At 38.3% G+C, this 123,745-nt stretch overlaps 3 protein-coding genes and 3 long non-coding RNA genes across 14 annotated transcripts in view; 2 read left to right on the top strand and 4 right to left on the bottom strand.

Annotated features, from left to right (window-relative positions):
* Nucleotides 1–21,285: 21,285 nt before the first annotated feature.
* On the bottom strand, nt 21,286–24,476 carry LOC309474721. The gene is made up of 3 exons (XR_014197405.1): nt 24,140–24,476; nt 23,487–23,556; nt 21,286–21,787 (listed from the first exon to the last, which is right to left on the bottom strand). It is a non-coding gene; the product is annotated as an uncharacterized lncRNA (long non-coding RNA).
* Nucleotides 21,987–64,726, top strand: tp63 (tumor protein p63). 8 transcript variants are annotated; one of them, XM_082137309.1, is made up of 14 exons: nt 21,987–22,054; nt 28,848–28,985; nt 29,542–29,671; nt 45,162–45,410; nt 53,510–53,696; nt 53,795–53,910; nt 54,355–54,464; nt 54,571–54,695; nt 54,960–55,042; nt 55,921–56,045; nt 61,034–61,176; nt 62,826–62,976; nt 63,082–63,175; nt 63,341–64,726. In XM_082137309.1, the coding sequence occupies exons 1-14, from the start codon at nt 22,002–22,004 to the stop codon at nt 63,641–63,643; spliced, it is 2,007 nt and encodes a 668-aa protein (XP_081993435.1). In that variant the 5' UTR covers nt 21,987–22,001; the 3' UTR covers nt 63,644–64,726. The 8 variants fall into 8 exon arrangements, with proteins under 8 accessions (XP_081993435.1, XP_081993432.1, XP_081993434.1 ...); XM_082137306.1 differs by lacking the exons at nt 21,987–22,054; nt 28,848–28,985; nt 29,542–29,671 and adding an exon at nt 38,904–39,094 and having other exon boundaries at nt 54,571–54,707; nt 62,790–62,976; nt 63,352–63,588; XM_082137308.1 differs by lacking the exons at nt 21,987–22,054; nt 28,848–28,985; nt 29,542–29,671 and adding an exon at nt 38,904–39,094 and having other exon boundaries at nt 54,571–54,707; nt 62,790–62,995; nt 63,352–63,490.
* On the bottom strand, nt 64,042–87,055 carry tbc1d23 (TBC1 domain family, member 23). 2 transcript variants are annotated; one of them, XM_082137300.1, is made up of 19 exons: nt 86,929–87,055; nt 80,757–80,871; nt 79,624–79,729; nt 77,685–77,889; nt 77,131–77,254; nt 76,600–76,724; nt 76,004–76,050; nt 75,771–75,874; nt 75,251–75,373; nt 74,564–74,656; nt 74,169–74,339; nt 74,026–74,068; nt 72,816–72,922; nt 72,052–72,188; nt 71,718–71,762; nt 70,761–70,849; nt 69,865–70,000; nt 67,587–67,781; nt 64,042–66,193 (listed from the first exon to the last, which is right to left on the bottom strand). In XM_082137300.1, the coding sequence occupies exons 1-19, from the start codon at nt 86,964–86,966 to the stop codon at nt 66,109–66,111; spliced, it is 2,088 nt and encodes a 695-aa protein (XP_081993426.1). In that variant the 5' UTR covers nt 86,967–87,055; the 3' UTR covers nt 64,042–66,108. The 2 variants fall into 2 exon arrangements, with proteins under 2 accessions (XP_081993426.1, XP_081993427.1); XM_082137301.1 differs by lacking the exon at nt 71,718–71,762.
* On the top strand, nt 80,879–84,977 carry LOC309474723. The gene is made up of 2 exons (XR_014197407.1): nt 80,879–82,660; nt 82,896–84,977. It is a non-coding gene; the product is annotated as an uncharacterized lncRNA (long non-coding RNA).
* Nucleotides 87,056–89,955: 2,900 nt separating the features above from the next.
* On the bottom strand, nt 89,956–102,883 carry tomm70a (translocase of outer mitochondrial membrane 70 homolog A). Its single transcript, XM_082190248.1, has 12 exons — nt 102,606–102,883; nt 97,139–97,312; nt 96,926–97,052; nt 96,194–96,303; nt 95,928–96,076; nt 95,400–95,607; nt 92,078–92,212; nt 91,659–91,766; nt 91,323–91,439; nt 91,121–91,218; nt 90,908–91,030; nt 89,956–90,670 (listed from the first exon to the last, which is right to left on the bottom strand). The coding sequence occupies exons 1-12, from the start codon at nt 102,840–102,842 to the stop codon at nt 90,517–90,519; spliced, it is 1,740 nt and encodes a 579-aa protein (XP_082046374.1). The 5' UTR covers nt 102,843–102,883; the 3' UTR covers nt 89,956–90,516.
* Nucleotides 102,884–123,190: 20,307 nt separating this feature from the next.
* The window catches only part of LOC309474558, a 7,030-nt gene continuing 6,475 nt past the window's right edge, over nt 123,191–123,745 (bottom strand). Inside the window, exon 3 of the long non-coding RNA XR_014197376.1 lies at nt 123,191–123,638. This is a non-coding gene — a long non-coding RNA (uncharacterized lncRNA). The remainder of the gene's footprint in view (nt 123,639–123,745) is intronic.

Genomic DNA, 123,745 nt, shown 5'->3' with positions numbered 1-123,745 from the left:
TTTTATTTATCTCCCCCCCACCCCCCACCCCCTTTCTGTCTCAGCTGTCAGTGTTGTGTCTGGAGTGTGGTGTCAAACGTAGCGGGGAATGGGACCCTTGGAAAAGACTCAACTTTGCTAGCCCTCTCAGCTATGCAGAATGTAGAGGGGAGAGAGGAGCACGCCCTGGATTCAGATCCTGGAAAACAATAGCTATGGCAAAAATGTCAGGACACCATTGCTGAGTTGCTGGTTTGGCGTCATCACTGCAAAATAACAGGCCCTGTCATTTCGTTTACAACCATGAATTATTTTGATTAATCTCTAAATGCTAAAAGATGATTTAAGATTGCATACCAATTTTTTTAGTTTGGATTTTTCTGTTGGAGACTTATAAGCTCTTTACACGCAAAGATCGCCGACAGCCCTATGTTAGCTAACATTCTATTAATTGGAGCTTCAAGATCTACACATTTAAGGGGGGAAAATGCCCCAAATATATGGAAATGTATTATTAACCCATATAATTCTAAACCTGTATGACTTTCTTCTACTGTGGAACACAAAAGGTGATTTTTTTATAATAATATATTATTATTATTTTTCTTCAGTATTATGAAAGTGAACAAGAACTGGGGCCGTCAAGGTCCAAAATGCCATAAAAACACTTTTAAAACTATCTTTAAATTGGTCCACATTACCTATATTTGTATATAATATATTTCTATCATATTTCTAATCTAATATATCTAATATATTTCTATAGTGCTATATTTCTAACTCTATTTCAAGACTTCTGAAGTTTTATGTGAGAAACCAGAAAGTATCGATGTCTGAAAATTATTTTGAGCTAGATATTTTTTAATAAATCGGATGATCCATTTCACAAAACTACGGAATGATTTTTTTTTTTTTTCATGAATCATATTGATATGTTTCTCACTAGCTCACTGATTTGGTCACAGCAGTTATCAGTCCACTGAAGAGGGAGATTTTCAGTGAATAATGACTAAAATTTGGGTTTTCTCATCACACAAATCTATGACTTCAGCATGCTTGGAAAATAGCGCATGATTACGGCAGAGTACTTTATTATGCTTTTTGCATCATTTTTAAAGTTGAAATCTTTCGTTTTCTATTTATTTTAGTTGCATGAAAAAGAAGAAGAGTATTCAAAAATTCTCTTTTTGTGTTCAACAAAATAAAGAAAGTCATACTAGTTTGGAATGTCATGAAGATGAAGAAATTATGACAGAATTTTAGTTTTGGGGTGAACAAACCCTATTATATCCAAAATATATATGTATATTTTTTTTTTTTATTGATAATAAAAGCCTTTTTTTACTCATGAATAATGATTTGATCAATTACATAATTAAATATCAATTAAATGATAACTGTAACATACACATTATCAAATCCTACATACAAACTATATCACAAATCCTCCTGCCAACTAAGAAAAAAATATATACTGGAAGTTGTACATCAGTGTTAAAGTGTCCTATATTATAAAGTGGCTACACTTTTGTTGATTTGTTTTATATATTTATTCACTTTACCTTTTCAGGACATCATTTAAATTATAACTGCACTGGTGCAGGAAACCATTTTCACTCATTTTCACTGGCTAGTAATGTTGAAACAGCAAGTAACACATTGAGTTAAGCATGAGTTTTTAATTAAAAGTAGAACAACTGAAATACTATTTTCTCGTAAGTAATAATCTAATGTTTTATGTTTTTATTTAGGAATTCAAAATTGTACAGTGTGGGATTAAACTAGAGTCCCATGGGACTTCACAGAAATCATCTTGTAATCAATACCCATGGGGAGACAGCCCATCCTGTGAATAATGGCCACTTGCGCAACCTGTTCTCTTAGCAAGAAGAGGAAAAGAGGAAAGAAAAACAACACACCATGATACGATAAAGATCTTTGATCCAGAAAGACATTAGTCACTGCATTTACAAGAAGATGACAAACGAGGGTTTTCTTCTGTCATTTTTCTCATGAAAATACCCACATATTTATGTCCTAAGGATTCTCCCCTAAGGATTCTTGGGACAAGGAAAGCTTGTCGTTAATAGATGTGTTTCCTTTAGCTCTGTTAAAGCAAAAAGCAAAATCCCTATTTGCTTAAAACTTCTGAATGAATTAATCTTAGTTTTGGCATTTTTATGCAGATTATTGCACAAAAATTCGAAGTAACCTCCAAACAGTCATTTCGGCAGATTAATATAGTTTTATAGACCTTAGTGATATTTGCTCTGTATCAAAGCTGTTGCTATAGCTGACTGCAGGGGTCCGGAGTGAGGCCTGCTGACAGGCGCTTGAAGGGAGCATATCAATACGAGAAAGAGCAGACGCAGTTCTGGGGCCCGACCCTAAGCCCTGAAGGTGCGTTAGTGCACACTCCATCCCTCCTGTGACTCCAAGGAATCTCAATCTTTATGCCCCCCAGTGTAACCGAAGCCCCAAAAATGCACCCACAAAAAAAACCCCTACGTGCCTCGCTGGTTTGAGCGTTTAGGATACCACAGCTAGCGAGCAGGCTGAAATGCAAATGCATTCCACCACAATCTCTAACATTTTTGCTGAAGTTCTGTGTGGGTAAATATAGTGTAAGAATTGTAGAGTTGTACATATCAGATATTTAATTACCTCGTGTTCTGTCATGCAATGCACCTGCATGTTTGTTTGACATCCCTGCAGTTCATCATCTGTTTTTATCCCACTTGAAGTCAGCATGCCACATATTTAAATTTCATATACGTGATTGTTTGCCAACAGGGGGCAATGCATGCCTTTATCCAATGCAATGTAATGGGATCCAGTGCAATGCATTGTGGCAAGTTTGTAGTCACTGAAAACCAAACAAGCAGTTGGATCAATGATACTCACTCCATGACACCCCCAGAAATCAGGAACACTGTAGAAAGTGATCAGTTGTCTTAACTTAAAAAAGTGAGGTAACCCATTGCCTTAAAATTATAAAGTGGATAACCTCATGTGTAATTGAAAAAATTAAGTAATGTGAACTTGAAAATTCCACATAACTTATTTTCAATTACGCAGTTTATTTACTTAATAATTTTAAGGCAATGGGTTTCCTCACTTTTTTAAAGTAAAGTCAACTGATCACTTTTCACAGGATCCACGACTGTGTCTATTTGGAAAAATTTCATCTCATTTGACCTTTTTATGACAAAGCATGGATAGTTCATGTTGTAAAATGTGGTCACTGTGATTTTGCCAAGACACGTTCCTGGGTAAACCTATTTTGTTGATCCTGGAACAACATTTCTGTCCGAAAAAGTAGTCCCAACCTTATCCCTACCCCTAACCCAACCTATACTTATCCTTAAAATCAGAGTGAACTGATAGGTGAATAACACTGATAACCAGCTAACCCTGGTTGTAAGCCAACTTGACATAAACTGTAAACAAATCTGACTGGTTGATTGAAATGTTGTTCCAGGATCAACAAAGATGTTGATCCAGGAACACGTTGCATGTGGTGAAGTCACTTTCACCGTAAAGGGTCATGGGGTGTGACTCCCCCAAAACTTGAATGATATTTATGAATCAATCATTTATGATATTTGTAATGTACACATCATTGACCCAGTTAGTCTATTTAATTTGTGGTTCTTCAGGTTATTCCACCCTTATGCTGCCATACAACAACTGCTTCCACATTTCTATGCAGTCTTAAAAAGAAGCACATCATTCTGTCATGTTGTGTGTTTACTTTGCAATGATGCTTAGCACTTAGTTCAGTAAAAAACATTTTCCTCCACCAGTCTTACATGCCTCATGGTCTGAGTATGCTCAATTAAAAAAAAAGAAAGAAATACTCATAAACTCATAAAACCTGAGCCAGCTAAAGCTCAGGTATTTACATTCGGGCTACGTATTGGTGACCTGAACTAGAGCAATGGCCATCCTTTCACCCCTCCGCCCCTGTGGCCCTTAAGCCTCAAACCCCTCTTGACAAGTGGGAGAGTTTATGAGCCGGGTTAAGATGTCAGCGGGTGCACGAGTTGAAAGGAACGCTTACGCCCCAAAGTGCACGCCACCATATCCCACACACACCCCAGCTCTCCATCCCCCTGTGCCCTGGAGCTTTTCTCCTTTTGACCTCTTGAAGCAGAGCATTGTGATTGGGATCTCTGTAAATGAGAATCACAATACATTTCATTTTATCCCATTTATTCCTCATTTCTTTTGGCCTTGTTTTGTGTACTTGCTCACTCTCACTCTTGCTCTCTCTCTCTCTCTCTCTCTCTCTCTCTCTCTCTCTCTCTCTCGACTGCTACTGTTTCTCTACTGCTGTGTCCCCGACAACCCCTTGCAAATCATGCAAATATGTCCTCCTTGAAATGGCTGGCATGCCACTCGCAGATGTCCGTGCGGTGGAAGATAAATTCGAGTGAGTAGATGAGAGCGACAGCTGGGGGGTTACAGTTTCACCAGATGTCCACTGGGTGCTAACCCTCGGTCAGACATGAGCCACTCTGGACACTCCTCCCTCTTGCGCTCTGGATGCATTTGGGATACACGGTAAATATTTTTTTCTCTGCAGAATGAGGGGAGGAACGGATGGGAAGAGAAGTGAGCTGAATTCTCTCCGGCGAGACTTGCATGGTTTGACACATTGCAGATTGAAATGATGGACAGTAGTCTCATAATTTACATTAATAACCTGGGTGGTGCCAATAGACTGGGATGCCTTGTTTAAGTAGATTCACATCTGTAGTATTGATATGGGGCATCACTGTAAGTCTTATTATAGCAATAGAATTTAAAAATCTGACTTAATGACACGACAATGATGTATCAATAAAACAATTCCCTCAGATACTACAGCAGTGAATGATTTTCAAGAATTTGTAGGTGTTTTTATATACTTTTTTGTAATATTAAAAGTGCTGAGCAGTCTGGAAGTAAAAATAAAAATAAAATTGTGACTTTATATCACATCATTTAAAAAGTAATTGTGACTTTATATCACATAATTATACATTTATTTCTAATAATTGTGACTTTATCTCCCAACTGTTACTTTGTATTTGTGCCCGATCACCGATGGTGCAAGCACCATATTGGACTTTTGTTGGCTCCGTTTATGTTTCTTGTAATTGCAACATTTTAACTCACAATCTGACTTTATATTTATCAATCATGACTTTATCATAATTGGGATTTTATATCTCATAGTATGACATATCCCACTTAAACGTAGTTTCTCGCAATTGTGATTTTTATATCTCAAAATGTGGGGTTATTTGTTGTAATTGTGGCTTTCATTTAAAAGTATAACAACAACAATTGTCTTGAAATTTTATTTATTTAAAAAAATATATATTTTTCAGTTCCATACAACCCTTTATGCATTGCAAAGTCACTACAGTTGAGTTGTTGTTGTTTTTTACACATAACACCACTGTACAATATATTCCAAAAAATGTATGCTACCACCACTAAGATGAAACTGTCATGTGAAATTTTTTGATTAATTACTTGTTTTTAATCTATTGTAAAAGACACAATATGCTAACCGGATGCACTTCATGACTAAGAGGTGCTGGTAATGATGACACATCCTCTGACTCCTAGTTGACAGTTTTTAATGGAGAAACCGACATAGAAAGAATAAAACACATTGTTCATTACTCATGTTTTAATCACAGTTATATGTGACCCTGGACCACAAAACCAGTCACATGGGTAATTTTTTTTGCAATTGAGATCTATACATCACATGAAAGCTGAATAAATACACTCTCCATTGATGTATGTATGGACAATATATGACAATATTTGGCAGAGATACAACTATTTGAAAATCTAGAATCTGAGGGTGCAAAAAAATCGAAACATTGAGAAAATCGCCTTAAAAGTTGTCCATTTATGTTCACGATTGTGCTGCATTCACTCTCAAAAATAAATATTTGATATATTTATGGTAGGAAATTTACTAAATATCTTCATGGAACATGATCTTTACTTAATCTCCTAATGATTTTTGTCATAAAAGAAAAATGTATAATTTTGACCCACAATGTATTGTTGGCTATTGCCACAAATATACCCGTGCGACATGTGACGTGATCCAGGGTTAGGTTAGGTTAGGTAAGGTTAGGGTGTTTTAGTCCAATTAAAATTTTTGTTTCAGTTCCATTTAATGTTGACAAGATTTAAATTTTAAATTAACATAAGTTGTCTTATATCAACAATAAACTGATACTATAATATTTCAATGCAGCTTTACAACATTTTGTGATTAACAAACAATTTAATATCATATTTAATAATATGTATTTAATTATTTTTGTAAAGTTTTCCTTCACTAACAGCAAGTTTAGATGATGTAATGTCAAATTTGGCATGACAAAATGCATTTATTTGCTGTTTATAAATGTGATCATTGCACTTCGTTCCCATACAACATTTTTCCTGTAAAGGTCCTTGCTATGTCACTATATAGTGGAAACTAGTAGGAGTTCGAATAGAGAGATCGCATATGGGGATTTTCTGTCTTCTGTGGTAGGTTTGTCTCCAGTCAGCTGAATTTGCCCTGTGGGTGCACAGCCCTTAAAGAAGAACCAGGAAGAAGCCAGGCAAACCTGTTTTGCAGCTCATATGTTTTGAATGGACACATTAGTTGAGTTTACTTTTTTTTTAAATGAGGAAACCCACTGCTTTAAAAATTAATTAAATAAAGTTCACATCAAACTGAAATTTTTTATTAGGTTGACATTAATTTCTGAGTTACACTGACAAAATTAAAAGTTATTAAAACAAAAGAAAATGTGCTGTGGTCACTTTTGTTTTTATGTTGGACTAACTTAAGCTTATATACTATGCTGACTGAGTGCTTTGCTTTACACCATTAATAGTTTTATGTTTCACAATAGAATAAAGTTTGTAATACAGGATTTAGTAATACAATTTTAATAGATAATAACTGCCAAATGTGCATTAGTTTATGATCTAGCTTGAAATTAGACAAAAAAGAAACCTATACTATTCCTTTGAAAGCACAAATAATTATAATATTTTGTAACACCATTACACTGATAGGAAGAGAATTATATAAAAACAAAATACGTTTCAAGTGCCAACCCAAAGAGAACACTAACCACCATAATGGTGACTTCAAAAGAAAAGTGAATCAAATCTCTCAACATTTCCAGCTGTGTTGATAATTTAACAACATTCAAGATGACTTTGGAAAATGAGTAAATGCAAGAGAAGAGGGGAAAATAAGAGAAAATGCAATCCGCCTGACTTTGCAAGTTAAGAACTAGGACACTGAATGAATCAGCATCAACTTTCATGTCATATCCTGCTCTTTGATCTCCATTCTCCACCGTTTGTATTTCCAGTAGTGTAATGCTATTTCATTTGTGAATGCCATGTCCAGCAATGAGAAACCTAAAGTGATTAATAACATTTAACATTTTAACCAAAAACAGGTATATGTTAATCCAGATAATCTAATTAAATATTTTGTATGTGTGTTTGTGTCTAGTTAACATCTAAGTTCAAGGAATAAATAAATAAAAACGAATAAAAATAAATAATAATAATAATAAAATGAATAATTATAATAAATAAGTGTAGTTAGCATATTAGAGCAAGGCTAACCATAATACAGATACACTACATGGTGATCCAGACTGGTGTAAATACAGCTGCTGACGTGTTTATCGCTGAACTCTGAATCTATCATATCCCATTAAGGAGTACTTCTAAACTCCCAATATACCAAAAAAAAACAAAAAACATTTATTTGCACATGATAGTTTTTCATGAAGAAAAGGTAACTTAAAGGTGATAGTGATGTGAGTAGTTTCTTCATATAATTTATATCAGAAATCTGAGAAGAATGGATAGTCTTTACGACCCCTCAGTGTCCCTTGGAAACATCCGCATGCACACACACACACACACACACACACACACACACACACACACACACACACACACACACACACACACACACACACACACACACACACACACACACACACACACACACACACACACACACACACAGCTGGTTGTCCTGATTGGCAGGTGACGTTATCTCATAGGAACCTGGCCCACCTTACAGTGTGAGTGTTCATGTACATACACACTATTACCTCTCTCTCACCCAGATCGGCTTTCATTCTCTTCCACGGCAATGTAAATTCCTTGAGCCAATCCAATTAGAAAAACAGATTACATGGCCTTTGCATCTAACTGAGCCCATGACTCTCCATTGCATGTATGAAAAGATTGTTAATGTTGAGAGCCAATGAAAACACATAGTTATTGTTAAACATTATCACATCGACATGCTTTCTTAGAGATGACTCACAGTGGAAATTTCACAAAGTGAACTGAATGGTTTTAACTCTAAACTAGCCATTGTGCGTCAATCCATCTGCATAGGTGGATACAGGCTGAAACATCTGCTAAAAGCTGAGTTAGCTCTAGAGTTAATAAAGTCTGTTGCCATAACAACTCAAAAATACTGCCTTAATAGTCATGTAGAGTCAAAGACTTATAGGAATAACTTGCAATTTATAATCAAGTTGCCCTTGATAAATGACTTTTAGCCTTCAGCTAACTCTTGAGCTGAGTGAGATCTATTTGCTTGCATTAAAGTAGGCCTTTACATAATTTAACCCTGTTTTATTTTTAAAGCCTATCCTGTAACAAAAGACACCTTAGAGCCTCTCTCAAATTACGCATGGATATGTGGTAGCTCATGGACCATGGATAAGATATCATTGAGATGCCACAGTATGTACTACGCAAACATTCATTTTAATGGTTTGACGGGAGAACCAATCACGCTTGTCACTCAGTTGCCTGGATACCAATCTCCTGGTTGCTAAACACCAGGCCATAAGTTTTACATCATGAGCTATTTTTCTGAAAGTTAGAATATCAAAGATAGGGTTACCTCACAGAAGTGCTGAGCCGGAGACACCTGCTCAGATGTGTACAAGGGCTGTTAAAAGAGATCTCTTTTTACACGACCCCTTACTGCAACAACCCATAGGGTACACATAAACTGTCAGCAGTCCGAGGCAGGCAGCCGCTTATTTGATACTCTAAAGAAGAATAAAGAATTTGGCCAATGGAGATACAACACAACATTCGTAAATCAAAAATCTCAAACTTGACACATGGTGCTTCATGTTCAACAAGTTAAATTAAAGGGATCACGACATGAGAAATCTAATTCTGCTAGTGTCATAGTTTAAAACGTCCTCTTCAAAAAAAAGTATCATGAGGAATTAGCATAGTAACACAGATTGCAAAAGCAAATAGATCTTCAAAAGCAAATAGAACCCATTAAAATAACTGACGCTGTCTACACTTGATACAGCATTTGCCCGTTCGATTTCTGATGTACTCCACATGCATGAGCAATATTCCAGACAGCAGGAATATTGGATATGAACATCATATTAGCATCTGCATAGACTTCTGAAGGACCCCAACGTCAGGAAGAAGTGGATTATTTATTTTTATCCCAGATCGTATTGGAAGATTATATTGAGAATTTTCAAAGTGGTCAATTTCTGACCATTGCCGGCAAGATGTGTCTATATTAATCCACACAACAAAGTTAAGAAAATGCACACTAAAGATGCCTCTAGTGTGCATTTAAAGAGCAGGGGAGTGAGATTTACCTGCACAGCTCTTATTAATTGGCCTCCATTAAACTCATCCCCCTAAACCTCACCCCCATCCCGGTCACTGCACCAACATTACTAGGGCCTACTCGGACCATTACAAATGGGATTGAACCATTAATTGGCATGGGAGGCGGTTAGGCCTCAAGTTAGGCACACTAACTTGAGAGCAAGGGAGTGAGGTTTACATGCCTAGCTCATAGATTCTTGTCTCTGATATGATGCATTATGGACTGGTGCAAATTATTTACAATTTATTTTCCTCTAGAATGCTAATTTTCAGTGGTATAAAAACTGATTTGATGACATCTAAGCAGAGGTGATGATCAAAACCAGAAGTAATGCCTACTAACAACCAACAAGTGCACTGACTGCAATATTCAGCAATGCAGGCGGTGTGAACAAGGCTTGAGATGTGAGGCTTGAAATGACTGTTGTTGAGAACACATTGTGTCACGCTTACAGAGTATTTTTTTTCTCAGTAAATGAGAGGATTCTGTATTGCAGAGGTAAACAAAGTCCAGAAAAACCTGTTTAAACAAACGGTGGCTTACCCATGTGTCATAATGTGCTCAGATTTTTTATATTATAAGTTGGAAGGTGTTTTTGTTTGTTACCTTTTAAAAAAAATCAGTTCATAATTATAATCTTATGATGATTACTGCACTGTAATTAAATAAATGTTGCTTAGATAACCTGTGAATATTGTCTGTGATACATGCATGATCTTTAGTTCCTTACATACTTTTAACCTTTGCAGCATTGACTGAGTTTTTGCAATCAAACTGGAACATGCACAAGAACAAATAGAAAGGTGAAAAATGAAGGAGAAGTGTGTTGTGTAAAAACAACAGTATTATACAGTTCAGGAAGGGTTACATGTTTTGGAGCTGGTGCAACACAGCTGCAAGACAAAAAACAAAACAAATCAGTTGTTTTGTTGTAGACTAACAGCTTTTACTAGATGTGAATTATTCAGCTATAATCCCAAACCAGTTTGTCATTAATAATGCAACAGAGGATATAAAAAAAAAAGAAGAAGAAAAAAAAAAGAGAAAGAAAACAAATCTGGTTCCCACCAAAAAGCTGTCCTACAGGATGATTCAAAATTTGGCATTTCGCCTTTAACTCCTTGCCACCAGCAACTTGAATTTTCCCATGAATGGTGACACAACTGATTTTAGGTGGAGAAGTCACTGTGACAAAAGTGAGCTGAGGGTAGTAGGTATAGTGTGATTCACAACGTGGGAAAGTATTCGTCTTTGTCTACAGTTTTATACTTAGAACAATAACAAGGTGCACAAACTAGTATTATCTCTTTAATGACAGCATGTGAGAGGTGGAGTATTTTTTATAAGACGCTTTCAGTTATTGTTTCAAAAGTGTGAATCACTTGTTACTTGGTCATTTTTAATAGGATCTATTAATTTATTCAAAACCCCATTACAAATGCAATTTAAATATAATATAACCAGTACATCTTATTATGAGCATGTTTTTAAATTCGGAATTAAAATGAAATGTTTTATTTTTATTTTATGTATGAATTATTTTTTTTGGCAGGGGGCATAATACAAGTGTCCTGGTCATAATGAAGAAAAGATTAAAAAACCTTACTGACATGTTTATGACAAGGCAAGGTTAGTTCTGGTTTTATTTTTTAAATTATATATTTGAAAATAAAAATTAAGAAGTGCACACTCGTGTGTATTCAAGGGGTTATGAAAATGTTGTTTGTTTGTATTGCACCACATGACATTTTAGAGTAATTACATGTAAACCTTTCTTGAAACTGATATAAAGTTTTTTGTTTTTGTTTTAAACCATATGAAACCAACAAAAATACATTTCTAAGAACTTGGCATACATTTTTTTAAAGACTTTTCTATTTCTTTATCAGAAATCATATCGTTGTCACTATTCTAGTGATAATTTGCCATTCCCTCTATAGCAAGTGGATTATTTCGCCCTTTATTTTGTTCGTAAAAGGAATGATCCGGCTTCATGTTTAATGTGACAGGCTGATGTAAACACTAGTGAGTTGCCGGGCAGTTTTGGAGTTGTTCACAAGCCTCTGTACTCCATGAATTATCACCTCTCAAACACTGCACTGAACACCAGTCCCTCTGACTCATTTGGATACCCACACCATTAGTCACAGTGGGCAATACAGACACATACGCATACGCTTGAGCCCTACACAGTGCCTGAGAGTGGCTGGCGTATGTTCGTCCCACGCAGTGTACGCTTGACCTCATGCTGAAGACCGTCCTCACCAGCTGCCCCCCGACAACTGCTTAGCCGTATACAAGCACAGGACAGTAATAGGTGGTGTGAACTGCCGTACCATGGTGCGTAAAGGAAGATAAAGGGCATAAAGACGAATTAGGAGGGATGATGTACTTAAAGTTGCATGTGCTTCAGTCATTGCCTTATAAACAACTACTTTTAACCCATCTATGCAAGTACAGATTAACATGGGTTTAACCCTGCAGATCATGCAACAACACTCTGTGATCTTCACTGCAACAAGATAATCAGCACATTAGAGATGCCACAGCCCACAGTAGAAACTGACGTAATCAACAAGGTCCTAAATGAGAATGTGTATTTCATATGAAGTAATAGGGATGGAGTGACTATCATCCAATGACTGCATGTTAAGAGCAATTAACACTACAGTGATGTAAGGGTTTCATGTGTCATCTGCAATATCACTTGTACTCAACAAGAGATCATATTAGTAGTGTTATTTTGTCCTTGCTTGGAGAACAGGGGTGGTAACCACTACAGTGTGTGGTCCAAATTGGTGATTTGTCCAAATATAATTGTTTATGGTGAAAACGAAAAAAAACTATACTATGCTAATTCCTCATGATCTTTTCATATACAGTAGCCAAAAGAGTGCTTGTCAAATATTGGACACTTAAATCACAGAAATGTATTCATTTCATTGTATTTAATAAGGGAATAACAAACCAAATGGCATCTGTAAACATCTCTGCTCAGAATTAACTTGATTTTGTCCATCAGGAACTGATTGGATAATTGGATTGTTGTCATTGGCTATTGCTGTGATCTCATGTGAGTGACAGGTTGCACCGCCCTTGCACTAGTATACACATCATCAGAGAAAATAAGGCCCTGTCCCAAATGGCGCACTTCATGAGGACTTTCAGTCTCGTGGACTTAAATTGCGCGTGCTCGCTGAGTCTACGAGTCCGTAGGCCGTCCCATTCAGCATTTTAACGCTCTGAAGTGTGCTCAGCAGCGCCCCCTTTGTACCCTTGAAGCGGTCTTCCGCGAAGCCCGCATAGATGCAGGCTCCACACACTTTAACTACCCAGGAATCCTTGCGAAAGGCCAATCAGACAACGGATGGGAGGAGATTTCGCTCACGGACAATTGTTGACATGGCTGAGAAGAAAATATTACGTTTTTTATGACCTAGATGTACATTTTACCAGTTGTAACCTACAGTTTATACAAACCGAGCAGTGGTTGATGTCTCAAACATAATAATAGCGCACTGAATAATACTATCGCATTATGATTCATTAAATAAATAGAACCGAATGTCAGGGCTTTACTGAGTCATATATAAACATAGTATGAATATTGAAACCTGTAAATTCATCTGAAACTCATGCACATTTTCATTATGTGTTAAAATTGTAATCTTAGTTCAAATGGAACATTATGTATTATTATGTACAACTGTATAAATCATTTAAATAAGCATGATGTATCTATTGTCTAATGCCCAGGTGGCATGCATATCTAAATATAGAACTGTAAAATTAGGCTGTGTAGTTGACATGGAGATAAGACGTCGGAGTGCAAAAATGTGCTTTCTCCTGTCCAACAACAACCAGACCGTTATTTCTGGCGTGACGATCGAGTCTGTCCCAAAAATACCTCTCAATGCGCCCTCGTGGACTCGCGCCAAGGGCCCTATAGGTCTGCACTACATGACGTCACCAAAGTGTGGACTCTGAGGAAGTCCACAAGTCCTGAGTGTGCCATTTGGGACAGGGCCTTAGTCATTGCAAGTGGAAGGTACGGTGGCCAAGAGGGCTCAACACGCTGCAACTGAAAAAAACACATGCAAATAGAAAAAACACCAGCAAATTAGGAAAACTTCTTCATCTGCAAATACTCACAACGCAACCAAATACAGAAGCGCGCTGCAAACACTCACAATGCACATACCATTACGGTGTTAAAAGTTAAAGTTGTTAAGTTAAAATAAACATAAAAAAACTCACTTTATAGGTCATTGATGTCACAGTTATTTTCTGTTAGATTCGGTTTCATTGACTTTTAGTTTGTATTCATCCATTGCCAGTTTCCTGTGTTTCCTTTGTTCAAGTTTCCCACCACTCATCGGTTTCCATGGACACTCATTAATCATCACAGCTGTTTGTCACCCATGACACGGAGATGACGCCAGAGCCCACTGCAGACGAGGAGCTTCCGCCTGTCGTGATGGAGGAGCCGCCCTGGAGCCGAAGCACCACAGTGAGTCTGATCAGGTGTGCTGATCAGGGGGTGGTGGTAGCGCAATGGATAAGACACATGCCTTTGGTGTGAGAGACCCGGGTTCGAATCCACTGTGAGACACCAATGTGTCCCTGAGCAAGACACTTAACCCCTAGTTGCTCCAGAGGCGTGCGACCTCTGACATATATAGCAATTGTAAGTCGCTTTGTATAAAAGCGTCAGCTAAATGAATAAATGTAAATGTAAAATGTGTGCGAGCAGGCAACATCAGTGAAAAGGAGAGGGTTGGTGGAGTGGGACATGGAATGGCTGATCGATTGGGAATCTGAGGTTATGTTACCCACCCAGCCCTGCCCTGAGCCTTCTGTACCCTCATCATCGCTGGTTCTGCCCAGCCCTGAATCATTTATGCCCTCATCATCACTGGTCCGGTCCAGCACAAAGACTGTTTCATCGCATTGTATTGAAATTGTGTCATCACCACAATGCTCCTACCAAGCATAAGGACTGCTTCATCACCCTGTATTGACATTGTGTTATCATCACTGACCCCGCTCAGCCTACCACCTACCACTTCCCACCTCCACTGCAAAGTTCGGCCAGTCCTTCAGCCCCGCCTCGGCTGGTCAGGAACTCATTGTTTATTGGAACTATCTTCATCTTCCTTGGACTATAGGCTTACATTACAATTGACAACACCACTGACGAGTAGACACTGAACAATAAGCATGTCCCAGTTCGTCACTTGAAACATTTCCGTGCTATTTGCAGCGCGTTTCTGGATTTGGTTGCATTGTGATTATTTGCAGCACATGTGGTCTCAAACCGAAGAAGATGTTATCTTAATTTGTTGGTGTTTTTTCTATTTGCATGTGTTTTTCTTCAGTTGCAGGGCATTGAGCTTTGTGCTATTTGCAGCACATTTTTGAATTTGGTTGCATTGAGTATTTGCAGCACATGTGTTGTCACATGTTCTGCCTGGAAACTGACCTGTTACATGTCTATTAAATCTGAAGGAATAAATACTATAATAATAGTCTTCAGTCGTCAACCTTGATGCGGAATAATTTACCCTTTTCACATTTCTGGGTTTCACAGAAGCGAAAGTAGTCACAGAGGTGGGTCAACTTCTATCCGATTGTTAAGTCTGACGTCAAGCGTGACGTTTAGCCTTTTCCGGGTCCAAGCGCTCCTCTCGTCCAGAAATAACAATGGTGGAACCTGTAAATTTATTTACGATCACGTCCTTCTTAGTGAGGCACCCTTGGCGGTCAAAAAGGGTTTAAATTCCTTTAACACCAACAGAGTGGTTAGTGTAGCTCATCACTCAGGTGGCATAATTAAGGGTAGAGTCCAGGCATCAGTGAAAAAGAAGATTTACGAGGTTGAAGTGAGTTAGCTCGGGACACGGAACACAGCACTGCGGCATTCTAAAAACACTCAATAATAACCAAAACACTAGCGAAAGCGGTAGGTAGGTAGAGAGGACCTGGACTTTGGACCCGGAAAGAGTATTATCGGAGAGTGGTTACGTCACGACTTAACAACCGAATTGCATTGAATAAAATACTCCATTAAATATTTTGTTTCTTTTGTTTTGTTTTGTTTTGTTTTTTTATGGTCCAATTTGCTCAAATAACAAAAGAAAAATTCCACAATAGGGTTTTCCACAACTTTCAAAAAGGGGAATAAAATAGATTCAAAAATTGATAACTGCGTCATCACAGACTCTGTCACGTGACACTGTGCCTCCACGCAGGTGTCGCTAATTACTACATCAGTGTGTTTTGCAACCCTTCTCAGCGGCGCCGTTCCCACGCTCTCAGTTCTAACTACGCGGGTAAAATAAATCTTATTTTTGTCTGAGAAGTCACCTTGTCGTTACCGTAGCTTATACACTATAGCCTAATTAATTAAAATTGTACAGCCAGTCTAGCAAGCTTGCTTTGAATCTTCCCCACGGCTCCAAACAGGCGTGTGGTTTGACAGTGTAGTCCGATTCACGAGCATAACTCTTTCGAACGATTAATTGATCGAGCCGTAAAAGTCATCGGTTCAAATTAGTGCACTGAATCCTCACAGAACTGAATCTGAATACATCACATAGGCTATCATATTAACTTCTGAATCCCATACTGAATGGTAGGCTTCATTCTTAAGCAATACCATCAATTTGAAGTTTGCTTGTATCATTACTCATCTGTTGAGTTTTGCAATACATTTCATTCATACTGCTACACTAAAACCTTATTAGTCAACGAAACAAGTTTATTTTTACTCAAATATTTCTTGAATATGAAACTAAGGTAATATAACTTAATAACTGATTATATTTAGTTGAACTCAGTCTGGATAATCTAAATTACAGCAGATTTCTAGTTTCCATCATGCTTTTCTTCTGGCTGTTAAAGGAGTTAATGTTAAAATCAAGTGTTATTTGTGTTTTTGGTCAAGATTAGTATGGGGAGATCAGTCAGTGTTTAATGTTCTGTTATGTCTCTTTTTTTTGTGGGCTTACCGGTGAAGATAGTGCCTGCAGGTTAGTTTGAGGATTGGCCTAATCTCATCAAGACTATTTGTTGCTTTATATAAAAACTATGGCTGTGTATATTTCAGAACCGTGATGGTCTCTGTGCTAATCTGTCAGGACCGTGCAGGTGTGCCACATGTATTAACTACTAACAAACTAACAGATAACAGTAAGAGATAGGCTAGTTAATACTTTTTTTATTTGATCGTTATATGCTATTAAATTAAGTTTTTAGCTACATAAAATATTTAAGTGGATTTAATTTTAAGAAATATTATCTTTGTGTATATTAATTAAACATTATAAAACAGTTGTCAAATATTATTGTGGATTGTTGTTACTCTTTACAACATGATCAAATCCTTGTTTAATATTGGCCAAAAACATATTAAAATGCCCACTTCTTAATCTTTAATATTTGGCCACTTCTTTATGATAGAAATACTACAGTCATTGTAATTTCTTGAACAAGAACACATGGACATCAAAACATTCAAACTCAGATCGGAGGGTTTAAACTTTTATTTTGAAATCACGATGAACAACAATGTGCATACTTTGTGTTGGTATAGCTTTATAAAGGATCAACGTAACAGGCCTGGTGAAGTGCCGCACGTTGCATTTCCAGATGAATGTTATAAGCAACTCAAACAAAATAGGCAGAAATGGAGTCCCATGCATGTAAAGGATAATGGTGCTACACTGCGCTATCATGAAACGTCAGACTTTATATGCTGTCCCAAATGCATGTTATTGGAAACAAACAAACAGCACAAGCAGAGACTGAGTTTGTGATACTGTGAATTGAGTCGCTCTGAGATGCTGTAACCTGCATGCATGTAAATCAAGCATTGTGCTTTAATCTGAAACCTGCAGCGCATAGCCTATATTTATTTAATTGATTCACTACCTTTGTGATTGCACAATAGCACTGTGCTATATTACTTTTTTAAAATTGTTTTAATATAGGCCTACCGCTTAACCCTGCCATACCCAATTTGAGGCTAATAAATGGAATCTAAATCAGAGATGACAATGGACCTTTTTTCACAGACTGTGATGACGCGTTTTGACATCGTAAATCCTGCAAAGTTTATAGGCTATATATATATATATATATATATATATATATTTATTATTATTATTATTATTTTAATGCATGTACACGTATAACACTACTGTATGCTTTGTATTATATTACCTTTGCATCAAATTACACAAAACTAGTTAACGCTGCTGTGAGGGTGTTTTTAATACAGTGATGGTAAAGTTGACACATTTCTCTCTTCTGACTGCCGTTATCTCTCTCTCTTTTTTTCCTCTTTTTGAAAGTTGTGAAAACACTGTGGAGTTTTTATTTTGCTATTTGAGCAAATGGGAACACACAAAATATATTTAATGTATTCTCTCATTCACCGCTATGATTCTACTGACATTTGTTATGACATTCGCTTCGGAGAATGCTCATGATAACTTGCATCAGAGTTAATGATGTCATAACGGTCATCATTAACTCTACAATAAGTAAATCCACTGTACCTGCTAATTTCTCTACGACAGCAATGCCATAGAAATATACAGAGCTATCTGCTAAAACGGATGTTCGAACACGTCTATAGAGTGTTCTGTTTTGTGCTTCACAAACTTATAACAATAATTGTTGTGTTTTTTTAACTATGTGATTCTGCAACTCCCTTAAGAATGCACCTATAACCTGCTGACACAGGCAGAAAAAAATCAAAACAAAACTTTTGATCATTATCTTAAACTAATTTGTTTGTCATATGATTTTATCATCACGGTAAACACCTGCATATAACAATACCTCTCTTTGATCTATAAAGCTAGTCTTTCATGGGAGACGGGTAGGCTGTATTAGATATATTACTGATTTAAGTTTCACAAACCTTATGTACACAACTTCTTTTTGGAACAGAATGTAGAGACGTACGTGGATTCAGTAACTGGTCTGACAGAATCAGTGGCTGTGTTTGAAATCGTCCCTTATATATTCACTATTCACTGCATTACTCCACTAATATAGTCCATTTACACCACTTGAAGGAATGAATGAAAAGGAGTGAGCGAATTCGGACACTAAGTCCACTGGAAGGGCTCCCACTTTTGCATTGTTTGTGCTTGCTGTTTAATAATCATTTGAAACTTAGCTTCAGTAGTAATGAAAAGACTTTTATTGAACTCATGGAAATGGAAACTATGTATAGCCTTAATTAAACAACTTAATAATCAATTAAAAATGAATTTATACCTGTATGATGTTGCGCTGTCCCACATTGGACAAGCGGTTTGGAAAATGGATGGAGAGATTCATCTTCATCTTCTGGAGAGATTAATTGATTCGGGTGCCTTTGAGTGTACATCGGTTGCACACTTGTTATTGCGGTGCATTATGGGATTAAATGACTGCACTCGATAATGTCCGGAATGGTTTCGGATACCACTACAAATGGCTGTCCCCTCAAATAGTGGGGGTATAGGGTATGCATTTAAGGGTATAGGGGGCAATTTCCGACAGCCAATTAGTTCATTCAGCGAAGGATTAGAACGGATGATTCCTGAGTTTGTGAGTCTTTTTGAATGATTCATTAAAATAACCTTATCCTTTATTTGTGAATCGGACTACACTTGTCGCGTCACTCTCTTGTATGTTTGTTCTTGCTTTCAGTCTACTCGACAGAAAGGCACGTTTCCTTGCAATTATTTTGCGCAAAAAAATTAAATAAATAAAACATTTTATATAAATCTTATCAAATTCAATTCAGATTGCAAACTCATTCCCCACACGGGTAATATTTATTTAGCCGTGGCGTTGAAATATTCTACCTCCTTAAAGAGAGCAGAAAGCAGAGAATGCTTTTAGTTATTTAATATTTAATATCCAGTACACAGTGAAAGTCTGGGATTGTATCGAGTGACAGTTAAGTTAAAAGTATTTTCACTTTGGTAGTGGGTATGTGGGAATCTGCCTCCATCTATAAACTAAAGCCAAGTAGGCCTACAGCTGGGCGAAACATTTAGTTAAAGTTGGATTCTGCTCAGGAATGGCAAAATGAGGACACACAATTTGCAGATGTTTGTAAAGCTATCTGCCTGGGTGTGTGCCGTGTATGCTTAACTGTGTGTTGGGTGTGTGTTGTGGGGTTGGTCTAAAATAACTTGCTGCTTGGCATGTGTAGGCAAAGATATATCAAAGGACATGAGATTGAGAGGTTGCTGGTCAGTTAGTTAAAGCAGAGATGTTCTTATTAGGTCCGTGACTTTACCACTGGAGAAAGCGTAACGGTTGATTTGGATCATGTCACATTAAAGCCTTAATGTCATCGAATTTGACAGTCATAAAACTCTGACAGAAATTCAAGACATTAAGGCTGTAATGTGATTGGTTATTAAGGAACAATTGTTTGTGACTTCTCTACTCCTCTATTGACATTGATTAAAAAAAAAAAAAAGGCCTCTGGTCTCCATCTCTGCGTACCACCGCATTTACACTTTATTTACTAATATTGAAGGCTTGCCTTAAAGTGGCTTTGGGTAAAGTAGGCATGAAACAGAAGTTTGTATTCAAGGATCGTACAACCTGTCACTCACTTGAGATCACAGCAATAGCAAACAACGATCCAACAATACAATCAATTCCCGATGGACAAAATCGAGTCCCACCCTACTTTTTTTTTTTTTTCTTGTTCGAGAAGCCGTTTCACTCGGATACGTCACAATAGGGAAGAAAAGACTTACGTAAAATTATGTTTCATGCCAACTTAAAATTAAAAGGGCGCATGAATAAAAAAAAACCCATAATGATATGGATGACTCCTTTTAAATTACTGCAACATATTTAAAAAAAACAAGAATTGTCCATGTTGATTTCATGTTGACATTTAAGGAAACATGAAGTTACATTTTTTCTGCTATTTCACATAGGCTATTGGATAATACTGCAAATCTGCAATCGGGTCTGGTTCCATTCTGGAATGGGACATCCAGTTTTCAGAATCCAGTCAATTCCTAATGGATACAATTGAATCCTGTCTAAACTGGGTTGCGAAAAAGAATGAATGTACAAACAAACGGCCTATGCCCTGAACACAATAGTTTAGTACACACTGTGCATGTTATAAGGTTTCCCTTTATAGTACATTATGGGTGGTGGAATAGGATAGAAGAAGGAAGACACTTGACTGAGGCTCTCTTTAAAGGTACAAAAGTCCGGCGCACCGGATCGTGTTCCCTGGATACCCAGCATCTATTTATTATCCTTCTCCCCTCTGTGACCTCCCCTTTATTTTAGACCTCTGATTCATCTGCAATTCAACCCGTAAAAACCGCAAAACACCTCTAAGTTTACAGCCTCTGGTCTATACCATCGGCAGGTGTGAATCAAGTGAGATTTTTCAATAATTTCTGTGCGCATCTATGGATGGCTTGATTCTAACAATACAGTTATGTGTTATGTTTAGAGAACATTGAAGGACACATACAGTAGCAGTTCTAATTTAATTTGCATTGTAGAATTGGTAGCAACCAACAAGCTTACAGGAGAGCATCATTTTGAGTTTATAGTGTTGGTTTTATTCATGTTATTCAATGAGAGCAGGATCCTGCCAATTAAAATTAGCCTGTCATGTCACAGGTGCTTGCTCTGCATGTTAGTGGATGAAGGGATGCAGGGTGATAAACTTCTAACACAGAGTTTCAGCCCTATTGACAGGTCAGGAAGCCACCGTGGTCACCGAGGGCTATTTGATGAGACATCTATTTCACCTGGTCAGGTTAAAATAGAAGTTAGCGGCTAGTGTGATGCAATCACCACGCATGGCTGAAAGCTCCTGGGATTCTGGATAGAAACGGCAGCCAGCGAATGGACAGCGGAATGTGCTTTTCAGGTTAGTGCTTAGACAGACATCGCTGGGGACATGGACTAGGAATGGAATGGGTGGGGGTTGTTGCTTAATATCTATATCCTAGCAACTGAGTGGGTATGATACCATGTCCAGTTGTTGTCAGGGATTGGTCAGCATGTTGGCATTGACGCCGCCCCTTTGCTTGTGGGCTGTAGAAAGATTAAACCAAAATTAAAACATCCTCCACACTTGATTCACTCCTGTGCACTTGACCTTCTAGCACTTTAATCTGCCTCACAATTTCTTTTTTGTTTGTTTTTCATGTTTTTCATTTATTTATAACTCCAGATCTGCTGTAATACATGTGCTTGGGCCACTTGCCGATAACCTTGACGACCTCAGTAAAGACCCCAGTCTGGCAGTATGACCTCTCCTTATGCAGCAGTGCAATTCTGCCCAGAGCGAGCATTTCAACGGTAAGACAGAAGCAACAGTTTGTGCCAATTTGTTGCCCAATTCTGAAAAGCCATTTTAAGGTCACCAGGTTTATCTTGACCACTTACTTGGGCATGCACACATGGTTTAATTTAGTTGCTTCATTTGTAAATAGATATGAGCACATTGCAAAACAACATGTGGCTGTTTCTATGGTCCAGAACAGTTTTTTTTTTTATTTTTTTTTTATTCTCCTTATTAAAGAGTTGCTGTCTGGACTGAGACATGCTGGAGGTGCTAACAGTTATGTCTGGCTCTCCAGCTGCTGCCTGGCTATGGTATTTATAGGTGTGCTGTTCTTATGGCGAAAGTCAGCGTTTCGTGCAGTTTAGCGTGAACTGTCTAGATACTCAGCCTGCTTGCTTGTTAGCTCTTCATGCACTCGCTACTGGACATTTGTTTTTGTGGGTCTGAACAGAGTTCAACTCTAAATACAGCTGTATTAATAGCAAAGGATTAAATTATCATGCTTGTATCTGTTAATGCCGTTCTAATGTAGTATTCCATTTCAATGGAGTATTGGCACCTCTTTAAAAAGGCAATTTTTCATATACTTTTATATACTACGTAAATTTTCAAATGCCAGCTTTTCTTAGCTGATTTGGATATAAATCTCTATATTAAATCAATTGTTATGGTTAAATAGGTTAGTAAGTACAATGAACACCATCATATTTTATCTTTTAATTTGGTATGTTGACAATCACAGGGTAATGTGGAAGAATAAATGCTTTTCAATCTGTTCATGTGACAGTATGCAATTTTTCAGGCCTGTAAAATTAACAAAAATATATTGTTTAAATGTAAAAAGGTTGTTACTCACACGTAAATTTCAGGTGAAAGCCATATAATTGGTACAGTCATGCTAAATTATGCTTTAGAAGAGACTAGTAGAGCTAGTTGTCACTTTCTGTAAAGGCACATAACTTAAAATCTTGGCTATTACACTCTTTTCTTCCCTGAAAAACATGCAGTTCATTAGTGAGGCATGTTGACACTATATGAGGAAGGTTGCCACAATTGATTAAACATGAAAATTGCAAATATAAAATACATTGATATAAAAGAAAGAATTAAAAAAAGTAATAAATTGTGTTAATCTGTAAAACACATGGGACAACTTGACCCAGAAAAAGTGTTAGTTCAACTTGTCCTGAGCTGAAAACACATAAGTTCAACATCTTGGTTAAAATCTGCTTTAATAATAGTTTTGACACTTGCCTGAATGCCAGTGTGATTTTATTGTGTTCATTTATTTACCTAACAGCTAAGGAAAAAACTATGACATAATATTTTAAACCAACTTACAAAACTACGGTTAGAGAAATCACACATGTTATTGGACATACAGTAGTTACCGTCATAAATCCCTTGTGACAACTTCCCTGTGTGACAACATGCGGTCTAACTTACCACTATATTGTTAGGTCTTGCATAGACGGTTGTTTTTGAGACTAATCCAGCTCCTATCAGTAGGTCTAATCTACAAGAGAAGAGAAACAGATTAAAAATAACATCAACAGAGGTTCTCAAAATAAAATGAACGTGCATTTCTATGCAAGTCCAAATCACTTCCAACCGATTCCTACAAAATTCGACTCAGATATTTTAAATAAAAAACAAACTTTGATTCTTAGACCCTCTTGGAGTAATTAAATGATCAAATAAGGGGAAATGTTGAGTAGATTTCGTGATTGACCTACATTAAATTCCTTTTAAATTATATTTAGTTGCCAAACAGGTTAGAACATTAAATTTTCACACACCTGTTTACTCTGCTATGCTGTTTTCCGTATTGGCAAGCTGACATTCATTTTTAAACATACTTTTGAAAAGAAATAAATAACAAGTGCAGAGTGAATCAAGTCAATATGAGATTGTCTAACTTTGGGACAGTTCACTCCTTTGCCACATTCAGTCGAATTTGGGCATTGACAATAAAAGCACGTGTCTAAATGGAGGAACAATCATGGGGCCACTATTCTTTTGTCTGAGCCACCATGTCCATCCTGCAGTCCCGGGTTTGAGGGATGAGGGAAGGGTCGGCAGATCCCTTTGAACGTTACCTGGCCTCTGATTAATGAAGATAGTGGAGAAGCCCCTCTCACTTGTCTCCCCAGATTTCAGGACTCTGTTTGTTTTGATTGCATTTTCATCGCTGGATGTGCCCAACCTGTCAGGAGACAATGGGCAGCCCTGTTAAGCTGTGACTTTTGACCCCGTCCTGTCTGCGAGGGGCCTGGTCTGTGTTTAAGTGGACGCAGTGCAGCCTCTCCCTCAGGCAGAATGCATAACTCCCCCAGTAACCAGACACCCACCCACAGCTTCCAAAGAAGCTATACCACTAGAGATGAAACCAACCCTCCACATAGCCACAATGAAAAACTATAGTTCACTATTGTCTCCAAGAAGTTTATGCTTTTTTTAAAGGTGAGCTAAGCCCTGAAATAATTTCATCTCAATCATCTCACTAAAATCTCCTTTATGGTTTTTATTACCTGTAATGAGGATAAGAAGCATGGTTCCTTGGCTAAATTTGGGATGCGATGGCTGACATAATGACAGATGTGGCAGCCACCGTGGTAAAGCAGAATTCTTTACATGTTTAGGCTTTTGTTATTTGATGGAGAATGACAGAAAAGTACATAGTATTCCTTCACTGCGTGATTCCTGAATTACTCATTTTCAGGTTGCACTATTTGTTTTATCAGGCTTTGTGAGTGCTATTATTTTTGTGTCTAGATGTTTAATTGATGAAACGGCCATTCCCATGTTAGCTGATGATGGATCAGAAATCTGCCCATAAACTTCACCTGTCATTTCTGTGGGTGTAAATCAAAGCTGGATATTTTTGCGCATGGGTGCTGCACCTTTTGTGGGACCATGATGTCATTCTTGGCTGAAAATCCCTGTCAACCATATTGTATTTCTAGCTACTATCTAGCATCCGTTCATCCATTGTTTCTGGACCTTTTGCCGAGAGTGCATCCTCTCTGAACTTTAATTGGATAATTCCCCTGGCACAGGTTTTATGATGATGATGATGATGATGATGATGATGATGTCATGACACCAGGGCTGTCACCCAGCTCTCAGCCAGGGATCTGAAACATGTCCTGTCGCAATGTGTGACCTGAGACAGCAGCCTCTCAGCACCTGCTGGAGACCTATATAGTCCTCATGCTCTCACCAACCTGTAATGTTGACAATATTAAATGCAATAACATATCAATGAGAGAGAGAGAGAGAGAGAGAGAGAGAGAGAGAGACATGTAATCCCTATACAGACAGATGCTGGAACCTTGTGTAAGGTTATTAACCACTACATTCTCTGACATAAGAGAAGTAGTATCTTGTTTTGTGGTTTTGTTGAGTGTGATAGCAAAAGCTAAATCTAAGCGTACTGACAATTGTAGAACCATTTAGCACTCTCAGAGCACTATAAATGAAACATAGTCTTCCATGATATATGATATAGATGACATACCCCTATGATATAAACACTTTGCTTAAGTTGCTTCCGCTTCTTTATAGCTTGTCACTTCTTATTGCATTGTTTATGAGCCTTTTAGACATAATTAAAGAACATGGACAATTAATTGAAGCTTAATTGTTGCCTCACATATTTAAAACTTCCTTAATCCCAATTAAAGGGTTAGTTCATTCAAAAATGAAAATATTGTCATAATTTACTCACCCTCAAGTTGTTCCAAACCTGTATGAGTTTCTTTCTTCTGCTGAACACAAAAGAAGATTTTTTTTTAAAGAATATCGGTATAACCAAATATTTGATGGACCCCATTGATTTCCATCAAATTTGGGGGGCGGGGGTGGATACAATGGAGCCCATCAACTGTTTGGTTACCCATATTCTTCAAAATATCTTCTTTTGTGTTCAGTAGAAGAAATTCATACAGGTTTGGTACAACTTGAGGTTGGGTAAATGATGACAGATTTTTCATTTTTGGGTGAACTATACCTTTAAATTCGATCTTTTAAAATGCTAATATTTTAATGACACTGTTAAATGCAATTTTTACCAGATCTCAGAAATTAAGATTTTTAAAAAAATTCTATTCATTAGTTGTGATGCTTCTTATTATTATATACATTTTTCATTTACAATATTTTGACAATATAGTGTTGAATTTTAAAATTGTCTGTTTATTTGCATATGGGATCTGTCAGAATCAGTGCATCCTTACTGGGGGTTAATTTTCGATTCAACAGAAAAACAAAAAACAAAAGTAAATCAACTAATAATAAAAAATATTACCTACAGTGATAGTGACGCTGCTTTTTTATGATTGCACAATCTAATTCTGCAATAGAGAATGATAGCAATATTAATTTTATAAAAATAGTTTTGTGTCTGCGTCTTTTTATTTTGATATCCAGATGCATGTATTTTCTAGTGGGCTACATTGACTTATGTTGCTTTTATAACTTTGTAAAAAATTATTATAATAATCTCAATATCATACCCAGTTCTGCTGTGCATGCAAGATCCATTTTATAAAAATGACATATAATAAATATTCTGAATTACCTTCTCTTTGATTGTACTTGTAATGGGTGACGGATTCATTAATAGAACTAACAATATGAATAGCTGTCAGTAAGTTAGGGCCCAGCTTTCATTTGTTAAGGGAGTTCACTTACTCCCTTAAAAGCCCCCCAGACTGTTCAGGTTGACAGTGTAAAATGTAGAGGGGTTTAGATTTTTATCTTACAATGGGAGGTAGGAATGCTGAGGTATGGACCTATGGACGCACTGTGACAATTGACGCATTGGGCTTGGCATTTGTGTGTCTTCCAGTGTGCCAAATGACAATATCTATGAGGCTTAAAGCAAACATTAGCAATGAAAAAGCTTTTATCCCCAGTGACAGGCCTGGCAGCACACCGTTGTCCCGGTAATTCAACTCTAGCATTCACTTTGTGCCACACCTCTTCAGCTGAACAAAGAAAAAAAAAAAACAAGTATATACCCTGCGTTTCTTCTGAAGAGCTATGTTTGGGAGCCCATGGAAAGAAAAGGGAAAAGAGGAATTTTTTCATGATATTTAAGCAGAATTCAAAATGCTTCTTTTGCCCCTCCCATTTTCCCTCTTTTAGGAAATGGATATAGTTTTCTACCCCCCCCCCCCCCCCCCCCCCCCCCCCCTATATATATATGAAGAGTTCAGATGCAAAAGCCTCTAAGTGCCATCTGAAATTTTTTTCTTCTAGAATGATCATTTTTATCAAGATCGTATATTTAAGTTCAATAATTTCACTTAAATGACAATTAATAGGTAATTTTCATTGCCATTTAAGTGAAATAACTGAACTTAAATATACGATCTTGATAAAAATTATCATTCTAGAAGAAAATTTCAGATGGCACTTAGAGGCTTTTGCATCTGAACTCTTCATATATACTCTTATATAACACCATATTTTAGTTTTTTACTAGTTTGTCATATCAAATTCATACAAATGTATTATGTAAAAATGCTTTGTGATGCTAGACAGAACAAATAGGCCTTCTGTAAAATGAAATTCCTCTTCAAAGGCTGCAATCGAAGTGTCACTTTACAGTGATATCAAAGAATAGTGTTGCTTTGTATCTCTGCCTAGGATACAGTAATTTGACATCCTTCGACCTAAAAGCATTCAGCATTTATTAGGCATGCCTACATAGCTTAGTTTATTAATATCTCCCCACGCACAGAATGTAGGGGAATTCCGGCCCCACACCCGAGTGCCAACGTTAGATTATGGGTTGACACCCCAACTCCCAGACACACACACACACACACACACACACACACACACACACACACACACACACACACACACACATACATACACACACACACACACACATACATACATTTACTACCTTCAACCCCCATCCACAGCCAAGCCCAGTTCAGCCACACACATTCCGAATACTGCATAGCGGTGGTGTTGCTATCATATAGACAGCGAAGGGGAATTCCGCTCTGCTTGGTCCTCAGCGTGTGCTGCTTCTCAGAAGGAACAATGAGACGCCGGCTCTGGCTTGGTGTCATATTTCAGATAGAGAGGGTAGTCGTGTTTTCACTGACAGTCTTATTCTCTCTACTGCTCCTGAATGTCATGTTAACACTGGTTATTGGTGTTGCTTTAGACAGGCACAGAGCATGGCCTTTGTGGGGGAGAGGTGATTAAGAATGAGTTGTGTTTTTACATCCTGAAGAAGTGAAGTGACTTCTTACCACCATTAAGGCAATAACCGGGGCCGGATTTATGCATAAGCATTCTAGGCATGTGCCTATGCTCGCAGGTCCAGGGAGGCAATTACAATAAAGGAGAAAGAATATATTTGTTATTATTATTATTTCAGTGTAATGCCAAACTCTGTAAGACAATTACTTTATAAGCTAATAACATATCATCACTGTCAGGTCTTGTATCTCCATATTTTGTAATTTTATATCTTTTATATATGTCTGTGGGTTTTATTAACATGCCTAAGACTTTTGCACAGTACTGTATGACATAAATATGGAGTAGGCTCTTGTAAGTAACCAAACAAAAAACCTAGCAAACGCCTGGCAACACCCATATCAACACCCTTGCAAACACCCACAACAAACCCCTGGAAGTGACTTTAGCATGGGCAAAAACAACACTCTTTCTCTTTCTTCAGAAAGTTTTAGTTTAATAAGTATAATACAATGTAAGTGTATCTACAATTTGTATGAGGACACACATTTTGAGTTAACTTCTGTTTCCATCTCTCAGATTGAGAGAACCCGCAGCAGCTTGTCTCTCATGGGCTGAAGGTTCTTTCCTGGCCTCCATGTCACAGGGCCAGGGCTCTCAGGGTACAGATATCCTCGGACAAGACGTCCTCAACCAGCTACTGGAGATGCTGGACCAGTGAGTTATGAAGTACCTTATAAATTCACTTGTACTTTAATACATAATACAGTTACACACTTTACTTAAAGCCTTTATATATTGCATTATACAAGTGTTTTATAGTAACTTTTAATTAATCTCTGGGGTCATGTATTATGCCTTTATAATGCATTGAATGGTCTCGTGAATAATTGTAACCACAATTATAATACTTATCTATTCATTGTTACACTTTTAAAAATATAATGCATTAAAACATATGACAAACAACCAGTTTCAGATGTAACAAGCAATCTGCACATATTTATGTAAAATATTTAATACAATAAATACAACTATTTATGTAAAATATGTAATGCTTTATAAAGTGCATTGTGAGTGCCTTTATAATGCATTATACATAAAGACTTTAAGTGTTACCCGTTATACTTAAAAGCAGTCACACCCACTTACTGGCTAAATGATATGACATTTTATTTAACTTAGAATTTTTAAATAAAGAAATGAATAAGTAATTTCAACATTATTTACTCATTTCACGAGTAATCAGTCCATTTGCTGGTCTCTGTTCCAGGTCTGCACTACATTCAATGCAGCCTATCGAGCTGAACTTCTCCGAGGGCTCTGCAGTCGGATCAGCATCCAATACCATACAGATTAGCATGGACTGCATCACGATGCGTGGGCCTGAGGAGCCCCTTACAGTGAGTACTTCATTTCACTAAACACACAGTTGTTCACACTTAAATTTCCACGTTTAGAAACTACACCAATTTTAATCAAACAACAATTTCACTTATCTGAAGGATATTGCTGTGTCATTAAGATCTGAGCAGTTACTGTGGAACCCTGTTCTTGACACATTTCAAGATGTCGGATGATGTATAATGCAAGTGCTGATCTTCTCGAATGCATATCTAAGCTTTAAATATGGGAATATTCATTTTAATTAAGTGTTTCAAAGCTAAGGCAGGTAGTTGATAACTGGTTATTGACTCAAAATATCACCCAAATATATACCATCTATTACCGGTAATATAATAGTGATGCCTCTATTGCAGTATGTTGTTGAATTTTCTGTAATTTCACATAGCATAAAACTACATACATTTTAGATATTTTAAAATAAACAAAAGCCATTCATACAAAATATTTCATAATCTTTTCAATACTGAGCTTAATTTTCTACTGCTTGTAGTACTGAAGAATTTAATTGTTGAATTCTTCCAAAATCCCCCGCAAAGTTTAAAACAAATGTACATGGGGATTTTTTAAAACCTCCCACTGAATGGTCTCAGACAGGCTGTTTTTTGATGGAAGCAGTAGATAATTAGCTCTTTTAACTCCATCAGTAGAATTTCTGTATTTTTTGCCAAATAGTTTTAGCTCCTTTTTTTTTTTGTGTCTGTGTGTATGTTTTTAAATGTAATTTGCTTTTAAATATTGAACTTCAGCCAACAATTGTTTTGAATACACATATGATTTTTTTAAGCAGAGAAACGTAATTATTTGATCACATATGAAACTTGGTTTTGTTTAGTGTGATCACTCAAGTGAATAATTTCAGTAGTGGGGAATTTAGTGGTAAGCCCCAGCAGAAACAGTTAACTTACACTTGCATGTGGGGGTGTTACTGTTTATTGGGGGTGTTATGGGTTTTCCCTGGTCATTCTAGATAGTTTTAGTGGCAACAAATTCAAAAGAGATGTCCAGGTCCGGATGAACAGCGCTAAATATAAAAGTCCTGATGACGATAGCCTTGCTTTGCTACAATGGCAGATCCGATCTGAAGGGCTTCAGATGTTGCATTGTGTCATGTAAATGAAACGATTTTTGAATGATCATTAACATTTAAGGGACTGAATTGGATCAATGAATTATGAAGATGGAGATTTACAACAGCACTACACATCAGACAATTTCTTCTTTGGTGTAAGTTCTTTTTTTTTCTTTTTTTTTTTGCCTCTCTATACTCGGGATAAGATCTGTTTCTTGTTCGCACTATTTAATCCTTTTCTTTTATAAAATGTAAATCTTGTATAAATTAGTTCGTGAACTTTAACACTGTTTAACAACTGTTAATTTGCTTAAAGTCGATGTAAGTCAAGCAAAATTGATGTATCCCTCGGGCAGATTTTATCAACACGTATGGCTCTAACATAGTGTTTATACAAAACACAAGAGCAGTGGAAAGTTTGACATTAAGTGTATGACCTGACGCTGAGGCCTTGTAGATTTTCTCTGGGTGCACAGGAGAATTAGGTGGTTGTGGTTCCCCTCCCAGCAGAGGAATGTAGTTGTCCGGTAGTAAAGATGGGAAAAAAGGGAGAGACTGAGCAACGCGTTGCCTCTCTGGCCCTGAGGGATTATCTTTTCTCTTGATCTGGTGATTAATACCCCCCATACAACACCACCCGCCCCCATTTTCCTCGCAGTAAAGATCGGGTGTGGTGCGCAGCATGGCACGCTAACACTCCGTCCCTTGCCAGCTAGCGTTCATGTTGATCGAAAAGGTGGAAACTATGGATACCTGCCAGTCGCCAATTAAACTCTCGAAGAACAAACTTTTAATGAAAGACAGCAGTGGGCATTATAGGAATAGTTCACCCAAAAATGAAAATTGTCATAATTTACTCACCCTCATGTTGTTCCAAACCTGACTTTCTTTTTTCTGTGGATATCTTGAACAACGTTGGTGTCCAAACAACATTGGACAAAAAAATACCGAGGCAGAATTTCTTTTTGGATGAACTATCCCCTTTAATAACCAGCTTATGACTGATCTGTGAACTCTTTCACCAAAAGAACAAGAATTAAGGAAAAAGTTTGCCGCCCTTCATTAATTATCAAATGATATGCACTGTTTAGCGCCCTGAGGGTCCTCGGTGTTTGTATTGTGCATAGGGTTTAAAGCCCTTTTTTAATCTGAAATTGCTCTTTATTTTGGAGGTGTGCTTTCTCTGTAGCTGCAGGGCAATAATTTAGTGCAGCACCTGCCGCTGTGAGTAACTGAGGCTTGCGTCCTATTCTGTCTGTGTGAGATCGGGGATAGGGGAGGAGAAGGAGCGCGAGAGAGAGAGAGAGAGAGAGGTGTCGAGTCAGGTAGAATGGAGGAATGTGACAGAGGAAAGGTTGTGTCCTGACATCCAACAGCTCAGCTGATATCATGGCGAGATGGAACAGTTACTCAGCTAAACATGGTGAACTCATGAGCTAGTATTTTTGTAGCTGATGAAATAGCCAAAGAAAAGGGAGACAACATGTTTAATATTAAATGTGCCATTATTTAAAATTCACCTTTTTTCAATGACAATAGCAAACAAAACTTTTTGCTTCTGTCAACGACAACTGCCATATAGGCCAGTGTGACAGAAACATAAATTACTGTGTGGACCTTTTAAGAGTTATTTTTTACAAACAGTTCATGTTTTAGATTTGTTACTACCCTTAGTAATCAGTAATTGTTTTTTCTTCCACTTTTCCATTAGAAGTTTTATTTTTCCACATATTGTTATTAAAATTGAATTATATTTTAATAAATTAAAAGAGATGATGCTCAAACACATTTGAGTGCATGTTCATGTAAACTACGATCAAAAGTTTGGAGCCAGTTTTTTTTTTTTTTTTTTTACAGTAATCTTAGACTAATCTTAGTTTTTGGTAATATAATAATGTTAAATTGATAAGATTAACAATCTTATTAACATTTGACTTTTAGTGTAAAATCAGTAATATTGTGAAATATTCGCCTATTAGCCTACAATTTAAAATGAATATTTTCTATTTTAATATATTTTAAAATGAATAAAAAGTCAGTTAGAATAAACAGCATTTTTATGAAGTAGAAATATTTTGTATCATTATAAATATCTTTACTGTCACCTTTGATCCGTTTAGTAATAAAAATCAGTCTTTGAACTGGTGTACAAAGCTGTTTGTTTTGTTAAACTTAAATAATTTAATGAACAATTAATCTCCTTGGGGTGTGTAAATAACAACTTATCATAGTAAGTTACTTTTTAGTTACCCTAGTGAAAAAAACTATAAAATGTATTTAAAATGTATTAAAAAATGCTTATTTCATACTAAGTATAGTACAAATCCACTAACATATTCATTGATATCTCGCTTGAGACTACTGATATAAATGTTATAATTAAGCTTTATTTGGAGTGCTTCTTTATTGCACAATTCACATTTCTTAATATTAAGCCTAAACTATGTTTTAATATCACTACTGTAAGGATAGTATGATCTCTGTATAATAAATGTATCTTTAAATGCAAGATATTTAAAGTGTACCTAAAGTATACAATCAAATATACAAGTACATAAATATGTAAATGTGTTTGTAGTATACTTAGCAGCATAAAATAAATGTATTTCGAATACATTTTGTTATATTTATTTTTCACTAGGGCTAAGGACAGACAATTAAATCATCTGTGTAAAGTTGTTTCTGTGGATGACACACATAACTTGCGTATAAAGACTCCAGTCAGAGGTAGATTTAAGCATCACGGCAGTAACGATTTTCCACAACAGTTACAAACCACTGTGCTTTTTTTGTCCAAATTGGACAAAACTTTACTCTTTTTGTCGTACCAAATTTAAGCAAAGTTACACATTAACAGGTTCTATATTTTGAAGCATTGGCGGGAGAGAATGGCTGTCCATTGAGATTTTTTTTTTTGGGTGTTGCTGAGCTGCAAAAATTCAACATAATCTATCCCTTGGCTCGAATACATTGAAGGTGGTGAGGCAATGGTTTGTTTAGGCTGTGTTGTGTCCTAGCCCTTGATTAGTCATTTGTAGTTTTCTTTTCAAGTAGAGCCTGACTCAGCATTAGGCAGGAACACATAATGAAGGCGTGCTTCCTTACCGACATCCATGCATTCTGTAGCTACTGTTTGTCTTGTCCGAAATGTTTCTTGTAAATTATTTAAAATTGTGATTTATAAAATTATTATAAAATCTGATTTTTACTGATTATAAAATAAGTGGCTTTCATTGTTCCCCATTTTATTAATGTTATTTAATACATTTTATTTATTGTGGTGGTTTTCATAGTGCTAATGAATGTCCTGTTCAGAAGATCAAAGTCCTTACAGTTGTTCTTCTACTATATATATATATATATATATATATAATGGTTCACTCTTTTCAAATATGAGATTTAACTCCACAGTTTAAATCACGACTGCTAAATCACTGCTGACTCGTCACCCCACCAGTTTGCCTCAAGCGAAATTAAAAAGTACTGCCTTGTAAACATTTGCATTTTTCCCTCTGTCTCTTTCCTTTTTTCCACTCTCTTCCTTTACATATCAAGGCATTAAGAAGAGTTTAGTATTTGTAAGATCAGTGTTGTTACAATTCTAAATATCATCTTCACAAATAGATAACTCAGTATAAATGCAAAACTCAATGAAGAAATTATAGCACATATTTCTGAATAACTAAAATATCTTTAAGACTTCCTTCTCTGTCTCATACGGAAAATCACAGCAGTGACCCTTAACCTGGTTTAGTTGAAAGGCTCTGCAATTTGTTGTTTTTTACCGTTTTTACTTGTATATTGTGTTTTTTCTTGTCAACGGCTGAAAGGATAACGTTTATTTTTAAGTCAGACATCATGCTGATTTGAAACTAATAACTTTTAACTAATAACAGAATATAACCATTCCTCGAAGACTATACGAGGATCAAAACAGGATAGCGAGGACCAGTGCAAATTATGCTGTAAAACTATTCTTAAGTTCAGAGTGCAGGTGTTGACTTTTGCTCTGTGATGTCCACAGGTGTTTAGTCTTTGACATCACAAACAGCTTATTATCCTGAAGTGTAGCACTGTACCCATGAGCTAGTGAACTCAGTTAAAGCAGACTGACCCATAGATGAGTTTTAAAAGCATAGATTAAAAATAAAAAAATAAATAAAAAAAACACTGTAAACCCTAACGCTCAAAATAACTAATTGGTTTGAGTAGGACAAACTTAAATTAGACTAATCACAGAACTGATATATTTTAAGTAAACTGAACTGTTTCATTGTTTTGAGTTTTATGATATTATTTCTTTTAATTTAGACGAACTTAAGTTCAACTGAAACTGGACTGGGATTTCATTTTCCCAGCATGCTTTGCCCATGGCACTTGAAAGGGAGAGTAAATGCTGAAATTAAGTGTAATATAATGTTTGTTTGTTTTGTGCAAGATTAATGTTAAGTGGGAGATTTAGTAGTGATTAATGTTTTGTTATGCTAATTTAGAATCATTTTTGTTTTGAGTTACCGTCATGATGACAAGTGGTGCATGCAGCTTGGTTTGAGAGCAAGTATGTGAATGCTTTATATTGCTGCATTCATACTGCAAGTGCTAAACTATGCTATTGTTAGCGTGTTAGCATTTATTGAACTACAGTAGTTTGTTATAACCAGCTAAGTTTATAATAACAAAAAAGTTCGCTTTGAGGTTACATGAAAATTTTAAGTTAAATGTATGGATTAATGTACTCAAACATTTCACTTTAAGAAAAATTTAAATGTATGAGTACAAAATAAAACTCTGTAAGTTCTGCTCACTTAAACTTTGAATTTCTTAACTTAAATATTTTGAGGCAACTGATTGCCTTAAATGTATTGAGTTTTGCCAACTTCTTCGAGTTTACATAAAAAAATAATGAAATAATTAAATAATTAAAAACAAAATAAATAAATAAATAATAATAATAATAATAATTTGCCATAAAAACAATAGTCATAAGTAATCAAATAAAATAGAGAATAAATACAAGATATACAAGATATGCAACAAAAATATAATAAAATAAACGTCTTTTTTTTCTCACTCCTCTGTTAAAAGGCGATTCAGAGTTTTTTGAGCAGGTGTCTCTCAAAAACACCAGCCACCTGACACATGACACCTCACTAATCCTAGAGTTGTAAGCCCAAACAGTCCTTTAAGTGTCCACATAGATCTAAGTGCAGCATCTTTTGTCTGAGCCACCGGGAAGCTTCAGTCAGGTTCATCACCTTTTTGCAGAGCCTGTTTATTGCCTCACAGTGGTTGCCTAATTTAGCCTAATTGTTTTGAATGAGTGTAAGACTATATATATATATTCACTTCATGAATCGGAGTTGACCTGCCAAGTAGAGTCTTTAGTCATTTGACAAGGGGTAGCACATGATCTTATGTTTGCTGTTTAAGAGTGGATAAATAAATAAAATAAAAAGAAGGCCCACACCATTATCTAAATGTAAAATTAAAGCCTTGAAAAGAATGCAAGGTGCGTGCAAAACCAGAACAGTTAACCGTTTGGGAATGATCCGTCTCAACAAATATAATCTACTTATTTTGTTTTAGTCATGAATGGCCATGCCTCCCTAAAGTAAAACCTTTTTAGGGGCTTACTTCTTACTGCAGTCTGTGGTATAATTTGTGATTGTTAGGTGGGTCAGGTTTAGGGGTCCACCCTTTGTGCACCGTGTCTATTGTCACCTCGGGCTGTCCCTTAATGCTGTCACCTCTGACCCCCATGGGACACATAAATAACTTCTCAACCAGGAATAGCATTTCAAGTCGGTGCAATAAACCCCCCCCAAAATATTTTTACATATTAACATCTGTTAATATAACATACAGACAGCACAAACTATTCTAGATGATATGGAACAATCAAAGAACAGACAAATATTGTGGAGAATACACTACTGTTTAAAGTTTTAGTAAGTTTTTTTTAAATGTTTTTAAAAAGACTCTAAAGCTCATCAAGGCTGCGTTTTTTGATCAAAAATACAGTAAAACATAATATTGTGAAATATTACCATTTTAAAGATTGTAATATGTGTAAAATAAAAAATACTGTTTTCTATTTTAAAATATTTATATGTAATTAATTCCTGTGATGGCAAATCTTTCAGATTTTTGGTACTAAAGAAACATTTCTTATCAATGTTGAAAAAAAAATTTCTTAATATTTTTTGGATGTATATATATATATATTTTGGGATTCTTTGAATAGAAAGAACAACATATTTTCAATATTTGAAATAGATAACTTTTGTAACAAATTGTAAGCATTTACTGACACTTTTGATCAATTTAATGCACCCTTGTGTAAAGTATTAATAAATCTTACTGAGCACAAACTTTTGAATGGTAGTATATGTACATGTAACATTCTTGCTTGCTTACATGACTTTTGATACGTCACTTAGAAGGTTTTCCTTTTTCCTTCAGAGAACATCGCATAAGGAAAAGAAAATATAATATAGACATAATAAATAGCTTATTAGCAGTATATTATAAACATGGAATATTTAGCTGTGGTCTATTGAATGATTTCATACTTTTGCAAGAGCTGCAGTCAGCTTGACCACAACACCTCAGTTGGGTTTTCAGCAGCAGCCCACTGTGATTTCAGTGCTACAACAGTGAGGGCCTTAACACCCTATTGTAGATTGCAACCAATGTTTTTCTAACATAATTAGAAGTTTGTTTAGCTAACCCTAATTGCCCCCCATCCAAAGTGCTCTGAATAACAGTTACCCCCAGGAGGGTGTGAGCTACTGTTTTGAAGAATTTTAAAGTGTGCTCTGGGTGTTAGATGGGGGTAATAGTTTAAATGTGCATTTTGACGTTAGTTTAATGCTATATTCTTGACTCATAGTGCATTAATGAGGCAGTTTGCCCTTCTCAGAGGTGACTAAGCTGTACAGGGGGTTGTGGTTAGGAACTTTGGGAATACATAAGTGAACAATTTTCTCTTAATTCAGTCTGTTAAACAGTTCGAATTTAGCACATTCGGTTGGTACAAGTTGGTCTACAAGTACATCTACAAGTTGGTAGATTTGCAAAGATAGCAACATTTGCTGAAATAACAGATTCTACAAATTAAATGTAAAAAGAAAATATCACAAATGAGACATGTCTAGTTCACAGTAATAGTTCGATTTATTTGCATGACTGGTCACATTGCACTTATGTAGTGGGTAAAATTATGTAAGTACCTCAAGTTGAAAAGGGGTTTAATTGTTTTTCTTTCTTCTGTATCATCTGATGAATCTAACATGAAGACATTTAAATATTCACAAAGGAGTGGGTTGGTTCTACCCTATCTGAAACAATATTAGTGTGTTCAAAACAAATCTACACCAGTCATCTCTGATAGATACAAGCTGTCAACTGTAGTCCTATTGTTTCTGATGAGACTCTCATAGGGCCATGCTAGAGGCTCTTTGGGAGGTTGGGAGAGGCTCATTCTTATGCAAACAGGGGCTATGGATGCTACTACTGGAGAGAATTTAGCGCTCTAAGGTCTTTGTAGAACTATAAAGAGGATTCCAGAATTATGTGTCTGGAGGCTCCATGTTTCAGTGCAAAGTCATTTACTGCATCTCAAAATTCCATCCATGATATTTCTAAAAAAAAAAAAGAAAAAAGAAAAAAAAGTAAATTAAATGGCTGACTCTAAAAAAACTATTTTTACTACAGAATTTATTTTGACTGAAATGTGTTTTTTTAGGTATTGGAGTCATTTCATTGCTTATTTGAAAAATGTATAATCACACTTGCACAGATACATTTTTTCCATGTTATGAAAAGTGTTTGCTATTTTGTATTTGAAAATTGTTAATGGCAATTTTAAGTAAAATAATATAACTTTATTCATTTAAAAAAAAAAGTACTTTTCACTTATTTTTCATTTATTTTTGTATAAAATATTATGTAAAAAAAAAATAGATAGTGAAAAACGATAGCAATTTGCATTGGAAGGTGTCTAGGTCTGGTGCATACTCCTTAGGGTTAAATCTTAAAGGAAGAGCTTGAAGACGAGCAACACCTTCCCAAAAGTAGGGTGTGGTATTGGACTCAGGTATTGGACAGGTAATTTCTCAGGACCTCCCTTTTTTGTCCCTGGTATATATGGCAATCCCATTGAATTCCTATAGAGACTTTAAGCCTGTCCCGTTCACCTCTGTAGCCCACATCGCACTTTTAGGGGATAAAAGGAGGAAAACAAGGGGTAAGAATCCTGGAGCCTGTGGAGCAAACAGCGGCTGCACTGCTCAACCTCAGCGCCAATATGTTGTACCTGGAGACCAATCAGCCCACATCATACAGTGAGGTAAGGCCCTTGCGCTACCACTGCCCATCTGGAGACTGAGTTGGTCCCAGTGCTAAATTTTGGGTTCTCAGGGAACCCTGTGGAGTGATTGCCAATAGTGGCATCAAAAGTAGGCCTTACAAAGGCATTGGAATATGTTGCGTACTTTCTTTTAAACTTTTTTATGCTGTTAACCAAAAACGTTTGAGGGGATACTGTTACTTCTGAAAATGTTGTGATTTGTCGTTCTGGTCTGACACTTTGCATTTGAATTTAATTTATTTAAAAATATATATATATTATTGGTTTTGATTTGTTTGTGCACGTTCGCCAAACTTTTTTATATTGATACTTTAGAAAATGTTTGCATTTAATAAGTCATGTTTGTTTAACTGCAATAATGGATTTTACAATGGCTTGTGGGTGTGAAAAATCAGATGTGTGTCTACAAATAAAAATCAACATGTATTGCTTTAATGGTTTGCCTTGCTGCTGTTTTGTCTACGGTGTACTGCTCTCGGGTTGAGTCAAGGTATTTGGCAAATAATGGATTTGTCTAAGATGGTTAGACTGATAATCTTGTTTGTATAGAACAATAGGCTGCGACTGGGCAGTTTGCTTTGAGAAAGTAAGCATGGAGTCTACTTTTACTTAACCTTAATATTCCTTGTATTGTTACTTTTGCTTACGAACAGTTTCAGAATTTTTTTTTTAACACGTATACAAATAATTTTTTTACTTTAATGGGTTAATGGGTACAATTGCACTTAGACATCCAGAAATCATTGTATTGCTATATCAGGAAAGAAAAAGAAGATTAATACTTTAAGCCAATATAATTGAGTGAGGTGACAAAAGGATCATGGTTTCACAGCTAAGCTTGAATTTCGTGTCAGGTTGCTAATGTGTTTTCGAATGGTCATGGATGAAAGTTAGCGAATTTCTGAGTGTATTTTGTTGAACTGCAGTAAATGCCAACACTGAGACTTCTGTAACACTTATATGTGGAGAGCACATTTAATCGTTTCCCAAAATGATACTGTTTTGACTTTTTAATTTAATTTAATTTTTTATATTTCTACAAATATTTCTAATTTCAAAAAATTCGGTTGCATAATTTGTCAACTGAACTTTCATACAACTGAGCGATCTTTGTACTGTTACAATATAACGCAACTTAAGTTTATAACTTGAGTGTTCTAAGCTATCTAAGATAGTGGCCGGATCTGTGTTTGTTCTCTAAAAGCACCCCCATTCCTTCCTGACAGGTGGTAGTTCAAACTGTGATTTCAGTGCTGCCATTCTCTTGCACAAAGCTGTTGTCAACACAACACCGTTAGCTCAGAGACAAACCTGTTGGTAGAAACACAGTCCGGTCACCCCAATCCCCCCCCCCCCCCACCCCCTTGTGTTTTTAAAGCTGTCTTTAGGTAACCAATCCACTGCCCACACAGCTTTGATTAATGCTTTTAAACGCTCCGTCTCTCACTGTCTTTAATCATGGTAGGGGTTATGGGTCCGTTACATGCATGTTTTGTATTGTAAGAGGAGACATGGAGGTGCAAGGAATTTAAGCCAAATGAGATAGAACTGTGTATGTTTTGATTTACCACAAATATGTTTTAAATGATGGTTGAAATATATGAAATTAGCTATTTTTAAGCTATGTTCTTTGGAGAGGTTCCTTAACTTTTAGGTTAGAGTTGGGTTTAGGTCTTTGAGAGCAGTTTGGGCCTTAAGATGTGCCCATCTTTCTCTCAGAAAAGGGTCTTCAGGTTAAACTCCCGCTCGTCTGAATGATAGATTGCGGAGCCGCTTTGAAGAATGCGTGCATCAAAGTGATCCTGAGAAGTCTAGGAATTGCAATTGTTTTAACTGTGGTGGATACAGATACAATCATCTGCTCTGCCCAGCCCACTGGGTATGAAGTGCGAAGAGAGTAAGAGCAATCCCACCTAACCCCCCCTCCACCTTCTTCAATTTAGTACTTAATGCTTTCTTCCCCTGTGGTCACTCATCAAGGCCTCACAGATGTTCTCAACACCCATCCCGGGTTACAAACTGCCCAGGTCACTGGAACACACCCAGGAATGGCAGCCATTTCACCCCCCCAGGCCAGGGCAGCCTCAGCTCCTGTCACTGCTCTTGAGTAAGGAGCCCTCATTTTGGTCTCAAACTCAAGACTTAAGTAGCTGTTAGAATGAAGAAGCAGTAATTTTGTGGTTTTGGTCATTAGGATACTTTTTGTGGAATCAAGAACCAAGACCGGTAGCATTTAAGGCTGAAAATCAACTGTACTGCTGGCTCTTCTGACACCTGTCAACAGCACATTGTTAAAAGATGGAATGAGTTCTTTGGAATTTCTTGAAGACTGACATTGCAGAAATGAAAGCAGAAATCTTTACGATTTGCTCTCGCTAGAATTGTTTCTAAGAAACTGATAATCACTAAACATCCATGTGTGCATTTAGGCACAAGGGCAGCAGTGGAGAGAGTTTTGTTTGTCAAAATATTATTATTACATTTACATTTATGTGTTAGACAGAAACTGTTATCTAAAGCGACTTATATTGCATTCAAGATAATTGAATTACATTTTATCAGTTCATGCATTCGCTGGGAATAAAACCCATGACATTGGTGTTGTTTGTGTCGTACTCTAAAGTTTGATGTATTATATTATATTATATTATATTATATACATTTTAAATTTAAACTCTGCAGAAAGGTAGATTTCCAGAAGAAATAATTTGAGGATCCCAACTGTACAAAGGTCATATCAGCATATATCGTGGCATTTCAAAAGCTCCATCTTGTTATTAAAGATTGCACCTGCAGCCTTTTCTTTTGGAAATCAGTCAGCTTTCCTTTAAATTTTTGTTTCTGCCCATTCCAATTTGTTCATCAGCAATCAATGCATATTGTTCAAACTTTCAATGGTGTTATAAAAGACCACCATGGCCATCTGATTTATGGCTCTGCTTAAGCATGCACACATCCCAGGGGCTCACTCTCCTAGGAGGTTATAAACAGGGTGGTATTTTTAAGAGCAGCTAAAGCAGTTGTTGCATTGTGGAAGAGTATTTAATAAAAAGGTGCTAGAGAAAGTTACACACTGATCAAAAAGGTGGGCTATATGCTAAATAAAAAAGTTATTGCTGGATGTTTTGTCTACACAAACTTGTTGAATTATGATGGTGTATCTCCTCATAGCATATGCACAGTTGGTAAACTTTCCCTCTTTCCCCTCACTTTATTATGAGTGCTTCCTTCAACATTAATTGAACAGCTCTTATGATTCTTAGAAATTAGGAAGTGTGGGTAGTTTCATACATGTGACTTGTACGTTAATGTACGTTGTACATATAGCCATATGAAGTTACCCTTTATGATTTATTTTAACGTACAAGTCACATACACAACTACCCACACTTCCTAATTTCTAAGAATCATAAGAGCTGTTCAATTAATGTTGAAGGAAGCACTCATAATAAAGTGAGGGGAAAGAGGGAAAGTTTCAGTTTACCTCAGTAAAATGCTCATTCTAATAAAATGATTATAAAATTATTCCACTACACTACATGAGACCAGTTTTGGAGCTTTTACATGTTTTGATGATTTCAGCAGTGAATTCCTCTATACCCTTTAAAACTTACAACTCTACTTTTTCCCTAGAAACTTAATATTTTAGGGTATTCTTTTATAGCTGCATTGCTTTTTCTCTCTTTTTTTGATGCTTTTTGTGCTTGTGTTGATTGTTGATAAAGCCCAACTTTAATTATAATTTTAAATGAATGCTAATGTAGTGCTAATGGCTTGGAGCAGACGGTGCACTGCCCTAGACCTCTGTAGTGGGATCAGACACACAGACTGACTTGCGTGGTCTTACTCTCTTTAAAAGATTCCATTATGTCCTAATTGCTCCATTGTAAGGACGTGTGTGTTTGAGAAGTTCTGTTGAGGCTGGAGGGTAATGCTCTAGTGTTTGGGTCCTCTTTGTGTGGGTATGTGTGTCTGCTCTTACAATACGCTTCTTTTCATACACCAATAGACCTGGTCTATTGTTTCTTTAGACAGGCTCTTAAAAGCCAGAGACTCATTGTTTCCAGGAGGCTGAGCAGACTCGTGGCGTACACACACACACACACACACACACACACACACACACACACACACACACACACACACACACACACACACACAATGACCGACCCCTGTCTGTACAGTGCAAATGGCACTCTCAGGTGTGTGGGTGTACAAAATAGGCTATTTATAAAAAACATTTAAAAACGTTAAAAAAAAATTATTTCTAGACAAAAATGAATTATTTTAACACATGCATTAGTCCAAATGAATGGACGCTTTTAACATTTCTGGGATTCTCAGAAGCAGAAGTCGTCATAGTTGGATAAACTTCTATAGTAGTGTACAGAAACTACGACAAATATAATTTGCGTGCTCCCATTTGCCCCAATAGCAGAAATCCATGATAGCATTTTGATGACTTTCCAAAAGAGATTGATTATGTTTGTCAGAAGAGAGAAAGATCAAACTTGCAGTCACTCCCTCAGCCGTTGTTTTAGCAACACGGACATGCAGCATCATTAACCAGTTTTCTCTACTTTAATGCCAAGAAAACACCAAGTATACTGTTATAAATGTAATTATTTTATTTTTTTTATGAAAATATAAAAGAACTTTGCTATATTTATGATGTAATAACTATAGAAACACGTCATTACAGTCTGCGAAAAGGGCCCATCTTTGTGGCCCACAGCATCAGGAGAATTTTATGGAGAGGGAGTGAAAAAGAAAGAGACAGGAAAAGAGAGAGAAAGGGGAGAAGCGTGCAAGCTGGACAGCTGTCTCCATCCATGCCTGAAATAAACAAGGGACTCGGTTGAGATTAATGACTGTCTAAAGAGCCACACAACCATGGCACCTCATCCAGGAATGTGGCGTATATAAATGGAAAGGAATGGACTGGAGGAGTGGGGCTGGAAAAGACTGGCTTACCTCCAGAACATTCTTCCTTCTCTCAAATGACAGTCATTTTAATTCCTCTCTGCGCCTTCACTGGAACAAGGCAACAGGAGCCGTGTGAACTGTGTATCGCCCATTCACTGGCCGTCCCCCTGCCTGACCCCACCTTCCTTTGTTATTACTGCATCTTCCAGTTCATTTAGTGTCTTTATTCATTCCTACAGAGCCCACCCTCAACATAAGAGCAATTAAGGAGTGCTAAAGACTTAATTGGTCCTGAATATGATGGTTGTTTACATTGTAAACGACTGCAGTTTCACACCTATAGAATAAAAATCACTGGGATAAATTTAGAAGTAGTTCATTTTGAGCTAATTAGATGTGTAATATTAAGACCCTATTTGTTCCTGTTAGATGTTAGGCTACTTTCAATTCCTAGGTTTAAAATTAATTAAAAAAATGTAAACCAACGGTTGGGTTTGTCCATATTGGACTCAAACAAGGGTTGAAACAACCAAGCATTTTTTTTTTCTTCTTCTTTTTTTTTTTTTTTTTTTGAGTTTGTGGTTAGTTGTGAATCATTACTGAATTATGGTTTCCAATAATTTACATAATGTTATTTTTTAGATAAAACTCTTGGAAAACATTTGAGTGAGAACTGAAAATTTACATCCAGTAAATTAATAATAGTTACATAATGTGTCATTATTGTGGTAATCCTTCTCATCTGTCAGGATTGACATATATGATGCTGTTATAGAAGGACAAGTACTGCCTTTCTTAATACAAGTACACAGACAGTGCTGTTTGATGAACAGTTTGAAAAAGTGCATAACCTCTTGGGTCATAATTCTCTCTGACTTGTGCATACTGTACAAAGACTTATTTAAGTCTGCCAAGCACTGGCTGATATGCACATCATCTGTTTTTCTAAGCCCACCATTACATCATAGCCTGATGTATTAACATCAAAAGAAGCTGTATTGTGGCAACAACTCATTAATGTTTTGATGAATATTGTGTCTTTGTTCATGTGACAATACTAATACCATAAACACTTGAAAAGATTGTATACTGATAAAAATACTCCCTGTTTTTCCTCTAGCCACAGTATACAAGTCTGGGGCTTCTCAACAGCATGGATCAAAATGGTGGCTCCACCTCCACCAGCCCCTACAACAACGATCATGCACAGAACAATGTAACGGCACCATCACCCTATGCCCAGCCCAGTTCCACCTTCGAAGCCCTGTCTCCATCACCTGCCATCCCATCCAACACAGACTATGCTGGCCCACACACCTTTGATGTGTCCTTCCAGCAGTCCAGCACAGCCAAATCAGCCACCTGGACGGTAAGTCATAGCAATTGTGTATATGTGTGATGGATGTGTGACTTTTATATTATTTTTTATATTATGAAATGAAATATTGCTAGTAAACTACAGACAAAACCCATTTATACCATTATACTCTTTATTTACACCCCTCCCCCCTTACACACGCAAACAAACAACAACAAAAATCTAATTTTATTCAGATACCTTTTATTTATGGGGTAAGGGATTAGAGCCAAACCAATAGAGAAAAGAGACCATGTTGTCCCTTAAATCTATATTGGGGTTAAGTGTCTGTCTTTAGGGAAACAACCAAATATTTCTGCACCAGGAAAGTGGACCTCCTGCCCTCTGGTTATAAATCATCTATGTATGGCATTTGGAGTGTTTTGTTGTGTTATGACAGTGTACTGTGGTTCTCTGTTACACAAGGACAAAGACTCTGTGATGTGCTTATTAAAGCAGGTGATTTCTGCTGTCAAGGGTTCTTCTTCCTCTAGAAGGATAGTCAAGTTTTTGTCTGTCTGAACTCTGCTTTAGGCACTTCTGTGAACTATATGAAAGTTGTCAGTTACAAAACTCTCTCTGGCTGAGAAAAAAAAAGCCACAACGTTTACTGCACAATACTTTCCGTCTTTTTGAAGATTTTCTCAAAGTCAGTTAAAATAGGTACAAACATAAGCAGTTATAAACAAAAATGTTAAAAAAGTTTTATTTTTAATCAATAAAATGCATTATCTGATTAATGCTTGTACGCAGTAACTCAATTTTTGAAAATGAAAAAATTTTGAACATCTAAAAATATTTAAAAAAGACGAAAGGAAAAAGGTCCACAACTGACCCCTGCTGGTGAGTTGTTACTTTTCATAGACCGCTATGTCCACATAGCGGAAACAATGCGCATCAGTGAGCATTACAGGAGCTGTGTCACTGTCACTTTGTTTTTCATAGATAGGTGTCACTCCTTTATAATCAAACCGACTAAACTTGCTAGGCTAGTTGTAGCAGCATGGGAACAATCCCATCAGGCCACTAAGTCTGTCAACTAAAAAGTAAAAAAAAAAAAAAACTGGCTTTCGGTTGGACAACGCACTCTAGCGGTTGCTAGCTAGTTATAGCTAATTAAGGTCTTGTCGACCGTGTCTTCACACCGTTTCTTCATTATAATTTTTTTGCTGTGTTTTATGATAGCAATAACAACAGTTGTTATTTTTGCACTAAAACATTTATTTCTGACAAGGCTAACCTGAGCCCTTCAATGGAAGTTATTTAATCACAGACATTAAATCAGATAAATGTCTACCATTATTTGAGGTTAATTGATCCCAGCTATTATAAACCAATGTCGTGTTAATCTTGAATTTGGCAGATTGTGGTCCTGAAAAACCAGTGAGTCAGTTGCGGTAATGTGTTCTTATATCTTTGAGTAAACAAGTTGAGCGGAGATTGGTTTGTGAGTTGCTCAGTGCTCATTGGCTACAGTGCAGTGTGGGATTGTGACATTTACCCTTTTCCCACAAGATCCCTTGTCATCCTCACTTCTTGACTTCACCAATACAGCAGCAATAGTCAGACACCTCAGCGTACTTAGAGAAGACTTCTGGGTGTGAGAAAGACACCACACCCATGGTTGTCTCATTTAAGCTGTCCCTACTCATTCTCTTCACTGTGAGAAACGGAAATATGAATGCTATGAAGAGTAGCTCATCTTTTAATTTAATAACAGTTTAGCAAAATGAAAGGCATTTTCTTAAGTTTTATGTAACCCACGCATGTTCTCCATACGCTCAGTCTAATCCTGCATATATTGCTTCCTTGACACACACCCACACACATATTTCCTGGCATTGCATCCTACCGCTCATCATTTACGGGAATGCTTTTGCAATCCTGCTTTTTTGTTGATGTCAATGATAAGACAAACCATTCATGAACCTTTTTTGTTCGTTTTCAATTTTCAGAGGAAACCCATCCCCTCAATCATTTTCAGTTAACTTTTTTGGCTGGTGTTCGTTTTGTTTGATGTTCTTTAGAGCAGAGCCTCCATTTGCATTTTACTGTCAACCTATCAACGCATCCAACGGTACGGGCACAATTTTGTTTGCCCATTGGTTCACCTGTATAGAACGGCATGACCGAAGGAATGCGACCACTAGAGTTGTTGTCTCAAGAAGTGAGCTAGGGATTAGAAGAATGGGTCAGTAATACTCGTGTAAATACTCCATGCCTTCCCCCTGAACCCCACAGTGCCAAAGGGGCTGTTCCCTACTCAATGAGTAAAGCTTTTCGACTGCGTCTCTCATAATGCCGCAGGACAAGGAGATGAGAACGAGGATAGAAGTTGGGGGAGGACAGACGCGTTCAAAGAGATGAGTGTTCCAGCGAAAGGTGGCAAGATACAACTTGTCCATGGAACATCTGCAGGCCCGTCCCACGCCTCGTGAGATGGAGCTCAGACTTGTTTGTGTCAACGAGCTTGTCGAGACTCGTCTGACATTGCCACGTAAAGCCCTAAAACCTAGAGCAAGCAGAGGAAGAAGAAAAGGAGGGAGAGGTTAATAAAAAAAATAAAAAAAAATCTGAGGTTGAAAAGATTTTTATGATAGGGAAATGATTTCTAAGAAAGGCGTACCTGGAAAAGCACACTTCTCTGACAGGTTCTGTTTGGAGATTTGTTGTTCTTGTTGTTTTGTATGTTTTATACAATGAAAGATTACCTGTGCTTTTAAAGACCATGCAAGAAGTACAACTGGACTGAGTCAAAGAAGAGATCAGTCTGTCAGCACCAGTATAGCGACGCGTCTGCTTTAGCTCACTTGCACGATCATAATCTCCATTTTCTCGAGCAGCCGAGATACAATGGATCTCTCTGAAAAGGCTCGGCATCTACTTATTAGACGTGACCTTAAAGCCCACCTTTTGTGCGACACCTTCAGACCATAATTGATCGAGAACAGAAATTCAAACACCTTCATTTTCAGCAAAAGAAGAAATAAAGGTAGCTGTGAGGAAAGAATTTGGCAGCACTCAGGGGGACCATTGAGCAAAACTAGGGGAAATCCAGCATAATTACACCAAAGCTTGTCACACGTTTTCTGGGAAAGATCACATTTCCAGAGCATATAATTTAATCACAGGGCATTAACTAGTGCCAGGAAGCATTGGGGGCATTTGTTTACATCACTCGAGAAAGTATGAAGATGATGAGGGTAGTTTGCAGAACAATCTCCCTCCAAATGCACTATGAAAAGAGTTACTGATTTTGGTTTGAAAACCAGTTGCATTTAAATGTGGATATGCACCTTTGGCTTCATCCTTTTTGTGCACAAAAGGGCTGATTTTCACTTTCGAACCAGTTGAAGTGAATATGCATAAACACCATGCAAAGTTTTCAGGCATGAACTTAATCAAAAGTTAGCAAACGTGCAACACAGCAAACAATTGTTTCCCATGTATTCTAGTGTAAAAAGCATGCCATCATGAGTAAAGAGCAGTTTGAACTCTACTTTACCCTCAACATTTCTAGCATGAAATATATTAAGCACAGGTAATGGGCAATGTCCTGTGAAATTTGCCTTTGAACAGATAAGCATTTTTCTGTGTGTAATTAGGATTTGAGTGTAGGGGGTGCAAAAGTTTTGCTTTCCAAACTCACCAAACAGGTGTTTTTATATATTTTTCCCCGCTGCGCCAAAAGTGGGGGGTGGGGGGGAACAATTTTATTTCTTTCCCAATGATACAGGTTTTGGAAGAAGCAACAGGCGTGATAGTACATGTCAGGTATGAGGTGGGACAAGACCAGAGGCGCCAGAGCGTTGGGCCAACCCGCCCTGCCATGCTGAGACACGAATACAGCCTTAGCCCGCAGCCCTGCTCTGCTCAAACACACACACTACAGCTGCAAACTTGTCACAACATGTACAGCACTGTATGTGTGTGTGTTTGTTGTATGTGTGATTGTAGTTTTACACATAAATCTCTGTATGTGTAAAAATCTCTTGACTGATAGTGCACATCATCAATTTCAAAGACATTGAAAATGATTCAAGAAACAGTTTGACCATATTATCACTTTTTATTTTATATTTCATTAATTAACATTTTAACATAATTTTACAATAATTAAAGGCTGCAGGACAATAAAGGAACCGAACAACCTTAAATACGGTGCTTCATTTCAGTCATTATTGAAACAGAGCAGATTCTGCACGTTTCCTTTAGGCTGACTGTCAGCTAACAAACTGCAGAAGTGGTCTGCAAGAACTAAAAGATCACTTTAAAACTACCATACCAGCTTTTTAGCATCTTGCAACTGTAGTGTAGAATTCTGGGTAGCACTTTACAATAAGGCTCAATTTGTTAACATTTGTAAATGCATTAAGGGAGTCATGAACTAACAACAATGTACTTTTTACTACATTTATTTATCTTGATTAATGTTAATTTATAAGTATACTTATACATCAGTGTTGTTATTGTTAAATAAAAATAAAACTATTAAAAATGTATAAAATCTGAACTAAAATAAAACATCAATAGATGTAAAACTGAAATTTAGAAATTTAGCCTTAAAATAAATAAGTTGAAGTACTCAAATTAAAGCTAACTAGAATGATTAAAAAAAACTAATAAAAATGACAAAAGCGCATAACAATTTTACTTAAACGTAAACTAAAAAGAAAACTGAAATTATAAAAATAAAGGTTAAATCAAAATATCAATAAATACTACAATAGTTTATAAATAATAATGAAACAACAGATATATTTTAACACTGTATATATTTAACATAAAATGTATGAATGATCATGAAATAACAATAATATGTTTAGATATGAAAATTAACCTATAAATTCATTAAAAAATATTATTCATTAATTATAACTAATGCATAATGTTGACAATTTGAACTTTTTTGTAAAATGTTATGAAGCTCCTTTTCTGTTCAAACAGTTACTCTAACCTTTTTGTTCCATTCCCAAGCTGTGTAATTCCCATTGTAGCCCATGACTGGAACATAATTACATGTTAACACCACTGTGCCCCTCCCTGTAAAATAGCCAATGCCTCCAATTCATCAGATCACTGTGTGGCCCTACCCTTTGTGTATGTGTGTGTGTGTGTTTTATGTGTGTGTTTTTCCATCAGAAGCGGCTCATTTGGCCCTAAGCAAACACGGGAGCCTCCACACATATTCGCATTCTGAAAATGTGTTGCTTTAGGGCTAGAATTGGTATTTCAACTGCTTTGTTTGTGTGGTGAGTTTTGTAGGTTGAAGTTTACGATGTTGCAAAATATGTAAGAATGGTGTTTGTTGTCAGTATGTCATTTATATCTGTCTCTGGCTTTTTTGCTGGGCCTCTGTGTGACTGACCCTCTGGCATTCATGTCTACATTCATTGGTCCTAGAGGATCTTCCCTCTCCCCTTCTCTCACTCACCTCATTTAAATGAATGACAGGAGCGTACGGGGCATATCAAGTTGGGAGCAGAAGGGCAATTACAGTTATTTATCTTTCTTTTTTTATAGAACACCTTTCAAATAGTGCGTTCAGTTCACGCACAAAACACCTCCATCAACCCTTGGTGAAGGCACCCTGGCCTGGTGCTAATTTAGTCAGAGCTGAAATGGGTCAAGTCAGTTCTGAGAGTGCAGATGATGAGTGAAGGTGCTGTATGCTGTTGATTTTCTGATGAAGACATCACCAGCTTATGCAATTGATATGACAAGTCAGGGAGCCGAAAATATAGACTGTACAGACCTATTTTCAGCGTAGCTGACATTAAAATTTGTCAAAAAAGATTCAGTTAATGAAATAAGTCATAAACTAACAATGAATTTTTGTACAGCATAATATAAATTATAATAATGATATATGTTGAGCAATTTATTAATTTATTTTAAAAATATATGGTTAAACATTAAACAGTTTATAATGTTAATATACTATTATTAATTCATAATATTTTAATGTTAATTTGTGAATTAAATAATGTGTATTTATGAATGTTTATTAAACCTGTTAAAAATGTATAGTTATATTTAGAAATTAACATTATACTAGATTAGTAAATGCTGTTAAAGTATCTTGTATCCTTTACTGTGGTCTTATTGTATCAGTAAAATCATAGGCCGTTTGGGGAGGCAAATTCTTCATGGATTATTCTTTTCTTTTAATGGTGTTTTTTTTTCCCCTACATCATCCAGTTTGTTCTACCAATTCCTTCAGGAAATGGCCAGGATTTGTGTGTGTGTTTGTTCTTGTCAAGATTGTGTAATACTGTGAAAGCTCACAAGCAGGTGTTGGGACGGGCTCCTCTCATTGGAACACTTCATATCAAAAGTTAATAGAGATGGAATTTAATGTAACATTGTTCTTCAGAACAGCCCTGGGCAACGTTCTCAGCCCTTTTTTTCTTTCTTCATCTTCTTCACCTTTTCAAATGAACTTGACAGGAAAGTTTTCTTCACAGTTATTTTCCATGTACTTGATACGCTTCTTTCAGCACAAGAATTCATTTCAAAACTGAAAAGAAAATTATGGTCTGTGCTATTTTTCTTGAAAAAGAAGTGATGTGCAACCAGCCATTATTATCTACAATACAAAATCTATGGCATACCATTAGGATTTGCAACATTGATGGTGGCTGAGGGGTGATTTGCAGTTGTCACAATGTTGGCGGTCACACTTTGTGAGACTGTTTAATCGCGTCGATTTTTTTCTTTGACCTATTGTGTGTGGTGAGACAGTATCTTAAACACTTGATGATGCTATAAGTATGAGTAACACCTGAGTTTTAGCCTGTGGTGATGAGGATGATTCAAGCACACTGTGTGATGCAATTGTGATTTTTGTGGTCAGTGACACAGCACATCAAGCTGTCATCAGTGATGAAGAGGATATTGGGAAATACAGTTGTGATTACCTCATAAGATTTCTGTTTAATAATGATATGTACAGTTTGTTTTCATGCATTTAAAAAACAATAAACCTAATTAATGAAACTCCAGCAGAGCCTGCTTCTGTGTTAAAAGCCATTCTTACATAAATTGTTGATTTGAACATGACAATTTATATAATAATAGTATAATCAGGGCATGACATTAACACCCACCAACCCACCAAATGCGGGTGGATTTTAGCAGTGGGAGTCACTCCTACTAGACACTTTGGAGGGTTGAAATATGTATATATATATATATATATATATATTAAAAAAATATATATTTATATATATATATATATATATATATATATATATATATATATATATATATATTTTAATTTTTTTTTTATTTTTTTTACTGTAGTCTTTTAAAAATGCATCTGAAATAATAAGTGCAATGTAGTGTCAAAAATATATACATTTTCAAAACATGTTATGTCAAGCCTTGAGTATGATTAACGAATTAGACCATTGGTTCTTAACCAGGGGGCCTCAAGCAAACTTCCAAGGGGTCCTGATTATGACTTAACATTTTTAAAATATGACAAACAAGCTGAAAAAACAAAAAAACAAGTGGGGTCTGCAAATATTGTGGACAGTGGGGGGTTAAAAGAGTGGAGAACCGCTGTTTTAGACACAATTCATTCTGTATGAACAAGGACTATTAAGGGCATTTAGGATTTAAGCTTTTCATTGCTCCACATCAGAAATATTATAGTTCAGGGTAATATTTTTTACATCAGATTTCTGCAACAAAATGGTTCCTGACATCTTCATAGATTAATAATGCTTCAGGTGGTTTAGAAAGCATATCTTAGTGTGCGTTGTGTGCTTAAACACAGGTATATCTCAACCCATGACAGCTGTAGGACAGAACCAGAAGTCCTGCCGCCGAATACCAGCTGCTATTCCCTTTAAAGACAGTTATATGGCGCTTATTCCACTAAACGGTTGCCAAACTGCAGCTGTTTTATCTCTGCATTGGCTGTTTAAGAGAAAGACATTCTTTACATGAACATTTTACAAAAGCTCTCAAAGAAAGCAACAAATTTTGCATAAAAATGTGCTTATATTGTAGAAATAGGAGTGCATTGATATTACAGATACTTAAAGCAATTTTTGGTTGTTTAAATGGCAGTTGCTAACCACACTCTTCTGTCTTTTCTTTAGTACTCCACAGAGCTGAAGAAGCTGTACTGTCAGATTGCCAAAACCTGTCCCATTCAAATCAAAGTCCTTACCAATCCACCTCAGGGTGCAGTTATACGGGCCATGCCTGTCTATAAGAAAGCTGAGCATGTTACTGAGGTGGTCAAACGATGCCCGAACCATGAACTGAGCCGAGAGTTCAATGACGGTATGTCACTCTTCTAAATTTATACCCTAGAAATGTGATTAAATGTGTTTTTAATCTTCAGCTTGGTGATATAATCGACTGACTTTTGTGTTCATTAGGCCAAATAGCCCCACCCAGTCACCTGATCAGGGTGGAGGGGAACAGTCATGCTCAATACATGGAAGATTCCATTACTGGGCGTCAGAGTGTGCTGGTGCCTTACGAGCCCCCTCAGGTGAACACACACACACACACACACACACACACACACACACACACACACACACACACACACACACACACACACACACACACACACACACACACACACAGACACACACTGGTATTCCTATCATTATGAGGACATTCTATATGCATAATAATTTTTGTACTGTACAAACTGTATATTCTATCACCTATACCTACCCATCACAGAAAACTTTCAGCATTTTTAAATTAAAAATAAAAAATCACTTATTATGGTTTATAAGCTGTTTTCCTTGTGGGAACATAGCATAGGGTTTACAAGGTACACACACACTGCTCAGTGAACCTGGCTCTCCCTACATACCCTGCACACCTGAAATCATTCCTAACAGATGTTAATTTAAAACAGCATAACAGCTCTACAGAAATGAACAACTGTGTGGTGTATGACATGGTTGTTCCTCATTAACAGGTGGGCACAGAGTTCACAACCATCCTGTACAATTTCATGTGTAACTCCAGCTGTGTTGGCGGGATGAACAGACGGCCTATTCTTATCATCGTCACTTTGGAAACCAGAGAGTAAGACAATTTCAAAACGCATTGGATTGTACTGAATAAAATATCGCTAACTTGTGAAGAACAAAAAAAGGAAAACATGTTTACATTTCTTCATTGGTCTCTCCAGTGGTCAGGTTTTGGGCCGACGGTGTTTTGAGGCTCGGATCTGCGCGTGTCCTGGACGTGACCGCAAAGCTGACGAAGACAGCATCCGCAAACAGCATGTCAGCGATGGCACAAAGAGCAGTGAGGGTATGAAACGCCGTAAGTAGTGCTGGGGGCTGGTGACTGGGCTTCATCTACCACAAATACATTTGCATTGCATGTTTCTTACTCCTAGGTTTAGTCCTCTCACCTCTATAGATACTGCATGTCCTCTTGACCAGACAAACACAAACAAACACACACACACACACACTGCAACTTTTCCTCCTGTTCTGTGCTTTAGCTCCGCATCTTGTGCTTGCAGATTTTCTTTTGCAGCTGTTTCACTTCCTCTATCTCTGTGTTCCACAGCTTTCCGCCAGGCCTCTCACCTGTCTCAGCACCCCTCCATCAAGAAGCGAAGATCCACCGATGAGGAAGTGTTTTGTCTGCCTGTGAGTATCTCTGCTTTGTCTGTAATATTCCAGCATCAGATTTTCGGTTATTTATTTGAAATAAAATATAAGACTTAGTTCACACAGGACTTATTCTTGCATAAGTTTATACAGTTTTATTTTTATTATTTTTCAATGTAAACATACACTAGGTGGACGTCTTTGAAATGTCATCTTGGAACCTGTTGTCTTCCATTCTGTTGCTCTCTATTTAGCTATTTTTGAACACGACAATTGGTCCTAAATGAACAGTCCCTCACTCGATGAGGAAGAGTTGTTAAAACTTTCTATGAAGCCTGCTTATATAATGCATTTTTGCTTTATTTATGTTATATAACCCATTAAAAACACCAAACTACATGTTACCTTGTGGTATAATGTGCTACTTTTTAACTGTGAAAATTGAATCATACTTAGGCTATGTTTTATAACTGTTCTGTTGTGATAACACTTAACAATAACTTATGAAAAGATAATTGATAATTTGTAAATATTAGTAATTAGGTATACTGTCTATCAAGTAACAATGAATAGTAATTTTAAAGCATTTTTTAATCTAGGTTTTATATATTTAATCTAGGCATATATATATATATATATATATATATATAAATGTAGTATTTTTTAAGTATTTTACATATTTTAAATTGCATATGAACAATAGTGTATTCATAAATTAACATTAATTTAGATTAAGAAATGAATTATGATTACCTTTACAATGCATTAAAACCTGTTAAAGTCATACTTCATAAAGTGTTACAAAAAATATTTGATACTGAAAAGATAATAAATAATAAAGAAAAAATAAATGTAAGCATAATGTAAGAGTCTGACAATCCAGACTTATCCCTCCTCTCTTCCTCTCTGTGCTTCAGATTAAAGGCCGTGAAATCTATGAGATTTTGGTGAAAATCAAAGAGTCTTTGGAACTCATGCAGTTCCTCCCTCAGCACACTATTGAGTCATACAGACAGCAACAGCAGAACCTACTGCAGAAACAGTGAGTACCTTACACATGCAGAAAGATTCCCTAATAAAATGGGGGTGATTCTGCCTCATTGGAAAATTGAGAAAAACAATAATATGGGGAATTTGATCCTCAGTTCATCATTTTTTATAATGTGACTAGCCACAGCAAAACTATAGGCAAGTACTACACAGTGCTAGCAAGGTCCACCCACAGATTTATATTTGTGGCAGTGTGTTTTAATAACTTGATCAACCTGTTTGCTTTCATTGTTTGTGATTGCTCATTAACTGACTGTGAACTGACTTTGCAATTTCAGTTTTTTGTTTTTTTGATCAGCCATTAATTTCCTCCTCTTATGAGGGTTTCTAGAGTGCAAACACTTGAAGTTAACATGGCAGTTTAATTCTCTCACACTGATGATACAATCTTGGTTACAGCGTGAATGTATGCGTTTGGATTGCATCTGCATGAGATTTGTGTTGTGCATCACTGATGATGTGATGTTAAAAGGTTAGATCTTAATCAAATCCTGCTGTTATGGTCAGCAATTTACATAATATTAGCTATGTTTTGCATTCTGCTTGGCTTCATATTAAGGGTGTACCTTGCTTTGATTTATTCAGATTTCTTCACTGTATAATGTTAAGATTTCCACAGAAATTTCCACAGAAACAAGTTTATACTCTGCAAGCACATTTTCATTGGTCTTCATGGTAAATGCATATTTAGTCTGCCCTTAACCTTTAGCATAATTTCCTCATAAGCACATTCTGTACCTGCTGTAATAGTGCTCAACAGAGGGGGAGGGAGAGACCTGTCAATGATTCCTTAAATGTCACCCTTCATTAATTAATGCTTTTGACAGCTTCTCTGTTGACAACAGATGTCTGACAAATAGTCTGACAATGACAATAACTGATGTCTGGCAATAAGAATTTAAATGTCAATGATTGTCTTCCTGTAAATTTCCTTAAGACCGTTTAAACCATCCACACCCAACTGAGCTGTTCAGTGACGTCAGTTTGTAGGTCAACTGGATTCGCCATGGATTCCCTAGGGAAGTTCTAATGGGTTTCCAGAATAGCCTTTTTTCGATGTATGAGTAAAATAAAGATTTGGTTACATAATCTCACATATTTTTGGCAATTCTATATTATAGGAAAAAATGTGAAAATCCTTTAATATTAACCACAGACCATATTTACTTTTAAATAACAGCCATACTAAAAACCCATAGATATTCCAAAGGGAACCAATGGCTTAAAAATGCTAATTCTCTACTGAGTTTTAGAACTATAAACTGCTCAAACAGCTCTAGTGTGAGAAAATGTGAAAGAAAGTCTGTTGATTATAGGGTTCATTTGTCCCCTATGTACAAGAACAAGGAAATGTGCATCGTTTGACTCTCCAAAACTATATTTTGAGTAGCCTGTTAATGCAGTACACATCGAAAGCATCCCTGTCCTGATTAAATAGGTAGATAGTTTATTTAACATTTCCTGGCACAAGTGTGGTTTGACCATTTTCAGCTTTGTCCGCATGCTGTTAATTCCCTCTTCTTTCATAAATCTGTTTTTCTAACTATATCATTTTCTTTCTCTCTGTTTTAAATAAAGCTCCTTCTGTCATAGATTCAGTGGGTTGGTCGTTTTATTTTGTTGATTTCCTTCTTGTTCTTTCTCACTGTCTCTAAAGTTTAAATACTGAAATTACTTCCATAGTTGCATCTTACTGCCATCTTGTGGAACGATTGTGTGCATGCTAAAAGATGGGAAAAAATAAATATATTTATCATGCATCATAATATCAAATATTTCAACATAGTTTGATGTGCCTTTTTTTTTTTTTTTTTGGTTGACTTATATCTTTTAGCACCTTTAAATCACATAATGTAGTTTTATTTAAATGAATGAGGCTTTGAAGATTTGTAGATGCATGTTTACATTGAATCCCATTTCTTTTAGGCTAATAGTCTATATTATTAAAACTTAATATATTAAATACATTATGAATCATTAATATTATTATATAATTCCAGTTTGATTTACCAATCATTAACTGCTCATCACTGTGGTCTCTCTTTTATTTCATGATACAGTGTAATATCTGTTTAAATGGTGTCATCTTTTTCATTTTTCCTGACATTTTGTTATTCCTCCACCTCTTTTTCTCTCTTTTCTCCTCACATCTTCCTGCATTTTCCTGTCTTTCTATTTCTCACTGTCTATCTTTGATTCTTTTCTACAGTCTGATAAGGGCCCGTTTGCGCTCTGAGCTTCTGGACCCAATAGGTGAGCAGAAGAGGCGCTTCAGTGCTTCCTGAAAATAGGAATCCCATTCCTCCTCCCTCAGAGCATCCTTCGCTCATCTATCTCCATCTCTTCTTCATCTCATCCTCTACCCCTCAAGGGGCTCCTTGTGCTTCTCCAAAGTGTCACCTGTGGTAACTCCTAGACTTTTTACATGCCACAAATAGGTTGAACACAGGATTTTGTTTCTACCACCTGAAGACCTCGTTTTAAATGTGAGCTCTCAAGTGAAGTCGTTTTAGATATTTTTTGGAAAGTCCATTGCATGATTTTGCCCCTCCAAAAGTGTATTATCCAGACTATGGCGCTTGTTTATCAATTGAAATGATCCGTTTGTGTGTTAAATTTGCTTACACTCAACGTACACTCAGATTTAATTGCATTAGTATTGTTGTTCAATAATCTGAAGTGTCTAAAGTTTCTTAAAACATTTCATTTTTCGTGTTTGATGTTTCTTAAAGGGCCCTTGTGACTGAGGCGGCTTGTTGCCTCAGCATTTACTATGATCTGCTGGTATTGCACAGAAACCCATTGCACATAAACAGTATAGCAACTTGTCAGCTGACCACCTTATTTCTCTCTTTCTCTCTATTCTTTCCATCTGTTTTTCTTCCTTCTATCTCTCTAAATAATCCTGAATGTCGAAACTGACCAGGAACCAAGCACACACCTTTTTATGGGACTCATAGTTTTTCTTTAAGCTCTTGATGATGGTTTATCTTAAATAGCTTTTTGTTTTTGCCTCTGTCTTCATTTAATTATTGGAGCTGGACTCATTGAGTTGTCTATAAACGTGGGGGGATAGACTTTATTGATGACTGAATTTTTATAATGCTGGTCATGTTTTGTAAAGTGTACTGCTGGGCAGTTTTTTTGTGCGTTTTGTCTTGATTATTTGTGCGTTTTCTTAAAAAAAAAGTATTTCCTGCTATGTACATGGCAGTTAAGAGTAAAGGAAGTGAATGCTACAGTGTTGACAGATCCTTTTGTTGTTTCATATGAAAATACTGGTTGTTGTATTCTCAATGGCTCTTGCACTTTTGTCAGTTACTACTATTCAATAAATAACTTCTCTGCTTTTGTGGTCCTATCCCTACACTTCCTCTTTAATCTCTTTTCTTTTCCTTTATCTAATTTTTTCCTTGAATTGTCAGGGCCTTTCAGTCAGCAGGGCATTTCAAAATATCAATGAACTGAAACACCTAGTGTTTTTATTATACATTATGTGAACAAAGAAAGCAACATATGCAAGTTAAAGGGTTAAACCACTCAAAAATTTTTACTCACTCTAGTCACTCCAAATCTGTATTTTTGTTTTTTTGTTCTTATATTTTTATAAGAATAATATATATTAAAGAACATAATTATTAAAAAAATATATATTTTAAAGGAGCTGTATGTAAGAAATGTATTTCAATTAATCATAAAATGGCCCTGATATGTCACTAGACATTAAGAAATCATGTTCATTTCAAATACTTATATCACTGACAACAGTAGTCCGGCCAGGATATTGTCATTTAAAAAGTGAAGTTGCAGCCCTCAACTGATGTTGATGTTGTCATCTTATGTTTTGGCCTGATGCTCCACCCTCCGGCTATCTACCAATCACGAAGTCAGTAGTGTTTCGGCATCGGGGTTGCCAGCTCTGCTCTAGTTACCACAGCTACGTAGCAGCCTACGTTCCTGCTGGATCCTGCAGCCTATCTGGCAACCTCGAGTCAGGGGGGAGGGGGAGGGGATACACCGCTCTACAGTAATTTGAAAGTGATTGCAGTACCAGTTTTGGCCACAATCTTACATACGGCTCCTTTAAAGAATGTAGTTAAAGGACAAGTTCGGTATTTTACACTTAAAGCCCTGTTTTCAGATCGTTTCTGATGAAATACAATGGTTAAGATTGAAATTTGGACAAATGCTGCTGGCCCGAGAATTTTCGGTTTCTGTGGTAGCACCCCCCCCCCCACCTCCACAATGGTTGCATAGGTGCACTGGAATAATCCTTCCTAAAACGCATTAAACTTTCGTTTACAAAGACGTGAAACTCACCGAGTGGTCAGGGGTGTTCACTGATATGCTCACACAAAAATCGCTGCAAAAGACGCTTTCCAACAGGTTTTATCGTAGTTTTTCTTCCAATACAAGTCAATGGAGTTGGACAAAAACTACGATAAAACCTGTTGGAAAGCGTCTTTTGCAGCGATTTTTGTGTGAGCATATCAGTGAACACCCCTGACCACTCGGTGAGTGGGAGAGTAAACTATTTTTTGTTTGGCTGACTTAACCCTTTAACAATTAACAATAAACGAGTCTTATATGAGTCAATAAATCAGTTTTTCCCCCTGTTGTTCCTATTGTTAATTTACATGACATATATGTGTAATATGGCATTAAAGGGTTAAGTCAACCCCCCCCCCCCCCCCCAAAAAAAAAGAAAATCTTTTTTCTCTACACCAGAATTTATAGATTTTTTTTTATACATGTTTATACCTCTATGCTGAGAATTGCAGAACAACAAAAACATGTTAGAGACCTTGAACAAAGCGTCCAAATTTATAGAAAACATTTAATCATGACAAGGCAGCACACATTTAATATGTCTGTATACGCCTACGTGAAGAGTTCAGTAATGGGTCATTTGGACATCCACTATAGTTTAGGCAAATATCCAATGACAGTATCAGAACCTGTACTTTCTTTCTCCCTCAGGAGCTCTCTGCCACCCCAACCTAACTTCGGTTCCAGCTCACCCACCCTCGGCAAGAACAAGCTGCCATCAGTCAGCCAGCTCATCAACCCCCAACAGCGCAACACACTCACCCCATCCAGCATGGCTGGAGGACTAACTGACAGTAAGGACTCTATTTAATCATCTGTCAAATGAATAGATGCTTACAGTCTATCTACAAATGGAATATGTTAGGACTAACAAAAGATCTTATAATCAATGTAAAGCAATTTCTGAAGTTAATTTTACATGCGAAAGTGTCTCCGAAACCTTTCTCCTCAGTGAAGGAGATCCTGTCTGGACTTGAGAAACTCTCAGTTCTCAGTGTCACTTTGACAGACAGTTTCCTTTTAAAATTGAACTAGATCTTTGTGGGACAATCCGCCTTCCCTTCGGCACACTGTCAAAATTTACTTATACATGATAAATACGCATTGTGAAGTGTGCCTCAGGTTTCATGTTTTCTAAAATCACCTAATGCATATTTGGTGCCCTCAGGTGTTAATGTAGAGTAGAATATATAGGCTATAATAATTGCGGTTTGTGACAAGGAAATATAACATACTTTTATTTTATTGGTAACACTTTACAATAAATGTTAAAATAAATTGTGAACATTAGTTAATGCATTTAGTATCATGAACAAACAATGAATTAACAAATATATATAGGCCTATACTATATGTATTATCAATTAGTTTGGGATTTAAGAACTCTTATGTTCACAGAGGCTGCATTTATTTGATCAAAAATATTGTAAAAATCATTAATACTGTGAAATGTTAAGCGGTAACACTTTACAATAAGGTTCATTAACATTAGTTAATGTATTAACTAACATGAACTAACAATGAGCAATACTGTAAAAAGTTACAGTATTTATTTATCTTTGTTCATGTTAGTTAATAAAAATCCAGCTGTTCATTGTTTGTTCATGTTAGTTCACAGTGCATTAGCTAATGTTAACAAATGCAACCAAGTAATATAACGTATTACTAAATGCTGAAATTAATATTAACTAAGATGAATAAATGCTGAAGAAGTTTGGTTCATTCTTAGTTCATGTTAACTAACTAAGGAACCTTATTGTAAAGTGTTACCATTATTATAGAGTAAAAGAATATTGAAATGTTTTTTTTTGCAGGATTCTTTGATGAACAGATCAAAATAAATAATAATAATTGTATGGTAGCGTATCACAGTTTCCACAAAAATATTAATGAAGCAAAAAAATAAATAAATAAGAAATGGCAATAAGAAATGTTTCTTGAGCATCAAATCAGCATATTAGAATGATTTCTGAAGGATCATATGACACTACATTAATGATGGTGAAAATCCAGCTTTGTCATCACAAGGATAAATTACATTTTAAAATATATTAAAATAGAAAATATATATTAATGTTCTTTGCAAAATTAATGTAATAATATTTCACAATATTATTGTTTTCACTGAGCATAAGAGACTTTATTTTTAAAAATCGTTATGATTCCAAGCTTTTGAGCGTGTGCGTGTGTGTAATTTGAATGAATTGTTCATTGTTAATTCATGTTTGTTCATTATATATTCATGTTAATTTACAAAACTTGAAATGTCAAAATTGTATTACTATATGCAGAAATGATTATGCTGTAAAAGTATTTTTGATTGTTAATTGGTGATATCTAATGCATTAACTGATGTTAACACATTGAACCTTATTGTAAAGTGTTATTTTATTTCCCTTTTTTTGAGGTTTATTACAGTCTCAACACTTTCCCCTCCCTTCAGTGACCCCTCCGATGATGGGCGGCCCTGTTCCCATGAACACGGACATGAGTGGCCTGAGCCCCACCAACCCCCTGCAGTCTCAGTTACAAATGGTGCCCTCCTCTCACTGCACACCTCCGCCACCCTACCCAATGGACAACAGTATTTCCAGGTACACAAATACACTCGCAGTAAGTCTCTCTAAAATGGCACATACGTGAAAGGGAAATGGCGTTATTGTAGTACTGTTTAAAAGCTTAATATCTGTCAATTGCAGTTTCCTGTTGAGGCTGGGTTGTTCAGCCTGTTTGGACTATTTCACAGCCCAAGGACTGACCAATATCTACCAGATTGAGAACTACAACTTGGAGGTGAGGAATTTGCCTTTCTCCTTAGTGTCTATTTGTCAGGTGTCTGTTTAAGACAACATCGCTTAGAATTGGTCAACATGGAACTATAGCACAGTAAATGTCAGGATTCGGAGATCAGAGCAGTGGCTGCTGTATTCATGAGCTCTGTGGTATTTCCATCCACAGGACTTGTCCAGGCTGAAGATTCCCTCAGAATTCCAGCACAACATTTGGAAAGGAATCATGGAGTACCGGCAGACCATGGAGTTTTCTCCACCTCCCCACATCTTGCGCACCTCTAGCGGGACATCCACTGTTAGCGTGGGCTCCACCGAAGCCAGAGGCGAGCGCGTAATCGATGCGGTGCGCTTCACTCTCCGTCAGACCATTTCCTTCCCTCCGCGGGATGACTGGACCGATTTCTCCTTTGACCTGGCTCCCGATTCTCGTCGCAACAAGCAACAGCGCATCAAGGAGGAGGGCGAATGAACACTATACACGCATACAACGGCAACAGTGTACATTTACTGTACACGCACACACTCTCTGTTTTATATTAACACACTTGGTGTTGGTCCAGAACGTTTCACAGTTTTCCTAAGCAAGTGATGATTAAAAAAACTGTGAGCCTCATAGTCTAGTTCACTTAAACTTAAATGGGCAGATAAAATGCACTTAAAGTCCTTTATGGTTTCATTATCTTCTGGTGGATTTAGCTCTGGTTGTCATTTCAAGCCCCTTTACTGAACGCAAGCAGCTGTGGCTGAGGGGAAATGGTGCTTTGCTAGATTGTTTTGTCATTTTCACTGTTTCTTGAGATGAAGCACTTAAGAAATGCTGTTGTTACTACTCATAAAATACACACTGAACGTTTGGGGTTTCTGTCCTTCTTTTTTTTTTTTTTTTGGCCAACGGTATATTTCTACGTGATTTTTTATTTTTATTTTTGTATAAAAAAACCAAAACAAACATTTTCCTCCCAGCAGGAGCTTTAGTGTTAATTGTAATCATTGTTGAGAGAATTCCTTGCGATTGAACAGTCATTTTTAAAAGGCTGACGTTTGTCAGTTTGGATTGTATGTATTTCGAATCGCACATGGTTCTCTATTCTCGCAGAAAGTGTTATTCGTCTATTTTTATTTGTGGTGTAAGACTGATGTTGTCATGTAGCCTCTATGTAATACTGTAAACCCTTTGTATCTTTTATTTGTGAGTCGCAAACACTCCAATACTAGAATTGCAGTGTGTAAGTATTGAATTTAATTGCTTGAACTGCTGTTTACTGGCCCGTAAACTATAAAAGTGATTTTTATTGGTTCATTGGCCAATGTGTTTGTACATTGTCAATGCAATGTGGCTTCAGTATTTTTTTTAACCAGTTTCCAATTCACTTGATACTCGTTGTTAGCCTTTTGTGGCAATATTGTACAGTTTTTTGTTTTGTTTTTTCACTTTCATTCGACAACTGAGTGAACAATTCTTTATCAAACTATTAATAAGGAATTATTGTAAATATGTTGCTTTGTACTTATTTTGATATAAACCAAAAATAAAACATATCATTTAACTGTTTTTTTTTTCTATAATTAAATAAATTAAACAGGGTTCATTCAAACAGAAGTCAGACATGGTGGACCTCATTTTGATTTATTTAAACAGGAGATATTATCAGTAGCATTCTGTGGTTTTAACAGACAAACAAAGGTTGAAAAGTTGAGCATTGGGGATAATCCTATGAACATATTTAAATTTTCAGGTCATTTTAAGAATCTTATTCTCATTTAAGACTTACATTTTTAAGCACTTGCATAGTGTGAAACTGACAGGACTATTTCCAAAAATGTTCTTAAGGTTACCATTTCCTCACATTGATTTGACCTCTGTTAAGGTTTATGTATAGATTATGTTTGAAACTGGTAAATAGTTTGTGTATACATTTATTTTTGATGGACACTGGATTCACAAACCAGTTTTTCTTTAGTGCTTTCAGCATCAATACATAATACTTGCATTACTGAATAACTACTCAACAGATGTGGGTTAACATCTTCAACTTTCTCAATACATTCTCTCGTAAACTTGGCCATTACTTATAAAGGTCTCATTTTACTGTCACTGTCTCATCAACCCATTCCTTTTAATCTCGAAAGCAACAATCACAAGATAACTTTATGGAACCAGGTGATCCAACAAAAGGTTAACAATTTCTGGGCATTTTAGTGAATCAGTACAGAAAGCAGCAGAGTTGTGTGGAAGTAAATGTGTGTCACACTGGTGCAGCCTCTTCTGCAAGCAACCATACTTTCCAAATATGAAAATTAAGAATATATATTCACCTCAATGCCTCATGTGATGAGGCTCCAGGTGAATTTGTTTGCTGTAAAAACACTGCTTTGATAAATATGTCAAAACTTTTTCTGTTACATGAGAATTCAGCAATATATGATGTTTACATCTTCAAATGGCAAAATAATTAGTGACCTCAAACATTAAAGCAGAAAAAGAGCAATGAGGTTCCTTGATTGAGGTTCCAAAACCGTTTTCTCATCCAGAGGACCTGTTTGAGACTCATATAAAACAGCTATAGCTCATTAAGGCTCGAGACAGATAGATAACAAATCTAACTTGCTTAATTAGGTCAGTTTCTCAAATCAGAAATTGAAATCACAAAGCAAAATGAACAAAATCACCATTTCTAATGCAGGCTCATATTGACATCTCCATGTCCAAAGTTTTAGAACTCCCGTCAATCATGATGGCAGCGTGCCCAAAGAGTCTTGACAGTATTCCACGTCAGTGTTGCCCAGGGAGGAGGATCATGACAAGAAAAAAGAACAAAAGAAAAAAAAAAGTGTGGGAATGCTCTACTACCCCCTTCCCCTTCAGGCTGTTTTGGTTGGAGCTGTGGCTGTCTCCTGGATGACCAGAGTGAAGCATTTCTGATGTCTCTGTCACTAAGAGCTCTCCATAGCATCTAAAACTTTCATGATTTGCTGTTTGATGACTTTAGTGGCGTCACCAGCGTCTGGAATTAAATACCTTGAGAAGAGAAGACAAGAAATATGCTTACAATCTTGCAAACTACACAAAGACAAGTAAATGACACCAGATGCCGTGTTGCAAAAAAAAAACACTGTTAAGTATATAGCAGGGTTATTATCATTACCTAAAACTATTAAAAACAATTTTGTTCATTGAAATAAATTTGAAACAAAAAAACTGGATGAAATATCTAAATAATAGAATAAATTATAAATTTAGCTTTGGCAACTAAATGAAATACATTTAAAGGCACAGTATGCAAGTTTCACCACTAGAGGTCACTTAATCAAAGCAATAACAAAGGTGTGGCTTGATGATGCCGTGAATGAGTGTGGAATCATGGGAGGTCTCATTTTCACCTCCACAGCCGATGGAAAGCAATCCGTCGGGACTCAGGTAGAAAACATGTTCATATATGAGCTAATGTATTGCTGTTTAACTTGGTCAAAACAATCATACTAAAAATACATTTGAGTGTGTTGAAAATGTTGTTATAATGTTACTCTGTGCGTTCGCTTAGCGGCTGTGTGAGACACTTGTTGCACATTACAGTAAGCTAGATCGATATTAGAATATCATGTAGCTTGTGTTGCTAAATGTAATGCAATTAATTTTTAAATATTGTTTGTATGGCTGTATTACTGTTACAAATGAATCTCTTTCTGATTATGGTATGTTAGCCATTGTCTCTTAGGAATGGTACAAAAATGTCACTCAGTGTAAATCAAGAAAAAAAGAGATTTGAACAATAAGATTAACCGTGTTGAGCTATATAACAATGATTCGTTTTCTGTCAATAAAAGTATCCAAACATTTGCTCACCTGTCTAATAAACACATAATATATTAAAGCGTCTTGGGTGTTTCCATAGTTTCTATGGAAGTAAATTCAACGGAAATCGAGGGTAGCGCGGATATGACATCATTGTCAGATGACACAATGACACAAACTGTTACACTGGTTAAAATGGCTGATTTCTCTGAATTTAAACATTTTTGGAAACATTTGGGATAATGTAAGTACACAAGTCAACAAAATATAACATTATATTGTTCTAGTAGCTTTTGGATATTTTAATATTTTAAGTTGAAGCACTAAACTTACTAATGGGAAATAATAAATAAATAAATAAATGAACAAACTAAAACTGAAATAAAAACAATTAAATCTAAGTAGTAATATTTCAAGAAAAGAAAATGTATAAAAATGACAAAAGCACAAAAGACTAAATTTGTTTAAAAAAAAATCTTATTAAAATTAAAACTGAAAGTGTAAAAATAAAAGCAAATTCAAAATATTAATAATATATTCTTAAACAACAATATGAATGTATTTTTGGAGTTGAAATACATAAAGGTCTCTTGGTGTCCTGTTGTCATATTCACCATACCTCTCTACAGCCACTATCTCCACTCCTGCAGCATTGTTGTTGCCAAACTTAAAAGTGATGAGTTCTGGATGCTTCTTCTTGGAGGTGATCTTCACCACAGAGTTTAGGGCCTGCCTGGACTGGATGTAAGCAAAACCTTTTCGGGCAGCGATCTCTCTCAAACAGTACATGTGTGTTGCAGTGATCAGCAGGTGACTGTGGAAAATAAAACAATAAATAAAACTCTTGTTTCCCCACTGGATGAATCCAATAGAATCTGTCTGCATCCTGCAAGACTTCAAGTTACGCCCCTTCAAGTTACGTCATTTCAAGTTACGCCCCTTCAAGTTACGTCATTTCAAGTTACGTCCACTTCAAGTTGCTCACAATTTTTTTTTACTTAAAGCTGCGCTGCACAGACCTTTTGAATGCTTTTGAATCGCTCTCGCACGAGTTTAACATAAACAGAACATACAGTGTTTCCCACACATAGACTAATTCGTGGCGGTGCGCCACAGAATCAACACCGGCCGCAACATATTGCGTTTCGTTATAAAAAAAAATATTTAAAACACGCAGCTTACTCATTCAGCTGCATTTCCTTTCCCTGCTCTCCCTCCATCTCTCTGTCACTCACGCGTCTCTCACAAGCGATTTTTTGTCTCGCCAAAGCCTTATTTGATCGGTGAGTGATGTAGATGACTGCTGCGCTTGTGATAGGGCGCATATTAACGTTACTGAAAGAACGAGCAGAGAGAGAGGCCCGGTCTTCAAACTGTCTTGCTCTCTCTCGCTCCCTCGCGCATATTAATCAAAATCAATTGAGAATTGACACGAAGTTTCACGTGGAGCATTCTGATCTTTTTTTCCTGAATTACCGCTGGGTGTGAATTGTGCTAAAAAAATAAAAATAAAAAACTTTATGATTATATTATTATTATTATTATTGAAGAATAATGATCTTTGGTCTTATGTATGTCATTGGTGATTCATTGTGTGTCACTGGTGTTACTGTCTTTTTTTTTTCTGTCACATTAAATAAAATATCACATGTGACATGATAATAATTTTACATCCATTTAATTCTGCATACACTCAAAAGTTAAGATTTAAACTAAGGATTGCATCATTAGGCTACTTGATTTTAACTGGTTTTCAAATATTTTCATCATTATAGCAAATACATGGTTGCACAAATGAACTAACATCATTCAACATACTTTTAACAAACATAATTAAAATAAATAAAACAATTTCCTTATTTGCTGAATTATTATTATTTTTCTGTAACTCTGACTACATGTGCTGAATTTTTTTTTTTTTATAATATTTAATAAAAACCTTTAATATATTGCCAAGCTGTCATTTATGTGTATTCATAAAGTCAAAGGGTAATCTAATAATGTGGTTTAAATCATTTAAACCACATTATTAGATGTGTTTAATAATTATTATAGAGTTTAACATTTAAATTAAATGTTAAACTTACGACATTCCTAATGTCTCTATACGAGCTGGCATCTTGCCGACAACATCTCATTTTGAGTTTGACATATCGTGTGGTTCTGTGTGATTTGGACAACTTCAAGTTACGCCCACTTCCTCTTACTCCCCTCTCTTGCAGTCCGCAGACAGACCCATCTCGATGAATCAGCGTTTTTGAACAAATCTCTTGAATGAATGTTTCAATGACAAATATATTTTTAACAGTCACTTGTCGCCACCTACTGGCGTAACAATTTAATTGATACAATCTTCATTTGAAGAGTCAATTATTGAATAATTGTAAGACAGGAATAATGATATTGTGTGGTTGAAAAGACTGTTTGTTAAGCTGTTTCGTACCCATGATAACTGCTCTCTCTGGGCCAGCGGCACCATGAACACAGATTTGAACGTGATAGTACTTTTCGAAGGTTTAATAGACATGGCTGAATCATTGACATCTATGAATAAGATCACGAGGATATTTGAATTGAGATCGCGATCTTTTAATGACTAATCGTGCATCTCTAAATGCACCCACCAACCATCTATCAGCTGGGAAGCCTCAGTATCTGATAGGCTGAATTATTAACGTCACAGTTTTTCACATGCAACCGTATAATTACACTGAATACCTTGGCCAGAATAGAACATAATTGTGTTATAATGTTAGAATATAACCTTGCTTCTTTTTTTTTTAAATGGAGAAAGTTATTTTTTTTTTATATACTCAAACTTTTATTTGATGATTTCGCCTCACAGTGGAGCACCAATCCCATGTCTAGTTCAGATGTGCTCAGACATGTGGCTTCACCTTGGGAACATGTGTCCAGTCTCCTTAACTTCATTGCATGGAATATGGTGCTTCACATCTGGTTTGTTGATCCAAGTCTGTATATTGACAATCTCTTTCCTGTCATCATCTGATATTGATGAACTGTCAATCTCATCTAAAAGGAGGAAAGGAAAAAAGAAAACATGAGGAAATACACAGGGACCCAAATATGAGATGACTGAGTGTAGTGTACCAAAAGTTGAATTTATAAATATCTAGAAGTTAGGTTTAGTACAGTGGTTCTCAGCTAGAGGTCCGGGGCCCAATAGGGGCCTCGACAAATTTCTTATAGTTGTACTAATAATCTTAATTAAAACGCTTAAAAACACACACACACAAATGTACAACATTAAACTGACATTATATTTTTAAGTATTTTTATTTTTATTACAACAGAAGTTCCAGAGGTACATGTCAGCTTAGATAGGAAGGCTTTTGAATATTGTCTTGGAAAAAGGGTAGGTTATTTTGTTAATATATAGTTTTAAAAGATTTTTTGTTTTGGTTCCCTAATACCTTGCTTAATAGAAATTATGATTAAAAAGAATTCTGCAAGCCAGTATGACATGGCATGAATCCAAGGTCAAGATTTCCACTAAAAAATAAATAACATTTTGGTTTGTTTCTCACCAAACTCTATAAAATGCGATCCAAACACTGAATTATCCCACGTGACTTGAGCTGTATATTCTGTGATATTTTTGCATTTTGTTTTTCAGCTTAAAAGGTGTCAGTTTGTGTGTTGGATTTTCAAATACCAACACTGGTTTATGCGTGTTTGATTGGAGTTTGAACTAAACTCTGCAGGAAAGTGTAAGTTGAGTTGCCTGAACAGGTTGAATGTCCCTGGTTTAGATGGACCTATGTATATTTACCTGTATCATACTCTTCCTCATCCCCGATGCTGAAAACAGGCTTCACACCCCTGTATGGCTTCCCCACCCGATCACTGCTGCTTACGTGCCTAAAGAAAAAAAGAAAAATCATCAAAAGTACTTACAAGAGCCACTAGAAGAAAAAAGGTTTGTCCTTCACAGTAGCATTGTCTTCCTTGTGCTAAAACAGGCATTCTAAGAGCATGGTAGTGAGATGAGGTGTCCTCTAGGATTAGAAAGATGAATACTGTTAGTTGGAAGAGAGGGAAGTTAACATGTTTGCATTTTAACAAAGATGAGAATCAAAGTGTGGAAGGTCAGAGTTTACAGAGTGAATCTCTTAAGAGTCCATTTTACAGTAAAACTGAACAACTTTAACATTAAATCACAATTGCCCCAGCCTTCCACAGCAGTGATCAAATCTGTATAAAAACAGTGAAGAACTGGAGTCTCCCTCCACACAAGTTAGGGGCATCAAAGAGGACTCAGACTTCAGGCTGTGAGACAGACACTGCTGGCATAAAACAAGCAAAGGCACAAAGTGGCAAATGCAGTGAAAGAGGTCAAAACAGCCAACACGGTCACAAAGTGACAAAAATACCTGTGGTTCACAGCTTCCACCATTCTGAGTGGTATTTGTGAATTCTACTACACATGCATGTGAATATTTGGTAGTGGATGACAAAGTCACAAACTCTAGAATATTACTCCACTCTGATGATATTCTCTGAAGAATTTTAGCAGGAAACAGGAAATTCAAAAGACTGAATAGGATATTTGTACTATAGATGCAGGTGATGCAGATGCATATGGTGTTAGAGCATGAGTGTGCCGTTTAATCTGGGTTTTGAAAACCCCTACAATGAGCTAAAGCTGACAGCGCCACCCTGAGACGGCAAGTTGCGGAAACCTGATGCACGCTAAAGGGGGCACAGACAAACAGTGATGAAATCTTACCGATCCAGTATTCCCTTGTCTGGCCAGGGTAGATTGAAAGACATTCTAGTGTGAAATAACAGGGCATAGGTTGGGAGGATGATTAAAAAAGGAAGACTTCAGAAAATCAATCACTTCAAATAAATTCCTCTATGTAATATCATTTAAGTTATTTTCTTAAGTAAGGGGTTTAAAAAAAAAAGAAAAAAAAAAGAAAAAAAAAGCGCAATCTGATCATTTAACGTTTTTTTCTTCTCATCAATTGTTCTATTTTTTAAATCAATAGACGGACAAATCCGCAGAGAAGGATGTGAAAGAATGCCTGTCTGGTGGACTGAAGATTAAGGATGCTCACCTGTCCACCGGTGTGGAAGTGTTTTCAATGAAGCTGATCATCTTCTCCTTCACATTAACTGACTTTGACTTGAGTGCAAAAGTCATTTTGTTGACAAGTGATTTAACTCCTTTGCCATCTGTGCTGTTCAGTTCCCCCTGTATCAATATAAGAGATGGGCTGAATTAACTTAATCCAAGTTTCAGAGGCATTTGCTTATCACAATGGAAGTTGAAGGATTTAATGGCTTGCTTTACATACAATGTCCACTAGATGACACTAAATGCCACCCAGAAAATGAAAGGAAGATGCTACATGTATTCAGCTTATTTTTCGAAAGGGAAGTATGAATGGAAGGAAGTTTCCAATGAATCTGTGCGAGACTTCAGATTCCTTAGTCACTATAAGTAATTAACTAGAAGAATAACAAAGTGCAGTAAGCAGTAAAACTATTTGAGCTACAAGCCATTGTGTTTTAATTTCAATAATACATTTATCAATTGTACAGCTAAAATAACTGGAAGCAGCTGACAACGGAAGCCTCGCACATTCAAGATAAAAAATGCCCATGCATGCTCCTACGTAAAAAAAATAAGGTGGATAAATCTTCAGAGAAGTACCATAAATATCTTGAAAACAGATTGAGAAAATGTTGATGAGGAGGACATGAGTCACAAAAGCATGGTTTATGGGCTGCATGCCCTGAGTAGTGAGTAGCACAGCTTTAATGCACAATCTGATGATGTAAAGTGCATCTCTCACACTCACATACACACTAAACTCACGTCAACTGAGCTGAGGCTACTGTGGGATCCTGAGGTGCTCACAATCCAGTGAACATAAACATTATCCGGCCCTTCAACATTAATATCTGCCAGGTGCTGCTGCAATGCTGAGAGTAAAAGAAACAAAAAGGCTGTGAGTCTCATCAGCACAATAAAACTGCTTCTGTCACCATGTAAAACTGCTGATCAGATTTTATAAATACATCCAAATGCATTACATTTTATTTAATTAAAGGCACGCTATGTAAGATTTTTGGATCAAAATATTGAATAACCACTAGAACAATGCTATATATTTTGTTGATTTGTGTACTTACATTATCCCAAATGTTTCTAAGAATGCTTAAATCCAGAGAAATAAGCAGTTTTAACCAGGACATGGACCATGCCCATGCGTCACCTATCAATGACATCATACCCGCGTTACCCTCGATTTCCGGTTAATTATATTTAGTAGAAACCATGGAAACACCAAAGACGCTTTAATATATTATGTGTGTTATTAGACAGGTGACCAACAGTTTGGATATATTCATCGAAAGAAAACGAATCGTTATACAGCTCAACACAGTTAGTCTTTTTGTTTAAATCTCGTTTTCTTGATTTACTGTGAGTACCATATTTACCATGCCTAATATCGATCTAGCTCACTGCAGTGTGCAACAAGTGCCTCATATAGTAGCCGGCCGCCGAGTGAACGCACAGAGTAACATTATAACAACTTTCAACACACTCAAATGTATGATATGATAAAACAGCGCTGCGTTACTCTACATACGTATGACCGGAAGAAGCGGAAGCAGTCTGTGACATTATAAAAGCTCCACTGCTCTCGAGCCGTGTGTCGTGCTTGTCTCTCATTAGCAATCACTCCAGTGGCCTCGTTTCGCTCCAACGGCTTTCGTAACGTTAATAAATCTTTAATACATTACCGGTCATCCATGAATATGATTTCTGTCCGAGTTCCATCGTATTCTCCACCGGCTGTAGAGGTGAAGACAACAACTACCATGATTCCACGAAATCAAGGCATCATCAAGCTACGCCTTTGTTTTGAATAAACAACCTCTAGTGGTGAAAAGTTACATAGTGTGCCTCTTATTGTTTGTTGATATTTTATTTATCAATTGCATTTTGTTCCAAATTTGGCCAGAAGGTACAGTGCACAGATGATTTAAAAAGTGTTAATGTTGCTGAAAATAAAACTTACCCATAAATCCACCTTTTGCTATGCTCACAAACTCTTTATTTTTCTAGACAAAGGAAAGGAAAATATATTTCTAATAGTTATGAAATTCTTTGAATAATCATTTACACAACAATTCAATATGTAGCAGCAGACACAGTTCTCACCTGTAGAAAGTGGGCAAGCACCATGTTCATGTACATGTCCTCTTCTTCACGTCCACTGCCCATGAAGCACAGATGCTCTCCGCTGGCCACAGAGCCCGACTCCAGAGACTGCTTCTGTGCCTCCAGAAGAGACTTCACTGACAGGGCAAACTCAGAGGGGTTATGGAGCATCTGTGAACCAAGACAAGGACGTGAAGGACACAGGTGCACAGAGCTGTGTGCAATTCCTCTGTGAGGCAGCTACACATATTAAACATAGTATTTTTGTGGAAACAAAGTGGATCAGAATCTCTATTTCAGAAACTCTATTTGACATTCATATTAAGCCAAATATTTACAAATGCAATTGCATTTTCAAATCAAAGGCATTCTTCTCTGCTTGCAAAAATTCTTACCAGGTCAGAGTCCAAGTGAAAGGCAGTGGAGAGGTGACCAGCATTGTACTGCTCTGCAGGACGGCAGTCGACTACAAAAAACCTCACACCCTCCTAAGTAGCATAAAACCGCAAAAATAGTATCACTTGAAATAGGGCATCACATGCTGAAAACAGATTTTCTGTTGGTGATTCACATGCACAGCTGGCAGAAATCAAAATGTTTTCAAGGTCAGAGGGTGTGAATTTGAAGAAATTGTTTTTTGCAATGTACATACATACATAGAGCACATCAAATATGGCAAACAGAAGCTCAAACATGAATGCTTGACATTTGTTCTTACACATCAAGCATGTTTACCATAATTGATGTGTTCCATGTATGTGCGATGATCAATGTTTATATGTGAATAAAAGCCTAAATTAAATGTTCATCATATACAATGACTTGAAAGTCTCTTCAGAAGACTTACTGCTTCATTCATAAAGATTAATTTTACAATGTCTTTATGTACTTTTTGAAGAATAGTATGAAAACATTAAAACTATCTTCATTTGTCAAAGATCATGAAAATATATGAGGGAGTAAAACAAATTTAATTTCTGGGTGAACTATCCCTTTAATGTTGAACCCTTATCAACAACATTAATAATCATTAAAGATGATTTGGAGAGGTCTTCAACAGTGATCTTGGAGTGGGGACTCACAGGTTGTAGCTGGTTGGCTTGCAGGATCTCAGGGACGGATACGGGCAGACAGAGTGCTTGACTCAGGTCCATGTCCTCTTCTTTTAGGGCAACCAGACTGCTGCCAAACAGATTATGGTTCTCCTGCACACACATCAAATACTTAAGCATGTAATATCTCAAGGCTCGATAGTGTGATTCACTTGCTTTTGTGTATGAAAAGAGATGTGTGCGAACAATAAAATGTATGTGTAATGTGTGTGAATAAAAAAAAGCCTGCAGCTCCTCAGTTTGTTAACCTCAAATGTAAGGTCATAAAACATCTTAAGTGGTATAACAAACATATCAACTATTTTAAAAGGTATTACATTTGAGGGTGGAAAACAGGAATTGTGATTCAGCCAAATGTGATTATTAAACTTTTAAATTATGCTATAAGCTATTAAAAGATGTTATTGCAATGCACCACAGTTCCTGATCTATTGTGATGTGCATCATATCTATAGGAAGTTGGAAATAAGAACAGTGATATAATGCTTACCTTTCTAAGCGATAGAGGCGTCTTGCTGTTGTAATACTGTGCTAAAGAGAACAAGTCTTCAATGTCCTCTGCCTCTAGTAATGACGGAGACAGCTCCAGCATTTCTGAGAAAAAATATAATAATACAAAAATTACAGCAGTACACTTGTCACAATGCAACAGGTTTTTGTAATGTATTTTTATTATTATTAAATAATGCATTAAATTAAACAAAAGTAAAAAAAATTTTTTACTGATTATCTCCTCTTTGCCATCTCCTTCTTGGGCAAGAATGCTGTCTCTAGACATCAGAAAAAGAAGAAAAACATCTTTTGACTTGATCTCATAAACAGGCGAGTAAAACTGCCTTAGTGTAGTTCATTAAAGGGGTCCTATTATGCTTTTTTCTTTACTGTGTAATGTTGCTGTTTGTGCATGAAAAAGGGCTGCAAAGTTAGAAAGCACAAAGTCCACTCCAAAGGGAGTTATTCTCTATATCACTAAGCAGGGTTTCTGAACTCCCGCAAATGCCGGAATGTGTATGTCAAAATATATACCGTTTATGGTAAGGGCATTACCTTACTGTTCAACAGATTGAGGCGGTTGACCAATCAAAGCAGACTGGGCTTTTCGGAAGGTGGGTTTTAAACAAAACTGAAACTAAAACAGTGTTCAGACAGAGGGTGAAAACAGGCCCTGCAACAATGTAAATTGTTTAAAAAAAAATTACATTAAACGATGTATGAACATATTTAGTCGATGCCATAAACAAAATTATGAACCTGTGAATGAGCATAATAGGACCCCTTTACTCAACTGAGTTCACTGAACAGTCTGAACTGTCACATACTTGGCATTGACAAGGATGATGAGCAAGAGGAAGAAGATGAGAAAAGGGTCAGCCTGTTGAAGATAAACATCCCACAAGGCCTGTGTTACCTCAGGGAGACAGTGGCTAGAAAAGAGACTGCCCAACTACAGGAAACAGGAATGCAAAAAATATATATATAAGTGTCAAGTTCTTTGGGAAAAATGATAAATGTATATTTGATTAATTCTAGGAATATGACCATAACACTTTTTTTCAGACTAGCTCCATAGCATGTATAAGTTACTGTACGTATAATTTATCTACCAAGCTAGGGGTGTCCATTCATGCTCCTGGAGGGCCAATGTCCTGCATACTTTAGCTTCACCCTTCATTTAACACACCTGCACCAGTTAATCAAGGTCATGAGGATTACTAGAAACTCCCAGAAGGTGTGTTGGGGTAAGTTGGAGGCTTGGAGCTAAATTTGTTGGCCATGCACGAGCAGGTTTGGAGTGGACACTCCTGTACCAAGCCAAATATTTCATCAACTATTGCCAGAAAAAGACTGACCCAGCTGATGGCGTAGGAATCAGGAGTGATCTTTTTTGTGTCCAGGAAGGAGCAGAGTTCAGGCTCATGATACTGCAACAGGAGCCTGAATAGGTGAAACGGCCGTCCTTTCACAAAACAGTCTCTGCAAAGGACAAACAATATGACACTAAATCAAGGAAACTGATATACAAAGCATGCATGTTCCCCCTCTGCCAACCTAAAGTGTTTCACAGTTAAAGTTGGTGGAATTTAATCACCTTGAACAAAACTGAACATTTCAAAACTGGCCTTTTGTCTTTTTAGACAAGACATGGTAATTTCAGGGATTCTGATTTTCTACATAATAATAATAATAATAATAAGCAACATTTTATTATTATTATTATTATTTATTATTATTATTATTTGATCAAATTACATCAAACCAAACTTGTCATTGCACAAATAAATCCTGGATCAGGTAAGTTTTGGAGTAAAAAAAAAAAAAAAACAGATGAAAAGCAAAACTGTGGGGGTTTTGTTTATTATTATATTTTTTTGTATAAACACAGACAGATGAACACTCCTACTACCGTGGGATGTATTTATTCATGATGGCATAGAAGCAGTTGTATAGGTCTCTGCGGGACAGCTGTAAGCCCAAGAGTGGTTTGAGGATGTGTGGCCAACTAAGATCTGGAGTGAAGGTGACATTTCTGGATTTGCAGTAGAAGGTGATCACTGACTCCACATCTGACACCAGGTCCCGCCCTTCCTCCACTGGTATCCCCAGCTCATCTATATGCAAAGATTGCAGAGGTCAAAGATTAGCATCGTTATATAAAAAAACCTACTGATTTTTATGGGGCTGTATTTCACAACACTGTAAACTACGGCTTGCGGGAAAAGTAGTAGTACATTGCTTGATGCCTTGTTCTTGCCACACTAGCTATTTTTACAGAAAGAACAAGGAAGAATAACTAACTAACTAACCTTTACACAGGAAATTAAGAAAAAAAGATTTTTTTTTTCAATTGTATTTGTGATAAAAAATGTATTCGCCATAAAATGGAATAGAGCTTTTCTTCCGCAATGTGACGTGATTGAAACAACTTATCAAGTCATTTTCACTGGAAGACTGAGTTATGACATTTTGATCAAACATTAAGACGCCAAACAACATTTTTAATAAATATATACATATCAACATTAAGCCTTTTCATGTGCATGTCCTTTGGACAAGTAAATCTGTCATTAACTTGTCAGAGTAAAAAAACTAGCTAAATTGAAAACTAATAAAAAACCGAAATTTCGCGAGCGACAACCAATAGGAGTGAAGACTGCCAGTAGAGCTCACGTCACCGTCTCGAGTCTCGACTGCAGGCAAGATAGAACAGAGATCCGGAGTGATTTGATTCACTGTTTTATATCATTTGACTAACCACATACATGGATATAGCAAAATTATGCATAGAAAACAATCTGTCGACAGTCTTTTTGAGTTTGATTCATGCATTGATAGTTCTTGTAATTGTATGATTCAAGTTTAGCACGGCTGCAGTTCATTTTACAGTTTCCACTGCATTATGTTGATTATTAGGGACAAGAAAATTGATTATTTGTCAAATTCGAATGACATTTTAGTAGGCCTAACTGTTGACAGTATGAGTGAGTTTAATTTGTTGATTGATCGATAGTTAATCAAGATAATGATTTAATGCACTGAGCACTTCTGTGGTTAATATTACAACACTCTCCAACAGCATAATATTATTTTTAAATCTTTTAAGCCTAATTTTTTGTCAAATTAGAATGATATCTTAGTTTTATATATGTTGTACTTTCTATAGATATGGCCAGACGTGCAGTCTGCCAATAACATTAGAGCGACAGCTCTACGAACGCCCACAAGCAACTACAGCGACAAAATCGCTGGCAGTGTGAACGGGGCTTCAGACAGCATGTGATCTCAAATTCAGTTCTCTTTTGCAGCTTATTGCGCTTGAATGTGAACACACACACAGTTATATACAGTAAGTTATATCATTTTGAGTATTCATGTAAACAGTAGGTTATGTCTTAAATGAACATAAACAACTGGGTGAAAACCGGATGTGTGTCAGTTTATTAGTCATAATTTTTAGTTTAGTGACTTTAACTTCTACTTTAAAAATCATTATTTTAGAATGTAATGTCACAATATTAGAATGTAACGTTATTTTAACCCTTTTTGCACATAATATATAGCAAAGCCTACACTGGTCACATTCACTATATTTGTTATTCATAGCCTTCAATATGAACATTGTTTGTAGAACAACATTGGGCAGGATGTGAAATAACTTCTTTTCTTTTAATAAATACAGATTTTTTTTTTTATACAAATAAAAAAAAGAAGAAGAAAATACAGAGACATATAACCATATAGCCAAAAAAAACTAAGATATTTTTTTTTGGGGTCATATCGCCTAGCCCTAATGTGTAGTACATAACCACGCATAAATGACAAATTGAAAATGAGAGGTGATTCACCAATAATCTGCTGACTGCGGGTGTGAATGAGCGTCTGTTCTGCTAGGTCCAAAGCCCCATCCCACGAGGACAGACTATCTCCTTTACCAGACACGTTCAAAGCAATCTGTCAACAAACATGAAACTAAAACTTAGAAAATTAAACAGAGAAAACACCTTCAGTTCAACAAGGCTTTATCAGCAGCACAAGGGTTGTCAAAAATATTGATATTTCAACATTGATACTGAAATATCGGAAATGGTTCCAATACTCCTTTTCTGCAGTATTGATACACGACACCAGCTGCGCATTCTCACTCTCTCTTCTCTCCGCATGTTGTGTAACAGCTTATTGGATCCATGCATAAGCTCGTATAGTGACAGCAGCCTAATAAACCTGATGCTTTCTGTCATGTTAATCAAAAAAACAAAGAGAAAATCACTCGCTAATCTTGACAGAATAACTTTTGTAACTTTATTTGTAAGCATTAGTCTGTATTTAATTTTTAGAATGGAAACTATCCAGTGTTATTTTACATTTGATTACTTAAAATTCTGTAGTATTTCTTTTCTGAATACTACTGTTAGACCCACCTGAAAAACTTAAAGCCATGTTTATTTAATTTGTCTCTTTATTCTATTGTACTTATTTGTGCTATTGTTTGCAATTTGTTTATTTATTCTATTACTGACTGTTTACTGGCCTTTTTTTCTAAATGTAGTTGAATTCAAACAAAGCCTCCCTGTGTGTAAAATTATGATATAACAAATTATCTGGATGGTGGTATATATGGCAGAAATTCCAGTATCGTGACAACTCTAATTAGCAAACCATTAGATATAAGCTAATCTCCCACGGGGGGTAAGTTTAAAGGGTCCTACACTCCAAGCTAAGCTACAGTTTCCTTAATGGCCATCTGATCAATACAGAGGCTCTCTAAAGCCCTTTGGGACCCATTGACTCTAAGGAAAATTCTGTAAAACAAAGCCCTGCATGGATCTCTTATGTATTTTACACATAATACTTTTTCTGTCTCTCTCATCAACACACATGTACAATCTTTCCATAGCTTTCTCATAATACAAATAGTCAAATTTTCCACATGAGGCTACACAGGCTGATTAGTCAAGCTGTTTAGTCTTTATACACTTACCATCCATAACTTTGCCCGCTGTGGTGGGGAAAGGTTTCGGACCTGGATGACACCATCCTGATCAGTGTCCAGTTCACATTCTGACAAGTCAAGAGCGTCTGCCAGATCCTGATTCCTTCAGAAAACACAGTAAATGCACACATGACACACTATTACCTGATCACTCAAACTTCACTCAGCAGAAGTCAAGGACAGATTTTGACCACATTCAAGTTTTCTGAATTCAAGTGTTTGCATTACCTACATGTACGCAGAAACTATGTTACCAACTACGCAACCAGAAACAGAAGGGTTTTAAAAACATTATTTAAAATTTCTATATTTTATCCTACGGTTCAAAAGATGGGGGTAGGGCTGCACGATATTGGAAAAACCTACATTGCGATATTTTGTGTTTCTGCTATATATATTGCGATATGAAATCAATTTCACCAGATGATTTTAAAAGCTCTATTTGTAAAGAATGAATAATTCTAGGATGATTTTGTAGCAGAGTGCATCTGCAAAGAAAATAATACTAAAAGCATAGATAAAATACAATAGAAGAAAGATACAAATGAAATAAGCAGTGCGTTAAGTTTTTCAGGTAAATCTAACAGTATTCAGGAACAGAAATGGAATAAATCAAATGTAAAATCAAAGTCTTCACTGTATTAATAGATTATTACTAAAATAATTAATGAATACAATTTATATTTGTTAAAGCTACAAAAGTGCTTTGTTTGATTTACAATGGTGACAAACAGCTGCTGTATATTAGGATGCTTTCGCTTTAAGACGAACGCACGGTTCCAATATAATGATACACACATATCCGTTTTCTTTCTCAATTGTTTACAACACTGTGTTTATGAGGATACTCGCGACTGGCATTTTGACTTTATTTTGTGTGCACGTGTCTGTTTAAGCTCAAAAGGAAGAGAAAGATAACTGATTTCGCTGTTCACGTAACAGTCACAGTGTTCTTGTGCTTGATGTTTAAATACATGCAAATTATAAACTTTCACTCTATGATGGTTAAACTTTGCAATTAATGCACGATCATGTGTTCTGAACCTGGAAAGCAGATGGCCCGTTCGGATCACGGATCTATTACAATCCCTGCTTGACATTTACTGCGATGTGACTATCGCAGATGCGCACATCGCGATATTGATGCTAAATATATCATGCAGCCTTAGCAGGGGGTATGAAAGATTTTTTAAGATGTTTTTGAAAGAAGTCTCTTATGCTCACCAAGGCATCAAACATACAGTAGTAATATTGTGAAAAATTACTACAATTGCAATCTGTTTTCTATTTGAATATATTTTAAGATGTAATTTACTCTTGTGATGCAAAGCTGAATGTTCAGCAGCCATTACTCCATTCTTCAATGTCATATAATCCATCAGAAATCATTCTAATATGATGATCAATTTGGTGCTCAAATATCAATGTTCAATGTCTAAATTGGTTTTGCTGCTTAATTTGTGTGTAAAACATAATACAATATAGGCAACTAATTTCAGGATTTTTGATGAATGGAAAGTTCGCAAGGACAGTATTTTTTACATTTTAATAATTTTTAACATCATAAATGTCTGTAGTCACTTTTGATCAATAAAATGCATCCTTAAATTGCATTTAAAAAAATTACTGACCCCGAACATTAGAGCCCGACCGATATATCGGCCAGCCGATATTAGGCATTTTCCAAACTATCGGTATTTATAATGGCCGATAAATGAATATTTAAAAAATTAAATAAAAGCGGACGAAACACCCGAATCACAACGAACTTATTCTGCCTAAATAAAGTAATGATTACTGTATTTATAACTAGCATATCTGTAGTTCCAGTCTCTGCATTGTAAAATGTAAGTTAGGCACACGAGGAGTGAACATTTAGACATAGAGAAAAAGTATCAAACATAGCCTGTGCATAAAAGTTAGCTTTTCTTTTACACGTGTGTGAAATCCAAGTGTGCGTTGCTGACTTCGTTTAGCCGCAGCATTAACGAGTCACATAATGTATTTAGTGCATCACTTAGTAGCAGATTTTAGAAGGCAGGCAGCAAATGATGATTGAAAATGGTTTGTTGTAGCTTGATGGAATAGATGGATAGAATTAAAAGAGTGCAGGTAAAGGGAAGCAAGTTGACATTGTAATTATAAGGTAGCTTATAACATTGACATTTGGCAGACGCTTTTATCAAAAGCGACTTACATTGCATTTCAAGGTACACATTTACAATCTTATCAGTTCTTCACACACACACATTATTACATAATTGAATTATTACTGTCAATATTAATAATAATAGTTGACTTTTTTTTGTTCAAAGGACTTTAAGTTTCATATCTTAAGTTTGTATTTTTATACATTATATTTATCAGAACTTTAATATATTCTGTTCTGTTGAGACAATAAAACAAACAAGTTTATTTTTAAACTGCATTATATTATTTTAGTAAGGCTGAGGACTCTTAAAAAACGACAAATAACTAATGTTAGGGAAATCTGTTCATGTTTTGTTACGCGTTTCTGGATTATTATTATTTTGTAATATATATCGGCCAATATATCGGAATATCTAATTTTTAAATCACCAAATATTTGTATCGGTATCGGCCTTAAAAATCCTTTATCGGTCGGGCTCTACCGAACATGTTCGTTTACTGATCAATGCGTTTACGTGAATAAAAGCTGCCTTAAATTAAAACTGTTTATCGTATAACGCAATCGTGTCTCTTCAGGTGACTTGGATTAAACCCCTTAATTCATATGGATTTATTTTACAATCTTCTTTATGAACGATATGAACGATATGAACGATTTGAAGGAGTTTTGTGTGAATAGACTTTCAATGGAGGGACAGATATTTTTCAGATTTCATTACCAAGATGAACTACTTTCATTTCCAAAGATAAACAAAAGTCTTGGAACGACATGAGGGTGAGTAATTGATGACAGAATTTTCATTTTTGGGTGAACTATCCCCTTTAAAATAAAGAGAGTATAAAGAAAATGGCAACTTATTCTAATTAACCTATACCAGAATTAAGGAGAAAAATAATTATTTGTGTTAAGTGTCTGATGAATTTATTCTTATTCAGTCTGATTTTATATAAACAACAAAAAATAACACAGGCAAAAAATAAAAAGCATCTTGTGTGAACAGCAGTGACATGAATCATTTATGAGCAATATGCTGAGCAGCTATACAGAAATTAATATCACCACAACAAATAAGGTGCGTGTATACACAGTAGCTGACATGGCTGTGCGATGAATACACATTACTGAGAATTCAGCTGCAGAAAGAGGCTTCTACCAAATTCAATATTCAGTCAAAAGGGTATTCAGTCTCTCTGCACTGCTCTTCTGCACTTTACTCTCCTCTAGGGTTTCTCCAAGAGCTATTACAAATTCTAGACACTAGCAGAACAAGCCAAGAACCTGGTACAGGGTTCTTCAGGAGAAAAGAAAACAAACACTCGACTTGCACTAAATTGCCTTTTTAGCTTAAAAAAAAAAAAAAAAAGAAAACACAGAAAGAAATCCTCTGAGGCCTCTTTGCCATCTGCTATACTGCCAGGGAAAGAAACTGGCAGACAAAGCCCTACTCTCACACACTACTGCTGAGAACAACTGTGCTGAACTCAAACAATGCGCATCACTCACACAAACACACCGCAGATGCTCCAATTTTTTCACACACAACCTCTTCTCAGTTGCAGCAAACACACCAGTGAGTGACGCATTACAAAATAAACTCTTTTTTAGAGCAATAATACAAAACACTTAATTGTTTATAAGTATCTGCAATATAATGGCATGAATGCTTTTTTACTGCATCATTTTCAACCCATTCTAAGTGATTATTCCAAGACTATCAAAAGTCGTTCTCGCAATTTTGACAAAACCTCATTTGTTATCGACCTAAACAACATCACCATGGTGACACATTTATTTACACCAGTGGAAAAACATGGTTAAATAAATACATCAAGAAAACTAAACACTGTAAAGGTGTAACTGTAGTAGAAATCAAGTTGATTATTGATGATGGGTTCCACAATCACTCTAAAGTCCTGACATTCTCTTAGGGCCCTTTCACACCTACCTTGTTTGATCCGGATTTTCTGACTTATCAGTTTGATCCGAATCAAAATTACAGGTGTGAAACCTCCCCCGGACCACAGTCCGGACCAAACAGACGAAATTTGGTCAGACGATAGAGGTAGTCTCGGTCCGGATCAAACTGAACAAAGGTTTGGTTTGTTTCTAGTGGGAAAGCATTTTCTGTATGGTTCGGACGTTCCGGAAGTTCCGGTGGTTCTCGCAGGATTGCTTGCAGTCTTGTCCTCCTTTCCTGCCGGCGACGATAAAATGTTCGCACAACGAGGACGTTCATTTGGCGAATTTGAACTAGCCTCGGCCCTCTGCCTCGAGAATAGTTGGTGCTGCAGGTAATAATGGCGTAACAGTATAGTGGCAATGATATGTGTCTGTACATTCATTCTTGTAAAAAAAATATATATTTTTTTTTTTCATTCTTGTCAAAGTTATCCGCCGAATTGACAACACGCTGACATCAGGTGCGCGTCCGTTTACAAATCAATCAATGTCAAGATGCAGCCCACATAGATGATGACGACAGGATGCAAGTATGTCATGTAAAGTTCTTTAGTGCGCTCGCATTAATTGCAATGTGAAACCAAACCAAAACTTACCGAATGTATAAAATGTATCAAAACATGACCTTTGGTTCGGTATTTGGTGCGGACCTTCAGGTGTGAAAACGCCCTAGAGATGAAGAAAGCGGTCTAACAACAAGCCATACCAAGCATTCAAACCTGGGGTGAAAAAATGCAAGTTGCCACATATTTAGGATGAATGCCTGAATAATGAGGTATGAAGCTTTAGAGTCAATACATTCTTTTTAAGGTGCAACACGCTAATTAACATGCAAACATCTGTGGTTAATAATGGACTTAGAAATCACAGCCTGAAATATATACCACCCTGCCACAAACTTTGCTCCTTTTATCTCTCCTAGGGAGTCATTTGTCTTCCTTGTCATTGTCTATGAAAACAGGAAGGTCCATATTCAGCATAAGAGGAAGAGGACACAAAGGCTCACTAAAAGAAGTTAGAGGAATCATTAAAAATGTAGGATTGAAAGTATTTTTGCCGAACTAATTGTCATTACACAGTGTATCTCTTGTTAAGCAAAATCGTTTTTAAAAACTATAATGGTAATAGTGGATTATGAGAAAAAGAGTGCTTTGCGGTGACCTTCAATATAAAAACAGTTTACAAATGCCATGGCTGTGAATTACATCAGGATTCAAAATTCTTCTCAGAATAATTCTGTTTTCTACGCCACATGGGCAGATAAACAATAAAGCAGAACAAAATGTTGACGTCAATAAGCTGTCAATGTAGTTGGGCTGAATTCCTCAAGCATTTATAACTTGGGAGGAGTTTCTAATGTTCATACTTATTTCAACTCTCCTGTACAAGACATACTGAAATATTCACAAAAGAATCCATACTCATTCAGAAGAATCACTTGAGAAAGTAACGTTACCAAAAAAGGGTGAACCACCCATTTTCGGGAAAAAATGTTTTTTCAATTCCAGAAAACCACCACAGAATTCACACTTTTAAGGAGAGCCGAATACCGTAAACTACAATCATACATACCATACAAGTAGGGGGAAAACATGGTCATAGTGAAGTAATACAGGAGATAAGAGATTATATAATCAGAGTATCATAATCATCATCATCATCATCATCATCATCAATTCTATTGTGTCCAAAGCTACGCTAACACCTAGCAAAAGCTGTTTTAACACAGCCAACTCCTGAGAAAACACAACAATGACATATTTAATCTCTTAGAAGACATATTATACAGATCACCATAAAAATAAAAGGACTATGTCGAACTGCTGAGAAGGTCTGAGAAACAGCTGGAGTCTCAAAACAATACACTAACTGCTTTGACTAGCCAGAGTAGCTGCTTAGCACAGCATCGCTGTCTCACAAACGGATGTCGTGAAAAAAACTACGTGATTAATAATCTCTCTTCAACTGACTTCAAGTTCCAAGTGATAATATCAGACTGGGACCAGTAAATCGTTCTGCGGTAAAAATTGATCAGTGGGGTTTTCTTACCAGCTGCCTTGAAGCACTTCCCCTACAGCATCCGCCATTGCTGTGGTGACGGTCCACGTCAAACTGTGTCGTAAATACCAGCGTCCTGTCGCTAGGACCACATGCGCGCGCTTGACACTAGTCTAGACGTGACGTAGAACGCGATATTCAGCGGCGCGCGACTTAAGCTTTGATGAATAAAAAAAATTGCATTCTAGACCTGGTCGGTATCAACACGGCATGACACTTGTTGCCTGCCTCTAACATAATCTTTCATTTTGTTGTGCTTTTGCATGTAGCCCACTGTCTTTTTAATTGAATTGAAATAAATTATTATTCATTTTCTGCCATGATGCATCCCCTTATTGTATGATTTATGTCATATGTAATGTGTTATTGAATAAACAAAATAGTTAGCCACTCGACTGGATCTTCTGGTCTAAGTTAAATTTATTTGTCACGTGACCGAAAATAGCCTCATCAGCAAAGGAGGCGACAAACATTGATCATTCCAGCAAATAGTGTATTACAGAGATTTAATTTAGGCTACTTAATGGTTATCCTTGTTTTTTTCTTTAAAAAAAATTTCCATAGTCTACGTTTACGCCCTATATAGCCTTCAAGCTTTTTTGGGTGGATATGACATTTTTTATTAGAGGGTAAAATAACCTATTATATTAGACAAATAATTTTGATATAGCCGCTATATGTATTATTCCACTAAAATATTAATTTTTTAATTTTTTCTTATACTATGTTTTAATTATTCAGGGAAATTCCACATACCCTAAACAAAGGGTCAGCGTCCAAGAAAATTATATCAATATCCTCCAGGAGACCAAGGACTTCAGCATCTGGTTGAAGAATATTATGTCCAAGGGGGTCTGTTTTCACACAATGTTTTGCAAAAAATTATCTTGAGAACTGATAGCCTATCATTTTGTTAATTTATCACCAAACCACTTGCTCAGAGCAAATTCTGATGACGATACCAAAAAGGGCCTCGCTCCTATTGACAGGAAGTGTCTAATTCTAACTGAAAACGTCATTCTCCAAAACTTAATGTAAAATGCATGATGTCTGATGATCAAAGTCAAGAATCCCTTGAGGAGAAGTAAAGACAATATCATCAGTTAGTCTATCATCCTGGCTCTTAGGTTGCTTTTGACTTTTTAAAGTGTACTTTGTTTTTATTATACCTATCATGAAGATGCTTGCCAACCTCAACACTTTCACGCAAACAACTGTCAAAAGATAATGTTGATAGATGGATAGATGTTGGCAAAACCTGAACAAAACTACTGAATAACACAGGGGCCATTTGCATAGCATCTGTCTTGAAAGTTTGACCAACTAGCAGTTAGATAAGAGGTTATCAGTCTTTAAACACAATATGTTTGTGCTTTTTTTTACATACATACATATTTATATTATATAAAAAATGTTGTGTATAATTGTGATCAGTTTAAGCCAAAATACTGTAGCTCATTTTCACCTGGGAATGTGCATTTAATTATTACGCAAATGTAATAAGCATTAAATAAAAATAGTTACAAATAACTAATCTAAAAAAATTGGATAAAAGCATCTCCTAAATGAATAAATAAATGTAAATCTGCATTGAAAAATGAAAGCAAGCTGGCTTTATGCATAACTGTGGACAACTTGATTCTTTATTTTAGGGTCTCATACATTAATATTACACAAGTAAACTTTACCGACATCACATTTACCCCAACCCCCCCTCCTCCTCCCTCTCTTTATGTATTTTTTCTTTTTTTCTTGAGGCATCTTTTTTTGCACAGCAACTTTCAACAGATTCAGCACAACAAATTCATTTTAAACCTTTAGGTTGCGCCAATTAGCTTGCATTAGTTTATTTTAAAACAATCGTTTTGAGATCTTCAAACATGCAGCAGAATGACTGGAATGACGTTCTACCAATATTGGTAGGTACCAATTAATATTCAGTAACCATTAATAATCGATCAGGCTGGAGAAAAAGAAAATATGCAAACATGTAAACATTTACATATTAGGCAATGCTTAATGTGTACATGCATAGGCAATTTATCACATCCCCTAATAGCATAGGACAAGCCCTATAAAGACAGCAATGCCATTTTGTTGTTTAGATATTGAAATCATCTTAAAGCAGAAGATGGCTGAATGAATGCAGATAAGTGAAGAAATCATGGTTGCAATATTTCATTTTTTACTGCCTTTTATTAATAATGGTTAAACTGTGAATGTTTCATATATATATATATATATATATATATATATAACATTTACAACTAGTTGTTCTATAAAATTCTCCTCCGCAGACACAAATATACTATATGTATTTAAGGGCATGCCATACTTTAAAAGTACCTCAATATTCCAAGATTTTTACAAATCAATGCAAAATTTAAACAAAAGACTAGGGAGGGGGAACTTAGTTGCTAAATGTAAGGTGTTTGTTTTTGCATTGATATTTTTCAAGAATGAGCCATTCTTCAAAAATACCCCTCAATGACATTTTTATTTCACAGAGGAATTAAACAAATAAAATCAGATATGTGCAGTTTTAAAGATAAAATGAGAGGAATGTAATTTTGGCGCTTCATATTGTATCTAGGTTCATTCTTGTTTTTGCATAAAAATGCAACATTACATTTCTCACAGCGTTGTTTTAAACATTTAACATTTTAGTGCCTCAGTTTAATAAGATGGGAAAGGTGATTTCAGAGCAAACTTCTTATAGGGCTAAGAGGGTTTTAAATGACTTTAGTTATATTATCTTATACATTAAATAATGTGTAATTTGCCTCTTTTTATGTCAGAAGAATATTATCTTTAGGATGTTACTTTTAAAGAGAAATCTCATTGCTGCACGGAAAATATATATGTTTAAAAAAAATCCCAAAATTCAAGATAAAAAAACCTAAAATGAATAACTGTATGGCCAAATTTCAAACTTTTCCTTGATATAATCCCCATCTTGCAAACACAGTGTAATCACAGCAGTGACGCATAAGAACATACAGATTTAAAACAAACACATCTCAACTAAAATTTTAATCCTGCATTTCCCATACAACAAAGAACGCAAATAAGATTGCTAGGATGTGACAGTGAAAGGACCAAGCTTACGCACATTACAGTATCAAACCATGAACACATAACGCAGTCCTGCTGATGGTATACACTGATTTAACGTAGTGAATCCTGTGTTTTGGAGAGAAAGAAAAAAAAAAAAAAAAAAGAGAGAAAGAAATAATTACCAATTGAGGCTGAACATGAACAAATGAGTGCTGTTTGTATGTAATAATATAGCCAATACTCAATGAGGGAGGATTTGAACTATGCCAGTGATAATTTTATCTTTAACAGAGCAGCCATCAGTCTTTTTCACGAGCTTGTTTTTGCATTCTCGTTTCCTTTTGCTGCTCCTCCACCTTCCAGTCCTCAAAATTGGTGTAAACACGTGACAGCAGAACATGTTCGGTCTTTCTTTTCATTGACAATGATCATCTTTATGATGTAGTAAAAAAAAAAAAAAAAAAAATCTTATGAGATGTGTACTCTGGCCCGGCAGTAGAGAGTGGAGAAAGGAAGCAAGAGTTATAGCGTGGGAGGCTTGAGCCCGTACTTCTTGGCCACCTCTGTCTGGGCATAAGCAGCATCACAGAGGGAGTAAAGATGGGCCATCTCCATCTCTGACTTGGCCAGGTTGATGGCCTTGTTGAACATGTCTATAGCCTTGTCCAGATTGCCTCTGTGGGAAAAAATTATTAATATTTTTAAAGGGACTATAACAAGAAGGACTGAAAGTGGAATCGAGAATTGTAAAATTCCTCAGGTATCTGAAAATTCTGGTGTCATAACCTTATTTATTACAAGGTTACAACCCTGTAATAAGGCTGTAATAGTCACATCAACTTTTACACAAACTTTTCAATATAATCAATGACAATGTAACAATGCGCAATGTAACAATTTGGGCATCACAAACCTTTGGACTTCAATGGTTCCCATAGTTTCATAAGCAAAGTCGCATTTATTGTCAATTTCAATGGCTTTGCTAATGAGTTCAAGACCCATTTCCAAATCTTGTTTCCATTGAAGCTGCAACAGACTGCAAACAGAAACACAACTGATAAGTATTTTCTTTGTTGAACTTAGATAGATTAACATTCTTTAAATACAAAAAAAGGATAAAACTAACCCTTTGTGGACATATGTCGTGGCGTTGTCAGGTTCTAGTTCAATACATTTATCATACATTTCATCAGCCTTACCAAACTGTTGCTGGTCAGTTAGTGCCTATCAAAAAAAAACCAAAAAAAAAAAACATTATAGCTAAAGATATGAGGTAAACTCTGATCAAATACAATTTTATGATTTTATGCCATCACGGTGAAAAGTACCTGTGCATACAAAGCATAGCCCTCAGCACACTTTGGAAACCTCCTAATGACATCCTCAAAACCATCCATGGCTTTCTGAACCTGGGATGGGTTGTTTCCAGTGTATGCCTGTCGGTACTACGAGACATTAAAAAAAGGCAATTAAGTTTATACCACTTTTACAGTAAAATTAAGAATTTCTCATATTAGATTGTTCTGGTTGTAAGTCAACAGCAGTACACAACACCCATAAAGTCATTTATCATGATACTATTTATCATCGCATTCAAATGTCAACACAAACAGTGCCAGAGCACAGGATTTAATGTGTAAACAGTACCCACTTCTGGTACTTACCAATGCAAAGCACTTCTGGGCCTGGGCGAGTGCAGAGTCTGGTCGAAGTTTTATACACTCATCAAAATCTCCCACAGCCTCCTCCACCTGGTCCAGCAGAATCTTCAACTGAGAAGTGAAAATATTCCCAAATTGGTTATCCATACATAAAGTTTGTTGCTGTTAATTGTTGGGGAATGTTGCTAATTGTTGTTCCTAACACAGTTGTAAGGGAATGTTGCAGAAAAAAGGAAAGAAAATTGTACGCAATGGACATCAATGAAATTCCATTTAAGCCTAAGAGAACCCACATCACACCCCTCATCTCACTCCACTGGTTCCCAGTTGGGGACAGAATCAAGTTTAAAGTTCTAACGCTGGCTACCACTAAGAACAGCACTTTAGGTGAAAATTCCAACATGTATGTGACGTTGTCATACCTGTCCCCTGTGATGGTAGACATCAGCATTACGTGGGTCAATTTCTGCAGCCATGTTGAAATCCTGCGTGGAGTGCTGGGGCTGCTGCTGCTGCATGTACATGCTTCCACGTTTAATGAGCGCATTAGCACGCAACTGAAACACATCACAAAGATGCATTAACACTAATAGGATCAAGAAGAGAGACAAGCAGGGCGAGAGCTGTGGGAACAGAGCGAGGTGATAATGAGCATCACCTGATTCATTTTAAATATACATTTAATCTGTAATTTGGTAACTGATAAAAATGGCAGTAAAAGAAGGCATCTGAACTCTTGCAGGCATGTGACCAGCTAAAGTCAAAAAAGAAAGAAAACCTGGCCGCCCAGGCAATTCATATTATGAAAAAAAAAAGTTCATAAAAAAAAAAATATATATATATATATAAATATAGATATATATAGATCTGTATATATATATATATATATATATATATATATATATATGTATATATGTATATATATATATATATATCTTATTTTGCGAAAATACAAAGTATTGTCCTTTAAAAAAGAAAAAAAAAGTGTATTTAATAATCATGATAACAATATTATATATTATAATACAATACAATATGTTATAATAAAAGTAATAATGGAATTGTTATTATTATTATTATTAATAATAATAATAAAGTTAATAATAATTATTATTATTTTATTTTACAGAACAGTAAAATTACAATACTAACATTTATGGTTGTCTTAATTTATTTGCTTTCAAATGTTAAACCATTGATCTTTTATTTTTAGCATAAAACTGCAGGGACACCTTATTGCTTCTCTTTGTTGACAACAACAGATTTCTAAACAATTCTCATAACGAACGTTACATTCCCAAATGCAAATTATAAGTGACTCAAACCTTTCAGAGTAACATTTGTGAACTAGAAAACACAGTGCTGTTACAGTACTCTGAAGCATGCACTGCATCAGACTATATATTTATATAACTACATCACAACCGTTGTGATTTGATGATCGGGCAACTGGCAAATAACACAGTTTCAAAGCCAACTTTAACTCGTATTTGGGCTTTGAACCCTAGCTAACATGCTAATAGTGTCCAGCAGATGGCGCTGCAAGCTCGTGCAGCGCTGTTAGAAGCATAGACCTGCACTCCCACGGGACTACCACAGGACCCAACATAACAGAGTCGTTAACAGGGCGCGTTAAGGCCAATTTATACTTCTGCGTCGAGTGTACGCCGTAGTGTACGTCGTAGGCTACGCACGTAGGCGACGCCGTCGTGAGCATTTATACTTCTGCGAATGTCTGTGTTGCTCTGCAGTTACACCGCCGAAACGCTAGTTGGCGCGGGTGGGTTTTAATGTTCCACTGTGTTTACATTCCTCGCGGCTGTTTTGAGTTTAGGTTTCTACGAGCAATGGCGACTGAAGGAGTCATATAGATGGCTGTATTTCCGCACTTCTTCAAGCAATCTCTCGGTCATTTGTACCCCTTTTCCACCAAGGCAGAGCTGGTGCTGGTTCGGAGCCAGAGCCTAGTTTCAAATCGGTTCTTTGTTTTTCCACCGCCAAAGCACCAGCTCCGAACCAGTAAAACTGGTTCTTAAGTAGCACCAAATCATTGCAGGGTCTAGAACGGAGCCAAGAAAGAACCGCTTGCGTCAGAGGCTGGGGGCGGGGTTACCGTGGCCAAAAAAGACTGAAGAGAAACTTGTGACCGCCATTTTTAAATAGCAGCTAGTCGAGCTAATAGCAGCTCGATTATAATATCCGTCTATGTAAGTTACGGCGAGCTGCACGAACGCGTTGGATTCGCCGTGTTTGGATGCCGATTTATTTTCGCAAACCCATGAGCATCCATAGTAACGCAACGTCTATTATTGTTGATGCCTTGTTCGAGATGCATCGGAGCAGCGTGGACCGATTAGAGCTGCGGGAGTGTTTGGAGATCATATGACTCCTTGTGCTTTTTGATCGCTTTGTGTTTGGCGCTGCCGCACTAGCGTTGCTGGGCAACATGATACGTATGCAGTGACGTAAGATATAGCTCTGTTGTGGCTCTCTGACCGGTGGAAACGCAAACCGGTTCTTAGTAAGCTCGTCAGTCGAACCAACTCCGAACTGGCAATAGCTCTAGCTCTGAACCAGCACCCGGTTCTTGTTGTTGGAAAAGGGGTATTGGTCTATTTCCATGGCTCTTCACTGATCTTCGGAATTTAAAAATGGCGGGCGGGCGGTGCAGAAGATCATTCCGGAAATGCGTAGGAGGAAACGCGATGCTATCCAGCCGACCAATCACAGATCTTGCGGTCCGCGTCGCCGCGACGCGTAGTTAAATTTTTGAGGAGGTGCGCGTCAGGGTACGGCGAAGGGTACGACGTATGGTACACGTCAATGCGTATGCTACGCCGTACCTTCTACGCGCACCCGACGCAGAAGTATAAATTGGCCTTTAAGGTACTCGTGTGTGTGTGTGTGTGTGAGGGTTGCGGGAGAATAAAACGATTTGGGGGACTCCCGCAAAATAGAAATATCTATAAATAAAACCTCTAAAAACGAATAAATTGTTATTCATCTGTTTTACAAAAGCAACAAGAACTACTAAAACAAAATGGAAACGATTTACAGGCCAGAGTTTCTATTTATAACATATTTGCAGCATTGAACAATGTACATTTACATTTACATTTATTCATTTAGCTGACGCTTTTATCCAGAGCGACTTACAATTGCTATATATGTCAGAGGTCGCACGCCTCTGGAGCAACTAGGGGTTAAGTGTCTTGCTCAGGGACACATTGGTGTCTCACAGTGGATTCGAACCCGGGTCTCTCACACCAAAGGCATGTGTCTTATCCACTGCGCCACCACCACCCCTATGTAGACAATCACAGACACACGTGTTGATTTCTTGACTTTGTTCAGCACTGAATTCTTCATGCTGTCAGCTTCATTGATAATAACAGAGATTTGTGAGATCGCGATGAACTGAGATGTCAGCTTTTTAGGAATTATTAAGGGATCGTACTTAGAGCGCATTCTGTCATGCCAAACCATGCACACAATAGCCTGCTTGCTTTTATGTTAAATTAACAGTGCTTTGTGAATGTTAATGCTTTAATAACAAATAATTTATCGGGAGCATTTATGCTGATGTGTAGGTTGTGGCGACATGTAGGCTAACTTGAAAGTATTTCATGGAGGTACAGAAAAAAAATCTATTTATACTTTTTTGCGGGCGGGAGTCTGTTTTTCACAGATTTACACAATTTGTGAGTCATACAGAAAAATCACATCCTTGCTATAATCTGTTACCTTGACACTGGAATTCTCCATGTTAATGACACGGTCCAGGTCAGGCTGTGCAGCTGTAGCGTTGCCAATCAGCAGGTAGAAGGTGGCTCTCAGCAGAAGAGCTTCAGCTGTGTACCTGCCTCCAGACTCAACCTCCTTTGTGCACTCACTGATGATCTTATCGTAGTTCTCCTCCTCCATATACTGCTTAGCCTTTAGGTAGCCTGAGCTGAGGAAACATTTCTTTTTTAATTTAGGAAATGATTTTGATTCAAATGTGGAACAACTAAAAAAAAAACTACTATACATTAGCAGTAGTACAGCATTTTTTTGTTTTTTATTTATTTTTATTTATTATAGAAATAGAAAGTTTATACTGAGTAAATGACAGTGACTTATACTTAGTTGACTATAATAATAATGTAACAATAAGACACTCTAAACATTTAGGGTTTAAAAGCAACAAAAGGAAACACTGTCAACAAAAGCACAAACAGCGAATGTACAAATCTCAGTGTATTGGCAAAATATAACACCCTCAGCTCTCACCTTCCTGTGACCTCTGAAGCCTCCCCCTCTTTGTCTTTATCCTCATCCTTCTTTTCGCCTTTCTGTAGGGGCTGTGAAATGATGTCATCAGTAAAGGAGCTGAAGTAGGACTTGATAAACTGAGGAGATGGCATAAGAGGCTCCCGGTTCTGAGAAAAGCAAACATGACAGAGCAAAAAAATAAATACAAATAAGGTAGATTCTATAAATATGTAATACAGTTTGCATTCAAGTCTGAGATCTGTACCTTTCCATCACATTCCCACCTTGTATTTCTCTTTGGCCTTTTCTTTTCCCAGCTGTTTCAGCACCTTGTCTGCAAGAAGCATACTCTGCTGGTTCTGGAAAACCTCCAGAATGCATACTGCTGTCACATCTACAAAAATAAGAAACATATTTGGGACTGAAACACATGTTATGCCAGAGAATAGAATGTAGTCAATGACTACGTTTACATGTGCACCAATAATGTGATTATTTAAAAAAAAAAAAAAAATCTGAGTAAGGTCTTAATCGCAGTAAGATGTTTACATGACACGAGCAGACCTCTTCACTGCAATTTTTATAAGTATGGTTATACCACACTCATATAGGCATACAGTATGCATGTTACTGGCCACATAATTTAATGTGAATATGGTTACTACGATTAAAGGCTTAATTGCATTAGTTTGAATGAAGTATTGCGTTTAGATGAGGTAAAGTTTAAATCGCATTATGAAGGTGCATGTAAATGCACTCAAGGAAGTTCTTTTTGAAATAAAACAATTGATGGTAATTAATGACAACTTGATTTAATTACCAATATCAGTGATCGTGAGAACAGGTTGCTTAGAAACATAAGGGGTTTAAAAACAACCTAAAAATAAAATAAAAGGTTGAAACACGTCATATGTGACTTTAAAATTAAAATCTTCCACCCAAAGCAAAAATTCTAGTAAAATTCAAAACAAACACAACAGAAACACAATTAAAATCAAACCAGAAATAACGCTAACCTTCTAGGCATTCCCTCTTATTATCCAGTTTTTCCAGTGCTTTGGCACGCCTAAAAAGGGCTTTTACATAGCAAGGATTCAGCTCGACTGCCTGAGAGCAATCCTGTATCACTTCTGTCCATTTCATCTGAAACACAAAAATGAACAAAAAGCAATCGTTCAGACATGTAACACTTTGTGATGATGCTAAAAATGATGATCTGACAAACAAACCTGTTGCTCGTAGGCTGCAGCTCTATTCTGGTAGAAGGTGGACAGATCTGCTTTCTGTTCTTTGGGACATAGGCTGATGGCTTCTGTGTAGCACTGGATGGCCTGCTCATATTTGCCAGCCTTGAAGTATTTGTTGCCCTTATTCTTGGCAGATTGTGCTCTGTCAAGGGGACTCTGGATGGGCAGACAATTATTTAAAATAAAACTATTAAGATTGCATGATGAACAGAACATATGATAAGAACAAAGCTGCATGATCTATCATAGTGTAATATAGGGGTGTGACCCACGAGATCTCGCGAGATTAAAACGCGACGAGATTTCTCGTCGAGGTGAAACAATGGCCCTGTCCCAAATGGCACACTCCGGACTTGTGGACTTCCTCAGAGTCCACACTTTGGTGACGTCATGTAGTGCAGACCTATAGGGCCCTTGGCGCGAGTCCACGAGGGCGCATTGAGAGGTATTTTTGGGACAGACTCGCTCGGCATGCCGGAAATAACGGTCTGGTTGTTGTTGGACAGGAGAAATCACATTTTTGCGCTCCGACGTCTTATCTCCATGTCCACTACACAGCCTAATTTTACAGTTCTATATTTTGATATTATGCATATCACCTGGGCATTAGACAATAGATAAATCATGCTTATTTAAATGATGTATACAGTTGTACATAATAATACATAATGTTCCATTTGAACTAAGATTACAATTTTAAAACATAATTTAAATATATTTTTTTCAATTTACAGGTTTCAATATTCATACTATGTTTACATATGACTCAGTAAAGCCCTGCCATTCGGTTCTATTTATTTAATGAATCATAATGCGATCGTATTATTAAACACGCTATTATTATGTTTGAGACATCAACCACTGGTCGATGACCATAATGTTTGTATAAACTGTAGGAAAAAACTGGTAAAATGTACATTTAGGTCATAAAAACAGTAATATTTTCTTCTCAGCCATGTCAACAATTATCCGTGAGTGAAATCTCCTCCCATCTGTTGTCTGATTGGCCTTTCGCAAGGATTCCTGGGTAGTTAAAGTGCGTGGAGCCTGCATCTATGCGGGCTTCGTGGAAGACCGCTTCAAGGGTACAAAGGGGGCGCTGCTGAGCACACTTCAGAGCGGTAAAATGCTGAATGGGACGGCCTACGGACTCGTAGACTCAGCGAGCACGCGCAATTCAAGTCCACGAGACCGAAAGTCCGCATGAAGTGCGCCATTTGGGACAGGGCCAATGTCTCGTGAGTTGTTGTGATGTCAGTGATGGAGCGTGAGGGTGAAATTAGTATTGAAGATGCCCCTGCCACTTTTAAATCATTTGTGTGCCGGGCCAATCACACATACACTCCGCGTACACACACACACACACTCACTGTCCCTCGCTCACTCACTCACTCGCGCGCGCACACACACACACACACACGCTCACTCACTCACTCTCGCTCGCACTCAACCCGTCGTGGAGGACCGTTAAAATGAAACATGCTAGTCTTTCTGTCGTGATGTCCTGAAGCATCGCAGACGCGTAGGTTATCGCCCACTGAGACACACTATACGAAATGAAACGATCGAATCTTGCGTCCCGACGCCCGTTGTCCGAATCTCCACGAAACGGATGCGGATCGTGCCAAAATCGTGCTAAAATAGTGTAATCTGAACCAGGCAGGTAATAAGATTTGACCTATCACGCAAAGAACCTATTAAAGCACTAAGACATGGGAACAGTATAGCTAACATTCACATATCACAAGTCATATCGACATCGCAATATTAAACAATCGAACATCGCAGCTTTTCCTCATATCGTGCAGCCCTGCCCAAAGGTCTCTCTCAACTGCTGCCAGAAATCGTCGACATGCTTATATTCTTGAAAAAGAACATTACCATAATCTTAGGCTGTTCTGTGTAGTTCATTTATCTCTTTTTCATGCTTGAAGAAAAAAAAATTGTTTCTGTTTGAACTTGTAGTTTTGAGAGAGCAGTACTTTGATTATGGATACACACTTACTGTTTGCATTTAAAGTGTTATTTCAGTTATTTATATTTATTTTATTTATACTGTTTTATTTTTTGTTTATGTTCGATTTGTGGAAAGGAGTTAGATTTCTCATGTGAAATCGTACAGGGGAGAAGCCAGACGGTAGAGTTTATAGCAAAACATTTTGCAGTGTTTGCATGTCCTTTACTGCATAGAATTAATTAAAATAGAAGTAAAATAACATTCATTACAAGTTGATTTCAAAATGCACCTAAATTGTTTTGCATTTTGTGATTTTCAGTTGAATAAAAGACTATTTTCCATTAATATATTTCATCATTGAGGATTTCTTAAAAATTGTGTAAAAATCTCGTCTTGTCTCGTTCTTGTGAACCCAATCTCGTGTCTCGTCTCGTGGAGTAAGCGTCTCGTCACACCCCTAGTGTAATATGATCTGCTCTAGTGGTAGTGAAATACTTTGTGAAAAAGCTTTTTCATTTAATCCAGAACCTAAATTAATTAGAGCATTTTTCAATTGACATACATAGTAACTTCCAACATAGTATGCCACTGTCATTAGAAAATGTGAAAATTGTATGCTGATTAAACAAAAAGATGCAATTCATTTTTCAGAAGGCATGCTACATACAAGAAGTTCTCAAATCTGACATGATGACATCAGCAAACAGACCAATATATAAAAATGCACTTAATTGTGTTTGCCAAGTTCTGTGCCATAAGCTCAGTCAATGTTAAAGACGCCACTGAGATTAGCAGGTATTGCAACAGTCAGCTTTACATGATAATTCTGTGTGCATCTAAAGCATGTCTTTTCCTAATCTACAAATTAAAGCACTAACTCTTTTTTTCCATGTTGATGTTCCTGTAGTTCCTATATAGGCCTAAATGAAAATGAAACCTTACAACCATTTCACCTTAACCCTCCACATATCACGTCTACATATAACCCTCCAAAAATTGCATAAAAATCCAAATCTCTGGATAAGACTCCTCCCCCTGTCTAGCCCTGGACAAATCCCCCACTCCACGTCTGTCTGTCTGTCTGTCTGTCTAATCCCCAGATCTTACAAACAGAGAGGTGAGCTTCCTATTCAGAATGAAGTCTTAATTACAAAATGAGTAACCTATATGCATTCCCAGATTGCAAAGTATATGTTGATGGAAGAACAACATGATAGTATGTGCTGTGGGTTCAATATGTTTTACGTAAAGCAACTATTAAATATTTATTATTATATAATATTATATTTAAATAGCTCTAAGTTTTAAGTCTAAGTTTTCACAAGTTCCTAAACATTCTAACAGCAAAGCGTCCAGCCAAAACGTCCTTAAACTATAGAAAAATGAACTGGCATATACTGAAAGAGCCCTGCATCTATTAATCTGAAAATATAATAAATAGAGGTCTCTGAATTGCATGTATTATGTATTATGATACCAAGTTAATTTTGCTACATTTGTAGGGCTGGAAGCTGGAGACACACGCTCTACTTATTTGATCTTGTTTGTCAGAGCAAGCCTGTAATAGATTAAATGGATCCTATTATGTTTTTTCAACTTTGGTTAGTGTGTAATGCTGCGGTTTGAGAGAAAAAAAAAAGATCTGCACAAGGTTACAAAGTAGTTCAAAGTCCACTCCAAAGGGAGATATTCTCTTTTTTACAGAAAAGACTTTAAGAACTACAACAAACGGCTAGTTGGGACAACAACAAGCTTCTTCCAGATCTTCTTCCAGTCACAATGTCACTCATTTAAATAAACCTACAAACATTAGCAAAAAGGGGTGTGGCATTTCCAGAACACACTATAATGGCGCTTTTCCACTGCATGGTACGGTACGGCTCGGTTCGGTACGGCACGCTTTGGCGCTTTTCCACTGCATGGTATGGTACGGTACGGCTCGGTTCGGTACGGCTCACTTATGACGCATTTCCACTGCATGGTACGGTACGGCACGGCGCGCTTTAAATGGTACCACCTCTGTTGAGGTTCCAAGTGTACCGTACCGATACTAAAATGTGACGTGAAAACACTGCAGATCACTGATTGGTCAGACAGAATCATCACTACCAGCGTCTTTGTATATACGACACGAGACACTAAACCCGCTAGATTTAAAAAGCCAGTAGACAACAGCCAACACTGCAGCACCTGTTTTAAAAGTATTTGCTTAAAAAAAAAAATAATAAAAAAAAAAAGAGTATAAACTTCAAAAAAACGTACCGAGCCGTACCATGCAGTGGAAAAGCGCCATAAGTGGTGCCAATCACAACACACAGGGCCATCTAACCAATCAGAGCTCATTTCGTATTTTTGAAGGAGGGGCTTTATCGAAACAGAAACTAAACAGAGCATTTGAGACAGACTAGGAAGAGAGGTGCTGCCTGCAATAATGTAAAATATGAGAAAAATAATGCGATTTTTTAACAACCTGGCAACCTTTTTTAAAACCTATTCTAGTACACCCCAAAAAATAAATCAAGACTTCGTAAAATGGCATAATAGGACCCCTATAAACGCAGCTGCTGTATCACAGTTCATGTAGTATTATATATATATAATTCTTACCATGCACATAAATATAACATATGTTCCATAGCTGTAACTTGAGCAATTTCCTCTGGTCCAGTCATATTCAATATTGCTAAATGCATACATTTCTGTGTGTAATTCATGCATGTGTCATTAGAGGTAACCCAGGGTTTCCCACACTTTTGACTAATGACTTTCCATGACCTTTCCAGTCATTCCAGATTACTTGATAAGAATTTTTAATCACACTGATATGCAGTATGATTAAACACTAGTTTGACAAAAAATAATTGAGTCAAACAGTCCACTCACAAATCAAACACCATTATGTGTTTTCTTCTTGCGAACAGAGATGGACTCCAGAGCTCGACCCTGACCATGAAACTGAACGAATAATCTAAGCATGCACAGGTCCATGTTCGACAACATTTTTACGTTTAAAATGTTGTTAAACTTTAGGCGACGCTGTCAACACAAAGTGCAATAAAAAGTAACAGATAAAATACTAATAGTTATCAAGGAAACTGTCACATGTGGCTTGCCTCAGTCTGACCATCTCCCCGCCCTCGCATACAGCACACACCACCAGAATTTAATATAAAACCGCGACCTTTAGGCGTATGATCAATATATATTCTGCATCAGGGTTATCATACCAAGGGCATTTGACTACCCTAGTAGCCAAACTGAACAGATTTTGATCGCAGATGTTGTTTAGGAGCTCACGTTTGGAAGCTAGCTGGCTATTGCACATTCGCTAAGACGGGCTAGTTTGTCAAGCGGGTGTCCTTGACAGGGAGAGCAGTAATGTTAGGGTGTCAAGAAAATATATACGGGCAAAATGACAGGTCCACATATATAAATGTTGTCTAATAAGAGAAAAAGAACTGTTAGGCTTTAGAATTGGGGACATTAAGTTACCATGTTCTCCAGCTCTGGGTTAGTCGCTCCGTGCTGGCCCTGGACAGGGCTAGCGCTTCCTTCGGGAGTTTTCCTCTCTCCATTCTTTTTCCCTTGCTTTCCCTTGCTGCGACTTCGGTTCCACAGGTAAACAGCCCCGACGCCTAGGACGATCGGTGTCCCTACTAGGAGTGCCAGCTGCCAGCGGGGGAGCCCACTCCCGGACTGAGGCTCTACGGGCTTCGACGCAGCCATCATCCACGCAGCAGCACTCAGCTAACGCGCAAACTCACACACTCACTTCCTTTACAGAACCTACTAGGGAGGTCACCGCGCTGAGCAGGTGGTATCATGGGATACTGGAGGACTGTGCAGATTGCTATCCGCAATGATCTTTTTTTTTCTTTTCTTTTTTAACAAAGAACACAGGGGGATACATGTATCACACGAAAAATTGGATAAGAAACCCACGGTTAAGCAAGGCAGTAAACTACATACAGTAAGATATAGTCTACTTAAAAAAATAAAAAAAATAAAAAATAATAATTTAAAACATGTAAATCAACAGAAACTAAACATAAAATAAATGAATACAAATAAATATAAATAAATAACATGAGAAGAAATAATAAAAAAATTGTCATCTTTAGGAAATCAGGAGGTAACTTATAATGAAACCATAATTTCTTTGAGCAACAGAGCAGTTTTAGCGGCGTTCTTGTTAGCTGATAAACAAAGAGAGTCATAGAATAACTTTAAATCAATATAAAAAAGCCATCTCCTTTGACCCGGAGTCCCAAATCAAAAACAGCACATTCATAATCTCAAAAGTAAAAAGTTTGTAATAAGCAGAGAAAATAAGCCAGGGCCAGGCTACTTCTTTCCAGAACTCCTTTGCATAATCACATTAAAAAAATGTGGTATTGTTTCAAGATTAGAGTTACAGAATGTGCACTGAAGAGATGTCTAACTTAAACTTAGAAAGAAGAGAGTTACAGGGATAGTAATTATGTAGAATTTTAAAGTGAAGCTCTGTCCACTTGTTAGGTAACAGAAACGTATTAATGCCAGTCCATATATTAATAGTAGAGAAGGATAATTTAGTTTTGGGATGACAGCTGATTTTCCTAATAAGAAATCTTCTAATCCATTTTTTTTTTACATTTAACATTGGAAAGCTCCAATGGACGCAATAATCTTCTTCTTAATGCCTGTATTTTCTGTCAAGTTGACATAGACAACTGATCATCTTCTTTTCTTTTTTTCTTGTGTGTTTTCAAATATTTTCTGTCTTATTGGTTGGAGACAAAGATTCATTCACTGAACACTTTTGCTAGGAAAAATAGGCTATTATGTTTGAAATGCTGTTGGATGATTAAAAAAATAATAATTTAAATGAATTTTTATTAATGTAGCCTAACGTTGATTCTGTGCAAATTTTTCATTTATACATGCAAATGTATGAAGATGAAACCTTTTCTGTATTCAAAAGAGACTTTATTTGTCATTAATTTCCCTCATTGGAATGTATGAAAATTAAAAAGGCCCAGAAATGTGTTGGAATAAGAGCTTGCATGGTCTCGAATGAAGAGACCCTTTCTTTCTTTCTTTCTTTCTTTCTTTCTTTCTTTCTTTCTTTCTTTCTTTCTTTTTAAATTTTTTTTCTTCAAATATATGCAATTTTATATTTTTATTTAACATATATGTGCCATGCTTAATACTTATTTGTCTGTGTTTATCAATGCAATTGTAGATGTATATTAAGTTTTTGTTCTTTTTTATGTATTTATTTAGTTCAATTAGACACATACAATGCAAAAAATACAAGACAAATACAAAAAGTGCATAAACAAAGAATAACAACAACTAAAATATAAAACGAACATGTATGTACAAATTAAAAATAAAACTAGGCTACCAATAAATAAAAAATAAATAAAATATTGGAATAAAAAGTGCTAGGCCTATATAATATTAGGGCAGTTACATGAATTTGAAAAGCTTTAAAATTAGTATTGTTTTTATAAGCTTTTTGTTTTGTAATCTCATGTTTGAAAGAGTTTCAAAGTAAGATCGGTGTTATAAAAGGTAATATAGCCTACAAGGGTTTCTTTTGAGTTAATTTCCTATTTGGGAATTAAAATCTCTAAAAACCAAATTCTAAAAATGTATTGGATTAAAAAAAAATCAAACAAGTATATTCAATATAGTCCCATATTTTTTATTTGAAAACCTTGGGCGATTAAATTTTTGTTGCAATGTCCTTAAATTATTAAATTATCTTGATCTTCTCCTAATGAATAGATATCTGTATAATATTTAGAAATAAATTTAGAAATCATGTCTATAGGTCTTCAGTAATAATGTCATACATTTTTTACTTTCTAATTAGGCACATTTCTGCATTCCTTTTCTCAAGATTAAAAAAGTATTTACTGTTTCTTTCACCTCCTTCAATCCATTTCCTTCTAGGCTAGATCTTACTTGTTTTTGTTCTTGGTGTTCAATAATAAAAAGAAGATCTTCTTCTTCTGGTGTTTAATGGAGGTTGGTAGATGGGGCATCCCCGACACCTACTGGATATGAGTGTGGAGCGCATGGTTGGGAAGTTGGTAGACAATAAGACAAAATTATCTTAAATACTATTGATCAGTCCTGTTTCTTTTAAGAAAATTAATAATTCATGCAATATTCTTGATTGTTTTTGGGCCATTTCCCAACAGTACCTTTACTGAAATTATTTTCAACATATTTAAGCTTGAATTAGTTGAAATCTTGCTCTTTCATATGCATCACACTCTATAAGTAGCCTATGTTCTACTGATTCTGCCTGACCACATTTGTCACATTTTCCGGTTTCATGCTTCCCCATTCTATGCAGACACTGATTTAATGAACAATGTCCAATATGCATTCTTGAGATTAAAAAAGTCCTCTTTCCTGTTGCCAAAATTTATTCTTTCTAGACCTACCTTTTCTTAAATGTGATGAAAGTGTCTGTCTACCCTTTGTTCCCTTATGCCATTTCTTCCTTATTTAATATGCTATTAAACCTTTTCTGCTTTACTCATTGACACAGTCAATTTTTGAATGTTTCAAAGCCTGTTTAGCCAGATGGTCTGCCTCTTCATTTTCTTTCACACCCATATGTGATGGTAGGCTACTCACAGGAAGTTTACTATAAGTCCAGATTGTCTTATTCAATAAACTCTGCATCACTTCAAATATTATATCTTGTCTTGCTGTTGATATTCCACTTAAGCTATTTAAAACTGAAAGGGAGCCTGTACAAATTACTGATCTTATTGGTTGTACTTCTTCTATCCACTGAAGAGCTAGGAATATTGATAATTATCTCTGAAGTAAAAACAGATATATGATCTGAGAATATTTTTTATATTTTGACCTTGAAGTTAGGGTTATGTAAACTGCTGCTGTTATTCCGATTCAGGAGCTTTTGAGTCTTCTGTGTGTATTTGTACTGTGTTATAATTCGCTTGATCAAAGCATTGCTGTACAGCTATTGTCACAGAGGCTACACCAGGGGTAGGCAACCTAAGGAGGGTTAATCGCTGGCACACAAGCAAATGCGAGAGAAGTGTATGTATTTCATTCAGATAAAGTAGTCTAGTTTTATGCCGGTCAAATGCACTCGGGCTCCCCATGATTAACATCGCGCAACATCAGCATCACACGTGCACACGGAACGCACATGTAGGAAACCTCGTGAATTACGGCCGTTTCACGCATATTTTTTTCGGCGTACATGTTAATCCACACCGGGAGCAGGGGCAGCGCGCGAGCGCCCAACAGGAGCGTCGCGTGAGCAGCAGTGAAGCAGGGGTTTCGCCGCCGAGTCTATTTTGTCTGCGCTGCTCACGCTCAATTTAAAGCCCCCTTTCACACAGAGATTCCAGAAAATACACGGATAAAGTGGCCCGAGATTTATTTGACCCGGGTTCGTTTGATTTTGGTTCATTCACACTGCCAGTGATTTTCCGGAATCAGAGAGTGCGTTCTCACCATAGACTGTAAAAAATAGGTTCTCACACAAGCCGTACAAATCCCGTAAAGACACACGACATCGATGTAACTTAAAATGTCTTAAGTTTGCCTAGAGCTGCGATTTCTCTCTCTGATTCGATCATAAACTTGCGCATAACGTATCGTTTCACAGCTGGCGAACGATCCCGGCTTCAGCGTCATCACTACGACACGGCATTATTACGGCTTTCGTTCACACAGGACTCTTTTCGTTCCGGGACTGAACACTGCAATGTTACTAGGTCCCCAACCCGGCATCAATCCCGGGTCGTGTTTGCTTTCACACAGAAGGCAAAGCGCTGTGCCCTGGGTTCAAAGCGCTGTGTGAAAGGTGCTAAAGTGAAAGCACACTTTTGATGGACAAAATAAATATGATTCCAAACAAAAGTGCCCAAAATGCACAGAATGTGCATGTCTAGTGTGTTTTAACCAGAACTGGATTAGGTTATGTCAGAAAAGAAAATTAAGACTCAAAAATATTTATATAAAATTTACCCATTTAAACTTGTTTTTATTATTCAGTTTGGGTAAAATGATATGGTATTTTATATATAAAATATATAGAAAACAAATATTTGTGTGTGCTGTAAAGTAGTTAGAAAAAATTTAATCGGAATCGGCTAAAAAAATAGGTATCGGCAGGTCAAACTCAATGAAAAATCGGAATCGGCCTAGAAAATTGTAATCGGTGCATCTCTAGTTAGGAGTTATAAATATTATTAAATTGTCTATCTAAATCTAAAACAAATTTCAAGAGAAATATTTAAATTTCTGTACTATTTCTGTGTAAGCCATTATGAAAATGTAAAATGTTTGTGTATTTATATGAGTGTATATATATATATAGGCTATGTGTGTGTTGTGGCACAGTGATGAACTTGGAAACTTAAAAATGGCACTTTATGACAAAAAGGTTGCCGACCCCTGGGCTACACCATCGTCTACTACACCAGACCCTTTAGCTCCACCCACTCGTTCAGCCTCACCTGAAAACTAATTGCACGCACCTGCACCAGCTCATCAGTACACCAGTGCTGCGTTCCAGGCTGCGTTCCAGTCCAAAATTGTCATGCCCTTGGGGAAGTGCTTAGGGAAGTTCGCAAGTGCATGTCTAAAAGTGGACTGGAACGCAGCACAAAATTGTCATGCCCTTCACTCGCAAACTTCCCTCCGTCTCGTTCACTCGGATGTACGTCATTGCGAGTGCTCACTACTGGCGGAAACTGCAATGGGCTGAATTGGAACGTCCTAAGCCCTTGATCACTTGGAATCAGCTGTAGAGTTTATTTATTATTTACATTTTTTTTTCCCTTTAAGAATTTGTTTAATGCAGCATCCAAATGTTTATAGGTGTGTTTGGGTTGTTTTAAATTAAAAATATATATTATTAATATATCATAGAGTTGTCTGTTGTGGTGGTGATTAGATGAGATATGTGGTGACGTCACAATCGTACTGCATTGTGGGACATATAGGTGCCTGAAGTGTACATTTGAAGCAGACTCGCTCCCTCGGTCAAAATCGAGGGAACTGTAATATTCAGATTATATCAGTAAACTTGCACGTACTGTTTACGTCATTACGTTTGTATAGATATCAGGCGGAGGGATATTGGCACGTTGTTGGGAGCGAGGGCTGATATAGGCGGCCCAGTAATAAAGCACTGTATGCAACGTTCGGTCTGATTATTTGTAGGCTAACCAAACGCTACTCATAGAATACTACAGGAACGAGGGTCTGTCCATATAAACTTCCCTCGTCCACTTCACGAAGTGGAACGCACTTAAAAATGGCGGCAGGGATTTCCCCAAGGGGAAGTGCTTAGGGAAGTTTGCAAGTGCGTGTCTAAAAGTGGACTGGAACGCAGCACCAATCCAAAGTTGTCATGCCCTTCACTTGCTAACTTCCCTCCGTCTCGTTCACTCGGATGTACGTCATTGCGAGTGCCCACTACTGGCGGAAACTGCAATGGGCTGAATTGGAACGTCCTAAGCCCTTGATCACTTGGAATCAGCTATGTAGTTGATTTATTATTTACATTTTTTTTCCTTTAAGAATTTGTTTAATGCAGCATCCAAATGTTTATATGTGTGTTTGGGTTGTTTTAAAAAAAAATATATATATATATATCATAGAGTTGTCTGTTGTGGTGGTGATAAAACGAGATCTGTGGTGACGTCACAATCGTACTGCATTGTGGGACATATAGGTGCCTGAAGTGTACATATGAAGTAGACTCGCTCCCTCGGTCAAAATCGAGGGAACGAGGGTCTGTCCATCTAAACTTCCCTCGTCCACTTCACGAAATGGAACGCACTTCAAAATGGCGGCAGGGATTCCCCCGAGGGGAAGTGCTTAGGGAAGTTCGCAAGTGCATGTCTAAAAGTGGACTGGAACGCAGCACAGATATAAGCAGTCACACTTCCCTTCACCACTGTCTGGTGATACCTACCGTTCAATTTACCTGACTCCTCCTCCTCCTCCTCCTCCTCCTCCTCCTCCTCGTCATCCTGCCATTAATAAACCATGTTTACTACATTACCTGCTTGTATCCTTCTGTCTGCTGACAGCTATACTTGTTAACATATTTATTTCCTTATGTTTTTCTTCATATAACTGAACATCAACTACAGGCATAGGATAAAGCCAAGGAGGAATTGCTGAAGTTGCCACATGCAGAAGGGGCAATATTTATGTCACTTAATCCCATATTTTGTGCCTCCTCATTGGCAGTCCATCCAAAGCTTGGTAGCTTTTTTTATATTCATATTCCCAGCAATCATTCAAAACTTTCTTTACTGGATGACTATCCAAGTGTCCTTTTATATTAATCCAGTATACTTATACTGCTGTTATTGGAGATTATTTTATTAGTCCACACCATATTTGCTGTGATCGAATTGCTCAATCTTTAAAAGTTGTTTTAGATGCAGAACTGTACACCATACTGTCATAATAAATGGCTGCTCTTATCAGTGCACAGTAAGTATATACTTTTAAGAGACTGATGAAATGCTCCTTCTGCCTGCTTAGTGGGCCACAACTTTGGATTGTGTTATAAATAAACTGCACTTCCATCTTCCCTTGGTTAAATAAAGACAAGAGTAAATAAAGAGAATGTATTAGGTCCTGGGTTCAATCCCCAGCATCTCCACACAATGTTGGACTATTAAGTCAAAGGCATATATCACATATTCATCGTGCATAAAGAAAATAACATTTAAACAGGAGAAAAACAACAACTAAATCCAGGGATGTAGCTCAGTGGTAGAGCGCATGCTTTGCATGTATGAGGTCCTGGGTTCAATCCCCAGCATCTCCAATCAATGTGGAACTATCCAATACATTATTTGCTTGTTTCTTAAAGGGATACTTCAGGATTTAGCATTAAGCTTTGTATTAGTAGAAAACCTTTAGTATTTTCGAATTACCGTGCTTTCCACCCTCATATCCCCCTGAGACGAGAGATTAATGTATTTTTTGTCTGGACAAAATCCTCAGATGACGCAAAAATCGTCATCTTGTGTCATCTGAGGATTTTTTGGCCAGAGGCTAAAGACTACAGCCAGTAGGAGGGGCTGTCCCGCATGTTTTCAACCCGCCCATAGAGGGTGGGATCTCACTCACAGAATGTACACATAGGCTGCGTTCGAAACCGCATACTCAATGAGTAGGTACTTAATTTCAATAAGTACGTACTTAACGAGCGCTAAAAGAGTAGGTACTTTATAGCCAGATCTCGTTGAGTATGAATGCGAACCGGACATCTGCCATGTTGACGTTATCATGTGACCTACGACGCGTTATCACACGCGCAACAACTTAAAAGATTTGAAGGACACGTTTAATTCATCTATCTGTAAATATCTTGATATTGATTAAACTTTCTCATTTTGTGGTTTTTTAGAAGAAACTGCTCCCCATTTATTTTGTGAATACATTTAGGGTTGATTTAAGTTCTTATATTTAACCCTACTAATGTGACCCACCGTTCTCTTACGAGAGGTCTCTCGTACTTGCGTAAGATATCTTACGCTAGGGGAAAACCTCTTTTCCTCGAGATATTGAAGCCAAAAATTATCCTTAATTTTGCAATAATGTAAAACGCATTGCAGCAGCATGCAGACATGGGCGAGACAGCTCGCGCGCCCATTGGCTGCTCTGCGGCAACTGCACCAGCCTATCGATAGAGGCTCCTCATGACGTCAGAACCAATGAGGGCGCTTCGCGCCCATTACGTCATGTCCCGCCGAAATCGGGTGGGGCCAGGGCTATAAATACGGCACAGAGAGGCTGGTTTGGTCAGTTTTTCATCTCTTCAGCGGGCTCACGCATCGCTGGATCCTGAGAGGAAGCCGCGCCGTCTGATTGCAAGCACCCAGCGGGATTAGTCTGCATCTGAAGCTGCCGGTCGACAACTCGCCGCCTTCAGTCGCCGTTCCTGCTGACGCTTTCTGGCGTACATATCCTTTTCTCTGCTACTGTGTTTTGTGTATGTGTGTGTGTTCGCCGCCGCGACACACACTCTCATTGCACTAAAAGAGCCGGGGGTCTTTTTCAAGACGCCCCTTTCCCCCCCAACCCGCAAAGCTCGCCGGTGCGCCCGCTTGCCTTGCCTGCTTGGAGGATGATACCTGCTCTCCCTCTGTTCGAGCCGCGCAAAATGCGCCGTTCACAGGGGAGGCTGGAAGCGGACGGTCGGGGTTAGTTTTTCTTTACGTACAAGAAAGCTACCCTGCCTCTGCGCCCCATTCACGCGTCAATCACCAGCGAAAGGAGAAAATAGTGTTTTAGTCCCGCCGAGGCTGGACTGACCTGAATCTTTCTCACACATTTCTCAGTTCCCTGATCAGGCGACTGGAAATATAAATACTGCAGCGCCGGCAAGCAAACGCCGAAGAAAGCATGTTGACGCTCTTATATGCTCGTGCATCTGAAAGCCTTTGTGTTCCCCCCTGTGGCTCAGTGGCGGAATCTTTGGTTTTTCACTCGAGAGACCGGTGTTCGAATCTCGGTCTAACGGCAGATTAATTATGCCTCCAATGCTTCGCTCTGTCAGTTCCCTGAAAGGCGACTGCAGATGTGCATTTTGCAGCCAACGAGCGCGTTGTACAACCCGCTCGCCTGCACCCAAACACCATTTCTATGGTTCCCGTGCGTCACTGGCGAAAGGAGAAAAGAGTGTTAATGTCCCGCTGCGGCCGGGCCGAATTCTATTTCTCACACATTTCTCATTCCCCTCTAAAGTTCAGGCGACTGGAAATGTCATACTGCAGTGAGCGAGCCTGTTGTAATGCACGCACGCCTGCAAACAAACGCCAGCATGTTGACGCTCTCTGTTTCTATGGCAACTTCTCGCTCGTTCAGTTCCAGTAAATGCGACTGTTCCAGTGTATTCTGCAGTAAACAAGTCGGCGACACAGCCCGCTTGCCTGCACACAAACGCCGCTTTACGGCTACCCAGATAAATCCCATAGAGTGTATTTTCTGGTGTTCCGGCCACGGCCGATGGTGTTATGAGTGTAGACAAAATGCCCACTGCCCAGTGCTCATTCCTACACAGAAACACAGCCCGTCGCACAGGGCTCGCGCACATGAAATCGACCCAGATCGATTGCGCATTAAATATGGTAAATGTGCCCACTGCCCAGTGCCCACAAACACTACGTTCTGCATGTCTCAAGGTTTCTGTAAAACGAAACCAACATGCATTCGCTCTGCTCAGGCAGACAATGCTCTCAGTGTTGTAAATGTGCCCGCTATCCCACGCCCACATTCACACATAGACATGACAGGTCTTACGGGACTCGCCCAGCCCTCCTCCTCTCGGTTGACCACCGCAGAGGAGTCAAGCGCGGGCAATTTGCCCGCTGTTATCAGCGCGCCCCCTGCCTCAAATGTCATAAGCGCGACGCTTATGTTGCAGCACACTGAAGCCCCTCTGTCGCTGAGCGACCAGAGCGCGCTTCGCATTCAACCCCTAGCCATTCGTGCAAACGCATGGGCAAGGCTACCCGGGGTTTCGAAGTGGGTGCTAGACATTATAGAAAGAGGCTATTCGCTACAGTTCGGTCGACGCCCGCAACGCAAAGCGGCGCGAATCGATACTACGGTGAAAAAGGAAGTAGCACACCTACTTCGGGCCGAAATAGCGAAGTTACTGAGCAAAGGGGCTATAGAACCCCTATCACAAGCTCAGAGCGAAGGGGGCATGTACAGCAGATATTTTCTGGTACCCAAAAAAGACGGGGGTCTCAGACCCATTTTAGATCTAAGACGACTAAACAAAGCACTTCTGAAACGACGGTTCAGAATGCTCACGACCAAGAAAATCCTCTCGCAAATTTGCCAAGGGGACTGGTTCATGTCGATAGATCTGAAAGACGCTTATTTTCAAATACAGAGGGCCAGGCATATCAGTACACAGTCCTGCCATTTGGCCTATCTCTGGCACCTCGCGTATTCACGATGTGCATGGATGCAGCGCTCGCACCCCTCAGGCTCCGAGGCATACGAGTGCTGAATTATTTGGATGATTGGCTGGTTCTAGCTCGATCACAGTCGGAGCTCATAGAACACAGGACCATATTACTCGATCACCTCGAGAATTTAGGTCTCACAGTCAATTGGGCAAAGAGTTCACTGTCTCCCAGTCAGAAAATATCTTTTCTGGGCACAGATCTGGACTCGCTGTCTATAACAATCTTCATTCGTCTGCTTCGCATGCGCCCGCTGCAGTACTGGTTGAAAGCGCGCGCGCCGCGCAGAGCTTGGACCTCCGGTCTCGCGCGCCTCAAGGTCGATCAGAAATGCGTCGCAGCTCTGAAACCTTGGACAGTGACCGACTGGTACCGGTCAGTTGTAAGCCTGGGGACTTCCTCGAGTGTGAAGGTGGTGTCTACGGACGCCTCAACCTCGGGATGGGGAGCGCTGCTCGAGGGCAGACCGTTATTCGGCCAGTGGTCGGAACGGGAGAAGCTTCTGCATATAAACTGCCTGGAAATGATGGCAGTCGACAACGCGCTGAGGCGTTTTTGTCCCCAGATAAAAAGACACCATGTCTTAGTCCGTTCGGACAACATGTCAGTGGTGGCTTATATAAATCACCAAGGAGGTATCAGATCCAGAGTCCTTCACAGGCTGACGGAACGCCTCCTGGTCTGGGCTCAGCACAATCTGCGCTCGCTCAGGGCAGCGCATGTGCCCAGCCTTCTGAACGTGGGACCAGACAGACTGTCCAGAAACAATCTTCCGGCAGGAGAATGGTCTTTACACCCACGGACAGTCGAACTGCTATGGAGGACATTTGGCAGAGCGAAAATAGACCTATTTGCGTCTCAAGAGAACGCTCATTGTCAGGAATTTTTCTCCAAGAGCAGGGACGCGCTGGCTCACGTCTGGCCCCGCTGCCCGCTCTATGCGTTTCCCCCTGTCACGCTCCTACCCCAGGTGTTAGAGCGAATCAGGAAGAGCGGATGCCTAGTGCTACTCGTCGCCCCATTTTGGACAAATCAAGCCTGGTTTCCAGTCCTGATGCAGCTGACGAGTACCGCCCCGTGGCCGATACCGGTGAGGAGGGATGTACAGCGAATGGTACTCCGCCGTCACGCTGTGGGGTGACGGAGGTTCTCTCCTTTTTACAAGAGCTTCTGGATAAGGGCAGAACCCCATCCAAGCTCCAAGTTTATGTGGCGGCCATAGCAGCGTTCACTGAACCACCGCTCGGCCAGTCATTAGGAAGGAACGATCTGGTCATTCGCTTCCTTAGGGGAGCTAAGAGGCTGAACCCTCCCAGACCTCCCTCAGTTCCCGTTTGGGACCTTTCCACGGTTCTGGAAGCCATGAAAGGTGCCCCATTCGAGCCAATACAGTCAATAGACCTGAAACTCTTGTCTTTCAAAACAGTGTTTCTTCTGGCTCTCGCTTCAGTGAAGCGCATAGGGGATTTGCAAGCGCTCTCAGTGAGCACGACGTGTATGGAGTTTGGGCCTAACGACTCGAGGGTCATACTCAAACCAAAGCACGGATATGTTCCTAAATCCCTCAATACACCGTTTAGGGCACAGGTGATCTCCCTGTCGGCCCTGCCGGTATCTGAAGAGGAAGGGGACGCAGGCTACCTTTGCCCTGTCAGGGCGTTAAGGGCCTATGTGTCTCGCTCATCTGTTTTCAGACAGACAGAGCAGCTCTTTGTTTTGTTCAGCGGACGTTCTAAGGGACTAGCTGCGTCAAAACAGTCTATCCAGATGGATAGTTGATGCTATAGCGCTAGCTTACACATCCAGGGGCCTGCAATGCCCGATAGGTGTCAAAGCGCACTCCACAAGAGGCATGGCCTCGTCGTGGGCTTGGTCCAGTGGGATTGCCTTGCAAGATATCTGTATGGCGGCAGGCTGGGCCTCCCCGTCTACATTTATAAGGTTTTATAACCTCGAGGTTCCCGCTTTGCAAGCTAGGTTGCTCTCGGTTTAATTTTTCAGTATTGCCCGCCCGATGCTATCGGCTCGGGATGCTGAAACTGCTAGAGCGTCGATCACGGTTCGTCTGTATACTTCTGTGGGCAGTGCGTAAGTCCCCCATATTTACCAGTCCAGGCCGAGTTCGCCCTGGCTGTGTGGAACACTTGATATAACATGCTCTTATCAGAGCTCCATATTACAGGAATGATGCTATTCTAGCCCCTCTTCCCGGATTCTCTGTGAGTCCCTTGTGATTAGGCACTGTATGAGCCCCGGGCACCTGCCCTTGGGACTTTAGTGTTATGTCTCAAGCACGCACAGCGTTTTACATTGTGTTCCCCTAGCGTAAGATATCTTACGCAAGTACGAGAGACCTCTCGTAAGAGAACGTAGGCTACTCGGTTACTAACGTAACCTCGGTTCTCTCTAGAAGAGGGAACGAGTACTTGCGTATCTTGCCGTGCATGCGTCATGTTCTGATTCACTTCAGCGATGAAAAACTGACCAAACCAGCCTCTCTGGGCCGTATTTATAGCCCTTGCCCCACCCGATTTCGGCGGGACATGACGTAATGGGCGCGAAGCGCCCTCATTGGTTCTGACGTCATGAGGAGCCTCTATCGATAGGCTGGTGCAGTTGCCGCAGAGCAGCCAATGGGCGCGCGAGCTGTCTCGCCCATGTCTGCATGCTGCTGCAATGCGTTTTACATTATTGCAAAATTAAGGATAATTTTTGGCTTCAATATCTCGAGGAAAAGAGGTTTTCCCCTAGCGTAAGATATCTTACGCAAGTACTCGTTCCGTCTTCTATAGAGAACCGAGGTTACGTTAGTAACCGAGTACGTTATATCCTTAATGATATTATTTATTTTTATTACGAAATCCCAAAATTGTCATCTCTTGAATATGTTGTTAATTTTTTTATATCAAAACATTTTCATCCACAAGCAAAAGTGGCTGCTTTATGTTTTCCTCTTTTTCTTGTTGAATTTAACTCTCGTTTCATCCCTCAGGCCTAGGCCTATAAATAACAAAAAAATGCTTTTTTTAAATGTATTATAATGAATTATTTAAGAAAATATATATTAAGATATTCAACCTTGTAGGTTCTTTTTTCCTGTGTAAAAAATCTCATAATATGTATGCAAACCTATAATATATACATATATATATATATATACTATATATATATATATATACCTCATAACATCAGTAACTCGACAGCCCTACCTAGAATGGTTTTCCTCAGCGTTTGTAATGTCTGCACAAAGGGCAGCTGTGCGAAGATTCGCCTTTGGAGAAAACGTACTCGGTTACTAACGTAACCTCGGTTCTCTCTAGAAGAGGGACCGAGTACTGCGTAAGATATCTTACGCTAGGGGAAAATCCTTTTTCCGCGAGATATTGAAGCCAAAAATTATCCTTAATTTTGTAATAATGCAAAACGCGTTGCAGCAGCAATGCAGACATAGGCGAGACAGCTCGCGCGCCTATTGGCTGCTCTGCGGCAACTGCAGCAGCCTATCGAGCGAGGCCTGGCGTGACGTCAGACCCAATCAGGGCACTTCGCGCCCGCTGCGTCACGTCCCGCCGAAATGGGCGTGGTCTAGGCCTATAAATATCGCTCGCAGGCAGCTATTATCTGGTTTTTCATCATCGAAGCAACCAGAGCGTGTGCATGCACGGCAAGATACGCAGTACTCGGTCCCTCTTCTAGAGAGAACCGAGGTTACGTTAGTAACCGAGTACGTTCTCTTACGAGAGGTCTCTCGTACTGCGTAAGATATCTTACGCTAGGGGACCCAGTGTAAAACGCCGTGCGTGCTGAGATCTGACACCAAAGACCCAAGGGCGAAAGCCCGGGGTACATATAGTGCACAATCACTCAGTGAACTCACAGAGAGTCCGGGAAGAAGGAGGGGTGCAGCCTCACTTTCCACATAAAGTAGCGTCGAAGGGACGCAAATTTCATCATACAGACAGGGCGGGGTACGGCCTGAACTGATGGAAAAAAATGTGGGTCTTACACAGTTTGCCCAGCTTTAAACTGTCGAAAATTGAGCTGTGCTCAGTAAACGCAGCATTCTGAGCTGAACGCATCAGGTCAGATAATACTGGTAGTCTAGACCGACAGCAGCCTGGCCTGCAGGGCGGGAACCTCTAGGTTATAGAACCTTACAAATGTAGACGGGGAGGCCCAGCCTGCCGCCATACAAATATCTTGCAAGGCAATCCCACTCGACCAAGCCCACGAAGAGGCCATGCCTCTTGTGGAATGCGCTCTGACACCCAAAGGGCACTGCATGCCCTTGGAGGCGTATGCCAGCGCTATAGCATCAACTATCCATCTGGATAGGCTCTGTTTCGACGCGGCTAGCCCCTTAGAACGTCCGCTAAACGAAACAAAGAGCTGTTCCGTCTGTCTGAAAACAGACGAGCGAGACACATAAGCTCGTAATGCCCTGACTGGGCAAAGGAGGCTCGCGTCTCTTTCCTCATCAGGGACCGGTAGGGCTGACAGAGAGATAATCTGCGCCCTAAACGGTGTGTTGAGGGATTTTGTAACATAACCGTGCTTAGGTTTGAGTATAACTTTTGAGTCATTGGGCCCAAACTCCATGCACGCCGCGCTCACAGAGAGCGCGTGCAGATCCCCTATGCGCTTCACCGAAGCGAGAGCCAGCAAAAACACCGTTTTGAAAGACAGGTGTTTCAAATCGATTGACTGTAAAGGCTCAAATGGCGCACCTTTCATGGCTTCCAGAACCGTAGAAAGGTCCCATACGGGGACTGAGGGAGGTCTGGGAGGATTCAGTCTCCTAGCTCCTTTAAGGAAGCGGATGACTAAATCGTTCCTTCCTATTGACTGACCAAGCGTTGTTTCTGAGAACGCTGCTATAGCCGCCACATAAACTTTGAGCGTGGAGGGGGCCCTGCCCCCATCCAACAGCTCTTGTAGGAAGGAAAGCACCTCCGTCACATCACAATTTGTGGGTGACACACCACGGGCTGTGCACCAGCCCGAAAACACTGACCATTTCGAAGAATAGAGTCGTCTTGTAGACGGAGCTCTAGCCTGCGTGATCGTGTTTAATACTCCTTTAGGGAGTCCAACATGTACCCGTTGATGGCCCAGACATGAAGGGACCATAGATCCGGGTGAGGATGCCAGATCGAGCCGCGGGCCTGTGAGAGGAGATCTCTCCTCACTGGTACTGGCCACGGGGCAGTACTTGCTAACTGCATCACGGCTGGGAACCAAGGTTGGTTTTTCCAGAACGGTGCTACCAGCAGTACTGAGCATCCTTCTTCCCTGATCCGTTCTATCACCTGAGGCAGGAGAGAGACGGGGGGAAAAGCATAGAGCGGGCGGCGGGGCCACACATGGGCCAGCGCGCTCCTGCTCTTGGGGAAAAATTCTTGACAGTGAGCGTTTTCTTGAGACGCAAACAGGTCCACTTCCGCTCTGCCGAATTTCTTCCACAGCAGTTGGACTGTCTGTGGGTGTAGGGACCATTCGCCTGCCGGAACGTTGTTCCTGGACAGTCTGTCTGGTCCTATATTCATGATCCCTGGCACGTGCGCTGCTCTGAGCGAGCGCAGGTTGCACTGAGCCCATACCAGGAGGCGTTCTGCCAGCCTGTACAGTTTCTCGGATCTGATGCCGCCCTGGCGATTTATGTAGGATACCACAGACATGTTGTCCGAGCGGACCAAGACGTGGTGACCTTTTATTTGGGGACAAAAACGCGTCAGCGCGTTGTCTACTGCCAGCATTTCGAGGCAGTTTATGTGCAGGAGCTTCTCCCGTTCTGACCACTGGCCGAAAAACGGTCTGCCCTCGAGCAGCGCTCCCCATCCCGAGGTGGACGCGTCCGTGGACACCACTTTCACCCTCGAGGAAGTCCCCAGGCTTACACCTGATTGGTACCAGTCGTTCGCTTTCCAGGGTTTCAGCGCTGTAACGCATTTCTGATTGACCCTGAGGCGAAGCAAACCGGGTGCCCACGCTTTGCGTGGGACTCGCGCTTTCAGCCAAAACTGCAGCGGGCGCATGCGGAGCAGACCCAGCTGGAGTACTGACGATGCTGAGGCCATGAGACCTAGCATCTTCTGAAATCTTTTGAGCGGGACAGACGCGCCGCAGCGAAAAGAGTTCGCTGTGCGTCGAATGTCTACCGCGCGCCGTTGTGATAGTCGCGCTATCATGGATAGTGAGTCCAGTTCTGTGCCCAGGAAAGATATTTTCTGACTGGGTGACAGGGAGCTCTTCGCCCAATTGACACTCAGACCCAAATCCTCGAGGTGATCGAGTAAAATGGTCATGTGTTCTATGAGCACTGCGCGAGATTGCGCTAGAATCAGCCAATCGTCCAAATAATTCAGCACTCGCATGCCTCTCATTCTGAGGGGTGCGAGCGCCGCGTCCATGCACTTCGTAAATGTACGGGGTGCTAGGGACAAACCGAACGGCAGGACTGTGTACTGATATGCCTGGCCCTCGAAGGCGAATCTCAAAAATCGCCTGTGACGTGACGCTATCTGTATTTGAAAATACGCGTCTTTCAGATCTATTGACACAAACCAATCTCCTTGGCGAATCTGCACAAGGATTTGCCTGGTCGTGAGCATCCTGAACTGTCGCTTCACAAGCACTTTGTTCAGTTGCCTTAGATCTAGTATGGGTCTGAGACCCCCGTCTTTTTTCGGTACCAGGAAGTATCTGCTGTATAGCCCTCCTTCGCTCTGATCTTGAGAGAGGGGTTCTATGGCCCCTTTTCTCAATAGTTTCGTCACTTCGGCTCGAAGTAGATGTGCTACTTCTGTTTTTACCGTGGTCTCGACGCGCGCCACATAGCGGCGAGGGCGTCGGCGAAACTGCAGCGAATAGCCTCTTTTTATAATGTTCAGCACCCACTTCGAAACCCCGGGCAGCTTTGCCCATGCGTCTGCATGGATAGCTAGGGGTCGAATACGAAGCGCGCTCCGCTCGCTCAGCGATGGAGAAGCTTCTGTGTGCTGTAACACAAGCGTGTCGCTCGTGACATTTGAGGCATGGGGCGCGCTGATGACAGCGGGCAGATTGCCCGCGCTCGACTCCTCTACGGTGGTTAACCGCGAGGGGGAGGGCTGGGCGGTTCCCGTGGGAACTGTTATGTCTATGTGTGGATGTGGGCGCGGGACAGCGGGCACATTTATCACACCGAAAACATCGTTCGCTTGCGTGAAGCGAGTGCATGTTGGTTTCGTTTTTACAGAAACCGTGAGACATGCGTAACGTGGTGTTAGTGGGCACTGGGTAGTGGGCACATTCACCATGTTTGGAGCGCAACCGACCTGAGTCGGTTTTATGTGCGCGAGCCCTGTGTGACAGGCTGTGCTTATGTGTAGGGATGGGCACTGGGCAGTGGGCATTCTTACTACACACGAAACACCATCGGCCGTGGCCGGGACACCAGAAAATACGCTCTTTTGGGGATTTATCTGGGTAGCCGTGAAAACGGCATTTGTGTGCAGGCAAGCGGGTGACAGAACCGACTTGTTGGCTGCAGAAAACACTGGAACAGTCACATTTTCTGGAACTGGACGAGCGAATAGCTTTGGTGTGAGTCCGGCCGCAGCGGGACTGGAACACCGTCGTTTTCCTAGCTGTGCTAGGACGACTTCGGGGCCTCGGGCTTCACCGTAACCTTAGGTCGCGGGCCGCGTCCTGCGGGGCGGCGACCGGATGAGCGGGAGCGCGGTCTCGCGCTTCTGGCCTGGCGGCGCTGTGAAGTGGAGGCAGTGGACGGTGGCTGTGGCTGTGAGCTCTGAGCAGACGGTTTCGCACGGCCTGCTGCAGAGCTGGAGCGCTTCGGGAGGAAGTGCTTCATAGCCTGAGACGCTTTCTGTACCTCTGCGAATCTCTCCGCGAAATCTTTGACGGAGGATCCGAAGAGGCCTGCGGCGGAAAGCGGGGCGTCGAGGAACGCGGTGCGCTCAGACTCGGCCATTTCCGAGAGCGTCAGCCATAGATGTCTCTCAGACACGGTGAGAGAAGCCATAGTCCGTCCAATGGCTTGCGCTGCGGACTTAGTAGCACGAAGGGCGAGGTCCGTGGCACTCCTTAAGTCCGGCACGCAGATCGCGTCAGGTCCTTCCTCATCCAGCTTACGGAGGAGATCGGCCTGGAAGATCTGGAGCGTTGCCATGGTATGCAACGCTGACGCAGCTTGCCCGGCGGCGGAGAAAGCGCGGTGGAGCAAGCTCGACGTCGTGCAGCAAGCTTTAGAGGGTAGGGCCGGCTTAGCGCGCCGTCCAGCGGAGGGCGGGCATAAGTGGGCCGCTATCGCCTCTTCAACCGGCGGCAGCGAGAGGTATCCTTTGTTCTTGGCATCGTCAACGGCGGAGAATGCCAAAGAAACAGCAGGACGCACTCTAGCAGAATAGGGGGCGCTCCAGGACTTGGCGACTTCTTCGTGTAACTCAGGAAGAAAGGGCGCCGGTCTGGACACAGGTGAAGCGCGCTCCCCAGGCAGGAAAAATCCATCCAGCCGGTTGTGAGCGGGCTGCTCAGGCGAAGACCACTCGAGGCCGAGGCTCGCCGCGGCCTGTGCGAGTACTCGCATGAGTTCCGTCTCGATGGAAGCTCTTTTGCCTGACGAAGTGCGGGCAGGGGGCGCGGGGTCCTCAGAGCCCGCCCAATCCTCACTGCCTGACGCCAGGATAGAGCAGGAATCATCCTCTCCCAGCAGGGCTTCCTCATCCGCGATATCAACGGAAGCGGCGGCAGACGGCGGCCGCTGTCCGTCAGGAAGCGAAACAGAAGAAGCCGGGGAAGCAAGCGGGCGAACCGGCGAGCTTTGGCGGCTGAGGGAGGGTTCCGGGGCCCGCTGGGCACGGCGCTTTTTACGGCGCGACGCCGCGGCGGGCGGGGGAGCAGTCTCGGTGAAGACGGCTAGGCGAGTCCTCAGAGTCGCCATTGCCATCAGCTCGCAGTGAGGGCATCCGCCGTCAGCGAGCGCGAGAGCTGCATGTTCCTCACCCAGGCAGGAAACGCAGATCACGTGGCGGTCCCCGTCGCTGAGTGTGGCTCTGCACGAGCCGCAGGAAGGCATCTTTAAAAAGACGCTAGCTCTTTTAGAAATGTGTGTCGCAGCGGCGACACACACACACACACAGAAATACAGTGTAATAAAGAGAAGGATATAAGCGCCGGAAAGCGCAGCAGGAAGGCAGGAAGGCGGCGCGGCCAGCGACTTCAGTGACTCGTCCCGCTGAAGGTGCTCTCTCTCGACGGCGCGGCTCCTAATCCAGCTCCAGCGATGCGTGTGCTTCGCTTGAAGGATGAAAAATCAGATAATAGCTGCCTGCGAGCGATATTTATAGGCCTAGACCACGCCCATTTCGGCGGGACGTGACGCAGCGGGCGCGAAGTGCCCTGATTGGGTCTGACGTCACGCCAGGCCTCGCTCGATAGGCTGCTGCAGTTGCCGCAGAGCAGCCAATAGGCGCGCGAGCTGTCTCGCCTATGTCTGCATTGCTGCTGCAACGCGTTTTGCATTATTACAAAATTAAGGATAATTTTTGGCTTCAATATCTCGCGGAAAAAGGATTTTCCCCTAGCGTAAGATATCTTACGCAGTACGAGAGACCTCTCGTAAGAGAACTGTTGATTTTGTACTCAAAAAATTTAAGTATCATATCATTAATATTACCTCAGAATGAATTGCATTGCTATCCCACCCCAAAACATACAATAATAACAATGATAAATGCTGACCAATACTTAATTATATTACTTTTTACTGAAAATGATATAATTCAATAAAACAAACAAAATGTAATGCACTATGCATGATTGAATACACTCTAGATGTGTATATAATGAACATATCTAAATTTTCTTTCAAACAATTAAATAAAACATTAATTAAATAAATATATTTTATTTACTGACAACAATGAGAAATATTAATAAATTAGTAAAAGAATGAATGAAAGTCACCATCACACAATAAACAAATGCATATACAAGTCAACACATGAAACAAATCTTTATTCAAACTACAATCATGTATGTAGGCTACAGGCGCTGAACCCCAAATCTTTCTACCTTCTCAACACAGCGGTTCCCATTCTGCTGCTTTATTCTGATGAATCAGCTGACCACCAGAGGTGAGCCGTTCCTTCGTGCCGGAGGTTGTTGCGTGATGTGTTGTGCTTCACAATCTGAGGCAATAAGGGCAGGTGGAGTGATGGAGGGTCTCGTAAGGACAGGTGGAGTGATGGAGGGTCTCGTAAGGGCAGGTGGAGTGAAGGGCAGGTGGAGTGATGGTGGGACTCATCCATGGCACCATCTCCAAGATTCAGCTCTGGGGTCTTCATCCTCAGTGCTCATTCCAGTCTGCTGACATTGCAGATCCTACAAAAATGCACAAACATAACACAAAAGCAGTAATTTCAACCGCACAATGTCATTTGATTTCAGTATTATTTAGAAGACAAAAACGCTTTTTTTCACAAATGCCGCCATCATCTTTCCTTCTAGGTCCTGCTCCACCACAAAAGATCTGCAGCAAATGCACAGAAATCAAGAATCAGAAAAGTGCTGTAATAGCTCTATTTGAAATTACAATAATTCAAATAAACTACAACTTAATATTTAAATAGTTGTTGT

This window comes from Leuciscus leuciscus (assembly GCF_965113295.1).
Source record: "Leuciscus leuciscus genome assembly, chromosome: 14".
In the NCBI taxonomy this organism is placed as follows: Eukaryota; Metazoa; Chordata; class Actinopteri; order Cypriniformes; family Leuciscidae; genus Leuciscus; species Leuciscus leuciscus.
The sequence above is the reverse complement of the archived record's forward strand: the minus strand, read 5'-3'. Positions and strand labels throughout refer to the sequence as shown.

Excerpts from the sequence above, each read along its gene's own strand:
- tp63 (XM_082137309.1), top strand. The coding sequence starts at position 22,002 with ATGACCTCTCCTTATGCAGCAGTGCAATTCTGCCCAGAGCGAGCATTT. Across the intron at positions 45,411-53,509 it reads CCAAATCAGCCACCTGGACG|TACTCCACAGAGCTGAAGAA; the intron begins GTAAGTCATAGC and ends TCTTTTCTTTAG. Across the intron at positions 61,177-62,825 it reads GGCTGGAGGACTAACTGACA|TGACCCCTCCGATGATGGGC; the intron begins GTAAGGACTCTA and ends CCCTCCCTTCAG.
- tomm70a (XM_082190248.1), bottom strand. The coding sequence starts at position 102,842 with ATGATGGCTGCGTCGAAGCCCGTAGAGCCTCAGTCCGGGAGTGGGCTC. Across the intron at positions 97,313-102,605 it reads ACCCAGAGCTGGAGAACATG|AGTCCCCTTGACAGAGCACA; the intron begins GTAACTTAATGT and ends CTGCCCATCCAG. Across the intron at positions 91,031-91,120 it reads ACGACATATGTCCACAAAGG|TCTGTTGCAGCTTCAATGGA; the intron begins GTTAGTTTTATC and ends TTCTGTTTGCAG.
- tbc1d23 (XM_082137300.1), bottom strand. The coding sequence starts at position 86,966 with ATGGCGGATGCTGTAGGGGAAGTGCTTCAAGGCAGCTG. Across the intron at positions 77,255-77,684 it reads ATGAATAAATACATCCCACG|AGACTGTTTTGTGAAAGGAC; the intron begins GTAGTAGGAGTG and ends TGTCCTTTGCAG. Across the intron at positions 72,923-74,025 it reads AGCAAAAGGTGGATTTATGG|CATTGCAGCAGCACCTGGCA; the intron begins GTAAGTTTTATT and ends TTTTACTCTCAG.